General features: G+C 51.7%; 18 protein-coding genes across 18 annotated transcripts in view; 12 read left to right on the top strand and 6 right to left on the bottom strand.

The window, feature by feature from the left end:
• LOC100899676 (acyl-CoA oxidase 1) overlaps positions 1-1,720 on the top strand; it is a 4,705-nt gene extending 2,985 nt beyond the window's left edge. The window contains exons 7-10 of the mRNA XM_018641683.1: positions 53-278; positions 385-736; positions 858-1,051; positions 1,150-1,720. Coding sequence (XP_018497199.1) covers positions 53-278; positions 385-736; positions 858-1,051; positions 1,150-1,407 — 1,030 coding nt within the window. The 3' untranslated portion in view covers positions 1,408-1,720. The remainder of the gene's footprint in view (positions 1-52; positions 279-384; positions 737-857; positions 1,052-1,149) is intronic.
• A 146-nt stretch (positions 1,721-1,866) lies between these two features.
• Positions 1,867-2,615, bottom strand: mRpL27 (mitochondrial ribosomal protein L27). The gene is made up of 2 exons (XM_003738396.1): positions 2,276-2,615; positions 1,867-2,141 (listed from the first exon to the last, which is right to left on the bottom strand). The coding sequence occupies exons 1-2, from the start codon at positions 2,473-2,475 to the stop codon at positions 1,919-1,921; spliced, it is 423 nt and encodes a 140-aa protein (XP_003738444.1). The 5' UTR covers positions 2,476-2,615; the 3' UTR covers positions 1,867-1,918.
• A 235-nt stretch (positions 2,616-2,850) lies between these two features.
• Positions 2,851-4,459, top strand: LOC100899393 (enoyl-[acyl-carrier-protein] reductase, mitochondrial). The gene is made up of 4 exons (XM_003738395.2): positions 2,851-3,052; positions 3,309-3,516; positions 3,605-3,794; positions 3,895-4,459. Exons 1-4 carry the CDS (start codon positions 2,872-2,874, stop codon positions 4,387-4,389), a joined length of 1,074 nt encoding a protein of 357 aa, XP_003738443.1. The 5' UTR covers positions 2,851-2,871; the 3' UTR covers positions 4,390-4,459.
• Positions 4,460-4,551: 92 nt separating this feature from the next.
• LOC100901523 (WW domain-binding protein 11) lies at positions 4,552-6,014 on the bottom strand. Its single transcript, XM_003738409.1, has 2 exons — positions 5,724-6,014; positions 4,552-5,592 (listed from the first exon to the last, which is right to left on the bottom strand). The coding sequence occupies exons 1-2, from the start codon at positions 5,949-5,951 to the stop codon at positions 4,552-4,554; spliced, it is 1,269 nt and encodes a 422-aa protein (XP_003738457.1). The 5' UTR covers positions 5,952-6,014.
• Positions 6,015-6,521: 507 nt separating this feature from the next.
• Positions 6,522-8,111, top strand: Arp6 (Actin-related protein 6). The gene is made up of 4 exons (XM_003738408.2): positions 6,522-6,755; positions 6,936-7,127; positions 7,218-7,418; positions 7,533-8,111. Exons 1-4 carry the CDS (start codon positions 6,540-6,542, stop codon positions 8,109-8,111), a joined length of 1,188 nt encoding a protein of 395 aa, XP_003738456.2. The 5' UTR covers positions 6,522-6,539.
• A 1,515-nt stretch (positions 8,112-9,626) lies between these two features.
• On the bottom strand, positions 9,627-68,061 carry LOC100901239 (aryl hydrocarbon receptor). The gene is made up of 11 exons (XM_029113029.1): positions 68,051-68,061; positions 28,490-28,809; positions 15,970-16,058; positions 14,463-14,465; positions 13,190-13,279; positions 12,415-12,553; positions 12,200-12,273; positions 11,033-11,327; positions 10,762-10,903; positions 9,770-10,635; positions 9,627-9,682 (listed from the first exon to the last, which is right to left on the bottom strand). The coding sequence occupies exons 1-11, from the start codon at positions 68,059-68,061 to the stop codon at positions 9,666-9,668; spliced, it is 2,046 nt and encodes a 681-aa protein (XP_028968862.1). The 3' UTR covers positions 9,627-9,665.
• Positions 68,062-70,469: 2,408 nt separating this feature from the next.
• Positions 70,470-71,987, top strand: LOC100899251 (cytochrome P450 4V2). The gene has a single exon (XM_029113028.1). It carries the CDS (start codon positions 70,470-70,472, stop codon positions 71,985-71,987), a length of 1,518 nt encoding a protein of 505 aa, XP_028968861.1.
• A 739-nt stretch (positions 71,988-72,726) lies between these two features.
• LOC114828526 (cytochrome P450 4V2) lies at positions 72,727-74,785 on the top strand. Its single transcript, XM_029113024.1, has one exon. The coding sequence runs from the start codon at positions 72,760-72,762 to the stop codon at positions 74,335-74,337; it is 1,578 nt and encodes a 525-aa protein (XP_028968857.1). The 5' UTR covers positions 72,727-72,759; the 3' UTR covers positions 74,338-74,785.
• A 1,274-nt stretch (positions 74,786-76,059) lies between these two features.
• Polr3E (RNA polymerase III subunit E) lies at positions 76,060-77,596 on the bottom strand. The gene is made up of 3 exons (XM_018641680.1): positions 77,568-77,596; positions 77,264-77,469; positions 76,060-77,132 (listed from the first exon to the last, which is right to left on the bottom strand). The coding sequence occupies exons 1-3, from the start codon at positions 77,594-77,596 to the stop codon at positions 76,060-76,062; spliced, it is 1,308 nt and encodes a 435-aa protein (XP_018497196.1).
• A 520-nt stretch (positions 77,597-78,116) lies between these two features.
• On the bottom strand, positions 78,117-81,629 carry Ranbp21 (exportin-5-like protein Ranbp21). The gene has a single exon (XM_018641679.1). The coding sequence runs from the start codon at positions 81,627-81,629 to the stop codon at positions 78,330-78,332; it is 3,300 nt and encodes a 1,099-aa protein (XP_018497195.1). The 3' UTR covers positions 78,117-78,329.
• A 1,010-nt stretch (positions 81,630-82,639) lies between these two features.
• On the top strand, positions 82,640-85,759 carry IntS4 (integrator complex subunit 4). The gene is made up of 3 exons (XM_003738404.1): positions 82,640-82,765; positions 82,864-82,994; positions 83,176-85,759. The coding sequence occupies exons 1-3, from the start codon at positions 82,640-82,642 to the stop codon at positions 85,757-85,759; spliced, it is 2,841 nt and encodes a 946-aa protein (XP_003738452.1).
• Positions 85,760-86,115: 356 nt separating this feature from the next.
• cpa (F-actin-capping protein subunit alpha) lies at positions 86,116-89,345 on the bottom strand. The gene is made up of 7 exons (XM_003738392.2): positions 89,239-89,345; positions 87,667-87,730; positions 87,488-87,539; positions 87,276-87,377; positions 86,887-87,138; positions 86,448-86,777; positions 86,116-86,276 (listed from the first exon to the last, which is right to left on the bottom strand). The coding sequence occupies exons 1-7, from the start codon at positions 89,272-89,274 to the stop codon at positions 86,243-86,245; spliced, it is 870 nt and encodes a 289-aa protein (XP_003738440.1). The 5' UTR covers positions 89,275-89,345; the 3' UTR covers positions 86,116-86,242.
• A 302-nt stretch (positions 89,346-89,647) lies between these two features.
• Positions 89,648-94,035, top strand: mEFG1 (mitochondrial translation elongation factor G 1). Its single transcript, XM_003738391.1, has 12 exons — positions 89,648-89,863; positions 90,224-90,396; positions 90,551-90,896; positions 91,010-91,244; positions 91,376-91,612; positions 91,769-91,967; positions 92,065-92,199; positions 92,294-92,414; positions 92,555-92,657; positions 92,779-92,966; positions 93,068-93,234; positions 93,629-94,035. Exons 1-12 carry the CDS (start codon positions 89,696-89,698, stop codon positions 93,729-93,731), a joined length of 2,175 nt encoding a protein of 724 aa, XP_003738439.1. The 5' UTR covers positions 89,648-89,695; the 3' UTR covers positions 93,732-94,035.
• Positions 94,036-100,808: 6,773 nt separating this feature from the next.
• LOC100900522 (anion exchange transporter) lies at positions 100,809-123,551 on the top strand. Its single transcript, XM_029113027.1, has 19 exons — positions 100,809-100,958; positions 101,424-101,652; positions 102,696-102,845; positions 102,936-103,060; positions 103,199-103,346; positions 103,422-103,532; positions 103,628-103,782; positions 111,013-111,177; positions 111,346-111,498; positions 111,618-111,700; positions 111,945-112,092; positions 112,217-112,408; positions 121,809-121,904; positions 122,057-122,163; positions 122,336-122,393; positions 122,747-122,855; positions 122,935-123,029; positions 123,130-123,184; positions 123,451-123,551. Exons 1-19 carry the CDS (start codon positions 100,809-100,811, stop codon positions 123,549-123,551), a joined length of 2,430 nt encoding a protein of 809 aa, XP_028968860.1.
• A 6,044-nt stretch (positions 123,552-129,595) lies between these two features.
• LOC100900380 (diacylglycerol kinase kappa) lies at positions 129,596-130,269 on the top strand. The gene is made up of 2 exons (XM_018641676.1): positions 129,596-129,666; positions 129,779-130,269. Exons 1-2 carry the CDS (start codon positions 129,618-129,620, stop codon positions 130,267-130,269), a joined length of 540 nt encoding a protein of 179 aa, XP_018497192.1. The 5' UTR covers positions 129,596-129,617.
• Positions 130,270-131,780: 1,511 nt separating this feature from the next.
• On the top strand, positions 131,781-132,398 carry LOC100898392 (uncharacterized). The gene is made up of 3 exons (XM_003738388.2): positions 131,781-131,849; positions 131,952-132,181; positions 132,283-132,398. Exons 1-3 carry the CDS (start codon positions 131,801-131,803, stop codon positions 132,364-132,366), a joined length of 363 nt encoding a protein of 120 aa, XP_003738436.1. The 5' UTR covers positions 131,781-131,800; the 3' UTR covers positions 132,367-132,398.
• A 1,797-nt stretch (positions 132,399-134,195) lies between these two features.
• Positions 134,196-134,760, top strand: LOC100898243 (uncharacterized). The gene is made up of 3 exons (XM_003738387.1): positions 134,196-134,268; positions 134,366-134,562; positions 134,644-134,760. Exons 1-3 carry the CDS (start codon positions 134,220-134,222, stop codon positions 134,731-134,733), a joined length of 336 nt encoding a protein of 111 aa, XP_003738435.1. The 5' UTR covers positions 134,196-134,219; the 3' UTR covers positions 134,734-134,760.
• A 1,298-nt stretch (positions 134,761-136,058) lies between these two features.
• The window catches only part of LOC100898054 (uncharacterized), a 759-nt gene continuing 397 nt past the window's right edge, over positions 136,059-136,420 (top strand). The window contains exons 1-2 of the mRNA XM_003738386.2: positions 136,059-136,130; positions 136,242-136,420. The exon at positions 136,242-136,420 is cut by the window's right edge and continues 12 nt beyond it. Coding sequence (XP_003738434.1) covers positions 136,082-136,130; positions 136,242-136,420 — 228 coding nt within the window. The 5' untranslated portion in view covers positions 136,059-136,081. The remainder of the gene's footprint in view (positions 136,131-136,241) is intronic.

Raw genomic sequence — 136,420 nt, 5'->3', positions numbered from 1 at the left:
AGACCACTCGACGGTCAAAGGCGTTTCTTGATACGTGACTCCTGGTTTCCAGGGCCGGCGAAACCCAGATCCTCGACTATCAGGCACAGCGGTACAAACTCTTCCCTCTGATCGGTTTGTGTCACGTGCTCCGCGGTATGTTCACAATTCTGATGGAGATGTACAAGCAGGCTAACACGGATTTGGAGCGTGGTGTTCTCGACACCCTTCCGGAACTCCATGCGATTTCGTCCGGCCTGAAGGCGCTCTGCTCCGACCAGGCATCGAAGGGAATCGAGGTGAGAAGATGCAGGCTCACGGCTTCCAGCGGGTTGGCTTGAGGCTCATCAACAGTTTTCGCACAGGGGCTCGAAGCGTCGCTGACATTCTGGGAATTTCCCCCAGGTGTGCCGACTCGCTTGCGGAGGCCACGGATTCATGCTGATTTCCGGCCTGCCTCGCCTGTACGCCACCACTGTGGCCGCGTGCACCTATGAAGGCGAGAATACCGTGTTGTACCTGCAGACATCCCGCTTCCTGCTCAAGTGCCTCACGGGTCAGCACAAATTGGGCCAGCACTCCCAACTCAAGTTCCTGCTGAACCCAGTGGCTTCGCCCGTGCAGCCCTTCAACAAACAGCTGTACGGACTCGAAGGCGCCTCGCATCTCGTTCAGTATTACGCCGCCGCGGCTCACAGGGAGCTGTACTTTGTCGAGGCCAAACTCAAGCGTCTCCAGGCGGAAGGTCTGACCAGTGGTAAGCCATGACTGACCTTTCGATCTTCTGATTGCGTAACGAATTCGTGGCCCATTGTCGTACAGTCAGCTGAAGGGGGAACCGATACGGGCAGTCGATTTCTCATATTTTTCTTCTACAGATAACGCCTGGAATTCGAGTCAGGTCGATCTTTGCCGAGCGTCCCATGCTTGTATCCAATACTACCTCGCGAAGAACTACGTCGAGTGGGTCGCCCAGAACAAGATTTCCCCCGAGTTGCGAACAGTTCTAGCTCAGATTTGCCAGCTCTATCTCCTCCAGGGGATTTACGAGAATCTCGGACGGTTCCTCCAGGTGAGAGGATGAGTTTTTCCGGGGAATATGCATCCGATATACCTGTGGAGGAATTATTCCCGGTCACATGAGCTTCATTCCTCGCTCCCTTCTCATAGGTGGGCTTGAAAACCGAAGACATCACATCGATGTCTGACCTGATAACTCGTCTCCTCGACGATATCAGACCGAATGCTGTGCCTCTCGTGGACTCGTTCGATCTTCACGACATGGTTCTGAGCTCGGCCTTGGGAGCCTACGATGGACAAGTGTACGAACGCATGTACGAGTGCGCTCTCCAATCACCTCTCAACAAGAAGCAAGTCGTCGACGCCTACGGAAAGTATTTGGAGCCCCTCTTCAAAAGTCAGCTGTAAGGAGTCTGACACGAGGAGGGAATGGGCAATCGACGGTGCGGTCCTCCCTATTGAGAAATATCCACTGTCAGCTGCGAACCTTTATATCAGATCGAGCTGTGAACTAGAACCTCGAGGTCTGCCTGCTCGAGCAGTCGCTATCCCCTGTGTAGTATTCCCACACCCCAACCTTTGGTAGGTATGACTACGCGGACTTTTGTGACCCGCGTTACGATTATTCGGGACTCCGACGACTGAGCGGATTTTGAACGAGCACTTGCCGAACATAATGACTTAATAAAACTGTTCGAACGACCGTTTCTACGGAAAATAAATAAAAACTGGTTTTCCTTGGCTCGGTGACAAACGCCGATGGGGATTCCTGAACACTGAATCAGTCGCGAGCTTCCTACTGAGTCGATTCCGTGCCATCCGGGACCATGAAGCACCGTATCTATACGGCTACAGAAAGTCGTAGGCTCCCTTGTGAACTGAAGGCTTTTTATTTTCCTATAAATCACACAACCGGAGCTCATATGTTCGCTATTAGCTGGAATTTGTTGTACTGAGGCTCGGGAACCACATGATAGTACTTCTTGTAGACAGCATCCATATATCGATCGTCGAAATGTTTCGCAACTGCACACTCGGGATTGATGTTGACTTTCTCTCTTGTGACGAAAACCTTGCCTGGTACCATCGCGTGTAGCGAGAGCTTCTCGCCTCTCACTTCCACGTTCAAGCCGGGGAAGAACCTGCGAATGGAGAACACAGTGAAGACAACGAGGAACTCGAGCTTTCTTTTGCAGATGAGAATATTCCGATCGCGGGCGATCCGACCATCCCACCGATGTTCATACTCCTCTCCGGAACGTTGTAAAACACTCACCTGGGTAGTCGTTGTTTGACCAGCATGACTCCTTGTTTAGCAAACTGTCCCGACCTTAGTTTATAACCGTACTCTTGGCCTTTTTGAGCTCCATCCTGTCGGCACGCTCGATTCCCCTTCGACCTGGCGCTAGCGTTACGGACCTGCTCAAAAACACAGCTCCGGGCGGCACACAAGGTGTTCCTCAGGTTCGGTAACATTCTTCAGATGAGCCCAGGAGCCCCCAGATCAATGCCACTGCGCACGCTGACAGGAAAAGAGAATCAACCACTCCGTGCCTCTTCTAGATCGGAGCCTAGGAGTTGAGAACTGCGCGAACGATGTTTTCGTTCCACCGCTTCGCATAGAAGCTTCTTCTCGTTTCGATCTGCAGCACTCAGAATCCCAACTTCGGTCGATATTCCTACTCGGCGATGATCGCGAATCGCGATTGTTAATCAAAGCTAGCTGGGAGGTTGGATCCGCGACCTATTCGTGCGCTGGAATGGCGTGTAATTGCATGGAAGTCTGAAAGAAGCTTCTATGATCGGGTCGCGCACCTGCACCAGGGTTCCGGTTTGAAACTTCACTGCGCTGCCGGAAGCTCGCTAAGGAATATGTTACCCAGCGCTCGGAGAGCTCTTGGCGGGATTGGTCAAGCGCGATTCGCTCAAGTCAGACTGGCATCGAACTTCACTGTGAAGTTCGATGAGTACGGAGACCCTCTGAGTGTCCTCAAACATGAAACCTGTGAAGTTCCGAAAGTTTCCGAAGGATCGGTGCTTCTCAAAATTTTAGGTAGGTCAACCACCTGCAATCCGTCAGTCTCTCGAGGCACCCCGTCTCGAGGAAGGGGGGAGGGGGGGGGCTGAGACAATTTGGGCAAGACTGACGATTTCCCATGGAGATTCACGCGACGCTCGGCGCTGGAAGCCACGCGCTCCACTTGGAGACTTCTCATCCGAGAGATATCCCCAGACTTGCGGACCGGAGAACAGAATATCTAAGCTCATTAATCGGCCGCCTCTGATTTGAAGGTAAAACATTTTTCCAGCGTCGCCCATCAACCCGTCGGACATCAATTTGATACAGGGAACCTACGGTATCAAACCCAGTCTGCCGGCTAGAGCCGGTCTTGAAGGTGTTGGAGAAGTCATTGAAACGGGCAGCAGTGTCAAGAAACTCAAAACGGGAGACTGGGTCCTGCTTCCAGGGGAAGCGTGGGGGACCTGGAGAGAATTTGGAGTTGCCGAAGAGAAAGGGTGCGAGCTCCTTCCCCAGCGCTTAAGTTTACTTAGTTCAAGGCTCCTGGTCAGATCACACTTATTGTAATCGAAACTTTTCCGTCAGGCTGCGGAAACTCTCGAATCAGCTCGACGTTGTGATGGCGTCAACGATGTTGGTCAATCCGCCTTCGGCTTACCGAATGCTCAAAGACTTCGTGGAACTGAAGCCAGGCGACACGGTCATCCAGAACGGCGCCAATAGCGCGGTGGGTCAAGCCGTGATACAAATCGCCAAAGCGTGGGGCATCAAAACCGTAAGTTCAGCTTTGGACGAAAACAACGTCGCGTGCAGGTCGTTTCCCTACCGGGGAGATTCAGATGTCATATCGAGACTCCGAATCGAGTCACTTTCAGGTCAACATCATCCGAGATCGACCCGACGTTGCAGATCTCAAGCAGCAATTAATTGCCATGGGGGCCGACCACGTGATCACCGAGGAGGAGCTTCGACTCCCCGAAATGAAAAATCTCTTCAAGCAGATCCCCATGCCCAGCCTTGCGCTAAATTGCATCGGTGGCAGAAATTGCTCGGATATGATGAGATACGTGGCAGACGAGGGATCTGTGGTCACCTACGGGGCAATGTCGAAACAGCCCGTCGTGTCTTCCGCGACAGCTCTGATCTTCAAAGACCTCCGGGTTAGAGGCTTCTGGCGAACTAGATGGGCTAAGAAGAATTCCGGCTCACCCGAAGACGATTCCATGTACGAAGAATTGCAGAAGATGGCTCTAGACAAAAAACTATTGCCCCCCAGACACACCGTACACAAGCTTCAGAATTACCAGGAGGCCGTGCGGAAAAGCATGGAAGGATTCACATCGTCGAAACAAATTCTAGTCAATATGTAGCAGACTCTCCCGGATTGAGAGGGTTCCGATTATATTGCTCAGAGAAATTATCCTTCTGTAAAATAAAGAGAGGTTTCGTTTCTCTTGTGGGGATCCTTCTGCCGTCCGGACCGGAAAAATTAACTTTTATATACTCTATGTACAGTATTCGTAAATTAGTAACTAGATCAAGCCCTGCATCTCCTTCATGAATTGGGCGTAAGCATCGTCTTTCGTGGGCTTGTCCTGCTGTTGCTGTGGCGGTGGCTGCGGATCTCGCTTCTGAGGGGGTCTGGCGACTTCGCTGCCCTTCTTGACACGCAACTGGGTCGGAACAAACTTCACCACCTCTTGTTGAAGGCTGCGCATCTGGGGTTTTGCCTGGATCGTCGTTTTGCCCGCGGTCGATAGCTTTGCCAATTTCGGAGGAGGAGGTTGCGACATGGGCGGAAGTTTCGGCGGCGGACCCATCGACATTCTTTGCGGCGCTTGCGGAGGCATTCCTGGGGGCATCATGAATTCCGGAGGAGGTGGGCCGGCTGGGGGGTAGGCATTCCACATGGGCGGGGGAGGCATCGCCATGGGATGCGCGGGAGGAGGAGGGAGCATCGGAGGTGCTTGTTCCTTCTGATGGACCTTCTCGAGCTGCTGAAGGAACTCTAGCACTTCATCCTTTGCCGTCGTGGGCTGAGGCGCGAACCTCAATTGCTTATCGCTTTTCGATTTGACCGGGGCGCTGACGTGAGGTGCCGGATTCGCCTGGAGTTGAGTGGCATGGACCTTTTTGGGCGCGGTCAGAGTTACCGGTGGTGCTTCTTCCTCCCCATCGGAGCAGTCCGACAGATCCGGCGGGGGACCGATCGGCACGCCGGGGGCTTTGGACTTGACTTCGAACGTTGTGTTCCCCTGGACGGTCTGCATGTTCGTGAAGAACGAGCTTGGATGTTTCTTGAGTATACTCCTCGGCGGTGCTGAAGGGGGTGCGATCGGGGGCATAGGAATGTCCTGAACAAAGTCCAGAGGGGCTGGCAGAGGGATCTGGTCGGGGGTGACCATTTCCGCTTGCTTCACAGATTCAAAGTACTTGACAAGCTCGTTCCGTCTGTTCTCGTATTCTCTGTACATAGATTTCAGCTGAGTGTACTTCTCCTGATCCTCCTTCTTGTATAGTGTCTCGACTCTTTCGAATGTCTCCATCAGTTTCCGACGCTTATCGGTGAGAACCTGAAAACGAAATCCAATTGATGGGGACTCTGACAGAAGTCGTCAGACTTGTTCGCCTATCACTTTTTCACAGCGGATTCCGAATGGCATGTGTTCTCCGGTCCGACGGCTTATATGTTTCATCCACGTACCTTTTCCGAGAGCGGGGGAGGCGCTGCGATATTGTATTCCATCTCATCGATTTTGATGAGATCTTCAATTATTTGCTGGGGGTCCTTGCCTTTGAGAACCGCCTGTCGGACGGCCATACGCTGCTTCTTGTTCTTCTTCAATTCTTTTTTCCGCGCCTCCTTCCTGGCCTGGTCCGTGGGGTTCATGAACTTCCCACCTTTGGTGGATGTGAGCGATCTTCGACCCATTTTTCAGCTTGGACACTTTCTTCGAGTTAGCCACAACTTCTGCGCTCGACTGTTCAACTCTGTCTATTTTTGTTTACATTCGACGAAATCTCAAACAGGAGCCCTCTCCCAGCGCTTCGATGAGACCGCTCGACCTTCTCCGGGGGATGGGGGACGTCGGCGCGGCGGGTTGCAGGGATCGATCTCGAGATCGCTCGATGTCTTTGGGACCGCATGCCACACCACCGTACGCTTGCGTATTTCTGATACGGAATCCTCGAGCTAACCCGTCTTCTTCGATCGTATCCCTGCAGACAGTCGCTTGCCCGTCTCCGCCCAGCAGCTGCATCGATGCCCTACTTTGAAATGAACGCGGCAGCCGGCTCGGTGAGGAGCGCTCTTATGGCGCTCAGAGTCAGAGACTTGCCGCGATTCTCTCGAAAGCCTCACATGAAGACCTTTTCTAGGGTCCGGTGACAGCTGCCAGGAGGAGGGTCGACCACGTGTTGTGCCTGGAACGATTGCGGTGTCTTGCGAGGCTAATTTCGAGCTGTGAAGTGAGACATATATACCCTGCATACCGCAGTGATGAGCTCCCAACCACAGAATATGTTCGTTCTCGATAACGGGGCGTCCACCCTGAAGGCTGGATTCGCGACGGATGCCCAGCCCAAAGTCATTCCGAACTGCATCACCAAAGCCAAGTCAGAAACTAGACGAAGGTTTATCGGTGATCAACTGGAAGACTGTAAGGACATGTCCTCCCTGTATTACATTCTGTGTCATGAGAAAGGTTACCTCGTGAATTGGGAGGTTCAAAAACAGGTGATTACAATGCGAAAAATTTATTGCGAGCAAAGAATCAGAACCCCCCGAATGCGAGAAGTCCTCGCGCAACCCATACGTCATACAGAGAAACCCTCGGAGGCAGCTACTGCAGGACGTTCCGAGGAGCGTCTCGCTTCGGGAGAGACCGAATTCTCAAATCTTTGTCCTCCACTCCAGGTTTGGGACTACGTGTTCAGCAAAGATTGCTTCAACGTAGACTTCGACTCCACCGGAATCATCATGACAGAACCCTATTTCAACTTTTGCTCAATCCAAGAGAATATCACGGAGATCTTCTTCGAAGACTACGGCGCACAATCGCTGAGCATCATGAACCCGAGTTCGCTCGTGGCCTACAAATACCTAATCGTGAGGATTTCGTCCTTTCTGACGGGTTGAATTGGAGTTAGGATGTTCCCCACTCCTGTGTACGCTCACGACTTATGTTCGGCGTTTCAGGATAATCCGAAAAAGCTTTGCTGTGCGGTCCTCGACTCGGGCTACTCGTTCAGTCACGTGGTACCTTACGTGAAGAAGAAACGTGTCAAAGACAACATCCGGAGAATAAATATCGGAGGCAAGGCTCTGACCAACTATCTCAAGGACGCTCTCTCCTACAGGCAGCTGAACGTGATGGACGAGACCTATGTTGTCAATCAGGTGAATGAGCTCTCTGTTTCTTCGCACAATTGTTTTGGTTCCCCTTCTGCGGGATGCTCAACATCAACTCGACTCCCACCCGGGCTCTAAGCATTCCTCTCCGTCGGTCGACAGGTCAAAGAAGATGTTTGCTACGTATCGCTCGATTTTCATCGAGAGATGGAAATGGCAGCTCTGGGGAATTCCAGGGAGAACACAATTTGGAGGGATTACGTTCTTCCGGATTACACATCGATCAAGAGGGGTTACGTTCGACCTCCGGAACAAACGACGGGGAAGGCCACGAGTGCCGAGCAAATCATTAGAATGAACGCAGAACGTTTCCAGACGCCAGAGCTGCTTTTCAACCCGTCAGACATAGGCATCGAGCAGATGGGCATCTCCGAGGCTATGATGCACTCAGTGAACGCCCTCCCGAAAGAAGTTCAATCTCATATGTACTCGAATATCGTTCTATTGGGCGGCAACGCGATGTTCCCCAACTTCAAGGAGCGACTCGTCCAAGATCTGCGAATGCTCATCCCTGAATTTTATGATATCAATGTAACATGCGAGAACCCTATCAATGCGGCTTGGGAGGGCGGCAAGGCCCTCGCGCGTTGCAAAGAAGATCTTGACGATAAAGCGATCACAAAACAACTCTATGAGGAACAAGGGATCGCCTATTGCGTGGATTTCTATAATCTGCTCTGAAGAGATTTTGGAGAACCGACTATGAAAAACTTTCCGAAGCTCTCGCCCCTCGTGGGAGAATCGAAGTATTCTTCTGTAAAGCAGTGTCTGCCGCGTAATGTGATTCCTCTCTGTACATAATATAAGATCGCGGGCTCGCTCCCCTTGGAGCTCGCTTGGATTCCGAATAAATGTGCGCATTCTCGTTGGTACCCTGCGAGATCGCAGTTTCATCCCAGCTCTCATCATTTATTTCCTTGAATTGCGTCGATACCGATGCCCAGGACTGGTGAGAATGGGAAGCCAGCGGGGAAAATTTTCAGAAGACAGCTCTGGTCTCGTGGCTTTCGAAATGGGTCTGGCGAACGCGCAGATAGTGGGACGCGGTGATCGACCTGTTTCAGAGGAAGTCTCATTCCATCAAATCCAACTGATTTTCGTGCATTTTAATGCATACCGAGTGTTTTACGGGATGATGTCCGTAGTCTTAGCGATGAAAGAGGAAGATCGTGACGGAATAGTCGAGGGGAAACAGTGAAGAGGTTCGAGGAATGAAGGAGCTCGAGCATCTCTACGCTGAGCGGCTCCCATTTTACTGCCCCTCACATCTTCTAGGACTATCTCATGAATATCCACGTACCTTCTCATGAATGCCTAGAATCTTGCGGTTCTCGACGTTGATTTGAGAAGTCGTAGCGCTCTACGTTCAAGAACCAGATCATCCAGAGGCATAAGGGAAAACACAATCGAATGCGCTCGTGCGATAGATTATTGTCTCATCTTTCCTTTATTATTTATTACCTTCATCATTTTCCTCTTCATAGACGTAATTAATTAGATATTCAAACTTTACAAGCCTTAGTTGGGACAGATCAACATTGTATTCCATCAAATGCCTTTGTCGCCGGTATCCGAGAGCGGTCTGAGAACTGGTTGACTCATTGTTCTTGCGGTTGCGATGCAGTTTTTCCACCTTCGTCCTCTTCCCACCCCAAGAACCGCAGAAGACCCGCGGTCCCTGAATGGAGTTGAAGTCTTACAGGAACGTGGCAGGTGAATCTTACGATTTTGCTGTTTCCGAGGGGAGCTCAGCAGAATTAAGGGGGACGCTGAATGTCACGCGCACAATCGGATGAGGGCTCGTTCACATCGTCTTCAATTGAAAGGCGGAACAATTTCTTCAAGTCCATCATTATTTAGATACTTGGGTTTTTTTCGGATCAGGTTCGACTGCTGCATAAGTGATCCGGCACTCCGTCGGAACGTTCACGCGTTTCAAGTGTGTGTACTTTCCGCCGTTCCTCGCTGTATAGGTACACGCTATGTACAGTGTCTCCTAGTAATTTAATCGGCTGCTCTTGTATGGTCCATCTTTCATTCCTTGACGTGAAGTTCACCCTTCTCGGGTCAGCTTGGTTCTTAAGATTCCGCTTTACATTATTTTCTAAAATCCTAAAGTCACGTGGGTCAGAAGTTGTTCGGCCGTCACTTCGCCGCGTACGTAATAATACATCCATGTACAGTATATGTATTCCATAATGACTAGCAATTCCACTTGGAATCCGAAAACCCATTTCAACCGAGAGCGGCCGCTGCAAAAGGAAGGAACAATCGATCAATGGGACGTCCGGGCCCGGAAGCTTTAGGATCGCGAAAATTCAAGGGAACGGGATACTCACGTAGATGAGGTCGCCAGGGCGCAGCTACTTCTTGATGGTGCCAACCGGTCGTGGCCTCAGAAGAAACCATGTCGGCGGTGTACGCCGGCGGTGGGAGCTCGACGGAGTTGTCCATCACGCCGTAGACTCCTACGGGCTGAGGTCCCCCATTGAGTTGGTGAGCTCCCATCCCCGCACCTCTGCCCCACATGAGGACGCTCTGCCGACTGTCTAGCAGCGGAGATGCCGGACTCTTGACTCTGATCGGCTCGGCGGCCGCGGGCAGGAGCGGGAGGTGCGGATGCGCGCCGGTCTGCACGAGCAGACTCGAATTATAGGGCACGGTCGTCGTTCCTGTCGTTGATTCGTATTTTTGTTCCAAAGTGTCTTTTGCGTGCTCGTACGTGCCCGTGAAAGGCGAATACTGCGAGTACTCCGACGGATAATATCCTCCTAGATGGTGTCGATAGTGGAGAAACTCGGGGGCCGCCAGATGGAAAGGACGCGAGTTGTCGAAAAGAAAATTCTGAGGGTAACTGGACAGCTCCGGGTGAGTGTAGGTGGGGTAAACGGAGTTGTAGGCAGGCTCCGAAGGGTCGACAGTAGGCAAGTGGTAAGCAGGTGCCGGTGGCAGTTGCATTCCTGTGCACACGTCGGGCGAAATGGCCGTTTTGATTCGTTTCTTGGCCACCTGCATCGACTGCGATTCCTTCTTGTACTTCCTCCTGGGCTTCTCGGATTCAAGTCTCGTCGTGTTGTCCTGCGACAGGGGTGGAGTGTCTGGCGAGGATATCGAGCCGGACAACAGCTGATTTAGTCCGGTGTCGAGATAGGTCACTTTGAAGTCCATCGTCCGTTTGCCCAGTAGGTCGCGGCCTTCCTCCTCCCTGGAAACGATTCCCTCATCAGTTTGAAAGCTCCAAAATTTTCATATGGGACTCATTGTGCAAAAAATGAAAAGCCTGTATATGAAACGGATAGCCATTTCCCCGGATCTCTCGTTCGGCACTCACATTAACGGTCTGTGTGTGCAAAGAATGAAGTCCGGTTTGCTGTTTTTGTAGACGAGACGAGTGCTTGTCTGGAGCCATTGCCAACTCCCGTCTTTGGCACTGAGACGGTACGCGATCAAACCTGACGCGCCTGTCTTCAGAACTGTGGGAAAAGTCTCGCGTGAGTTCGGGCAGAGAATCCAGGACGCTCCGGGGCATAATTTCATCGTGTTATGAGCACGATGTATTCGGGATGAACGGAAGAGAGCTGGCCTGCTACGAAAGCCCTTACGTTCTTGGTGCGCAGAGGCGACGTATTCGAGATCGTCGTGATGAACGAGGTCGTAACCTCCAAAGTTGGCGATGTCTTGATCTGTGTAGTTCAGCAGCTGTTTACCCCGCGCGTCCATCGACACGAGGGACAGGTCCAGTTTGTGTTTCGACTTGAACATGCTTTCCTTCTGAGGCATCTCGAGTAATGACGGTGGTCCGAACGGTGTGCAGACCGCGAACAGAGCCAGTGGAGGATCTTCCGTCTTGTGGTTCTGGCCGAGAAGAACCTTGATGCGACCCTGAATGTCCAAACGCTGAAAGGAAGGCAACGAATCTCTTATCGAGAGTAGCTCGATCGAGCTAAATGCGAAGAGGACCGTGGAGCGGAAACATTATCGATACCCGAGGGATCAATTGCAAGCCCCGAGTTTCCGTGCCAGCTTGCTTGCTTGCTTGCTCGTCCGGTCGTTCGAGCGAGTATTGTGGAGGGTTCGATCAACAGAAGTTTTGCAATTATCTTAAAACGTATAGATTTTTCATCAGAGACCAGTTCTAAGGAGCAGAGACAATCAGCGGATGTGGGCTCTGGCTCGCTAAGGTCGGTTGGCACCAATTTCATCCATTCATCCGTTTGCTCGGTCGGAGTCCTCCACTATACACAAAGATTAGGGCCCCAGTCACGCCATTTCTGCGGCCGTTGACAGCGTTCTAACGAGAACCCCCCAAACGAGCGAGCGGCCTAGCTTTAGGTATCCGAGTGGGAACTGCATCGAGACTCGACTGCACTCGACGGACGAACGGCCGGACGGACCGAGCGACCGCGTGACCGACGGATTGACGGGGGCGGGTACCCCCTCCCCAACTTCCCCTACAGCCAACAGCGAAACAGGCCGGCGAGGCACAAAATCGATAATTCTCTCTCGGTGAAGACCTTGTCTGGATTCGAGATGGCGACGAAGCTTGACCAACACCCGTATCAACTCAAGCGGTTCTAAATGGCCGCGCTCGCCAACGCACACACAGCGATTTCAGGCGATAAGATCTCTGTTCGCGACTGATATGATCGAATTTTGAATAATGTTTACGTGCTTGATGTCAGCAGTGGAATATCCGCATATTGTAGAACTCCGACTATGATTTCGCGGGGTTTTGACGAAGCTCAACAATGAACAGTTGATAAACTCACCAGAAAGCCTGACGTGTTATCGAGCAAGCATCGGAATCGGACAGTGAAGTTTCTCTCGAGGTGTCGGTGGAGCTCTGTAAGAGGAATTTTATTTTCAGTGCAGGACGAGAAAAAAATATAAGAAGATTTCGTATTGGTCAAGGAAAAGACCCGAGAAGGGGCATAGCACAACAGAGACGCTCCAGCAGGCGTGCTCGAGGGAGGACGTGGCTCACCTGGAGACTGCAGCATGTGCTGCACGGATATATTCGCACGATCGGCAGGTAACTGTGAGTTCCACATTAAATAGCGCAGGAGATCATCCCGATCTTCAGAATGCACCAACTCAAAAACACTTTGGTGGCAGATGTCGCTCTGAAAGAATAAATATTAAGCGTCAGAATGGGAAACGAGGTTATTTCGCTCCTCGCCCGAAATACGGGGTCTGATTCCCGTTGGTCAGATCGAAGCTTGGATCCGAGAGAAATCTCGACGCCAGTCTCGAGGAAACTTCCTGGATTCAGCACCATGGTCGCACGAGAAAGCGAACACCTAAGGCCAAACGGCCGAGCCAGCTAGCTAGCTAGCTAGCAAGCAAGACAGGCCAACCAGGGCGGATGGCCTGAAGGGAGGAGGCGAATCACAAGGCGCCACCCAGGTGATGCTTTATTATTTATAATTATCCGTTACTCTATTCTGCCTCCATTGCTACAACTCCACCACGCCCCTAGGTGGGTACTTCGCACTGAACACCTTGTGGTCAACGATGGTGAAGACGACGCCGACGTCAACATCAACGACTCCAACGATATATCGGTGGCATATTCAGGCGCTCAAGGAGAGGGGGTTTGCCTGCAGATTCGCTCATCGATTTCTCCACATAATTTTTCCGTCACAAAGCGGGGTGCGAATCGCTCCCTGCTCTCGACGCTAAATTGTGAACTTCCGATCCGACGCTTCCTGGACATTTCCATTCCAAACGAATCGTGTAAAGCAGAGTTATGTTCTTACCTGATGAAAACCTAGGTATGTTTCAACTGTATGCGAGGCGAAAAACACTTCTCCATCGCACGTGAGAATTAGAAGAAATCCGTTGAGGGCCTGAAAATTATGAAATTCATGAATGATTCCGCTATTCCTATGGAGTCCGTCCCGTCGACAGTTGCTGACCTCGAGGAGACAGAATATTTCTCCCATCCATGATCTATGTCAAGACATCCCGTCAACAGTCTCGAGGAATGACGGATTCGCGTCGAAGTCCCGCGAGAGACCCGATTATTAATTCATTCCACAACTTGATTGCAATCATTCAAAGCTCCAGGGGCTCTGGCATCCCATTCCCCATGCGTGAAATTCGTATTCCGTGAGGAAAAAATTTCCCGATCCCCTTCCCAGCGTTGGTTGTGGGAAATCCGCATCGGTCCATTGACTGACAGTGAGAGTTCACCACGGAGAATGAGAAACGTACGCGAAAGTGAGATGGCGACGAATGGAATAATCACATCAGACGACGCGACGGAGACTGCGAACGTCTGCGCTCAGTCTGGAGCCTCTCACCCCTCCTGTCGTCACGAACGGCTGCTTGTCTCTCCAACTCCCTGACATCCCCCCGCTCACAGGTTCCTACGCGGCGCTTTGCGGCGCGAATTTGCATAAAGGGCCCATTAGGCAACGCGGGCAGGCATGCAGCCAGACAGCCGCTCCAGTCATGGAACAAGGCCACAGGTGAGACGCACGTGGTCAGCGCGGGACAAGTGCGCAGGTCCATTGAAATTATTTTACAGCGCTCCGTAACCTGAAGCGATCCGCGGGCCTTATTGTGCGACCCGAAAAAATGCTCTGCGCTGATCCGGAAGAGCTCATCCAGAGAGGAATTTGGGAGAAATGTTCTTTCTCCCGAACGATTCGCGTTTCTACTTGTTCATTCACCATGGAATACCCATACAGCACTGGGGTATCAGTCTTCACAGACGGTGCATTACCTACTCGTAGAAAACGAACGGGTCTCTCAGTATATCACCACCACCAACAGCAGCAGCAGCTGCCGCGACGGCGGCGGCGTTCGGGCTCGCTCGGCTGTGGGCCAGATCAAGGCTGGGTCGATGTTGTTTCCGAAGCTCACGCCATGCGCTCATTCTTCGTATTTGATCACTCGTCCCCCGTCGGTTGCCGCTTGCTATGTGTCCTCCGAGTTGGACCCAAAACGCTTGATGCCTTTCGGAGGACCGTAGAGACTCGCCGGCCGTAATAGTTTCGTTATTTGTTTGCTCGCTCCCTTGCCTACCTGCTCGTCAATTGCTGCAGTGAGCGTACATCGGAGTCGATTGATGTGCCAAGCCGGTTGTTCCTCTCGGTTTTTTTGTTTCGGAGCGCAAAACTCCAAAACGCGATGGATGATCGATCGAAACGGCGCGGCGGTCGTATGCCGGCCCCAGCGAGAAGGACCCGAAATATTCCCCACAAACGCAAAGTCTCGAATTGGAACATCTCCGATCAGGAATCGAATCCTCATGCTCCCAACTCGGTTTTGGTACCGTGGCGCACCGGCACGGAAGGGGGATTATTCTACGCCGCGCCGGAATGACGTTCGACTCGAGGAGAGTCTAAACCAGGGTTTACGTGTCTACGTATCGGGAGATATGTACATCGCTCCGGAATCCGACATCCCTTATTTTAGAGTTTTCGGGAACGCGGACCCTGGCAAGGACAGGGGTTCCCATCTCTCAGACGCATATCTTTCCTCCCGAGGGATTCTCTGGGAATTCGAAACCTCAAGGAGCCCGAGTTGGAAATACGTGGTCGTTATGGTGGTTTTAGGGGAATCGGTTCCCGGTTGTGGAACTCGCTCGCTCAGTCTCTTTGAGCCGCGGCGGAACAACAACAAAGATGTCTGTTCTTTTGAGAACCCGCGCGGGGGTGAAAACAAACCGACAGAGGAGAACGTACGAGGAAGAGGCAGTTTGGTGTAATAGGCGAACGAGCGGACGAGCAAGCGAGCGAGCGAACGAACGGAGAAGAACCGGCGCCGTTCTGATGATTGTGGTCTTTTACTCCCACCCACAGCCAGCAATTTGTTTCCGGTCTCGAATATCTCTCGCGGGCCTTCCTTCGCGCAGTTTTGGAACGTAGGTAGGTTTGAATTTGCATTCGAGGCCGCCACGCCGTAAGCTGTCCCCAAGCGGTTACTCTGTATGCACATCTCGGCCAGTCAAAGCGTTCTTGATGTTTTAACTCATGTTTCGACAATTCGCCCGCAAGCCCCGGCGACTGAGATATCGAAGTTCGGATTTTCTGTCCGACAGACGGTCGGACATTCACGTCATCCTCAGATCGAGTCGATGGATCCTTCTGCTTTACGCCCGATGGCCGAAACAGAAAAAACACGGTCGGCCCTCCAAGAGTTCATCCAGGCTCCTTACGGAGTGGACCGGGTGACTTCGCCGCTGACTTGTCATAATGAGAGTTGTTCCCATGGCGGCCGCCTCTCGCCCCCTCGCGATCCTCTCCACCAGTCACAAGCGCTGGCTTGCACTATCCGAACCCTTAGTACGGAGCAAGAGGGTTTCAGGGACTTTTGGGGGAATGCTCAACCGACCAAGCGACCAACCCAGCGACCGAGCGGCCGAGAAGGCTAGGAACAGCTTTTTGCAACAAAGCCGTTTCTATGGCGACTCCTCGCAAAGGACGGAGGGATGCTTTGCAGATTATGCCTCCGAATCATTCCCGAATCCGGTGTCCCGCCTGATTGGGAAGACTTTCGACTAAAACAGCAGGGCGTTGAAAAGGCTCACCTGAAGGATGAGATCTCCCTCTACTAATGACTCGATGTACATCATGTCCCGGGTTTTTGACTGATGTAGTCCACTCAGCGACTGAGATGCTGCAACGAAAAGAGAAGGTTCGATTAAGTTCCCTCGTCAATCACTCTCGATCTATCCAGGGGAGGGAATCGTTCTTCCAGTGATGGAAAAAACGAGCGGATTGCTATATCATCAACCTCTGATCTGAAGGCGGTAAGGAACGTATCCGAGCGTCGAAAGGACTGTTGCATGAATATGCATCGCAGTTATTGAAAAATAGCTTGATCAACGTCTCTCGTGCTTCCGCGATAAAGAGATCCGGTCGCTTCCTCAGATTTTCTCGGAAGCTCAGTAGTTGAACGCCAGGCTCGTTCCGTTTATGATGGAGCGTTTGCACCAGGGCTCGGCGTTGCGACGAACTCCGCAGCGGAAACAACGGTTTCTTTCATTCGCTTCGTGGAGCTAATGATGCGTTCTGATTCCATGGACGTAATGAGGATAACGACAATTCGTTCAACGGAAAGCGCGCCCTTTTAGACTTCGTTGGCAGACCGCTTGGCAACGCGAAAATCCTCCATTTGGAAACCCGGGCTTCCATTAGCTTGAATTATTCATTCTTGGTGGCGGGAGCCGCTGTCTCCCTATAGGAAAGGAGTTTCCCCCATGCTTTGCACGGGAGTTCTGAACCGGGCTGCGGCCTGGACTGAGACTCGACGGCATATTCCTTCTTCACAGGTTTCGCTCGAACTGCACGCAGACACCATAGTCTCGCGGTGCTTCTTATTCCGATGTAGTGGCCGTTGACATTCCGCACAGACACAAATCAATTCATTTCCATGCCGATTTTCATTAGAGCGAGTTTTTTTTGTCACTCCGTCATATAATGGTCCTGACACACATCGCTGCCGTAGTCGTCATCAGCCCCAGGTTATTCCTTTCGAGCGACGCCATCTCGACACATTCAATAACGCATCCGCGGACGAACTTCAATTTGACAACGAGTGAGTGTGACAACACCTTCTTCTCACGGAACCTCTTCCACTCGTAGCGTGCGTACGAATTTCCAAGGTAGATTTGAGCGACAGCATAAAAAATTCGTTCCAATCGACGCGCGGAACCGATACCACGCGAGCCGCCGATATCGATTTCCTCTATTGCGATAAAGTTGTCATTCGCTGAGAATTGACGGCTCGCCGACTAGATTTTGTGAACCTAATGGACTACCCCGTCCGAGTCCGCAACGCTGTGGACCTCGGCTAAATTCCATAATGAATACTCGTGGATCTGATTCGACCCTGTGCCGAAACTTCTTGAGTTTCCTTGCGGCGAGATGGTATGATGAATGGATTCTCGAGGATTCAGGATCGCAGCTTCTGCGAGCAGGAACCATCCAGAGACTACACTTCGTCTGGATCTGACGAAAAGAGGAGAAATCTAATAAGTTCTTAGATTTCAGTGTGTTGAGCAATCGCTTCGAAATGACATTCTCCCAAATTCAACCTCTGCTCGGAGAATACACCGGTCCCAACTCAGACTGAATCAGGCCGAGCACGACGAGCTCCAGAGCGGCCCTGGGCAACGTCCTCAATTTCCCCGATCCTTTGTTGGTCGTCGCTGTCGTCGAGAAATGGAAGGGAGGAAGTCTGCGGCAGCAGCACAGAGGGCTCATAGCCGAATCGCGTGCCCGCCAAAATTCGAAATTCGACTTTGGTTTCCCTGGGGTTCCCGTGGATTCCCCATCGGCTCGTCTTTCTTCCCTCGTCGCTCAGGGCGGCTGGAATGCTGGGCGGTCGCTCCCACCGGTGCGCTATCCGACATTTGTTCATCCTGTCTTCATCTCGAATCGCAACAGGAAAGGCGTCGTCTTCCAAAGATAGTCCGGAGGACCGGATTGAGAGACAGCGCCGAGAGTTCCGTGCGAATAGGAACGACCTAGCCCTCAGCCCATTAGACGGAGATCGGTCTGGTTTCCCTGTTCGATACTCTTCGGATTCCATGAGGATTCCGTTCCATTAGCCGCACCAAAGGAGTCGAAGTGCTGAAAGGTTCCCATGGATTGGAGGAATGGGATGAAGATAACTTCACGCCGTTGTTCCGACGCGGTAGATATAAATGACCTTTCGCTGTGAGTTCCTCCTTTTCATCTCGACCGCTGTGGCATCGTGAGCGGAGAAAGCTGACGATGCCAAGGAATCGGTGAAATATTTCTGCTCTCAATGAGTCTTCGCCGATTTGAAGCGAGGGCTGTTCGTGGCCGCGTCAAACTTGTCGTTTCTTCGATAGTGGAGTTGATCGGCCTTGTCGCCATCTCAGTCATCTCCGCTCACATGAAACCCCGGCCCAAATCGGCTGAGAAAGTGCTGACCAGGCAGCACAAGAGATGAGCATCGCTCCTAACTGAGTTCCCATACGGAGGGTGTGGTTTACTTCGACACAAAAAAAAAACACAAAGAAGGAACACATGGGGATCAGTTTCTAAAGTCAGTTAATCAGTCAGTTAGCGATCGAGCGAGCTAGTCAACCAGCCGGCAAGCGACCAAAAGGATGATAACGCCAACAACGATACAAAACACCGACGATAAGATAAGCACGCTCGTAGATAACACACTAGCGTCGAATTGATAGAAATTAATGCGCTCGTCTGCGAGGCGGACGAAGAAGAGCGCGGAAAGGTTCGGGAACCTCTCAATGCTCCTTAAAACACACACTGGGTGCTTGAAAACGATTGTCAGCGAGGTAGTCAATTAATTTCATTCATGATAAGAATCGCCAACGAATGCGAGTCAGCCGCAGCTCGAACGCCATGAGCGGGACATGGGAGGCATGCATGCAGAGTGCCGTATCAAATTACTATTATCATTTAATTATTGTGTTGCTTCCACATTGTTTGTATTTCCAATATTTTCTACAGTATTCGTACTTCCATTCGTATTACGGCGCCGGCTGATTCGCATCGGTCTCCATCGATGCGGCATCGGTACGGATGTGAGTGAGTTACCCAGTATTAAACGACCACGGATGATGCCTGGCTTGCTGTGGCGAATCTAGCCACAATCTAGCCAAGCAGTCAGTCAGGCGGTCAAAATGGCTCAATTTCCTCTCCGACAAGCCCTCGCACTCCCTCGTTGTTCCCCCTCCGTCGCAGTCCCCGGAAACGGATAATATTCGGACGGAGCCGCTGACTCTCTGATGGAAAGTCGGCCTTTTTGGCAACATTACCTCCGCCCCCTACCCTTACCTCGTACCCAGCACAAGCCTCGTTGTTTGGTGGGTTGCTGCCGAATGCATTAATGGCAGAGGCGACCTGGCAACTACTGACCGGTAACTGCTGTTTTGATGCTTGCCCTCTTACTCTGACCGTCAGTCAGGGGACGAAGGGGTGGTCGGTGGTCTCCGACTAGAACTCGGGCCTGATGATGGAGTTAAACGTCGGCAGTGCCCGCTGACTAAGTAGTGTCCCGCGCGGGTCAGCCACACCATATTTCGCCATCGCGGCTTCCTCTGTACCGGCGACAGGCACGGAGAGAAAAAGGGAGGGAGAGAGAGAGCGAGAAAAACCCACTGAGCTGCCGCCGCCGCCGTCGGATGGATCTGACTGCTGTGCCATTGGGAGCTATTATTCCGCTGCCGCCTCACTCAGCTAGAAAGCCATCTCTCACTCACATAATGCGCCCCTGCAACCAATGGGCTGGCAGCTTTGCGTTTCGCTCTTTTCTCGCTCCGAGTGATCCCTTCGAATTCGTTTTTTTTCTGAGCTTTGCGAAACTCGTACCGAACCATGAGCATCTGAGTGCGAATATGGCGAGCTCGGAAGGAGTTCGTATCCGAACGAGCTCCGGGGCATCTCTCGTGAGGACCGAGGCTGATTCGATGGAATTCCTTCCCCATTCGACGCCGAGGGGACTCGATTTCCGATATTTTTCTGAAATTTTGGCCTCACAGATCTCCGTCCCGGTAAACTGCGGAACGAAGCACAAGGCTGACTCCACGAGGAAGGCCGCTCATCGTGCCTCGTTGTCGTGCTTCATTCTTAGTTAGTCTTTGGAGACGAGCGAAAAAATCCTGAGGAGATTATCAAGGTTCGTGACCCTCGTGAGTCACCGACCGAGTCTTACCCTCCCATCGCACTCCTCGTTGCTGTCGGTTTCCTCCACCTTCACAGACCGCCAGCTCCGCTGCTTACCTGCCGGCTGGGTAAGAGATGCTGGCTGCGGCACAGAGGGCGAACGAGCGGACGCCAAGCCTCAGTGAGCTCGATTCCCGCTTTCCTGCTCCGAGCGAGTAAGACCAGCAGAGAAGAGGAAGAAAACGACGACGACGACGAAAACGACGAGAAAGTCTTGCCGGCCGACAGGAGAAGCTAGGGGTTTGTGCTCCACCTCGCCTTCGGGCTCGCCAATCGATGCAGCTCGCTCTTGCTCCCTATCTATCACAGACACTTTCTGAATATGGTGGCATGCCCCTTATAACCTAGACCAAAAAACTCGGCTCGAAACCAACTTCTCACAGGTCGAACCGCTTCGGGGTCTGGGCCGGAACCCAGAGCGGACCAAATCATCCAACCCCAGATGAGGTGACTGACTAATTTCTGGAGTTTAAGTCTCCCGACCGCCTTCTCTGGAGCGGAGAGTCGGATCGCTAGGGGCTGGAATTTTTTCGTTCTCCGAAAGCGGGACAGACCCAATGAGCTCGGAAACCGGAGCAGGTTCACTTATTCAACTCAGAGAAGGTCGAAGCTTTCTCAAAAGTGTTGTCTATCTCCCTGTTTAGTTCTACAAGGCCAGATATGAGAGCGGGCTCGTTACTGGTCGTCGAACTGCGCGATCGGTTAGCGCCGTGAGTCGCACGAAGCCAGCTGAGGGAAATCGATTGGAGAATCGAGCCACGGCTGAGTTCACCCGTCTAGGCAGGCGGGCAGCAAGCAATTGCCGCCGACCGACCGACCCACCGACCGACTCGATGCGAGGGCCTCCCATCTTTAGCAAACTGGGAACTAACTCCACAGAGCCCGTACACAGAGCATGCGATTCCGGCGCCGCGCTGCAATCATACTAGAGGATGAGTCGGGATGCATTCGGACCAATGGACGAACCCACGGTTCAGAAATATACCCATCACCTCTAACTGAGCAGGACTCCCACGCCCCCTCGACCTCAGTGAACTGTGAAAAACAAGAAGCCCATTACGCAACTCGTCGTCGATCGACGTCAGGCCTTAGCGTCAGACGAGCTGCTTGTCACCCTCGACGAAAAATCTGTCATCTCCTGAATATCTTGTTAGAATCTGAATGATTCCAGATTCCATTGTTGATACCTCCGGGGGAATCCTTTCACGTGCCACAGCTCAGCGGAAAACTATTTCTCGACGTGAAAGCGGGTCGAGCAGCGTGATCCTCAGACGACAGGGCGCAGCCGTCCAACTCGCTTGGGTAGTCCAGTGACAGATAGAAGGAGGCGCAGAGCCGTACGCTCATTGTATCGAGATTTCCATCGACCGCATCGACGCCTTTTCGTTCGGGAGCTCGCTGGTTCGAATGCGGAAGCTGGCAACTTCGGAGATGATCTTGGCTTCCGTTGGATAGACGCCGAAGTGTGCTCTGGGACCATGGCCGGCCGATTCCGGTCTCGTTCAAATGAATCGATTGAGCCGGAATTCGCGCTAGTCAAGGAGAAGAAATCGGCCACGGCTTCGGCCGACTCTGTGGGTTCACTTTTGACGCTCCGCTGGGCCGACAAGGAGCGGGAATTTCTGATTCCCAGAACTGCATCCTCCGGTGACTATAAGGAAGCGGAGCACCCGACATCGTCTCTCCTCGGGATCCGAAGGGCTCCGCAATGAGATATTGTGGAATATTAGGTGCACAATACGTACAAAGCGCTCACTCCATCTTGAAACGTTTGTCTTCAAAAGGAGAATCCGACGATGAGCCAAAACGCTTCAAACCTCCCTATGATCTCCAGGGACTGTTCAGTAATTCGAATGATTCGAAGACAATCACTAATACCAGATGCGGAAAGCTTCACCGAACGCTGTCTGAGGCTGCGAGGGAAGCCATTAACGCATTCCTGTGACTCTAGTGCAGTCGTCGTCGTCCTCGGTCGACGTGGCTGCGGCCGTCGTCCCTCGAAGGAGCGGCATTGCGTGCGTCCAGGGGGGCGTACCATAACATCTATTACGTTGTCCGCCGGCCGGATCGGATGAGAGCAGAAGCATCCGATCAGCAAGTGACTCCCGACCGGATTGAAGCAGATCAACATCATTTAGAATTGAAGCAGATCGTCATCCCTCAAACGCCGAAGGATGCTCATCCGCGGATGGCGTGGCTAGTTTCCCATGAATGATGATTTGAATATCCCTCGGGGCGAGAGTCCGAGCGCGAGTTATATCGGACTCGATTCGTGTGGATCGAATGGCCGGGAGGGGGCAGAAGTCTCCCGGGAATTTCGTTCTGGACAACCATTCTGTCGCTTTCGTCGGGTCGGAGCTGGAAGCCTCATTTCCCCGCATAGAACGCCCTCGATTTTGTGCCAGCGCTATCTTCCTCTCGGGAAATTGTTCATTCCATTGAGTTGAGGAAAACTCGCTTGTGGGTGGTTTTAATCATTACGATGACGACCGCGGAGGGAACGACAGGGAAAACGACGGAGATTGGGAACATCAAGATGGAGGAAGATTCGCGAGGGTGGCACCCCGTAGGAAATTTCAAAGAGAACATTTTTCGGTCCTCGACTTGGAGAAGTTCCGCCGTTCGAAGTTAATTCCTGTACACAGGGCAAGCTCGTTTCTTCGTTTCTCCCGGGTCAGAGTCGACGGTGGTGAACTAATCTTTGTAAGTTTTCATTCCGTCAGCTGCTCTTCCCGAGGGTTGCCCAATGTCGATGCCGTAGTGCTACGAAACCAGATTGTGGGAAATCAGCAGTCGCAAGTGATTTCCCCAACGAGGGCACTTCGGATTTCCCTTGATGAGCGTTGTCTCCATGAAATCAAGGGTCGGGCGATCGCGAGTAACCTCAAACGAGCACAGGAGAAGAGTGATTCAATGAATTCAAACGACGACGACGACGTCTTTTTCCGCCAATCAATTCGTGTCAGGACCACGAACTATCGAGCGGTAGTAAACGCTGCTCCCGTTCCACACCTGGAGTCTTCCTTGCCGACGGTGCGGTGCCGACGCGGCGTAGGAGCTCACAGGTCGCTCCGGACTCCCTCTGTGCAGCCATAACGAATTATGGCGCGCGACCTTGCTTAGGAGCCCAATGGGCGTTTTGCGTAACTCGTCGGCGTTGGTTCTCATGTCGGAAAAGAAGGAATTAATACAAAAATGACCAGAAAATGCGACAAAAACTCGGTTGCTTCCTCTAGAGGTTTCCATTTCATCTGGGCGAGGCGAGGTATGTTGTGTCTGGGGCATTCTTCTCTGGACTCTTCACGTGAACAAACACTCTTAGCAACATGGTCAAGCAAGCGAAACATTTGTCGACTTGCTTTCAGTCGAAGGATACGAGTGATGGAATGAACAAAAATCGTCCACGTTTTGACGGACGCTTGGACATGCAGACGGACCCATGGTAGAGGTGTTGCTACAGCCAGTGAGCCAACGTGGCTCTGACTGAATCATGGAATTCAAGGAGAGGAAAAATAGAGAAAAAAAATGAGCCATTGTTCGAAATTTAACAATGGATCGAGTTTCCTGCGTTTGTTACCGGCTGGCCCCTAACCCGACTCCAACAACCACCGCCAGCACCAAGACCGCGACCGCCATCGCCACCCACGGCATTCTCTTGGAAACCTCATGAAGAATTTTAAAATTTTCGTCCGGTTTGCATGGCGCCGACGGACGACAGGAATATTCGGAGCGAGGGCTGGAAGTCATTCCGCGATGAGGAATAATTTTGTCGTTCGCGTAAAGCTCGATTTATCCCGGGAAAGGGTCGCAACAGAGCGCGATTTCGAAATCAAACCGTCAACCGGGAAGCGAGAGAGTCCTTTCTGCTTTCTCTGGGGTTTTTCACCCCAGTTCCGATCTATGATCGCATTCCTGATCGTTTCCTCCGATTCATTCAACGCCTAAACGTTGTGTTTTAGAATCCTTCGTTGCTCGTCTGGCTCACCCGCTGCCGAGATCATGAATCTTCTTTATAGGAGAGTGAATCTCCTCGTCGATTCGCCTTCTCCTCCGTTGTTGTAGTGCTGGTCGTCGACATCATCGAATGAGTGAGTTAACAGAGCGTCTAATCGAGCAATCTTGATCCGGCCGCGCGCTCGCTCGCTCACCAGCTGCTCTACAAAAGACTCTCGACAGATCCAATCTGGATGGCCGAGGAATCCACGAACCCGCCGAGCGAGCAAGCAACCAAGCAGCCCATCATCCACATGAGCCGCCTCCATCTTGCTCTTGTTCTCCTGGTGCTCCTCGAAATCCTCAGAGGAGCTTAACGACGTCCGGGAAACGTCTAAGGTCATCAGACTCCGTTAAACCATCAATGATCTGAGTTGGAACTTTCGTTGTTAGAGTTTTCCATCATACAGCGATCGACACACCCCTCCGGCAACTTTTGTTTACTCGAAATTATCATCTGTCTTCGTCGACCGATTCGGTGAGCAACCGCGGCGCACATGAGCCTTGATAACAGTGCTCCATATGTGTTTTCCCCTCCAGTCCGGTATTTCCCCGCGAGGGGAATCGATGCTGGACAATGTGAAATCTTGCGATCCACAAGTTCCTCAGCTACCATGTCTTGTACCGGATGCCCGGGACGGAAACTGCGGGACGCGCGGTCCATGTGATGTGTTCCATGAAGATTCCGGTAGAGGGGGGGAGGGGGAGGGGGAAGGGGTTGAAAGAGACAGCGGAATACTCTCGAAGCCTGTGGTGAGCCGCGAGTCGTAAACTCTTCCAGCAAGCTCATAGATTAGCTGGGATCTGCCCAAGGCTCAGGTCCTGATGGACGAAAAGGTTGAAAGACGAAAACGTGCGAATGCCTCGTGTATGATTCTTTCGGTTCGATTCGCGAAAACTCAATGGCTGATCGGCTTTTGCTCATGATCGAAGCCGCCCTGGAGGAATCGCCGAGTCGAATGAGTCCGAAACATAGAGGTAACATGATCTCACGACGATTGACTGGAGCCGCTGGCTCAAATGTGAAAACTCATTTGTGAAGCCTCAACCATCATGGTATATCTATCTGTTGGGTCGGTCGGTATGTCCATTCCTCCGACTGCCCACAGGTGATTGAGCCCACATTGAGTATTTGCCTCTGAACGGACAAGGTCGTGATGTCAAAGATCACCGCATCCGCCAGCATCGGTGTCTCGACGCATCGATGATGATGAGCACCTGGGAATCGGTCGTATTGCTCTCGCGTCTCGGATTAAACTTCGATTCATCATGGACAAGGGCCGCAGAACGAAGCGTCGTGGTCAGCCCTCGTTCGCTTCTTGATTCGGAGTTCGCTGCGATCACTTGACGTCGCTCGACGAGTTTAAGAAGCGAGTCCACTCCGCGCTACGCTTCGATACAGTCGGATTGCTTCTGTGAAGAAAATCTGAGAGAAGGACCGACCGCTCGGAAGCGCTTGGAATCAACGAATGCACGAAAGTTCACCGATCGGGTCAGCCTCCTGAATCGGGACGCTTGTTAGCAGGCCGAATGCGAAAACCCATCGATAGGAGCACGATCGAAAGAATCCTTCAGGTATCAGATGCTGAGGAATGAGGTTGCGCTGATCTAGAAACCAATCGAGTGCCCGGACCCGTCGGATACGATCGAGGATAGATGCGATTGACTGCTTCACGGCGGTGCTCTTTCACTCAGTCGGACATTCTGCGTTTCCGCGCCGCGTGCCACTACAGCTTCGCGGTCTGCAGTACACAACGTTCAGGAATGGGGATTTCCATCCTTCCCTTCGAACACGGCGATGCGACTTGAATTCGCGCTCCGTCTCCGACTGGTCTGGTCGTCCGGGCTTTTCAATCATTTTGCAACGAGTTTTCAATCAAAATTCAGAGAAAAGCCCTCGAAAAAAATGCACGCGCTTCGAATCGTTCTGCGCAGTGCTAACAGTAGCGGACGGAGGGAACGAAGGCTTGAAAAGAACCTCTTTTTTGTTCGTCGTTCCGAGACTGCGTCTATTGAGATCAGCGTCGCTGTAGATCGATTGATTGGAGGTAATTTTTCCGTAGCTTCGGCTTTGAATTCGCCGGAGAAAAAAAAATGCACCACAAGAGCCAAATCAATTTTTTTCGTAAATGCAACACAAGACAAGTGAGCGAATCGAACGATGGATAGCCGATGCGACAGTTGCTGGTCGGCCAGGCTGCCGTTCGGTCCTTCTCGATTTTTGACAGCTGCTCGAGGCACCCATCGCGCTAACCAGTGTTACGTTGGACAAGCCTGTCGGTTTTTCGGTGGGCACTGGGAATACAGGCGGAATGAATGTCTCGAACAAGGACGCGGTATGGAGCCATACTCGGTCAGGGCAGGACCATCGGTGCCCATTCGAAAGGAGAATGTTTAGCCAGCGCACCGACGAAGTCTATAATCAGGGCATCAACGATGCTCGTAGTCGTGCACATCTCAATGGAAATCGTTCGATGCAGCTCGATTCGAAGCTTCGTTTCGAGTGAAGCTATCCAGTTCGGACGGATCGAGTGAGCAGCCGATCTCTCCAGCACAGCCGCCGACTGAAGCAAAGGTGTCCAAAGCTGTAATTAGGGGTTCGAAAATCGGAGGGCCCCTTTTGAGGTTACAACTCCGAGCTCTGGCAGAACCGGTAGGATTTACTCGAGTCGACATCGCGGTATGGGACTCGTCGCGCGTTCCGGGCCTACGAGAAAAAAAACTATTCGACATCACGGGACCGGCAGAGATTTCCCTATTTTTCTCCGAGTTTTCCTGAATATTTTCCGGGGAACTACCTGAGCGGCGTCGTATTCGGGCTCGAGAGCCCTACGAGACTCTTCGCTCCAAGCACAGATAGTCTGCAAGGCAATCGCGGTACTGTACACGCGCGCTTTTGGCAGCAGCGGCTGCAGCTGCAACGAGAGCACCTTTCCTCTTGTAACAACTCTCTTCCTTCGGGAGAACCATTTGTGGGGCGGTTGTGGGAGGATCTAGGAACCTCCTTCGAGATATTTTTATCCATATCTGACGCGGCCCCGTACCACCCTCCCGCGGCTGCCATCTCTGTCGCTACCGCTGGCCATCGCCGTCCGTCGTGACGGTGGTCAGAGAGAACACGACAGCAGGCTGCCCGCGAGCGGACCATCGTCGTTTTTGTTCGTCGTGCAAAGCTCCGCATCGATATGCGGACTCTCGAGAATAAACCGGTTCGGTTTTTTCGTTCGATCCTGGTATTGCGGGGAAGGATTTCTCAATGAAGCATCTATCGATTGCAGGCTGGCATCTATATCTTCTTCGGTGCTCTTCCGTTCTCTCTCCGGTGGATGTTCCTCCATACCGATGCTCGGCTCTATTCGTTTCTTATATATTTTTATATTTGGCGTCTCGCTTTCTCTCCGCTCCGTCGGACATAATTGCTCTCGTTAACCGCGGCTTCGAGGTGGTCATAAACACATCATTTGCCGCTGGCTAAATTCAAGTTCATTAACTCCGACACAGGGTAACGAAGGGTGGCAAACGCGGCAACTCCTTCTACCTTCGTTGCGCTGGTTTTGTGCTCGCTTTCCAGCTGAACGTTTCGATTTTATGAGGAACTTTACGACGGTGAGCCTCCGCCTATGATGATGACGGAGACGGCGTCCGACGCAACGATGGCACTCCCAGATATCCACCGTAAAAACTCGTTGTTTTCACATCGCAACGCTATCTCCATGGGCAAGGAAAGATATCATGGCGCCGATACCGCCGCATGGGGACGGAAAAAAGAGTCCGCGCACCCATTCCCGCTCCGTTCTCGATTACGTAATGAACCATCCAGGTTCCTTTCGGGTTTTCCATTCCACCGAGAAGATCAAACGAGCAAAATGACTAATCAACGATCGACACGGATTCGCGGCACGGTTTTCGACTCCAACGGGACGCCAGATGCCAGGGGGTTATACCTCTCGGAGGAATCGTTGCTCCGGCTGATAAAACGAAAACGGATGAACCCAACAAAGTCGATTCGGATTCGGGGATTTGAAATTGAGCTCAATTTATGGAAGAACAAACGATGGCCATAAGAAACGGATTTACGTCAGGAGAGAACACAAGCTGAAGAGACTGGAAGGAATCTTCTGCAAACACAATAAATTTGTGGCCATAAACACATTCTCTGCCAAGCGACCTTGGGCGGAAGGTTGACTTCGAGTCGCAGAGTGGAAATAATACTAATATCATTATTTCGTTTTATTATGATAGCCGTATAGGCCCGCTCCCTCCACGGTTACGGCCGAGCCGGGGACGGCTAAGGCTCATGCTCGTAGTTCGCGTGGGTGTACTGCTCTCACTCTAGAACAATGGTCTTCGGCACAGATTGGAAAAATATCTCGGCGATGACTACGGACTCACCTTGAAAGTAGCTTTTGGTTCGGAGATAGGATACGGACAACCGAAGAATAGACAATTTGTCGAGCTTGGACAACACACTTTGATCGAAAGGTAGAAGCGAGGCGAGCGTGTCCAATTCGGCGTTCAGTCTTTCCCGATGTCGTTTCGATGGATTCGACTTCGTCTGCTGTGGTGGAGCTTGGTTCGAACTCAGTGAGTTCAATGTTGTGCCTAGAGATCCGCCGACGTTTCCGAGACCACCTTGCGCTATCGATACGCCGTTGAGACCGAGATGGAGATCCTTCACGGAACTTGCCCCCGCGTTCGGAGTCACTCGGGCACTGCAAAGAGGAGAGAATAATTCTTTAATTCACTTGTTGCTCTGCCGCGAAAACGACGATCCTCTTCTTCCCCCGACATTCCGGAATTCTGGAGGTATGGTTGGGTCCGAAAAAATCTCAGCCGGCTCGAGAGGAAATTCGAATCGTTGATCAGTGCTGAGCTCGATAAAGATTGTGCTTCTTTTTATTTATTTTCAGGAATGTGATTTCGCTCTGGATTCCCGCTGAAAAATAGCCAGACTGAATAAGGAGCGGAGCGTGTTTCCAAGAATATCTTGTCTTCGAAGTCGGAGGACATGCGCTCCCGAGACCACGGTGCGGACTTTCAGGTGAGCAGGCAGCGGGCGGGCATTGTGCTGACTGCGAGATGGGATCTCTTTACAAAAGGTATTACAACAATACTGCCCCCGCTCTGCCATTGTCTCCCCTTCTACTTTAGGTCCCCTTTGGTTCCTTCACATGGCGGCAGCAGCAGCGACGGCGGCAGCGGATAGGGGACTTTGGCTGAAAGATGCCGCTAGCTCACGCAATACCCTCCACCTCAAGCCACAACCCCCGTCCCTCCTCAGGGCTCTCCTTATTCCTCTCGGAGTCCACCTCGAGTAGAGACACTGCTAGACGACGGTCTTGTTCATCTGACTTCTTCTCCAAGTCTATTTCGACTCAGCACTTTAGTCCCCGAACGATGACGCTATCGGGTTCACTTTCCCTCTTTCGACTGGCCCATACGTCTCCTCGGCAACGAGCCCAATCTCCTCTCGCGAGGAAGGAATGAACGTGGTCATATGGGCAGACTTCTCCGTTCAAATATCTTGGTCGTGGAACGTTATACCCAATGCGAGGGATGATCTCTCTCCTGTAATTCCAAAGATGATGAGAGCGAGAACCGGTGGCACGAGGTCCCAGCGCACAGATCCTCGCAGGGGACAGAAAAACGGGCTCAGATTCCTCTCATTTGGGAATGAGGAGGGAACTCATCGTCTGGATCGGAGGGTGTTTTCAAGAGTCGAGTTGGAGCTCCGCAGAACCGCTCGTTCCGTGAAAGCCGCGTACGGACTTCCCAAGTGATGGCTCGACCGACTGAGTCAACGTGTGGAACGGGGGGGATGCTTCGTGAGAGATCGATTTGTAACAGTCTTGGGAATTTTTAATAAATCGTGCTTGTCAACGAACTTCTGAGGAGTCGGGTGATGTTCGCGTCGCTCCGAGCTGTTATGGCGGCCCTCAAGCCTGTGCTAGCTGTGGACGGGCAGGCAGGCAGGCGGGCGGTCGGTCGGTCGGCAGGCCGCTTGAGCGCGCCTTGTTGAGTCTAATTTTATCGAAGTTCTCTCGTCGATGTGATGAAGGGGCTCACGCTATCACCGACCGACCAACCAACCATCCAACCAACCAACCAAGCAACTGACGGATGGACCAACCAGCGGACCAAGAAACCGACCATTCTACCTGACGGCCTACAGCAACTGACACAACCAAGTTCACCCCAGGGAGACTTCGAGGCCCCGAATCTAAATCTGAACTCCGGCTTCGCACTCCCCATTCGAGCCTCAAGCCCTCTCAACTTGGATTTCTCATCCATCTACACCGCCTTGGGATCGGTCTTTCCCTGATGCCAATCGAGGAATAGCGATGTAGGAGAGGAATCAGAAGAACGAAATATATTCGATCGTCGAGGAATTGCCCTCAGCATGGATCATGGAGAGATTCTGGCTCTCGACTCTCCGTTAAATGTCGATGACCCTCCTCGGCACCTGCCAAGCACCTGCAGGTCCACTTGTATCATGGTGGACACGATCTAGATGATAGCGAGGACGTTGATGATGATTATATGGGCAGTCACGGCTCAAAATATCAGAGTCCGCCGCTGCTGGTGCGACAGCCGCTGTGGGAGATGAAGGGCGTTGTGGTAATGCGTTCTGCTTGGCCACCCTCACAAAGCCCCGCCACTTCACGCTCCGACTTCACGCTTTGAACAGAAAAAAAACAGGAAAATGAACGATCAATGGTTCGACTGTAGCGGCGGCTTCGATATTCCAAACTCGATATTTGATTCCGAATATTCTGGTCGAGTTCGGCCCTGTCTGCTGGCGTCGATTCTTCGCTTCTGGGAGCTTGTCGTGTTCGCTTCCCATACGCTTCTGTTACTATCAAAAGGATTGAGGATCAAAAGGTTCTCTCCTCGGCATAGGAACGAGGTCGCCTTACATTTGCCTCGTACGATCTATCGATAGCTCGTCCTAGTGTCGGAGCATAGAACACGAGAACGGTGGGCTATCGGAAAAAAACTCATAAACAATCGGTTCTCGAATCGGAGCATTGAAATAATCGGGACAAAAACTCGGATATAATTATGCGGCTGCATTCCGTCCTGCCTACACCAATCAGGTCGGGGCGGTCTTTGAACTGTTTGTACTCGGGTCGTTACCTCGAGTCCTCTCGCGTACAATAAAAAATCGGGGTTTGCCCGACCGACGGCGGTTTTGTGCACCCCGTCCGATGCTTACTGCAATTTGTTTCTCTCGAGGAAATGCAATACGCTCCTCCGCGTTCCCCACCCCAGTCTCGAGACTCTCGGAGACTCTTCCCAAAGATTCCCACACCGTCCGAGCAGCCCCCACGCCATGTCTGCCCCCTAGGTCGGTTCGGAATGAGCGCCTGCGTAAAAAATCGGAAAGAGGCAGCTTCTATGAAACTCCGACTCGGATCAAGAAGGCATCATCGAGTAAGAAGCGTCACATGATATATATTATCGGATTTTGCGAGAGAAAAACCGAAATCAAAGCATCCAGACGCTTGCCCATCTCCCGCCATCTTTCTCTCGGCGAACCCCCCTTGACAGCCATCCGCATCGATCGAATTCACGCAATGGCTGTCCTATTTGGAAGGTTTCGTGGCTCCATGTACACTTAGTCGAGTTATCTCCACACAAGCTCAGGAGTTGCGGTGGAGGAAAAAAGGACGCAGGTGCTCAATGAGTTTTACCCTCTCAACCCTTCTCGATACCTCGATCGCTTCCTCCCACCAGCATTCATTGAGTTGTCAACCCCGCATATTTAATTGCATGTATGCTGGCATGTGGTTTCCCTGTCGGTTGGTGGACAAGCAGCTCAACAAGCGATCGACAGCCAGCACAATCTGCTCTCGACCCTTCGAGGACAAGTACCAATTTGAGAATAACTGTTGCTATCTTGATTTGGGAGGGTGTATTTACCGAGCAGCAGCAATGAGTTCGTCACGATTGACTAGAGAACATACTAACACAGGAGTCTGTCCCGGGATGCAATGAATATCCTCGAGTAGAGAATTCCTCGATTTTATGGCAAGCTCCGAACCGAAGACCTCGTCCAGGCTGGTCTGTCGGAAAGACTTGTCGTGCCGAATCGTTTCGAGGTGGATCACGTTCACCTTATTCGCTCAACCTCGGAGAGAGGGTCGTCTGCGAGACTTTGCGAGCCGCGAAATTCATGGCCCTAATCAAGGCAGTCGACTTCCTTCTGCCGGTCATTCGGATTCCAGTGTGACGAGATTCTACCACATTTTTGAACGTCCCTTCCAATAAGCGTCAGGAGGGACTGCGGAAAAGCTTTTGAGTTTCTTTTGCGTTTCCAGGACTTGCTCGCACGGATTACGCGGATGACTTCAACGTCCTGATTTTGGTCTCCGTGGTCACGAAAATAAAGCAATTCAATTTGGGGTTGAAGCAGACTTGAGACTCAGATGCCTGAGCGGTTTTATGACAGAACCTCAAACATGTGAGGCCAGAGGTCAGCGAGTAGTCATTTCTCGCATCGAGTAGTTTATGAGCGTCTCCCTCTCCGCATGCCTCCCCCTGCCTCCTCCGATATTTATGGTGTCGTCAAGCAGTTCCTTTATGATCCAGTACGGTTTTCTGACCGCTATCGCTCCGATATGAGGTCTATGAAGACTATTAGCTTCTATCTAATCGGGGCTCGATCCGTTAATGGCTGATATATCGGGTGACAAGTGCGTGTTCTAGGATTGGAGGAGCTCGATTGGGATTTCGCTGTGAGTTCCTCATGATGACTCTATAATCCAGAAGACGTCAGTTACCGGAAGAGGAACCCTGGAGAAGTCATGACATGTATCAGAGACGCTCCAGCGAATACCGTTCGCGTGCAGCTTGAATCCCATCACGTAACGACAGGTTGGAAATGGATTCAATGGATTGTGGTCTCTACTGATGTCTGTGTGGATACGCTGTCTCACTCTGTCGATCGAAATGTTTTGCATATCTCAATTCACATCGTTGCTGTGCGCCGACTGCCCTCTTCCCGTTGGTTTCCCAGATCTCCCTGTATGGGCTTCTGTCCACAAAGCACGAGAATCGCCTGCGCGGCGAAAATTGAGACAATTCTCGACCTTGACCAATTGTGAAGCCGCTTCTTTCGGAGGAGCAGGCTCGACCCGAAGCGTTCAACCTTGCGACACTCAGTGGCTCTGGTAACCCATTATAAAATGAATTTTGTTCAGCCAAACGCTACAGATGAGCAACTGATTCTACATAGTAATAAATGAAATTTCCGATCGATACTTCTTCCGATGCTCAGAAGAACTATTCACCCATTGCGTCGGCTCACATGAATAGGAACATTATTCCGAGCCGTCATATGTATATACATATGCTCTCTCGATTCCCGGATCCGCGAGGAAGTAAACGGGAGTCGTCGGCTGCTTTCTGGATAGACAGTTCACACCCTCACGTCTTGGCGTGAGTCGCTCACGTGTCTCTTGCGTGCAAAGAAGACCGGGTCGATCTGGATGCGCAGTGCACGCACCTGGGACACGACACAGGGATTCCCCACAAGGTCACTGCGTGAGCACGGATTCATCATCCGGACGAGGACGAACGATCGGCGGAAAGATCCGGTGGACGTTTCTGAAGATTTAGCGCTCGAACTCGGTCGATGGACTCGGAGGAGCAATCGTCTCTGCGCGAAAATCTCTCGCGCCCGATTTCTCTTGAGACGCTTTCTGTGCGGTCTCCGGCTTAAGTGGGGATCGAGGGCGATTCAAGATTTAGGATTTGGGTACATCATCTTTGTGATGGTCTCTCGTCCTGGATCTTCCTGAGTGTCTTCATGCGCGACATTGTTAATCAAGTCATTGTTCGATGGATTAGATGAACAATGTGTGCGACGGATGCGATCCGCACTGACTCCATGATGTTCATCTTGTACAAACATTGTTTGAGCGACGCGAAATCCAATCGTTCACGCTCACTGAGCACTTATTCGAAGTTTTACTCGACAGTCGTTCGTGTTCGCCAGCGTCGGCTTGCTTCGAATATTGCCTCGCTTTCATGAAGGCGAACATGAGCCCGACTACCTGGCCGTCGCCGTCACTGCAGGGATAGATAGATGTATGTATGCCTCACCGCTTCGCCGGTTTGTTGTCAGGCTCGAGTTTGTCAGACGGGCAGACATTGTGATAGTCGCTCGGACTTCGTGCATCACTTCGCACGGCGCAACATGACGACGAAAACCACCAGTAGAGTAACCGGTGAGAGTTTCAACCGGTGGAACTCGGATAGAGCATCGAATCGGCAGAGGAAGCGGGCTCCGGCCGATTGGAGAGCGAGGAAGGACTCGCGCATCTACCCTAGAGCTGAGTCCCTTCGCTTCGGGAACTCAGGGAGCGTCTGGAGGTTTCCTCCAAGGCGACCGAGGGCTCGCGGAATAGAGAGGAACAAGAAAAAAACGGTCGGTTTAATTATTTTTTCCGAATTCATCTCGATCACGATTCGCTCCACTGAAGTCACGAGAAAATCGTCATGTCCCTTCCCGAATGCGTCGGTACACGTCTTTTGGTCGTAGTCCTCTTCTGCTTATTTCGATTCGGCTTTTGTTTTCGGTCCTCGTTCTAATTCGTCGTCTTGTGGCTAATGATGACTTGAGTTGAGGCTTCTTCTCGGATGTATGTAGACGAGAAGATCTTCTGACTGATTGATGAGGGGAAGACGCCGTCCGAGCACCACAGCGTCCACCACCACCGCCGCCGCCGTCGGGAACGGACAAGAAGAAGACGACGACGACAGCGATCGCAGCACATGAAGAAAACTTACGTAAGACCCTCCCCGGTCGCTTCTCCGTTCGCTCCCCTGTTTCTCTGGACCGCGCTAGCTTGCACATAATAAGCCTGCGCTAATGATTGATTGATCGAAATGACAGACGCGGTCGTGCCGTACCGAGACCACCGCCGCCAGAAAACACAAATTGTTCTTCTTCGGCCTCCCGTTGTTGTTGTTGGTGTCGTCATCGTCATCGACGACGTTACAGTTGTTGTAGCTCGAGCCGTTCATAATTCTCGCGCCCTGGTCACGCCACGACTTCACCCATATCAACAATGGGGTACTGACTGACATACTTCCGACGAGCGGAACTCCGAATACTGCTCCGAAAATATCGATGGGGATCACCATTGCTCAGATGGGGAACGGGATCGTCCCGGGTGATGCCATCTTGGGACTCGGGAGAACTATCTCGCGGAGAAATCGAGATGGCGTGATTTTCCCCTTCTGGAAATTCCCAGAAGACGGTGCGAGAACCTCAATGGTCGATATTATGCGGTAGCGGTGTTCCGGTCGCAAAAATATAGCGCTGATCAGGAGAGATAAGAGCTCTTCGCCGTCCGTGTGGCGCTATTGTGCTCCGATTCACGAGCGTCGTCGGACCACGCCGATCGAAAAAGGAGTTTGTCACCGCGACCGAGCGAACAGAAGCCAAATCTCGACAGACGATTCATTAGCTCGATCCAATTCGGTCTGACGGATTGATCGTTCTTAAATTCTATGCGACAGGAGCTGACTGCTGTCGGATCGAGCCTCGCGGCGAAGATGGGAACGAGGCCGCTCGTTTCTTGACTTCGAATTGATTCGAATCCCATTCGGTTTCCAAGATGCCCGCCAGCCACTTTCTCAGATGTACCTCGGCGTACGAAACGGCTCGCTTGCGCGCCTATCATCCGAGCTGCAGCCTTTTACAACCTATCGAGAGGCAATTCAGCGGAGGAGTCTCCCCATCGCGCAATATGTTAATAATGTCGGTCATCCCGGCGAACATTACAGCGAGCCACCCTACGCCTCGTTGAAGCGATACAGGTAGGAGCTGGAGGGCCTTCATTAGCCGGGCATCACTAGATACTCCCATCATCATCCCGCGAGCGCGTGTAATCTCGCTCTGACTCTCGACTTTGGAGCTCATCCGAGACGTTTACTCCCCTCAGTAGCCCCGAACCGACATGTTACCCAAAAAAAACTTCAGACGACGGAAGTTCCATCAAATGTGAACGTCCTCTTCTCCCAACGAGGTATCCCCTGCGACGAGCGAAACTCGCTACGTCAGGAGGTCTCTCTTAATTCAAATTCGTCTCTTATCGTCGGCAGCGATCTGAAAGGCGGAGAACATCCATCTCAAGTCATTACACATGTCACCTGTCATCTGCTCGACGACTCATCGGATTGAAGCAGCATCTGTCCCCGGCGTACACAGAATTCATTTTCGTCTCTTGTTCAAGCCTCTCAGCTAGTCAGCCCGTTATCTTCTGCCCTCCTCTCCTCCGATCTCAACTATGTATGTACTAGTACGCGATACACGTCTTCGAGCCTCGGCTGCGAATTGTGGGACTCCGTCCATGGGCCAGTTTCCGCCGAGAATTTTTGTGCATAATGTTAACTGCAGAAAAAGAAAGAAACCGTCCCGGCCCTTCTGCTGGTGTCGACTTCGTCCGACCGTCGACTCGGACAGAAGAGCCAAAACGACTTCGCCAGATCAACTGTTCGAGATAAAGTTGGCAGAGCCGAATGTCGGCATAATTTAGTCTGATTTAGCCGGGCAGATAACAACAGACGAAGCACTCGAACGAAACAAGCAAGAAAGCAGCGAGATGACGGCGGTGACGACAACAAAAAAAAGGAAACAAGACACAGAATTCTCCCGTACGATGGAAGAATATCAACATTCTGTCATTATATCCGAACGCTTGTCTGGATGAAGAGGGCGACGGACTGTCAGATTCAGGCGAAATAAATATCGCCGAAGAGACTTTCCGCGCAGGTAGCATGTGCGGAGCACCGCAATAGATTTCCACTCGAGCCCGGGGCTCCTCCGAGGCCACGGCAATAGATTTCCGCTCGAGCCCAAGGCTTCTCCGAGGTTTCGAACCGAAATGACTCCTGCAGCGAAACGAACAATTTTCATCGACGGAGGATAAGTTCGCCGCTCAAATTCCCTGAAATTCCATGGACCGGAGGATACCGCGCCATTTGCCTCCCGAGCATCAATAGCAATTAAAAGACGAGTACTGCGCGGCTGAATTATCTTTCGAGATTACGAAGAGCTCGGACGCAGATCGCTCGAAGCGATGTGTACGAGATAGATTGGTAGCCCATAAAAAGGAAACATCTTACGGCAAGCCAGTGGGCTCGCTAGCGAACAATCTCGTTTCCGAGCTTGATGATGTTTGAGTTCAGGAGGATTCCTTTCGTGTACCATCTGTTTCAGAATCACGACCCACACCTCGGCCGATAATAATGCCGAGGATGATGACGACGATGCCACCGATGGGAGATCACACCCATTCGACGGGAGCGGCGGCACAATCTCCGAGTTTATCATCATTATTTTTATTATTATCGGAGTAGGAAACATCATCGCGTTGCGTACAACTGAGAACCGAGATCCATGATGGAGAGAGTTTCCATTTCCTTAACGACATCGCAGAGAATCTGCGCGAAACAACAGAGAGCTTTAGCCGAGGAGCTCAACTAGGATCCGAAGACGAATAGTCGTATTCGCGAGAGTTTTCGGAGCAGAGAGTTTACGGTCATTTGGTCCAAATCGAGGAGTCCCAGCTACCTCCCGAGAATGCGCATCGTGCAGAGAAAACTCCCCCTAAATACGAAGCGTCGGAAGTCTTGGGATGAGAGTTTTTCCAGCGGCAACGGTCCAACGGGGTCCAAAAAACGCAGTTCCGAATGCGCCGAAAACCGGAGGCAGAAATATAGGAGGAGGATAATGGAGAGGAAAGGAGGAGGCGGCGCAACAGTGCACCGCAGTGTGAATGGGAACGGCGACGTACACAGTCGGGACGTGTTAGCTACTCCACGGACAGTTTGGCGAGCCGACGCGCGCGTTCCTCTGGCACTCCCTGGCTGTAAATTCCGCTTTTTCGAACCTGACGTGGTCTGTTGTGTTCTTGCTTTTTCTCTGCTCTTCTTCCTAAGAATCCCCCTGAACTTTTCGTTCACCGTCATCGTAAAGCATGACTTTCGCTCGACAAGCCACGCATGCCTGGCGCTAGTTCGAATGCAGATATCGAGTCTCAGACTCGATCGGATGGGTATCCATTCGCAATCTTCATTTCGAAGCGACGTTTGAAAGAGGAAAGCAAGAAAAGATGGAGAAGGAAGATTTTTTGGAACGAGGCGAACGCTGACCAGCCTCGTGCGTCTATCCGACTTCTTGAAGATAAATTCTTCGTTCTCAATCGAATTCCTCTCTATCGAGAATTTTTCTCGCGTTCACGTAAGAAATCGTTCAGGGAATCTTCTCCGTTCTGTGGTTTGTGCTTTCGCTCTGTTCCCAGTTTGTGCATTCACATTGTTTTCTGCGATCGACAGAAAAAAAGAGTCATTCCTCAAACACACAGGCGTCGAAAGAAACGCAAAGCTCAGATCGGCGTTCACGACGATTAGAATCGTTGAATCGTACTCGTTCGTCGTGTCGCGAGCTTACAAACATATTCGATTCTCGATTTGATAGAAACGCGTCCTCATCGCGAGCTAAAAAGAACGTTCTGTGGGCGTTTGATGCACAACGACGACGACCAGGTGATGTGTCGCTCGATGTTGGCAGCTGTGTTTCCGTTTTAAAGCTAACGGTACAGATCACAAAACGCTCTCCGGGCTGAAATTACGTCAAAAGTCTGAAGTTCTCCCAAGCGGAAAAAGCATTCTTCATTTCGCTGTCGCAGCCTGCGTCTATCGTTCCGTAGGTCTGATCTTCACCCAGCCCGTCCGTCCGTCGGTTAGTCGCTCTTTCGCTCAGCTCGCCAGTTTGTTCGTCCCCAAAATCGACGTCCGTCGGTCCCTTGGCACAAACGTACAAAAGTCAACGATTACGTCTCGATTCGGAAACGTCGTCGGTTGTCGTTCACATTAATGGGTCTTTGCAGTTCCCTACTTCAGATTAGGAGCGCTCCCATGGTTCCTTCGCGATGAGATCGAATTCGAATAATTCTCGACGAGGAATTCTCGCTCGAATGCACATTTAGAGCTTCTCGGGCTCCTGAGCAGGGTTCGACCTTTGATTACGAGCCCCGTCCGAGGACCTTGCGCCAAGCCATAAATATCGGTGATCATGTCTCCCTCATGTCTGTCCGGCCAAGCTCGTGGGTGTCTCTGGACTCCATCCGTCAAAATCAGTCGTGGCTTCTTAGCGGACTGGCCTCTGAATTGAATCGCTACTCCGATCGCCTCGCGGTTCCCCTCCGAAACAGTGAGCTAGGTGTATAAGGACCAGAAGAGAAGCGACCGGCAGCAGGCATTGGATGGACGAAATTTTCAATTGGCTAGGATAAGCTCCATTGTCCACCTATCCATCGAGTGTATGGGGTCTGGCGCAAGCAGTACGTAATCATTCATACGCCTGTTCATGCTTGAACGCCTGCTTCACAAATAGATGGTCGGTCGGTCAGTCAGTCGGACTGACGGACGGAGCCGCTCGCTGGCGAGCCAGTCGGTCAGAGGAACTGACGGACAGACGCACGGATGGACGGACGGACGGACGGTCGATTGGACAGCCGTCGGACAACTTGTGGTGCTTCTGTTCCTGTAGAAAACCATTTCTGATGAATCAGAAAAATCAGAAGTCAGCCAGCGAGAAAAGAAAGAGAAATCAAGACGAAGACGGGAACCGACTTGGCGCCAGAGACCATCATCGACGATGACGAAGTCGACGACGATCGTAGGCAAAAGCAATCGTTCGACTCCTGCGGCTGCTAATTACCGCACCACAATCACACATGACGAAATCTATGGGGGCTCTGCGGCGGCGGCGGCAGCGGCAGCCTCGGGTTGTATGTTTCAAAAAACCACAATCAGCTCAAAGTGCAGAAGAAGAGGACGAGGGAAGACGACGACGACGAAGTAGTTCCGTAGCCGCAAAAGAAGTCGCCGCCGCAGCAAATCGACAAAACCGCAGGAAGTCGGTCACCGAACCACGTCAAAGCGCCAATTAACACAGACCGCACTCGACCGCAATCATTCATCGCTGAAATCCCACCGATTTCTCACTCGATCATTCGGCTACATCTTTCTCTTTCTGCATATTCGGAGTCTCTTTGAACCCTTGCCTGTTCCCGATATCCGCAACCCTCAATTACCAACAGGTGAATGCCACTGAGTAGATACTCACTCTTCCCTGAAAAGAGAATAGAAAATGCTTTAGACTTCATGTCACCGCTTTCCGTCGCCAAGGAACTCGCGCGAACGGGACCTCGGTCGGGTAGACTTCCGCCGTCCCTGGTTGAGAACTTCGGGAGCGAAAGGAATCAGAGGGAACAGTTCTGGTATGAGCTCCGCTTTCTGTCAAAAAATTCCTATTGCCATCGGGGGTGCTAAAGCAAGTTGCTCCCCGGGAGCTTCGCGCAAAACCTCGTCATATAAGTCCCTCCGAAGACTTCGGGAGGCGGACGGTTCCGGCCGCGAACCACCGGGCTCTGCTCGTCATGCCAGCGGAAATATCCAGAATAGATGGTATTTGAGGCGCAACTTGCCACACGTCGGCAGTGAGAGGCAGGGAAGTTCGAATCGACATCCTTCCTTCGGAAGCTGATTCGAGTCCCGGCAGTCGAGGCTTTTGCGGTCTCGCATTGCGGAAAAGCGAGGACCGCATAAGATACAGAATTGCTCCGATTTCGGTGGGGTTTTCGATACCTGCCCGGGGAGATTCGATCTTCTTCGGAGCGTCGTGGATCCAGTGCATCGGGATCTTGGAATCGCCAAACACATCGGGACAGTACACTCCGGTAGATTTTTGCCGCTGAAGATCAAGATCGCAAGTGATGCAGACGAGCCAAGCAACTCAGTCGCTTACGGACAGCCGCACTGCTCGACGATTTCTGGCTTCTCATCGTCCCGAAGAAAATCATCATTTATCACTGATGGCATGCGGGTTTCGTCGTCAGCCCACAACGGATCACGGCAACGAGCGATAGCGCAGGAATAACAGCGGGTTTACATGATCCCGCGAACTATGAACACGGACTCTTATTTACCGAGTGCTGTTCGATTTACACCTTTACAGCGTGAGTGATTTTCCGGACGCCAATCTGGACGAAGTCTCTTCAATCGCCACCCAATTCAACATTCAGGGTTGACTGAACAAGTCGCTTTCGGTCTCGGGTCTCGAGTCCCGCCAAGAGCGAATCTCTGCATCGCGTCGAAGGGCTCGAATGAAGAGCTTCAGACTAGGTAGATCTATTGATGAAAGTGACGCGCAAGTTCACCAATCGTCGCTGGATCGACAAGCGACCGCAGGTCTGTCGCGGGAATGCCTATTGGATGGAGGAAACAGAATCTCCCTCGAGGAAACTTATGCCGATCGGAATCGAGAGCCGAATGGCCGCCGATATCGATGATGCATGTTCGTCAGCGACCGCAAACTTGGGGATATGGAGCGGGTCTGGGGAACATGCTGCTTCGCTAGCCCACACAAAAACCCAGCGCAACTCCACCTTCGGTGACGAGGCTCAAATCTCAATTTCCTCACCGCATGTCCCGAGCCCCGGATACCCGGTCGAGCAGTGTCGATCCGCGGTTTCTAATATTTCTACCTCCATTCAGTCAGTCAGTCACTCATTCGTTCATTCATCCATGCACCTCACGGAGCGCCTCACAGAACCGTGTTTCATTAGCCATGGGGTTTCCTTAAAACTAAAAGATGTGATCTTCTTCAGAAGCGACAGGAAGTTGAGCGGCGAACTAAATTGTTATTGGGACAGGAAGATGGTCTGAGCGAAAAAACCGCAGCTCGAATTTCTACTCCTTTCGGCTCGACCACGAGAACTCATTTCCGAGAATCGGAGCGATCGACCGGCGACACCAAGAAGCAAGATTATATGTCGTCGAGACTTTCTTCGAGTCTCCTCAACTGGTTTGCAGAATTCTCCGGATGGCGTTGGGAAAAAGAACACCGATCGAGCGAGTCGACAGCGGGCATCGGATGAGGACGCTCATCGGGCTCGAAATCGAGAAAGAGTGAATGAGGAGCGTAATTATTCATTCCGAGACGTTTTCTCCGGACTCTGGACGCAAGAGCTTCTGACAATACGTACCGCTTTTGTGTCGAGCACGAAGGTCCCGCGACACGTCCATACAGTAGTCGGCTGCAACACACCGGACACTTGAACCGAACTGACGCCGATGGTCACGACTCAGGCCACTCCCACTCGCCAATGATGATGTCGACGACTCTTGCTGAAGAATCAGACGTCACCTGGGCGACATCTCCCAGGCTCTTTTCCCATCCCTCTTATTTTCGTCGGTGGTTCAACAAATCGGCAACAAATACAGCCTCAAACAAAAACATCAACCAACCGAATAAATCCATTAAACTCGCATTAGGACCGGCACCCTGGCCACCCTATTTCTTTCCTCTCTATCTCTCTGCTCCTGCTTGGGCGTCTTCAAAAGAGGGCTGAACTTCATTTAGAGCAAAGGAGAAGAAATATCGACTGCACTGCTCATCCACTCTATCCTGCCATCTGTCCGTCTGTCCGTTCTACAGCAATTTCAGAAAAGTTCGTGAGTCCACTCGAAGCGCTCCTCGAGGGAAGAGAGCTCTCCCTCTGGATCGATTTTCGTCGGACTAATGTATCGTCTAAAGAGAGAGATAAACACGGTTGTTGTAAGAAGGATAATGATCGGAAAAACAACATTTGACGCCGTTCTCTTCTATCCGAACGTGAAATCGTCGAGCAATCCAAAATTTCCCACACTCGAATAAGCAATGCTTCTCGAGTGAATGCGTTCTTTCGGCATCAGGGAGCCTTCCCCGATCGAGGGATACTAACGGCGACAAGGCCATATGAACAAACTTGACAAAAGCGAGAACTTCCACAATGGTATCGGGAAGTATCGGATTCGCTTCTAAAGTGCTCGAGTATCATGCTACACGTCTCCATTCCCCTTCCGATAGTCGCGGATCGCAGCATAAAGCTCATATATTTATGAAGGAAAAATAAATCGAGCGATGATCCTTATCGCGAATCTCTCGAGCCGCGCTGCTTTATCGTGCTATGATGCGCGATAGAGCGAGAAAGGCGGTTAACGCACATGGGTATCGCTCGGAGCTCGCTTCGCGCGGTCAAACCAGAGCAGTGAGGCTTCGATGATCAGATACTGTCAAATCGCGAGTTCCGAAGATAATTCCTACGCTTCACAACGCTCGAATCGGCCTCCACAGAATAGACGAGATCCCGTCATGACGGATCACTCCTCTGTGAGTTCTCGGGAAAAATCACGTCGCCCCTATCAACGATTCTGCTGACCATGTTTCCTCCATGTCATGAGTCCATGAGACGAACTCTCTTCCACGATACTCTGAGACCTCTCATTTCCTCGACCAGCAGGAGGGTAGCTCCCGTCGGTGGGACTGGCGTTTCGTCGCTCCTTTGGGGGCTAGCTCCACGATATTAGCACTCCAGCCATCGATTTATTCCTATTTTCACCGCGGAGAGAGAAAAAGATTTTCACCTTTTGGAGTTCCTTCTCCGTCTCTTCGTAGCGTACATCGCGCTCAAGTGGCTCATGATCAGCTGATCGGATGAGCTGTATGGGAACGACAGCAACGGCTACGTCGACCACGGCGTCCTATCACACTTCTCCGCTCCACCTGCAGCACGGTCTTGTAGCCGCTGCAGCAGCTGTAGCCGTCGTCCGTTTCGTCAGCTGTTCGATTCTTCGGCTGGCACCACGTCACTCTTCACTCGCGGATTCAGTAGTGCGCGTGGATCTGGTGCGGATCTGACCACCAGTTCGTCAAGCACTTGATTGATGAGTTTATTCGACGGAGCTATTCGCAGGTACTCGTTTTCCACAGATCCGCGCGGCACAACACTCACTCTACGAGTATCCTCTAACTATCGAGAGCGATTGCACTCATTTGCACATCAACGGTGGCGACATTTTCGGGGTTCGTCGACCGGAGACTTTTATCTGAGAGTCTTCCGACGTTGCGAGTTGCAACTCGCGCGCATTCACGAGACTGCTGCTTCGCAGATGCAGCTGCACTGATGCTCATGAGACTACGCGCTACGTTCTCCAGGTCCGGATGATAACCTCATCGGTTGTTGGTAGCCTCCCGCGAGAACACCGAAATCGACGGCAAACTGAACCGTGTTCCACGAGCGAGCCCCAGCGAAGCCTTTTCCAGGCCCTCGTCCTGTTAGGCCCGCGAACGGAGGACCATGGTTGGTCTCGACGGGGTGGATTATGGGCTGATATGGGCGAACAGCCTCGCACCGTCTGTCCGTGGCCGCTTGTGGACAGCTACACACCACCGTCGTTCGTTCGCTTGTTCACCACTCACGCACAGACTGAGCTAACTGAAGGAACATTTCGCGGACGAACCAAAAGCAGCCGGACCTGGCGCGGACACACCGACAGAGCAGCAAAGAGAGCCAACCAACCCGGCCGCTAGCAGCCAGCCAGCAGGCAGCTCAGATGCCAGCGGAACCCGCCCATGTTTTGATCAGAGGAGGCGCCTCCGCATAGGCGGGCTCTTCTCCTGCCTCGGCTTCAAAGCCCAGTGGCGCCAGCGCCGGCCGAACTTCGAACTAGGCTGAAGTGGTCAAGTTCGAAAGTACCTGATGAACGAAGGTTTTGTGGACTTCTGTCGGGTGCACTTCGCTATTGTCGCCAGCGCTGCGTCTGAGAAAGTCGATGGGCTTGGAATTTCATCCCATATTGTATATTCTCCGTCTGCTCAGAAATTTCGCCGAACATCGTCATCGGCTCCGTTTTCGCTCTCTGGTTCCAGCTTTTCTGCGGAAAAATAAGGAAAATACTGAAATAATATGCTCATGATGGAGAAATTTAACGTCAACATCCCCGGATGAACTCAGCAACAGTGAGTCTGGTACTGCACCAGAATATTAACTTCCTTCCGAGTTGAGAAGCTCAATTCGCGAAGACGCTCCACAAATGAGAGAGGCGTGTGCTTGGATTCAAATCCGAGCGCCAGCGCTCGAGGCTTACCGAGAGAAATGGGAACGGGGGATCTCGTGAAGATTTTGAAAAACATGGGGATGGCGCCGGCGGCAAGAACGCGACGGACACTGCGGGGATTCCTGCTTTCGACCGGAAACTCGGAGGTTCTCTGAGCACTCTTCGAAGCAGTACGCCGACGATGGGTTGAGGCTGGGTATGAGCTAATTCGGTCCAACCCGGAGATGCTCGTTCCTGGACAGAGGGGAGAACCAGATGACGATCAAAAAGTCTTTATCAGCAAATCAGCGTAGCCTCCCTTCAGCTCCTTTGACGACTTGCTTTAGATTGTGTGATCTGTGAGTGCCGCTCGCCGAGCATTTGGATGGCTTAACCTAGGAAGGCCAAAGGAAAACGCGGATAATCGTACTCGGTAGTTCAATAGAGAATAGGAAGTGAGACCCGAGAAAGCGAACTCCTACCCGAACTCCTGGCCAGTGTAGCTTGGATACTCCAACCTTCACAATCCTATCCCTCTCGTGGTCCCGGGAAGCGGAACCCTAGAGTTCTCCCATCGGTGTCGGCAGAGCACAGAAATGCGGAATCTCGGTTCTGAGGCCGCAAGAATTTGCGGCAATGTATCAGATCGCTTCGACGTTTCGTGCTCCGAGCTCAAAATGGGCTCACGCCATGACCCAGCTGAGAGAATCAAAATATTACATTCCGCTATCGATCAATTGCTTCATTCCCAGGCTTATCTTCGAATTAAGACTGTTGTGCTATCTCTTTATATCATCGGCGCAGAGCGATAGCGTTTATACAACGACGACATGACGATCTCAGAATGCCCGACCAGTGAAAGAGATTCCGCGCATAGCCCACCTTGCGAGCCGGATCCGGCTGCATTCTTTCGAGATAAGAGACGAACTCACACACATTGAGGTCGACGATGGTGTTGAGACGGATTTGAGTGGAGGAAAAATTGAGTCTGCACCTGAATAACCTACGAGGATCGTTCCGCTTGAATCCCGCGGCTGTCGGGATCGAGTGCACCACGCTTCGTTCGGTTTTTCCATTCTATTCGCAGAAAATGTACATATAGCCGGATAATTTCTTATCTGGGATTCCTCCTCCCGTTATTCACGAGTACGATGGGGTTTTCACGACATTCTATCAGACAATCCCGGGAGATATATGTTTCTCACGCGTGGCGGATTCTCTCAATGGCGATTCGTGAGTCGCAGTTAGAATCATCACGCATAGTTCCGTGCAAGGATTTGCATCTCGCGTATGAGCTCAGAGCATCGTACCTCGGACCGTTATCCTCAAGAGGGAACTAATCAAGAAGGGAGAGCTGTTCCCGAAAACGTACATATTCCTTCGATGAAGCTTTCCCTATCCTGCACGTGTTAATACCATTCGTTTATCGCTGGATTGGTTTTTCACGCAGGATTTCTGACCGTCCTGCCAGAACACCTTCTGACCTTGGTGCTCTGTGGAGCCGCGTGGGAGAAATGTGAAGGCTACCGGATCGGATCTGAGAATTGCTGGAAACACGAACAGGGTCAAGTCCGAAAGCGCTCCGAAGTTAGCAGAATTTCTTAAACAGCTCCTCCCAATCTCAAGGGGACTGAAACGCTCGTTTACCGCCATGGGGAAGATTGAATTTTCCTCCGGGGCTGCCTTCCACATCCCGCTTCCGTCCGATACCTCGTAGATCTAGTGGGGAATGGGAGAATTCCCCGAGGGGTTTGCTTCGCGTCACTTTCTCATCCGAGTACCCGAAGATCGGTAGCGGTCGGAGAGGAGCTCCCGTCAGAAATCCCGGGGCGGGTTATTCGCCAGAAGTCTTCGATGAAACCCTTCCTCCATATGCAACCGAGTGTGAAGCGTCATTCGGCTCAGTGGCTGCTGTTGATCCCGCCGCTCGCTGGCACTCACTTAGACCGATCGACGGCGTGGATAGCTGAGAGTATTACTTCATCATATGAAACTCGATTCAGAATTCCAAGGGTGAATTTAATGGGAATGATTCCAACAACGGCGAGTTCAGTGAGCTGGAAAACCTTGTCTGTTGCGTCTGAGCTCGTCAATCGGACTAGCGTCTCCTGACGAACGTCTACCGTGAATCCCAATACGTTCGAACTAGTGGGACCATCAGAGAAGACAATAGTTGATCGAGGCAGTCGTCTCTGAGAAAAATCTTCTTTTTCGGAGACTCGATCGAGATTCTTGAACCGATGGTGGTCGGAAACATTCTGGAGCCGAAAATCGTGGCAATCATCTCCTTCATTTTGTAATGCTTTTTTTCCGGTAGATTATGTGCATTGGATAAGAGTCGCTGGCGGCCATAAATATGGGGCTTACGAATCGGGGAACAAGAAGAGCGACAACAACGACTGACGCCTGTCTCGTCGGGAAACAAATGGCGGAGGGATCAGCCAGGATAATTATGAAAAGTTTCAATTTATTACCCCCTTGATCAGACCCAGGTAACGTGGATCATTTCCATCGACACCCATGATGGATAGGACCGCAGCAGGGAAATACATTGATGAGCCGGCGCTTGTTGATCGTCCGTGTCATTGTCAAACATAAATCATCTCCCGATGTTTGTGCATCTAGGTATTTGACTGGGGGCCCGATGGAATTTTCCTTCCAAAGATTCAATTTCGGCTCTGAAATGAGGAGAAACGAGTCACCGTGTTCCCGCTTAGTTTTGGGGATTCCTCGAACGGTGCTCCACTGTATTGCTTTCGGAGGCCTTAGCTCCGACGGTTCTACCGATCGACCGATGTTTCAGCCTCTGGATCGGATTTTGATGAAAGCCTACATTTTTCCGCTGACGCTACAGCTGAATATACTGCGCGAGAGGCGAAAAGGCGAAACACCGGACGACCGAACATCAGGCAATGACAATCATTAAAAAACTACGACTAATCGAAGGATCCCCTCTTTTGTGTCGTTCCCCGTGTCGCAGCAATCTCGGGAGGTTGGAAGAACATTCCTATATCGAAATACATTCCGTTCCGAACGGGGAAAACTATTGTGTCAACGGCTTCGCAGAATCCTACAAAATCTCGTATGCCTAATAGAGCGATCGTTATCGTCTATGCAGTGGGAAACATTCACTTGATCGCCTATTAGTGGCTTGCAAGTGCTCCGTGTCGATTCCTCGAACGTGACCCTCGAGCACAGCGTTGTTCCGTGAGCTCGGTGAGTGAACGGAATGGTTGTGTGGCACACCACCACCTCCTGAGCTATCCTTCGCCCTTTATGCAGCGCGGAATCCTTGTCTACTGAACGAAGGAGAATTGGACTCTTGACCGGCACGAGAGTTACCAGAACAGATCGGCGGGTGCCCACGTTAATTCAGGGCCTCGTTCTCGGAAACTGCTAATGTTCATCTCCTTTTTGTCTGATTTCGCGAGCACAAGCTTCTTTTTTTGTTCTTGCTCCGGTCGCATAAGAGAACGTCGGGGGAGAAAATCTTTTTGATAAATGTCGTGGAAATGCAGAGGGAAATTCTTAGCACCATAATTATCTCTTTCACGGGCGCACAAAAATGGACGGACAGACTTATGTTAGGAAGCAGCGTTTCCATAGGCGCGAAGCGAGCGAACGGTGCGAATAGTGCCACCTTTAGCTCTATGTCGTTAATCAAAGCAGCGCCTCACGGTCTATTATTAACAATGTATATTTAAGTCTCCCCCTCCCTCTGACAACGTCCCTTTCCCCGTAGTCCCCTGCGACTCTCAGCCAGCCTGGCAGTCAGCCGGAGTTTCGAGCCCGCAAACCTCAAACCCCCGGTCTACTGAGCAAGTGCCAACTACGAGCTCGTCGCCTGTGGTAGGGGAGCCGAGCCAGTACATGGTCGCGGTTCGTTCGAGCTCCGAGAGACTGCCGCACGAACCGGGGCTGGATGACGGAGGCCTGGCTTTGGGAAGCCGGATTGCGCGGAGAGCCGAGCTCCATCGCACCCACAGATGCGAACATCGTTCTTGATCGAGAAACAACTCTATGCAGGTGGCTCGTTACAGAATTTTTCTGTAAATAGTCGATGTTTCGATCGGAGGATATCAGACGAGGAAGAGAGGGACAGATGAAAGGACGGCATCTGAAGTATTCGTGGAGTTCTTACTCGTCGTAGCCAGCCTCACGAAGTCGGTATTAAACTTTAAGGGTTTCAAGGGAGCAGAAAGGCGCTCACTCTTTCGCTCGCTCGTCCAACGAGTCGCAGTCAGAGTCCCAGAGTCGTTGACGACGCATCGTATAAAGCGCGATGCCGAAGTCGAAGACGATGACGAGCACAAAGTTTCAAAAACTGTCACGCAATGTCATTGCTGCCGGCTTTCGCGGCCTCAGCCCCCGTAAACTTTATTAGAACACAAAAAAGAACTTTGGATTAACGCTCAATGAAACAAGACTCGGCCTGACCGTCGTCAGTGTCCTGAATATCTTCGTCCGCGGATTGAGGCATTGCCGTGTTCTGATGTTGCGAATCTGGTCCCGAGACCTTCTCTCTCGGTTTTCGGGCCTGTTTGCTCTCGAATCGTACTCTGCTGGTGTCTGCTGATGTCCGCTCCGCTTCGTTTTGCTGGCCGAGCAGCCAATCAATCTCACTACAATCTTCAGCAGAGAGTAATGGCGATGTAGAAGATGCGGGCTGATTGGGCGCACCGTTGCCATGGGAGCATCGCGATCGAGATTGATTCCGATATCGGAACTCATCGTCAGTCAGTCTAATTACCTATATCAGTCTCAATATCGACCTCTCACAGTCGCGCTCTCTTTGATTGGTTATGACCGTGGAAGTGATGCGTGCGGCAAGCCTGTCTCTACGGAAGGAGTTACCCTGAGGGCGTCACTGGGGATCACCGAAGATTTTCTGCAGCTAAAAGCTACTGGAATGAGCTCGCTTGCCGTTGACCACGATGACGACAGCGCGACAGCATCACCGTGCTCAACGTTCAGAAGTTTTATTGAAATAATTCGTTGAGACACAAATTAGGCGGCACGGACACGATCTTCAAACGTCCAGCTTGTGAGTCATAAACGACGTCCTCTGAGCAAAGAACGCATCCTGGTTTGAGAAGCAGCAGCAGCAGCAGCCGCCGCTTTAAAATACAGCTGACATTCACACAGTCTTCCAGTGGTGTCCTCTCTTTCCCCGCGCATCACTCTCGCTTTCTCACGCTGACAAACACACTCACAAACGACCGCATACGTCTACATACGGTCGACGCTAATGCATACACTCATACGCAAACGAAGTCGAAGAGAACGAGCGAGCTAGCGAGAGAAGAAACTTTGACTATGCGCATGGTCGTCTTCAATGACATCCCCACCGGCCTGTCCGGAGTTCTCTGGTTTCTTCATAAACTTTTATGACTACAAGCAACAACGCGCACCACCGGCCAACCCTTTGTTCTTCAAGGTATGCTAACGTGCTCACTTCTTTGACGGTTCCTGAAACTGAAACAGATGTCTTTTGCAATGTTTGTCATCCCCGCAGAGGAGTAAACGCATTTTTTAACGGGACGTCTAAATTCTTTCCCGCTCAGAACTTCTGCAGTTCACGTTGATTTCCACATAGAGATTTTGTCGATTCCTGCCCCCGAACAAAGCGAGATAAATCTCCCTATAGAAATGTACAATCATTGCACGAGACGGAAAGGAGCGCTAATGAGTCGGGCTTTCGTCGATTCTTTCATGGATACTGAGCGTGTCTAGGGCTCGGCATCTTCAGAGAGAGCCCGATCGAGTCCGGCGCCCCGTTTTGGCACAGATTCCACACGGAGCACCTGCTAGCATCATTTTTGGAGTTGATGTCCGGCAGGCAAGCTCGCTCCCTCGATCTGCCGAGATATCTGATGAGTGAGGATAATTCTCAATGCCGTCCGTTCATTTTCTCGTTCGTTCGGCTGCCACACCCGTTTCACCCCACCCCACCTCACTTTGTGTTCATCAGAGACTATCAATCTCGGATCTTCGGTCCGTCCTAATTTCTTTCTCCTATCCAGTTTCCGATATAGCTTCGATGCTAGACCCTGTTGTTGACCCTGAGGGTCGAGTCCGTTCGAGCTTTGCGGGATGACAGGGTTCCGGAGGGCCTAGAACGACCGCCGTCATCCGGGGAGACTTATTCTGACTTCCCCCTCGCCCCGGCACTAGGTAATGTTCGGCTCCGCTCTGAAACCCGAGTGATCCGGAATATTCGCAGTATATTTCAGAAGATGCCCTGGCTGATGGAAAAATGGCGATTGCGAGATTCGATCCTCTTTTCTCCCGGAGATACCCCCGGGGTATGTCCGAAGTTTCCCCGTCAAAAGGCACACAGCTCTGCGGGTCGCATCAATTACAGTCATGATGCCCTTTAATCGAAACGATGAGTGAGATCGACAGAAAGACGGGCGAGTAAGCCTGGAGCCTTACTTACTAATATGGGGACATGCAGCAGAGCTCGTTTCACTAGTTTCCCTCCGGTCCAGCGAGGGAGCTAGGCGGGCAGGCCGGCCGGCCGGCCAAGAGCAGCAGACCACATGGATCACATCATACAAGTATGCTCACTCCACCCTGTAATAGTTTCAGCCCGATTTCCCCGACTCGACAAAACGGGAGGGGAGGAGACGAAATCTATGAGGGAACGGGGCTCTATGAGAATATCGTAGAATGGCGGGCGACGGCCGGGGGGGGGGATCGGCACCCCGAATCGCGCCCGCCGATACTCCCCGATTAGGGCCCCGACCCTCCCTTCAGGTGAAAGAGCGGAAAAGAGAAGCAGTCGGAGGGGATCGGAGTAGATATCAGCGCATGTAATCACTGGGAGGAGATCTGATCATCGTTCTAGACTTGAGATCTGAGCATATCAAGGAAAGCAAACTGTTCCATTTCTTCGAGGTCAGAATAACAGCGGCATCGGGTGTACTCTTCAGTCCGAGTCCTCGACACTTTCCGAGCTCGAGTGAGCGGTCGGCGATATTTTCCCCGGGAGATCCCCTCGCTCCCCAACCGTCTGGCTTGCACTACCGACCGAGTCAGCGAGCTCCGTCAGACGACTTAGACGCCGAAGAACGGCAAATTCAATCACCCTTGAAGGCTCGCTATTGACTCCGTGATAGCGGAGGAACGAAACAATGGCATCAGGAAACTCTGGGTGGAGACCGCTCTCCGTCAATGATACAGTTTAGTCTGCATGTTCTTCTTCCGAAGCGAAGCGTTTTCCTTACCCTTCGCTCTCGCGCTGACTTCGGGGTTCCCGATCCCCAGTCTATTGGACGGTCAGAGAGTAGGGTGGGCCACACGGAAGACGAGCAAGTCGCTCGACCTACGAGGATCAAATTTCCGGATTCGTTGGATGGAGGAGCGCGCAAGGAGCCTGAAACCCGTCCATCGAACCTGTTGAAAACCCGAGGGTCCCGATCCGAGGACCACGACGATTCGTGCAGCCCGGCTGCGGCCGTTCTCTCTCTGGCCGTTCTCGTTGGCCCATGAGGATCATTACGCGAAGACGCGAATTTCGCATGGATACCGTCAGAAGGCAGCAGACCGTTGGAGGTGAGTCGATGGAGGCAAGCAGCGGCCGAAAAGAGATTCTAAAACTGCCCAGCCCTTCGGGAACGATTCGGCGCCATTATGATAATCACATCAACACACAGTTTTGTCTTTCGTTCGAAGACGAAAATAGCGGCCGACGTAATGAGCGTATGGGGAGAGAAAGCAGCAGCGCATCGGAAAATGTCAGCTGACGGAGTGGTCGTCGTTGGCATAAGTCGTTCGAGTTCGACCTGTCCAAGCCAAGATCGTGCTGTCGACACATTATCTGGTCATTTACCAGCTCAGACGCGCTTCGACCAACGGTAGTGCTTCACGGAGTCGCGTAAATGCTCCGGTTCCTCGCTGGTGTTCCAGACGGTCTCCTCGGCAACTTCAGAAGCGCTTTCTTCCCTAGAAGGGTCGCTCTTCTCGTGAACGAACCCAATCAGCATCCCGCTCGTCGGCGCGGCGTGAAATACGCATTACCAATAATTATTGATCCGCGATTCTCTCGTCTTCATAGAGAAACGTCCGATGCCCGTTTGAATTCAGGAAGGATTCTGAGTTCTCCTCACACTTCTTCTCGTCTCCGTTTTTCCCCACTTTCTTTGCCTTCCCCCTCTTAGGTCTCACGATAATGCCTGCGGTTTTCCTGCTTGGAATTCTCATCACTGAATGAAAGAAATGGATTCATAAGTAGGGTAATAATAGTCGAAGACACAATTCTATAAGAGACGTAAGGGAAGGACAGGGAGGGGGTCGGTGATTCCATTTTTCAACTCGTGCTCGGGGCCTCTCGTCGTCTCGAGTGTATTCGGCGTAAATTGCGTTTAGCACGTGACGCTTTGCTTCTTCTAAAGTAGACTAGAGCTGAGACTGGCGTGCTTGTTCTGGAGCGAGTGTCGTCCACTGGCTCCTGGCAGCGTAGCAAACCAAGTGAAGACCATTAACACCTCCCGGTATGAACTGCTCTTTACACTTAAGCTTCTGCGAGCTACCAGATCTGTTCTCAAAACCCGAACCGACATAATTTACTGAGCCTTGTTGCCGGTTTTCATCAAGTTTCCTCATCCTATCGTTTTTATCCCGCGGGGGAAATCGCCTGCGAGGGGAATTCGGAGCTTTCGAGAATGTCGAGATCCCGGGAGACACCGAGTTCGGGATAATTTTATTAGATCCACCGACGGGGTCAGACTTCTCCGGTGAGTGATTCAAGGGTAACCCATTGACGCCGAGAGCGGATCGACGCACTAAGAGCTGAAATGGACTCAATCGAGTGAGGCATGGATTGAGCCGCTAAACGATTGCAGTGAAGTCCGTTGGGGTCAATAACGGACGTGACGTTCTAAGCGAGGCATGCCCAGCGTAGGGCAGTGTTGTTGCTAAGGTCGTTGTTTCTGTTCAGGCGCATATTATGATTCAATAATGTGTCAGCGGGACGTTTCTGAACGGAGCTATGCATGAGGAGCTCGGAGGTGTATTCTGTGGTGTGCGTTGCCGAGCGGCTTTTCGGACAGCGGTGTCTCTTCGGAGCGCGACCGCCGTCGCCTGCTCGGTGAAAAGGAGGAAGTTCTGAACGGCTTTTCGCATGTCAAATCGACACGCTCCAGGAGTCTGTTCCACGGTCTCAGTCGGCGGCTTGACTCGATGGATGGATGGACCGACCGACAGTCTCTCTTTATCCAGAAGCAGTGGGTCTCCGTAACTCCGAAGCTTTATCGCCATCGTGTTCGTCGTCGTCGTCGTCATCCTGATCGGGTTTCTGTGTCGCTCACAAACTCGTCGTCGCTTGTCAAAGTCATGTACTTCCCCTCCCGAGGCGGCATTTGCTCAGCCGCAGGGCAAATAATATGATGTGCTTTCGGCTTCGATTTGTCGCTTTCCCTGTGACATCGCTCAATATGATTCGCGTCACATCCAGAGGAAATCAATGGATCATCGGCTGACCGTTTCCCTGTCTTCGTCTCGGATGCTCGAATCCTTTGGGTGTTGACGAGCTTCTCCTTGCTCGAACTGAACGCAGTCGAAAAGCCGAATAGGAATTCGCATTCTCCACTTCACACGGATAGCAAACTTTCTCGCCTTGGCTCTGGACTCGTATGTGTATAGCGAAGTTCGAACGTTGTTTCTTGGTTCAGGTACGATCGTCGATCTCTACGTAAGTCTAGAGACCAAAGTACGAGCCATTCGACGTAACGTTCCATCCGATTCCAGCAGCGAGTGGCTGATTACGCTTTCGTCTCTCGATCAATGACACTTCCCAACAACCGTTAGTCACGGTTCGATTGAGTCTTGTGCTAAAGCTCGACGGATTCATATCTCCAGAGCCTTGGTAAATGCTGTTCCGTCGCTGCTCGTGTTGCCTTTTCCGCTACACGTGAGGACGGCTAGTTCATGCGAATGAGCATTCCATCGATCTCCACCACGGATTGATCGAGGAGCCTCGAAATTCAGAAAATGTCGCGTCATTGACGGACTCTATTCGTGGCGTCCCTGTCCGACTGAACAGTCGTCGCACCGTGGCTGCTGGGATTCGGAAGCACCGTCTGCTACTCCAGGAATTGATTGCTCGGTCTGACTTTACACGATTCATGAAAATTACCTCCCGCCTCGCTCCAGAACGATGCTTGAACAAACAGAAGAGCTGGGGCAGACGTCATCGGCTTCAAAATCACCGATCTCAAATGTTCCACTCCGAAATTAGTTTCACTTCGAAATTAGCGGATGAACGAGCGAGCGGGTGAGCATTCAAAACGCCGAAATCGGTGTCATCTGTTGTTAACAGCTCGGAGTTATAATTCGTCTCTAATTTCGTAATGACCACTTGCGGTTAGACCTCTCGCTCGGACCACCGTCGGAGACGTCCGGAACATGGGAAATCCGAAAGCAACACCTGTGCTCATCGGTGTACGCACTGAATGGATCACCGGATTTCATGACTTTCTCCTCGGTCGTGCCTTAAGGGCTCCAAAAGACAGATCTCACATCCGAAAATCCCCACCTCTTGGGTCGGGACTTTTCCCGGGTGCTCTGTGCAATCCGATGCCCTATGGAATCCCCGTCAGGGATTGACAGCAATACGAAGGACTCAGACAGAGAAATTAGCGAAAGAGCCAAAGTCTTGAACGACATTTAGTAGCGCTTTGCTGGTTCTTGAATTTTCGCGAAACTCAGTTCTTAGGTTCGGCGTTTGCAAACACAATAGAATTGGGGTCGCCGAGTGGTGGCCCGTAGGGTCTCGAAGGTTGCCGACCGCGCAACAGAAAACGCCATGAAGTTCCAAGAGACGCATGATAGCGGCCACGGCCGAAGCCGCAGTGAAGGCTTGCGCGCAGAGCATATTCGAGACTCAGCCTCCAACGCGTAGGTCTCTCCCGAAGCAGTCCTCTCGATTCCGTCGCTTATTTCGGTGTTGACATGGAATTCAGTAGCGACCGATGTGAGGTACGCCACCGTAGGCCTCTGTGTAAGGGAAGCGGCTCTGCCGCTGCTGCAGTTGCCGCATTAGACAACAAGAACGGATGTGTCTGACGTGTCACGCAAAAGTTCCATTCGCTTTCAACGTCGACTCGCCTCGGTTTGAGCTAGAAATTTTGCTGCTTGAAATTTCGACGCACAAACTGCTTTGACGTCTACGAATGAATAATCTATGAGAGCCTGAGCGTCCCTGCAGGATTCTGCTGGTCGGTGAATTTCCTCGTGAAAAACAAGAAAAAAATTATACCTAGAGTCCATGCTGGAAACCCTTTTGCCGGAAGCCTGTGCTCAGCTGCTGACTCAATGGCGGGAACCCGATTTTTCTACCTAGAAATAAGTCTCGTTTCTTGAACTTCTGCAATCGAATTGATTCAACAAGGTGCAGGACAGCGAACAAGTCGGCGATCCGTTCACAAGTCGATGATTCTCCGAGATGGATGCTCCGATACGACAGATCGGTAAGAGCATGTTGTAAGTGGCGATTATTTTCAGATCCCGGTGACCGAAATGACCTCAGCTATCAGAATCTCGTCCGTTCGGTCGTGGAGGAGAAGAACATCTCTGAAAGCGTCCCCCTTCTCGAAAGAGAAGAGTTCAAAGGCGCGGACAATCGAAGCGTTCGCTCGACATTCTCCTCTAGTAGTCCCGGTAGCCGAGGTGACGATTTTGGTCGAACTTATCGTTGTGCCGGACGGCGCGACGCCTCCGGCTCGTAGCTTCGTTCTACTACTAATGTGGACTCTCCAACCTTCTCGGAGCTTGGCGAGAGCTATCCGTCCCATGCGGCGGAAATGCTCGAGGAATTTTCGTGATTCTCGTCATTTCGTATAAGCCATGAACTGGATCAGCTTCGAGGAGGAGGATCGATGTGGAAAGCTCCTATGGGCCATTGAGAAAGCTCGATCTCGGCTCTGCGCTTACGGGCAAGAAATTCTCGAAAGCCTCGGAACATCTGAAAGGCGTGGCCGCAGGTGTCCTCAGAAAGCTGAAAATAACGCGTATGACCAGAAGGCGACTCGATACACGGCGGCTCAGGGTACGAGTAGACACCAGGAGAAAACCGTCGATCCAAAGGGTGCCGACCGACGCCACGAACAGCACCGCGTTCGACCCGGGGAGTGACCCCGGAATAGTATCGAAAGGAAACGAGAAGAAACTCCAGCTGCTCTGACGGGAAGGGAGGTCAAGGTACGGGTCCGAACACGAGTCAAACAGGTTAACATGTCAAACGTCAACAGACCGTCGAGTAATCGTCCTCAAACGCGTCTCTGTTCTCTATCGATCCTCTCGCGACACATAACGGTCCTTTGACAGGCTTCAATTTTCGAATGAATACTCATCTCCGAAGTGACCTGGGATGGTTACTCAATGGTTCAAACAGTCGGTTTTTAGGAATTGACGTCCGCTTCTTCCCGTCAACTTCGATTGCCCATTCATCGGGTGTCTCTCACCGATGGAGTCGGGTGTCTCTGGGAACCAGCCAGCACTAGGCCCCACGTCGATGAAGCCACTCGTATGGGTGCGCCTTCCCTCAGGTAGCGGCTCCACGATCATCACCACGGCCACCACGACCGGCGACCGCATCAGCGGCAGCAGTCGTACTGGTTCCTTGAAACAAACCACATGAGGGCTCATTGTGGCTAGGCCGACCATTGAAAGCGTAATGATCGGTAAATGTTTACGTAGGGAAAGACAGAATCAACAACAATCTAGGCACTAAGTACGTCGGTAGTCGTCGGTTCTCGTTTCTAATTGCGGGAAGTGCTTCCGTAAGATGAGGGCTGCTCAGAGACGAGCGAACGTACGGAGTACGGATGGACGGAGAATTGTACGCGGCAGTCGGACGAACGGCAGTTGGCAGACGCCTATCGTCGGGGGTCAAATGAGAGAGAAAAAGTGAACAAGTCACATGTGGCAGAGTAACGACAAGCACAACAAAACCTTCGAGAGGAGAAGAGGATTTCGAAGGGCACCCATCGCGCTAACGCTTTTCGGCGGTAGGTGAACTTAGTTGTAGGTCCAACTCGCCCCGAGCTTAGTGGGTGCTGGCGGTGGTGCTGCGGCTGCTGCTGCCGCCGCCACTAATGCCACTGCCGCCGCTTAAGGGTTTCACAGTGGGAAAACGAGCCGTTTAACCGCATTAAAACACGATATATTGGTGTTAGTGGTTGGTGGCTAAACGCGCTCCGCAGGGGGTAAGCGAGCGGACCGGATCGACTGCAGGCTGATAGGACTACTGAAGAAGATTCACAGAAATCCGAACTGTTCTCAGAAATTTCCGTCTTCTTCACTATACAATGTAAAGGAGAAGGCATTGCTTCGAATGTCGTCACAAATTCACGACCGTCAATTTGAAATTTGTTTTTTTCTTCCTCTCGATACCTTCGACTGTTTGGCCGTCTGTCAGTTGGTCTAGCTGCCGTCTGTGCGACAAATGCTGCAACCCGGAGAGATTTACGTTTTTTTCTCAAGAACACTTCCTTCACTCGAATTTCGAAAGAAATCGAGAGCGCGCTTCGTCACAGGACAGATCGGCGAGATTTTTTGACTCTTGGGTTCTCCAAGTCTGCGGAGGTCAGTTTCTGTCGGAAACTGGTGTTGGAGTTCGGAATCGGGAGGCGGTGACCTGAATTCCTGGAGGAGAACGACAGCATGCGTTCCCTCCCAGAATCTTCCTCGCCGTCAGATATGCCGCCGCATTCTCCCTCCCCCTGAAGCTCCTGCTTGACCCCGTACGCACACTCGAAGCCCCCTCTGCTCCATTGATTCTGCAGCCCTTGACTCTTTTCAGGTCCATAACCAAGCGTTCATGGAGAGGAGCTCCCTTGCCGTAGCCTCGCATCGCGTGATCGTCGGCTGTGTGACCTAGCGATTTCTTCTCAACAATCTCACTCGTCGATCGAAAACAATTCACAGTGCGAGAGAAGCGAAACCGTCTAAAATCTGCTCATGGTCCTAGCTCCGACTCGCTTATTTGCTCCCCGTGGGCCCTCTTTCCTCAAGCCCAATCTTCTGTTTGTGAATCTACGCGACTTGAGATGTCATCGAGTCCCCGGAGAAATTCGCTGAGAAACACCGCCCATACGGGAAGCTGTGCTCGGTCAGAAGAGGTTCCCAAGGCAACAATTGAAATAAGTTTCGAAGAGTTTTTAATGATAGACAAAGAACACACAAAACAACGAAACAGTGATGAAGCATCGTCGTCAGCAGCAGCATCAACATGCTCATCATTGGATGAGTGAGTGCGTTAGTGAATTCCTCCGCGGACGCCGGCTGCAAACTTCTTCGTCGTCGTCCCAGTCATCGTTGACCAGACGTTTCGTTGTGCTGTGCACCGTCGTCTGGGACAATGCGAACAAACTTATGCGAACGGGGTTGCGCCGAGCTGACCAACCCTAATCACCGAACGCACCTACGAAGCATTGTCTATGTTGTTCATTTTTTTCTCCCTTCGTCCCGGCAGTCCAGGAGTCGATTCCAGGCTGCTCGGATCCTCCCCCTCGTCCGGTCCACTATTGCGTTCTATCTTCCATCACCATAGTTCTAGGGAGCAATCGACAGCTCATCTCGTTTCTGGGAATCTGCGGAAGTTTTTCGTCCGGTATCGCAGAGATTGTCTCCAGCAGGCGACAGCTATGCGATGGTGCAGTCACTGAATTCCACCTGTCCCTCCCCCTCCCTCGAGAGCTATGTGCTGCTCGATAGTTCTCGGAACGACCTCGACTACAAGCACTGATTGTAGACGGAGTTTTGGCATCCTCGGTCGCGATGAATGGATGCGAAGATTTGCCACCAACAATGAAGAAGCTCACGAAGAACTTAGAAGGCTCGGCTCAGCTAGAACAAAGATGGGTCTTCGAATGCAGAAGCTGAACTACAAAATTCATCGCGTGACTCTACTCGAGTGTCTCGTACACCTGGCACCACTACGCCGGCTCGATGAACATCAACGAGCCGGTGCTGATGATGATATCAGAGATTTCAGGATGTTCCTTGACGGAATCGTTCGCTGTCGGAAGCGGGGATAGAGCAACAACACCGAAAAAAAAATATTCTCGCTGAATTAGACAATAGAAACAGTTCGAATCGATTCGCGGGAGCGCAACTTCGCCGAAAGGAACTAGCCCTAACGAGGTACATAGTACATGATACGTTAGTTGTTTCCGTCACTGATTCCCGAGGATCTCATGATTCATTCGGCTGAATATCTGCTCCTGGACCCGATTTCGGTGCCGATCAACGCTGGAGCGATCAGAGCTGAACAATGTGAAAATTTTTCGCTTCGTTTTCAAACGTTTCAGTGCCTCGGAGGCCTTTCGGAGGTGTCGCGCGAAAAGATCTATGTCTTGTCCCCAGGTGGGAAGAAGAATCTTCTTTCGACATAAATCGCTTGAAACAAAAATCTGCTACTCGAGGAATTCGCCGCAAAAGAAAGACACCGAACGAAAGTAGGGAAGAACGACACTAATCGAGGGCTATCGCTGTCTGCCTACCGGGTGGCAGCAAGATCGACGTTTTGGCCACTGAGCGACTCCGACGCCACGCGCGCATTCACTTTCGGTAAAGTATCGTCCAAGCCGACAAAGTCACGAGATTTTTTCCCAAGCTGAGAAACACGGATTTCCTTCCGGAGAAATTGTCGAATACAATGAGGAGCCGACGGGAGCCGAAACCCAGCAGAACCTCGCTCATCAGTTGATTATCCCCGCGTAACGAAATAACGGTGCTGATTTTGAAAGGCATGGCCATTCTGATGTGTTTGCATGGAAGCGTCCGGTGATTCAGCTCATCATGCGGCTAATCAGTCGGAGGCTCGACCGGCCGGGCAGGCGGGCCGTTAAACGCTCGCCCTCCAGTCGGCCAGACGGTCAAGTGACGTAGACCAATTAGATACGGGCACTTGTACCGCTAAATGAGCTTTGTTGGTGCTACTATTCACAGCCTAATATGGGAATCCCGTGGACCGGTTCACTCGTCTGTCCGTTCACGTCGTGAGAGTGCCACCGCGGTGCGAATAACCCCATAGAATCCCCGTTCGTCACCGCCGGCGACATCCAGGAGTGGGACGAAAGATTATTTCTAAACTCACTGGATTTCCGGTCGGGAACCGCGCTTCTTGTCGAGCGCAATTCTGTTGCGAGCTGTTGGTCGAGTGTTTGGCAATGATGCGAGTTGAACGAGTCGCGCCTCAGCCGTGCAATCAGAACCGCCGCAACTTACAGCTGATACAGGGAGCATGTTATTGAGTTCGGAGGCTCGATCGCTCAAAGCTGGCGTGCACGAATTTCTCTTGCTCCCGCTCAGGACTAGGCCGGTCGAGATGCACGGGTCTGTGTTTCTTAGTTTTGCTCGGATGCCGCTCCTCGCGGCCCTCTTTTCGTTCAACTTCCGAGCTCTCTGCCAGGACTCCAAACCACCTAAGTGTTGGTACGATCCACTATGTTCGTCCATCTCGCGCACCTCAGCTGAAGTCTCCATGTATATTCATATATCAAAAAGTTCCGTGGCTACTTCCAAGAGGGTGGATCATCTCAATCGATCGGATCTCGTACGGAGCGAGTTCGTTGCTGAGATGTCCGACCAAGGGCAGGGAAGCCACTCCAAGCTGCTAATGAAGCTCTCGAGTGTCGAGCGTGGGAATCCTCACTGTCCTTGGCCCAGCGTCTCATGAGAACCAAGCTCTAGAGCGCATTGATCTCCGACCGATTCGCCGCGATACGCTTTACTGTTTCGGAGGCTACAGGTAGGACTCTGCCCCAAGAGCGTAGTGCCTGCCAACCTGACGCGTCGAGGTAGGTGTCAGTGAGAAGGTTCGCTGCTGCTGCTTCGATGGTCGCCGCCGCGCCGCCGCCACCGGTAGCTGTGGTGGAACCTATTTCGAAGGACGGCGCCCTCCTCTTGGCGTGCTCGCGCAGATTGAAGTGCCCGGACCCCATTTGTTACGTTCCCGTCTGACACAAACGCTCATGCTGACTCGTCGTTCACTCGATTCGAGATGGAGTTTTTGCTGTGCACAGAAGCACCTCCGAATTATTGACCCCGGACTTTGCCATTTTCGAATTTCTTGGGCTGAATCGAATTCCGAAACCACATGCCTTCCCTCGTGGGTCATGATGAGCCATGGATGACCTCACTTCCGAATTCATTCTCCCGACGATTTTCTGGTGTATTTGATAAGGAAACGATAAGGTTTCAATGAAGACTACGAGTAGTGAGTGCTGGTGCTCTTGAAATCGCGTGATCCCTCGTGGGGAGGAAATTTAGATATGGAAGAAGCGGCAGGACTCACAAGCATCGCCTTTCGACTCCGCCGTAGTTGGTCAAGAACGGAGAAAGATTAGTGGTGCTAACAAGGCATCGCAAAGGCTACGTCCCGAGTCTCTATTGCTACTGCCTGGCTTTGTTTCGAAATGAGCTAACGCACACGCCAACGACATTCATTTTTCTTCTCCGCAAGTCATTGTTCTGCTAAAAGTTTATTCTAGTCAGCCAGTCAGTCGGTCAATCAGGATTGAGAATTGTGGAATTTGCATACAATCATTGTGAGCCAGAAGTATCTATTCAAAGTCCTTTAGGTCTTTGGTTATCTGCCCCGGCTGTTAGAATCGAATCGCCTCTGGATAATTCGGTGATAATTACTATGGATATCGACTTCGAATCGGGTCTTGTCCGCATCAGATCGATGGATTGCTCGAGAGCGACGAGAGAGTCGCGAGGTGAAGTTTCCCCCGATGGCACGTATTGGGAAAAATATCGATCAAGAGAACTCGTATGGGAATTTTCCCGATCGTGAGAGCCCAATGGAGTTGAAAATTGTAAATCCACCGTAGATCCGCTAGATCGGATCCTCCCCAGGCGTGAGAGGATGGATAGGCGTGATTATGCTCAGAACAGAAGCAACGAGGATCAGGCGACAGAAGAAAAGTACAAGTTCCGCGCGTCTGCTGAAGACCGGTAGTAAGTTCCGACGGTGAAGTAACAACTGCTCTGACGAAACTTCTATAGTTTGCAGTTGACGGAGTCGCCAACCGCTCGAGGGAGCTGCCGGTCGAGCTGGCTGCGAAACGAAAAGCAGGCTGGCGGTTGAAGTTTGTCTCATCTCGGAGGAACTCGATCCGAAGAGGCTGCGGCAGCAGAGGAAGACGTCTGTAAGAAAGTGGGAGCAGCCCCCTCCGAGCTAGTCAGCCAACAGAAAGATCGTCTTGTGTCTTTCGGCGATGTTCACTAGGCGGTCGCTCACGACAAATCATCATTAGCTGTTTCTGCTGCTGCCGCTGCCGCCACCGCCTCGTCTTCTCCAACGACGACTAGCAACAAGTAAGCGAGTGAGCAAGCGAGCTGAAGGAGCGCTCGACGAAGACGAACCAACAACAGCAGAAATACGAAGTCGTTCCGTCGGCCGCGCCACGGTATCCTCTTGTGTCGACCCATCTCCACTCATGTCGATGGACTCGTCGCGTTCTCCCTTTGACTGACTGATTGATCTGATTGCTGTGACTTTTGCTCCCCGTTAGTTTCCCCCTTCCGGACGGCGGAAACCGGCCTAATGTAAAGAATTGCGACAGGAACAAGTAATCTTCGATCCTCAGCGGCAGAGAATGCAGCATGAGAACACATACGGTACTGGAAACCGAAAACTCAAATCCGAAACCGATAAGCGGTCGCGAGCTCCGTTCTCGACGGTTTGGCTTCTCGACCGCCGCATGGCAAGGGAGGCAGATGCAGCAGCACACCGAAACCGCATCGTCCGTCTCCGCATCGAATCATCGTGCAGATGTTTGATTCATGACGGCGACCGGGTCTGCAACGAAGACGTCGACGAAGAGACGACAGCAACGACACAGACGGCAAAGCCGTCGACGGCCTCTCACACCTGCGGGACGAACGGGGTCAGGAAACCTACAACGTCGACATTTCCGTACAGATATACATACATAGAGTTTATATCGAAGGAAAAAATCGGCGTACATGAGACATTCTCTCCTGCAGATCGCTCTCGTTTCTGAAGGGAGCTTACAGGAAGCGAAGAGATCTTCCCGACTCCTCAGAGTCCGACTCGTATCCGAGCTCCCCTGGACGGTCTCCGAGCGCAGAATTTTCTCTGTCGGCAACGGAATATGCTCCGGAGCCTCAGGCGTAATCGCGCGCTTGCGCTCCGTTTGGTCTCGCTCCGGAACCTCAGGTGTTCCGGAAGGGGCGGGAAGCTCCCAAAATCTGCTCGTCACTGCGACACAGAAAAACAGCAACCTAAGACAACAGTCAATAGGCAGCGCAAAGACGCGGTGCCATGTGTTTACGCTGCAGAGTCATGTCGTGAGGGTGTCCATCGAAAATCCGATCCGAGTTCACGCGACCGCTTGAATCAATAGCGCCTGCCGGAGCAGCGTTTAGCAGAGATGCTCTCACGGAATCTTCGCCTTCGGAACGGAAACATTCCGATCCATCATCGGGCTACTCCTAAGACACATCGAGAGGTGTTTGCAGTGCTGTTTCCCCGCTGATGAAACGAAAACCCTCGCTGATGATCTACATTGTTCTCTTTCTTTTCCGAAAATTCTCGGTCGGACGCGAGGATGGTGGATATTCCTTGAAAGAGGAAGAGTATGCAGTCCGTCATGGTCCGGCCAACAGGATTCCATCGTTTTCTGAGTATTTTCAGTCTACTTCTGGCAGAGCGTGTAGGTGCCTGAAAGTTCTCATAATATATCCCGAAGGGCGATTCGTCATAATCAGAATGTTTAGCAACTGTTGCCGGCCCATTTGAGTTGCTACCGTTTCCGCAGCAAGGCTTGGGCATATGCGCGTGCGCTTTCCAGCCTTAGGACGGCCCTCAGCGCCGGCATCGCAGCATGTTGTACCGCCCACGCCCACCAGCCAGCCAGCCAGTTAGCGATAGAGTCCCGTCCACACGGAAAAGAAACTCTTCACGGCTTAGCGAATAACGTCTCAGCGAAACGAAATAATGCAAGTTCCGTCGATGATGGTCTGCCGCCAGAGAGCTCGCGGCGCGGAAAATCTCTATTTTCCTTCTGTTCTTATTACTGCCATGCCTAGCCACCATTTAATGATTTTATTGCTCAGTATGCATTTCACGGAGGCTGTTCCCGATAGTGGTCATCGTTGCGCTTATATTCGTCGACGACGATCTGGTTACCGTCATTGTCTCACAGTTGACTGAGTTTGGTCCGAATCATTGCCCACGAAGAGTGAGCTCATGTGGCTTCTGAAAAGGAACAGTCAAACCTCACTCAGCTATTAGAAGCGAACAAACAGATTCCCGACGCTCGCCAAACTCTGCAATCATTCCGGTAATGATGATGATCGCAGTGGTCGTCGGGATAGGGGGCTTTGAAGGAAGGAAACGGACGATACTGGATGATTCTCTCGCAGTCGGAGGCTTTCTCGATTCGCCGAACGGCTTACCCGATGAATGGAAAATCACGTATTCGTCGACGAATGCACGACTCCAAGCGTCCGGCATTGGAGCTCCCCCACCTGAATGACTCGTCATCAGACGTTCGGAGGAGTGGAGAACTACTCGACGGAAGAGGAAACTCAGCAAGGACACAAAGACACAATGGGAATCGTTCTTGCCAGGAACGTTGCATTCATGAATTCATTCAATCACAGAAAGCGACTATAGGGACGAATTTCTGCGGAAAAGCTCAAGGTCCTCGGTCCCAATGGAGACCGAAGAGATTCTGCCCCCGCGACTCGAAGAGAACGGAATGCATCTCAGGGCTTCCACAGATCTGAACCGATCGCCGATTTGGCTGTGTCGACACCTGGGCTTTCAATCAGATCGATTCGGCCGATCGGCGGCAACGCCGGATACCTCGCCAGAAGGATTAAAAACACGAAATTTTCAGCATGTGGACGAGCCCAACGCGAGTCAGAGCAGAGTCAGTAGTTTCGGCTTCATTGGGCCGTGGTCGAGCCGATAAGATAGGGAACGATGAGAGCGAACGAAGAAGAATCAGTAACCGCGACAGCGAAGTTCCCTTATCTGGGAGCGCTGCTGTGAGATGCGTAAGCCGACCGAGGCCTCAATGGATATACGTCTTCAAGTGACGCCGCCCGCCGTCGACAACATCGAATTACCACATTACCGAAGATAACTGCAAGAAACAGAGCCATTGACAGATAATCACAGCCAGTCATCCATGAGCGTGACAGATTCGTGAACGCTTCGCTTCCAGTAGATCCGATAAAAACCCGCCGACACATCGTCGAGATCAGACGTCCTTTGCGCAGATTCCGGAATTCGACAATTGGCTCGGTCGCTGACCGATCGAACTCGAGCTCAATGTAGGATCTCGTATCTCTGTCTCCCTACGTGATGGGGAAGAAAAAACCGAATCACAATAGAATTACCACTCGAGTTCCGCCCTATTCAGTAAGAGAAACTCAAACCGGAATGTTCGATCTCAGCTCGAAGGGTACCTTCGCGGTTCGGCGGGAAGCTCCTTCGCTGACGCAAGTAGCTCCCTCTAGAAGCAAGCGCGGCAACTAAGCCGCGGCCATGTGCTCAGATGACCCTGGAGGCCGAAAGCCTCAGAGAGCCGCTTTGTCGACACCGCCCATCTCCCCGGTCGACTTGTGTTTCAGTCCTATCTGCCGACGCAGATGTCCCTAATGCTAAATGGACTAATTGATGATAATGACAACGCCGACGATGCGATTACCTGAAAACGAAGAGCGGGGGAGGCGACTTATCTCTCCACGGAACGAAACCGTGGAAGGGGGTGCTCCAAACAGCCAATACCTAAATGAACTCCGCCGAGCGGCTCATTTTTCAGATAAGCAGTTCGGTTCGACGGCTGTCAGCAAGATGTCTATCGGAGGATACCTCCCAGTTCGATGATGGAAAAAATGACATCGCTCGCTTCTCCGCTATTATTGTGCTCCGAAAGACGCCTTCGATTGCACATGGGATGGGGTATCGGGACTCGAGTGGGAGATTTTCGATCAGATGCCATTCATGGGAAACATCTTGGAGGGTCTGCTCTCGCGGCGGGATGCACGGGCTGCTGAATCCGGTTGGAAATCTCTCAGAGCTCCAAGGAGACTCGTATGCGGTGCAGGGCCCGAATCACTTACGGCCCATCAAGCTGAGACTTCGGCCTGGGGCGGGGCGCGAAGCAGCCCACGGGGGTGAGGACATCGAAGTATATGGAGAAGTTGCTTCGGTGGGGGATCACTTAGTCGATGAATCCTCGGTCGTTCCGTCGGCAAGCGGCTCACCCGGTCAGCCTCCAGTCATTCAGACGGACAGGCGGACTCACCGACCGTTACTATACCCTCGCTGTCACGCTAGCCCGAGTACAGGGTGTATCAAACGCATTCACCAATCGCACAGCCCATGTCGACAACTAGCGAGCTTCTGATGATACTTCGGCTGAGAAGGTACGATTCCATCTCCCCCGATCAGATATCACGATCGGCTTGAAGGATATACCAGCCGGTATCGCGAAAATTCTAATTCTGTACAATGACGCGAGCCGGCTCCCCGGGAATGGAATAAGTGGTGGGAAACCTACTCCTCCCAGGCGGTATGAACGGATCCTTTGAAAAGGGCGACATTCCCTCCTACTCCGGCGGATCGTCTCCGCTCGAATTCTGCCCACCCTGTGTTCTGCGTTTCGTGTTCGGAGCTTCTTCAGATATTCATTATTGCTGTTGCCGCCGCTACTCCGGCTGCTATATAATGTTTACTCAACGAGGAGTCTCGCTGTCTTTATTTTTCCCCTTCTTGAACCCATCTCCTGAAAATCTTCCGGTCAAGCGACCCCTGACTAATTTGTTCTCCCCACCGCCCAAATGAATTGGAGCTGCTCTTCGAATATCCGTGCAGCCAATATTTGGAGAACCGGGGTCTCCGAACTTAATTCTGAATCGAAGTTTGTCCCGCCAAGCTCGGAGGCCGGATGGTAACCAGATCGAGACGGTTTACAGTCCGCGGGAGCCGTCACGTCAGCGACTCGACATCGATCCGTCACTCACCCGAGTCCCATCCTTATTGCCTTAAATCGGAACTCCATTCAAGACCGCTTCGTGGAAAAGACAGGATCAGAGGGTTGATTTCCCATATCTCTCTCCATATTTCGAACTAATATCGAATGTATCTCGAACTCTAGCCTGAGGGGTAGTCCCATTCCCAACCTTTATCCTCCAGAGGGACAGAAAGAACCTGGGAACTCAATCCCTCGCTCTCAATCAATTACCGGGACGCCAGCCCAGAGGCTGGCTCCGCCTCGAGAGCAGGGAAGCGTGTCGGTCCATTGGTCATTCATCTGGTACTTCCATGAATTTGAGCGCAGCCTAATTTTGGCGTTAATTATGAGCTTCAAGTTCTCTTCGGGAAAGCACCCTCCTATTTCGCGCCCTCCGTCGAACGGTCGTGGATTGTAATCGCGGACTCATGGAAAAAGTATCCGAGTTTCTTATCACCGCGGGCGGACTCTGAGAGACCGTCTTTTATTCGCCTGCGAGGAACGTTGGGGAAGCGCAAGCTGTTATTAAACACTTTTCCGCAAAACACAAGGGAAAAAGACTTGTTCCACTCCTTCCTCGGAGTCTTGGAGAGGAGCCAAAGCGGAGGGCTCCGTCTCCTCCTTGTAATTTCCTGAAAGGGTTCTGTGCGAAGCGGGTTCGGATAACATATTCACAGCACAGTAGAGGAGAATTCGCAATTCTTGTCATTCAACCGGTGCGGAATTCGATTTCACTTGGTCATGAAAGACCCGAAGGAGGCAGGCAGCTAGCCCGTGCACTTGGCGGAGAACCTTAGCGAGGGTCGGCTCCCCAGAACTCTTGAGGAAATGAGGTGTAAAACTCATAATTATTGCCGTCAGCTTCCTCCCTAAGGAGAAATCTGAGAAACCGCAGCGCCTTCGAAAAACTTCTCGGGAGTGGTGAGTCTGCTGAACGGATGAAAGAAGTGGTTTTCCTAATGAAACTTTCATCGGTTCCGACAGCTTCCGTCTGCGGAACGAGCTCAAGGTAGCATCTGAAGACGGAATATTCTGATGTATCAACGGCGAGACTCGACTGATATGAATATGCAGCGTCTCCGAAGAGAGCTCCGCTTCTGATAGCACTTCATATGATAATAAGTAGAGAAATGTCGCTGGTGATTCCTCCCGACGCGAAATCGCCCATCGATTCCTCATCTAGGACAGGACACCGTGATCGTGGAGCCACAGGTTGTGATTGAGAAGAACGACATGAGGCAGAGGGGGAGAGGCAGAAACGACTCCCCACGACCAACCGTCACGTAAACTGGCACCTTTGCAACAAAACTCTCGGGCCCGGAGGATCGCCGAAAGAACGGGCCATCCGCTCCATGCGACGGGAAGTTTAGTCAGGCGCTAGTTTTTCTTTTTTGGGGAATCTCCCTCAAGCATATTGAGAAATACCCAGGCAAACGAGAGCTCATCGACGCGGCCCCAGATCAGAGATTGTCGGCTGCTTCAAAGATGAATATCAGTTTGAAGACCTGAGATGATGCTGGCTCACGAATTATTATCATTACTCCGGGAAATCCATCCCACGGATTCCGAGACGGTGCGACAAGTTCTCAGCTTGAAGGATTTTTCTGCCCCCTCCCCTCGTTGTTTCTCTGGAATATCGATATAATTTTCCGAGAGAGATGTACAATCTTTCGGGAATTCCGGCTCAGCGAGTCGAGGCCCAGGGTGAGCGATCGCCGAGTCCCTCGAGACAATAATTTCCTTTTTCTAGTTTATCCAGATCTCACTGCCTCGTGGAGTACCGCCGGGAATTCCAGGCGTACAGCTGATTTTCGTGGCCGAAATGGGTACTTTCGATGCTCCTCGTATTTCGGAAACCTGATCCCTGTGGTCTCTTCCGATAGGCGAAACGGAATTCGGAGTATTACGGATATAGAGCCGCTACCTGGAAACTGACGATCGAATTACACGGTGACCGTCATGAGTCATCATGGGTTGATTGCGAAATGAGCTACGAAAACTATTCTGTCTTCTGTCCGAATGCTTCGATTGAAAGCGAGCCAGATTACGGAGCGGATGGCCGCGGTACTAGCCCATCCAGAATTTGTGATTCCGTACAGTGTTATGCTTGATCAGGGCCGAGCGCCGAGCGTAGATATCGTTCCGTTTGATGAGCTCTGTGTATGCATTTCTACACGACGTATCGGAAATTTCTGGGACGGAAAAGCTTCCTTCAGCCGCCGAGGGTGTTGTGAGAGCGGAGCTTGGGCAATGTCGTCGACTACAAAAAAACTCCGCTTTCGCATCGTCCAAGTAATTGTTCCTGAGGAGCCGGCAGAATCTCAGTCAGATTCGGAATTCCCTTTAAGGAGAATCCGATGTTGATCTTCGTCTTGAAAGCTTTCTCGACTGTGGCTCTGGCCTTGGTCGTGTTATTTGTCTTGGTGACTATGGTGGTGCTTCCCCTAATGCAGTGGCCTGTCAGAGGGAAAATTTACGCTTTCCAGCACGTGAAGGACCTTTTCCCGACCATCCGCTACCTTCTGTGGCACTTGTCGATGATCCGCAGTTATTGGAGTGGCTTGAGTTATGAAGTGGTTTTCTCAAACTTGTGTTTAGGGGAGTGCATGCGGAAAATTCGACGGGGTTTTATCGTCGAGCACATCGTCTCTCATCCGATCTTCGTGATTTTCCGCGCCGACCACGTCGAAAAAGTTCTCAGCAACAGCAAGAACATCAAGAAAGGTCCCTTGTACGATATGATCGTTCCGTGGTTGGGTCGCGGCTTGCTGACATCAGACGGCACGAAGTGGAAGTCTCGGAGGAGACTCCTAACCTCATCATTCCATTTCAAAGTTCTGCGGACGTTCTCGGTCTCGATCAATGAGCAAGCTGCGCTTTTCGTCGAGCGTATCTCCAAGAAAATGCAAAATGAAGATATCGCGCCGTACATCGAAGCTTTCACGCTGGATGTGGTATGCGAAACGATAATGGGCGTTTCCATGAACTGCCAAACATCTGACAACGGTCAACAGTATCTTGCCACTGTTAAATTCGTTGGGAAACAGTTGGTGAAGAGATTCACAGACTTCCCGTGCTGGTGTGAATTCATTTTCCGGAGAACCGAGAGCGGGAAACAATTCTTCAAAGCTGTGAAGACGCTGCACGAGTTTTCCACGGGAATAATCAAGGATCGGAAGGAAGAGCTCTTGAGGGACCCCGAAAAACTCGATGTCATCGCTGAGTGCGAGGAAAGCATGCTCAACTCTAAGAAACCGCTTCTCGATATTTTGCTCGTGGAGCATCTGAAACATGGCTCTATTAGCACCGATGACATCAGAGAAGAGGTCGACACGTTCATGTTTGAAGGTCACGACACAACATCGACAGCGATTTTGTGGGCGCTGCATTTCATCGGCTACTATCCGGAGGTGCAGGAGGAACTCAAGAAGGAGATCGATCGCTTCGGCGGTGAGGACGGTACGGAAGTCTCAGATGAACAATTGAAGAAGCTTACGTATCTGGATATGGTACTGAAGGAGAGTCAACGTCTCTGTCCATCGGTACCTCTCTTCAGTCGACGGATCACCGAAGAAATCCACATCGAGGATAAACCCGTGCCCGTAGGGTCTGAAATTATTATTTACACTTCAGTCCTTCATAGGAATCCAGATGTTTTCCCCAAACCCGAGGAGTTCGACCCAGACAGATTCTCTACCAAGAACAGCCGTGATAGAAATCCATACGCGTATCTCCCGTTCTCGGCGGGACCGCGAAACTGCATCGGACAGAAGTTTGCGTTGCTTGAGGAGAAAATCCTCCTGGTCTGGATCTTGAGAAGATATTCTCTCAAATCGCTAGATCACAGAGACGAAATCCCTGTACCCCTGGAGATGGTTCTCCGGCCAGATTCGCCGGTACGTGTGATTTTCTCGGCTAGAAAAGAGAAGTTCTCGAGCGCCGCCTAGGACCAAACTATTATCGGTACTCTGCAGCGGATAATAAAGAGGAGATTTCTCCTTCCACGATTTTCTTGCGAATTATTTATCAAAGGACTCTCTGGAAACTCTTCGCAGCAACTATCGAAGATTCAGAGCTCTCGCTGGAATGTACCCCATCGGTATATCCCCTTTCGAACGCTCGAAATAGACGCTGAAGCTGTGACTCATGGATGGGAAATATAATCGATAGCCTTTGGCAGAGCGGAGATAATCTTGCGCGATGAATGTCAAACTGAGCCGTCTCGAAAAGCGTTTCGATATTCCGAACTGACGAGATAGCTCCCGGCGGGACCCATCATTGATGCTATAGAGGCCTGAGGGTCAAGCTCAAGTGAGTCCCTCGATTCGCCAAAAAAAGACGAGATCGATTATCATCGAGTCCGTTTGCTCCAACAACCGCATTGGGTAGGACTCTCCGACATCGTCGCTTCGTATCGCCCAAGGGCATCCGCCTTTGGCAGATGACGTCTCGTCGAAGGTCTTTGTCCGAGAAAAAAACACTGTGGACTCCAATTTGCCTGGAAAATTCTCCTGGCCGCAAAAGCGTTGCCAACTATTACGAGGTCGAAAACTCGAGGGATCGAGACCTTGCCACGTGCCGTAGACTACTCTTCCTTTCAGGTGTTGTCTCTCATCTCTCTCACAAAATGATAAGCTCGGTGGAAAGTGCGACGCGGGCTCTCAATTGACGCGTTTGAATGTGTTTTTCTTCCGGGAGACTCCCGAGCAAGAGTTCACCATGATTTGGATGTGCCTACCGCTCCTGCGATTCTTGGCCTTCTCCTTGTTCGGTTTCATAGTCGCCTTCATTTTACTGCTCGTTGTAGTGTATCTGCGCCAATTGCCGTTCCGCCGAAGCGCTCTCGCTCGCAGCTGTGTCAGAGATCCGTTTCCCCTTTTACGCTACATCGGTGTGCACCTCTCTCTTCTGGAAATCTCGAAGCATTGTGGCAGCTATGATACACATCTGACGAACTTCTTGCTGTTCGAGGCGTCGAGTCGTCCCGCTGAAGGGTGGGTCATGCTCTTCATAGGAGTGGTACCAGAGCTGCTACTGTATCGTGCGGATCACGTAGAAAAAGTTTTCGGTAACAGCAAAAACATTAGAAAAGGACCCTCGTACCGGCTCCTCGATCCCTGGCTCGGCGAAGGTCTGCTCACATCTTACGGCTCGAAGTGGAAGTCTCGACGGAAGTTCTTGACACCGGCCTTCCATTTCAAGGTTCTCGACACGTTCGCGGACGCTATGAACCGCCAGGCGAAAATTTTCGCGGACCAGATTGGGAGGAAAAAACCGGATGAAGACATGCTCCCGTACGTCGAGGCGTTCACCCTCGACGTGGTGTGCGAGACGATCATGGGTATTGACATGAAGTGTCAGCTCGAAGGAAGTGGTCGAGACTATCTCAACAAAGTCAAGAGAATCAGCCACCAGCTGGTGAAACGGTTCGCCGATCCTCTCAGTTGGATTGATTTCATCTATTTCAACTTCACTGGTGATGGACGTGAGTTCAAGAAAATCGTCGAAGAAGTTCACGACTTCACCACACAGGTGATCAATGAACGGAAGAGGGAACTTTCGGCGACTCCCGAGATACTGGAGTCGATCTCCAACGCGGAAGAAGCGATGACAAAGTCCAAAAAACCTTTTCTCGATCTCATGCTCGTGGAGCATCTGAAAACTCAAAACCTGTCGATCGAAGACATCAGGGAAGAGGTCGATACTTTTATGTTCGAGGGCCACGACACGACGTCGATGGGATTGACCTGGACGCTGCACTTCATCGGACTCCATCAGGACGTTCAGGCCAAGCTCCATGAAGAGATTGATAGGGTTTTCCAGGGAAACAGCACCTGTGACGTCACAGCCGAGCACATCAAGGAGCTGAAATACCTCGAGATGGTCATCAAAGAGAGCCAGAGACTTTGTCCTTCTGTTCCGTTCGCGGCTCGGCTCGTCACGGAAGAATTTCGCATCGATGACAAACCGGTTCCGATCGGCACCGAAGTGATTGTGTTCATCAGGAAGCTCCATGAGGATCCGAAGGTTTTCCCGAAGCCTCACGAGTTCGACCCGCAACGTTTCTCCGCGGAAAACTCCAGAAACAGGAATCCGTACGCTTTCGTGCCGTTCTCCGCAGGACCGAGGAACTGCATCGGTCAAAAATTCGCGTTGCTCGAAGAGAAAATTCTGCTTGTCTGGGTTCTTAGGAAGTTCCAGATCAAGTCTTTAGACTACAGGGATCAAATTCTCGTGAAAATCGATATTGTCTTGAGACCTCAGTCTCCCATAAGAATCGCGGTAAAAAATAGATAGGTCGACTGCTATTACCTTGGACCTGTAGATGAGACTCCGAGTCCCCCGTGAAGACCGAATTCTGCTGCATTGACAACAGCTTATGATACTATTGATCATTGCCTCCCTCCCTGTCGTGGGACTTATCTCTGCTTTCTGGAGAGATTCCCGGCGTTGCCTCGCATCTTCCCACAGCAGTGTCTACGGATTCCCGTGCCCGTCCATGATCATTGGAAGGTTTCTCCATCGATGACCCGTGAGAAGGTTTGCGTCAAATACGTTTAACAATCATATTGGAATCTGGGAAGCAGCCATCCTAGGTTTTCAGCTAGGCAGATAATCTCCTGGTTATCAAGCGCAACATCCGCGAGATGTCATCAGGACGGGGATCCATCATCCCTTTCGGATTAAAGATCGGTATCCACGCGGAGCGATATAAACTTATCAATATGAAGTAGTCATTCTAAACTAATCGATTCTCTCGACAAGCCTTGTGTTTTTCAATTCTATCGGGATGCTCGCCATTGTTGAACTCCCGCACTAGATCTATGATCCTAGGTCGCACGAGGTCGTGAATGAGGATTAAATTCCGTTCACGGGTCGGAGAACTGCATCAGATCCTCTGATTATCCGGCTTCTGGTCGAGTGCTTTGGTGCGCTTCCATCCCAACAAAGTAGTCGATCCGTTGGCAAGATATCCGAGGGGTTTTCCTGGCTGAGCTCAGAATCTGACAATTAAAGGATTCCAGATGGGTGATATCGGCGGCTGAAACGGTAATAATTCATGACGCATGCCTATGTTGGAGCTCCTTTTTCCTCTCAATGACTTCTTCGAGCATTTCGGCCGCACGATTCATTTCAAATTCCCGATTCCGCACTGCCGATTCGGTCACTCAGGTGGCCGCAGAGGAACACGCGCGGAGTAGTCATTGAGAGGAAAGAGGAACTCTAAAACCTATCTACCCCTCCGACCGTGGTTCGGCCTCAAGGACCAGCAGAGGAGTATGATGAGTATGCCTGGCGGCTCCAGACTCGCCTCCCGAGTCGCCGTTACTACGGTACTTCCGGGAGATCTCCACAGCTCTGATTGAGCTACAGAAATTCTCATTACCTCCGAGAGAACATGACGCGGACGAGGCGGAAAATCATGACTCGGGTGCGTGGTAGCGCCTGACTTACGTCTCGGTGACCGGCTTGCTGTTCGAAGTGGTGCTGATCTGAATTCGGCGACAGGCAACTAGGTAGACGAGCGACTTCGAATCGGACGAATCTAGTCAGGAAACGTCACAATAGACACTTTTCGGGAGGGCTCCCCGCGTAACAGAAATTCGGCGAGGAACACTCGTGTCTCGTCTCCATCCGTCCCTATGGATAAAATCTATTCACAGCCTATCGAGGAGCGAACGATCCGATAGGCTTCTCCAGCTTGTCTGTCCGACTCGAAGCATTCGCGTTGCCACCGGAATAATTCGGACTGTCCACGGGAAAGTTTCCCGCGACGCGGCGGCGAATCCAGATGCCCTTCTGTCGAAGGATGGCTGCGATTGAATTTCCGAAAGTCATAATTTGTACCTTTTTATTCTGGTGTCAGACACGCAAGAAGCAGACCATGGCTCACGATAAACGTAATCAAGACTATTGTTCTCCAATGTCTTCCGGAGTAAGTGATTCTCGGAACCCATGTATTCTCAGTTGACCCATGAGGCAGCTTGTATATTCGACAAATGACTCGCATTTTTATTTTTACACATTCATCATAGCTTCCCAGATGAGTTTCTGTCTATTCACAACGTCGGCATGCGTACGGATGAACTCATCGTCTCGCTCGTACTTCAACCGATATGTATCAGGACCGACGTGATTCGTCAATTTCAACAACATATCCTCCAACTCCTCGTGAGGAATCCGTAACTTGTCTCTCAAGGAACTTCCGGTGACTTCTAACGAGCTGTTCAACATGATCAAGAGGCAGTTCCGAGACCGCCGCATGATCGCACCCGAAATTCCGAGAATATTGCTGAAGCTATCCTTAGGATAGAGGATCTCACTTTTCATAATCCAATTCCCCTGGACGAGGCAAGCGCATTGCTGGACCGCTCTCAGGACCTGTGCAGGCTCAACGTCTGGCTCGAGAATCTCACAGAGCTTCTTGAAGCTGATCACATGCGTATTGCACAAAATGTAGGCGACCTGGTCCGTGACAGGTTTTCGTTTGGCGTTCTGTAGGGAATCCCCTCGGAGGCCAGCAGCGTGCTGAGCGGTCAGCGCCGTGGCGTATTCATGATTCTTCACGTTGAAAATACTAGAGTTGTCATTGACGGAGTTCCCGCAGAGCATCTGCATGCGCAGCTGGTCGGCCTCGGGGCTCTCCATGTCGCGGAAACTCATATTGACCCATTGCTCCTCTTTACTATTCTTCACAATTTGAGAATAGGCTCGCTGCCTGATCGCTTTCACTCGATCGCTCTCTCTACCCGCGAAGCGGACCGTGATCGGTTTCGATTCACTGCTCTCCTCCGCCTTCTGAGTCTTCTGGGTGTCGAGGTATTCGCAGCTGACCTTCATCTCCAGCACATTCCTCACTGGGGTCAGGTGCAGGACCGACCTGATGACTTTGCCCTCATCGTCGCGTAGCCTCTCGAACCTGCCCACGGCGAGGTTGTGATCGTTCCCAACCGGCATCGGTTTGCTCGACGTGATGAGTTGTTTGTCGACGAAGCCCGACTCGAAATAAGGGACCTCGTTACCTTTATTCGCCTCCACTGCGATAGCTTCGCTCTTCCGTCGGTCGTAGTTGACCCCTCGGGTGTCGATAGCTGTAAAGGAAACGGAAATCCTAAATGTTTTCTCTGACTGCACACGATTAGGAGTTCGGTCGGAATCACCTTATCGGATTGTTTGCATCGAGAGCTACTCCGTTGCTCTTCGCTGCGAACCAGGAACGTACCCAACTGTATCTGGAGTTCTTCCCGCTCGGGCTTGAATTTGATGTGTTGGATCTCGTCGGTGCTATACGGCGGTATGTCCCGGACTTTGTATGGGTACTGGAGGACATATAGAGATTTGAGCTCATCCGAGAGTACCACATCGACTTCGGCAACCACGTCATCTGCCGACTCTTCGGATTTGTCGTTGTGCTCCGCGTCGATCGAACTGCAATAGAATGGGGGAATGGGCTCAAGGGAGGTATCAATGGCAATAAAAAACTAGGAATCAATCTCTATTGTCTCGCAAATAATCGTTTCAATCACGACGCATGTCCCCAGGCGAAGTGGCTCATTGTTTCAGCAAGCTCCAGGTGCGCCAGATCTCCTTAAGTCCTCATCGGCAGACAATGCGTAGGTACGTGACGCAGTATCGATTCCTGATCATCATCAGGCGAGGATCCGTGATATCTCGAATTTGTTCCCGAACCATTCATTACGAGGATTAAGGACGCGAAATTTTTTCGAGCTCTATCTCCGCCTGAGGCGGATGACGGGGTTACGACTCCGGAAGGCCGACTCGTTCAGAAGTGCCCAGCGGGCGTTTCGGAGGTTGCTTTCAGAAAAAGCTCGTTCATCTCTCGGTATAACCCGCGTGAAAAATCTCCTACTGGAGACTTTTCGAGTCACCCCGCTTATCGAATATGCTTGTGGCTCGTTGAATATATGGACAATACGCATGCGAACAAGGTCGGGAAAATTATCTGAGATATAAGGCGGAACATCTTGCCGACCGGGAACGGATTCCCGGTATTTTTTATTCGCAATCTAAAAGAACTCGCGGTTCAATCGAGGAGGACAATTCATCCCTCGGAATGTAACAGTACACAGCATCTGTCGAGACCATAGTAGAAAACAATCCTTGTGCAGTTCGGTTTCAGAGATCAAATGTTTCGTCCATAAGGAGTATCATTTGCCAACGTAGGAGAATATGATGATCGTTCGGAGATACCGTCCAAGTCTCTTGGGATCCTTTATCACGGTGGATTTTTTGAAAAAAAAATGTTCCCTAGGAATTTCGTCCTGTCCTCAAACGTTTGAATCAGGAAACAGACGATCGATATCCAGGGAGTCGATCGGGCCAGCTTCGGCTTTCGGCATTTTCCAGAGCGGCTCATGATCTTTTATGAGAACTTGATGTTTTCCCATTTCGCTAACGCTCGTTCCCAGCAGGTGCTCAACCATGGCTCGGAACGTATCCTTCCGTCTGCGCGCTGATATCGCAATCTCCGGAACGAATGTCGCCTCAAATTTCTCTATAAAATCGATTCGGACGCCGAGACTTAGCAATAACTCGTGTAAGTGTTGTCTTGCGCAAGGCGCGAGCCATCTGTATAGGTTGACTCCCAGCGTCAATAACAGCGGCGCTTGAGCCTCGTTATCACCGTGAACAGTGAGAGACAAGAGAAGCGATTTGTACATCAACACGCAGAGCTCTTCGATCATCGGACTGATCTCTTGTCGCACAAGATGAAATGCGAGCGTACTACATAGGGCAATACTCTTGAAACTTGTCTGCGAATCTCCCGCGTACAGAGCAGAAAACGCGATGGTCACCACACAGCGACACGCGTCTCCGTCGGCAAGGAGTTCAGCGCCGAACGATTTCATTGCAGCCACGACTTCAGCCCCCACTTCGTCGCTGGTCTTCACCGATGGTGGCTTTGAAGAGTCAATGACGAAATACGAGGTGATCTCGATCAAGTCTCTACTCATCAGATGAGTGACTTGATCATCGATCAGCTCCTCCAATGTTGCTCCCGTCTCCTCGTCCTTGCAGAAGTTCCTCTGGCTGTCCCACCTCGGTTTTAAATAACCGTATATTACGGACATCATCGGGATAAAAGTCGACGAAAGTTGACGCGAGAGGAGGTGCTCGGGACAGTTTTTGACGAATGACTTCACGATCAGGTGGATATACTGATGCATCTTGTAATTTGGGAGATTCTGGAATCCATTGATTATGATGTTGCCCATGTCTTCTCGTAACGAGTAAAATTCGGTTCGGTACGAGATCGCCACGAAAAACAAGGTGAGGTTTTCCTGGATATTCGTCATGAAAGTTCGAGCTTGTGGAACGCGGGGCTCCGGGAAGTAGCAGCACGGGAGATTCGAGCCGAAAATCATATACTTTTCGTTCTCTCCAAGACACAGGATGCTCTGAACGAGGTCGGGATGAACGATGGACTGCGCGAACAAATCTTTGAAGAGCCAGAGTATTTTCAGAAGTCGGTTCAGACACGTCCGCGCTACGAGTTCGAATACGGCATGACGCCCAGCGACGCTTTTGCATCTTTTCAGAGCTCCTGTAATGCTCATCAATTTGCCGCTCAAAACTTTCCGATTCTCGGTCCTCCTCTCGAAGTCCTCGACACTGAGCAGGCCCAGGTACGCCGCGAAATTCTGGACATCGGTGAGCGCCAGTCTGAGATCGGAATTTTCCACGAAGAACGAAATCTCCTCCGAGAGTATCTGCTCCGATATCGAGAGCTGAGCGGCCGGATCATTGAGCCCGTTCGAAATAATCAGGAGAGCTTCGATGAAATGCTGGCGCTGCAGCATGCTGGAATCCGGGGTGAGGCTCCGCGCGATTAAGGATCGGATCTTGTCGAAATGCTTCACCAGTCTCTCATAGAAATCCACAGCGAGCCGAACTAGAAGAGCGGTTCCGTGCTTCCTGAAATCCCGCACATCGTTCGAACGGGTCTGTCGATTTTGTCCCGGTATCTCGTACGTCGCCATCCAGAAGATCGCATCGAGCATGTTGCCCAAACGGATGTCCTCGGCGTCCTTGGGAAGAATAACCGTGAGCATCGAGGAACAGCACGAGATGGCATGGTGTTGGCATTTGAAATCGGCGAATCTCATCGGCAGCACTCGATCATAGGCGGCCATGAGTTGCGTAACGATATCACCGATGTCGATCTCCTCTTTGAGAACCGTGGAGCACGCGACATCAAAGTATCGACTGATCGCCGACCACTCGTATTCATTCGGAGGTTTCTGCAGGAGATCGCTCAAACGTCCAAGGCCGACTTGGCTCAGGACAATGCCGGGCCGGAGGACCGTTGCGAGTCGCAGAAGCTCGGCAAGCTCGGCTTTGAAAAGGCCGAAGGCCTTGCGCATGTCGGACTCCTCCTCGAAGTCCCAATTCGACGCTGAGATTTGCGAGTCATCGGACGACGATCGATTGACGACAGTGCAGGCGATATCGTGCCATAGTTCATCGGGATACACGAGCTTGTCGGAATCTTTCTGCTGGATTTTCATGAGCGGGATCATCGCTCCGAGAGCAACGCGTGCCACGGCGCAGCTCTGATGTTGGCACAATTTGTTGACGGCCATGACCAACTCGACGAAGGACGGTGGGCATTCGAACTTAGTGGTTTCCATGATGTACGACGAGACCTGTTTCGAAATTCCCGCGATAACCCCACAGAGCGCGAGAAGAAATGCGTGGTTCTCGCTCGTGTCGGCGCTCAGACTGCCGGCGGCACTCCTTAGGATCTCTGCCATGATGTCGGCCTGCAGGAACTTCTCGCAAAGCTGTTGCAACTCCGCGCCTTTCAGTTTGCGTTCAGGAACCTCGTATAAACACTTTGCAGCGAGAACTCGGAGCTGCGGATCGTTGAGCAGAACGCAGAGCTTCCGAATGACTTCGTCGAGAGGGAAATCCTTGAATTGAACGAACTCGATAAAACCCGTCAGCGTTATCAGCAAGCTCTCGAGGAGTTTTATCCTCGATTTCTTCAGCATCTCCGGCGCGTCTGGCGGCACCAAATAATGAGCATCTAGCACACGGAATAAGAAATACATCAAGTCCCCTAGGCCGGATATGATGCTCTGGTAAATGTCCTTGCGTCTCCGCGGCATGTCTCCGAGAGTTTTCAGCTGCATGACGTCTTCTACGATTCGTAGCAGCACCAGTAACACGATTTCGGTTTGAGCGATGCCGGTGTTGGCAAGATTCAGGAGGTTCGGCATGAATTCTGGCCATTTCTGAGGCCATTCGCGTTTGACGATCTCGACGACGACTCGACAAATGGCTTGCTTGACATGAGGGGCTTCGGACAGGATGCATTTCAAGTTGCGCATGTAAAAGAACACCTCTTCTTTCAGGTAATTGTGCTGCTCGATACTCAAGGAGGTCCAGTGGACGCGCACCCAGTACTCGAGCAGGACCAAGGCCCCATGCCGAACGTGGTCCGGGCTAGCGCTCCGGCAGAGAGTCGAAGCCATACTGATCGATGACGGGTCTTCCTTGTATCTATCGAAAGCTTCCAGGGCGAGACGTCTCTGGGCGGCGGGCACGCTCGGGTCGACAGACATGCTGATACATCCTGCCAGCTGGGCAGAATCCATCCGATCGCCGAGGTGGGAATCAAACCTATGGATGACAAGGTCACATAATTAGACTTCAATGGCCACACCATAGATCCTCACCAAGGAATCGGGCGATTCCAACGACCGTAAAGCCCGCCCGGGGAAGTGTGTCTCCCGTCGCGCTTGGGAGTGCCCCATGCCCTGCTCTGGAGCTGCCGTCTGAGTTCTCTTGCATTCACCAATTCTCTCATGAATCTCGGTCGTTTCTCTCGTCTCGCGTCCACATCGCCACCAACTAAGCGGCCTCAGAAGCTTATGAAAGTGGCTGCCACATTCAGCTCGGCGTCGGATTTCGCATGGTCTCGACTCCGACGACGCGACGTTCGAATTTTCCCTCGTGTTGTGCACCACCGGCGTAAGCGGAACTTCCTAGGGGACTCACCTCTCCATTCTCGCGGATTGGAACCCCCGTTCGAGACTTGAAACCCTCACTGAGATGTGCCCCGCTCAGCAACGCTCCAACATTTCCATCGATGAGATCTAATGAACTAGCGACTGAAACATCCGAATCGACTCGCGACGATGAAGACTCTTGCGCCGCCGAAGAACGAATTTCAAAACGCAGCGGACGAAATCCCAGACATACGCCAAACCCGAGGCGATCGGTTTGTCGTGGGAGAATTCCAAGATCACGTCTCCGGGCAGATCGAGAATCTAAGCCCGAGGATCGGTATATGTCATTTGATTTCCGGGTACTCATCACCGAGAATTCCCGGAGCCGGACGGACTATTTTACCGTGGGAGAACGACCGTGTCTGGAATCGGAGAGAGGTTCCCGGTGTGGGGGAGAGTAGACTCTATTCTAAACACATAAACACATGTTGATATTTTGTTCAACCATGGTGTTCGGTAGAATATGCCTGACAGTCATGATGTGAAGTGATTCTCGGCGACAGGCAAGCCTACCAGAACAAGCGCTCTCCTGCATACCGCAAGCCGACGGAGGATAAGTCGGTATGGCGGCCCTCCTGAAAAAGCGGGCCCTGGCCGAATATTCCCAAACTATACAAGAGGAACCGAGACACCGACCACTGAAGAAGTTGCATCTGACGAAAAAGACCCAAACAACGAAAGCACAGCATGTGAGTATAGAGTACGAAGACTTGAACGATTTTCGGCCAGAGCTTCGGTATCGCTGCTCGAGACATTCTTTGAAAATTTTCGACTATTTCCCCCCCAGGTGTGTGACACGCTCAAGAGCAAGGAGCAGAGTGAAAGGCTCTCTGTGCTGCTTCGACTCGAGCGGTCTTTGCCGCAAGAAGCTGAGCAACGAGCGCTAATGTACAAAATCCTCATCGATCACTATCAGAAGTAGGTCCACTTCTGCTTGATTTATGGAGTCGGTCCTGAAGTCTGATTTTCCTGATTCCGGGGAACCTCGGGATGAGCCCCGGCTGAGCTCACTCGTGGCTCTCTCCGACAACATCGATTAGTGGGTCGATTGATTTATTCATCAATATTCCTCATTTATTCATTCAATCATTCATTCCAGGGAGACCGAAACACCTGTGAGAGCGAAAATCGTCAGCTTGCTCCCAGCCTTGTGCCCGAACCGCCTGGACGACTTGGCGCAATTCGCATCATCGGAATCTTCTCACCTTGTGCGCGCCGCTCTCATGGATGCAATCGTAGCGGTGGGGGAAGACGCCATGTCGCAGGATGATCGGCCTCGTCAGCTCCGCTGCATGAAACTCATCGAGGAAGGTCTCAACGATACAACACATCTGGTGAAGAGCAGGGTCCTGAAATGGCTCGCTCGACTGGTGCCCTCTACGGCGGCTGATTCCGAAATCCAAAACACTGTCATGGCCACGCTGATCAAGTACACTCGACATCAAGACCCCCGGGTTCGCACCGCGGCTCTGAAAGCCATCCTACTGCTGCACAAGAGGAACATTCCTCTCGAAGCTTCTTTCTACAGAGAGGCCTGCAGAGGCCTCAACGACGACTTCGAGAACGTTCGGATGGTCTCCATGCGTCTGGTGCAGGCCATGGCGCAAGTCCACGGTCGGGAACAGGTCGAGGTCGAGGGTGGCTCTGGGGAACACATACACCTGTACGACCACGCTTTTGCGATGATCTGTCAAATGATAAACGATATCAACATGAACGTGCGAGTACTGTCCGCGAATCTGCTCGGTCAGATGCACGAGGTCTCACCGAGTTTCCTAGAACAAACCCTGGACAAGAAACTAATGTCCAACCTTCGACGAAAAGCCTCGGCGCACGAAAGGCGACGGGAAGCTTTCCAGGCCGGCGAATGGTCCTCTGGACAGAAGTGGCAGGACGACGCTCCCCGGGAATTGGTGGACGAAGAAGCGGTCAGTCTGATGAACCAAGGAGCCTGTGGGTTTTTCGTCCACTCCCTGGAGGACGAGTTCCTTGAAGTTCGGCTTGCCTCGCTCGAAGCCCTCTGCAGCCTCGCCGTGCGTTTCGCAGCATTCGCCTCGCATTCGCTCGACTTCGTGGTTGACATGTTCAACGACGAGATAGAGGACGTGAGATTGAGAGCGATCGATGTCCTGGAGAAGATGGGCCACGCCCACGTCCTACGGGACGATCAGCTGGACACCGTGCTGTCGGTTCTGAAGGACTTTTCGATGTACACTCGGGAAGCTCTGCATCGTATGCTGTGTCACTGCAGGATCAGGACAACGACCAGTCTCAACGCCTGCGTGGAGGCGTTGCTCGAGAATCTCCGGCGGTATCCGCAAGATCGTAAGAGTATTTACAAGTGCCTCATGGCACTCGGGAAGTGCAACCCGCACATCACCCTAGCGCTGGTGCCCAAGCTCCTGAACATTCATCCCTATCTGGATCTCCCGGAACCCGATGTGGAGGACAAGCGATACATCGCTATATTGATTTTGGTTTTCAACGCTGCGGCCGCTTGCCCCACCATGCTGCCCCTGCTTGAAGAGCATACCCTCAGGCACTACATTTATCTTAGGGATTCGATGCCACATCTCGTCCCGTACCTCGAGCTACCTCTCAAAAACGGTCAGATCCTCGCGGCGTCGAAGACTTCCTCAGGGTCTTCACTCCAGCAGAGCGCGACTTTCCTGCAGCAGGTCCTTCAGCGTGTCTCCAATCTACCCGGGTCGTCGAACGAATTTCGTCACCAGTGGCTGCAGGCCGCCATACAGGACCTGGAGAAACTTGCTGAAATGGAACCGGAGTTGGCCGCGGGCGCTGATTGCATGAGAATTTTTATCAGATGCCAGTCGATGATCACACAGGTCGTGACCAATCGGTCCTGGTTGGATCTCAGTCAGAGCACCCAACCCATGGGCCCTGCTCTCAAAGCAATCCTGGACGATCTTTTCCGACAGGCCTACATTCTCGAGCACCGGTTTATCGGATTGACTCCGCCCGAAATCGCAGCTGTCCGGCAACTGTGGCTTCGACTCCGAGCGCTGCATCTCGTCATCGTTATCCGAGGCTGTAATATGTCGGCCCTGGGCCTATGCGAAGCTTTCCTGCTGCAGGTCGATCGACTTCAGACGTTCCTCGAAGAGTACAAATTGGACCCCGAACCTTGGACCGTGAGCGTCTTGCGAGAGCTGGACACGCTTTCCGACACGAGACCCGGCTCCGTTTGCAGAGCTGTAGCGCCTCTTCTGAACCATCTGGCCACACCGAACACCTTGACTCTCCGTGGCCTGGACGACAACATGAAGAGGATACGTCAAGCGAACGCTACAATCAACGAGCCCACCGGTGAACAGGACATTCCCATAAAATTCCAAGCCGGTCTGGTCGTGGCCGTGACTCTCGACTGCGACTTGGAGAACGTGGCGGATACGTCACTGATTCGCGTCCGGGTCAAATATCCGGATAAGCAGGAGCAACTCGTTATTCCGAGACGCTCGGACTTCCGACAAGTCGAAAATGACCGACAACGATTATACACCAAAGTCCTCCTCTCGCATGGCGTGTGGAGCGAGGCGCTCCACGTAGAAATCAATATCGTGTTGAGTTTCGCCGGACTGAATCCTTCAGAAGACAATTTCATTGAGCTTTGCAAACCAGTGCGGGTCTACGTCTGCCCGAAGCCCGTCAAGAAGGGTATTTGAATCGGTGAATAATGTATAGACACTTCTTCCCCTCGAGAACTACTGAGTCAACATGGAATTCCTCTGAGAATAAAAAATGTATTGAGAGCTCTTGAACGGTGAGATATTCCTCGATGTAGGTCACGAACTACAAAAGGATTATTCCAGATCATCCACTGAGACACCTTATCGAAACGGGATTCGCTCCCCAGGGGAGAGAGTCGAATCTCTGACTGTCTTCTCGAAGTGAATCAGCAGCTCTGATTGCTCCGAGGCATGGAAGGCAGTATGAAATCACGCTGGCTGAGTGCATTAGACGGAGGAGCCCCTTGTCGATTGATTCTAAATAGCTAATATTTAAAACGCCTCAATCAAAGATTTTTCTTTTGCATTTTCATAGAAATGTACGTCGCGGTAGACACTGTTCTCGTTTTTTTTGTATATCATATGAAGAAATCGGCTGTGTCTTGAAATGTTTGCTCAATCAAACGTGTGAATCCCCAGTTATTGTTGCTTGTTACTGATTTCCGAAGCAACCCTGGAATTCGGAAAAAAAAATTCTCTGAGCTGAAAAATTCAGAGTCACTGACTGCGGAATTCCCGCCGGCAGATTTTTTTTTCTTCGACGAACGAGACCGACAAGCTCCAGATCCAGAGAGTTCTATCGCTCAGAGATGAATATGATTATAGGGCATCCGATGAGGCTTACCTGTAGCTGAGGATTTTTTGCCAGTCAATTTTCGATCTCGTCAAAGGTAAATTCCGTCGTAGAGCTTTGAAAGTTTTGTCGTTCATCCACTTGTAGTTTTCGTTTATCGAGTCCTGGTATTTGCCTTCAGCATCGCGAATCGCATTCACGACACACTGTGCTAACGCCACGTTGTCATTTTCGACATTGACGGTCAAGTCTTCGTTCTTGGTCGCTTGTAATTGCACGTTGCCATCTTCGTAATAGTGCACCTGAACCTTGATTGTGCCTTTGATCGCGGCTCGGCCCTCTTGAAGACTGACTGTCCAGACACCACGCCACCGACCGTTCCTGCGCGGGACGAAGAACGCCTTAAGGACCTTCATAATCGTTCCTTGCTTGCTCAAGAGCGGGTCGAGCTCCCTACTAATTCAGACCCGTTATGCACTCGCAAACCTACCAATAATTATGGCTCTGAAACTGGTGATCCTCGATGCAAAGAACGAACTCTTGCTTCTCGTTATCGCTTTGGTCAAAAACTGCCGAAACTCCGTGTTTGTAATGCGCCAGGCAGTACGTGGACCAGAATTCATCTAAGGAAGCTCTAAGAGCGGCAGTGTCGGTTTGGCTGGATTCCATGGGTTGTGGATCCATCGCTTCCCGCTTGTAGTGGTCGAATCGGAAGGACACTCTCTGACGAGGGTCGTAATATCTGGCGAAGTGAACTCGATGTCAATGAGGGAACTCTCGAGAGGAGATTGTATCATTCCAGAGGATTTCCGGGATCGATCATGCATTTCTGTTCGGCTCGAACGGACGTCCCGGAATGGTCTGCAAACGACTCCTAACCTGCTATCGGGTAACGCATTGAAGTGCGTGACGAGACTTTTATCCGGGAAGCCTCCAATGGTACACGGCGTCAGCTGATCCATATGATATTCAGCGATTGTGCTGCAAGCGTTGAGATGTTAATTTCGAGAAGTCGTCTTTGTTGCTTCAGACTTCGATTAGGGAACACCATATTTTTAGCATTGATTCCTCAATGAGAAGATTTCCCCAACCTTGAGGCAGCCTTCTTGAGGAGCTCATCATTGCCGACCAGGACCCTGCAATCTGAAACCGAAAGGATTAGGAGACGAGATCCCTGGGCCAGATGAGGGATGAGGCTTTTTAAAATTTTTCGCCTATTTCTTTCGCGGAGAGATTCAATATCAGCCTAACTCGAGTTCAGTTGACTTACCATTGAAAACCTCGTTGAACTCGCCCGGAGGGCACAGTCCCATGAAACCACTGATGATTTTGATCTGGAAACGGGCAAGAAAAAAAAACCGTAATGTTCTCCGTCTGGCGAACTGAAGTCGAGCACAAACCCTAGATGATTATACTCTTGCTTAGGCACTGGTGGTGCCTGAGAGCGTCGAATATCAACTCTGGGCAAGATTAATCACGGTCATGACGTCATGACTCAGATCCTTGGGGTGATGGATCAACACCGAGAAATTGGAAATCGTCGCAACGCTTCCACCATGCATTCAGAAAAATGACTTGACAGCCCCGCAGAGTACATGTAAAGCCGGAGATGAAATACGCCTGGCGCACAAACGACGTCCGACGTCAGTGTTCCGTAACGCTGTGTGAACGCAACACTGAGCTGAGCAGCGAGGACTTCCAACGAAGTGGCTCGCAATCCCGAATTGAGTGAATCTGACGAGAGCTTCCGAACGCCAACGACCGAGGAATGAACAACGCAGTTCAATAATAATTGTCCGAATAACCCCATCTGTCGGCCGCAGAATCAGAGAGCTGTGAATATTAGCCGACTTCTTCATGATCCCCGACCCCTCGTCAAGAACTCTCGACAGGCCCTCATCACGCAATTGGCGCGTCGTTTGCGACGGTTTCGAACTTGAGCAGATGAAACGGAATCAATCTCTGACCATGCTCGATGCGAGCTAATGGATTCAATCCTTGCGACGGCATGCGCTGGAAGACCGTCCAACGCGGTCAGTTGAACAGTTAGTCATAATCAAAAGGACCGCAATCGTTAGTAATGCAACCACATCCGAGCCTTGGATGGGCTGATACCGGATTGACTCTTCATTAGATCAGCTGTGAGATCGTTTTTCGGATCCAGACAACATCGATCGTCGCCCGCGAACACAATCGAACCAGAGCCGTGGAATGCGCCGGGCAACGTCGGCCTATCGACTTGAGGAGCATTCTGCTGGGGACTGACCAACCTGCCGAACATGAGCAATCGGTCCGGATGAGGGAGAGTTACGAGTCATTCTCGTCTTGCTCCCAAATTGATCCTCCCGGATGAACGAATATAGAGAAACCCAGAGCTATGGAATCGAGCGGGTTTCCGAATTTCGTCGGAGGCCTTCGGAGCTTTCGGAGGCACCACGGTCTGAACATTTCGTCGAGGGCCTCTCCGCAGCCTTTTTTAGAATAAGTTCTACAAGTTCCTTTCCGGGGAGCGTCTGAGAGGTGGAAGTCGATGCACAACTAAACACTTGTCATGCCGTCGGTCCAGGTTCAACCTTCGGGTCGCGATCCGACTCGAGTCGATCCTAACGAAACAGATCCGGAGCCCTTCTGTATCCAGGGCCATTATGAGATTCCCGAAAACCAAAAAGGACGCGTCGAGGAGTTTATGCAATAGGTCCATGCTTCCAGGGATTCTCGGTCCGTACAACCAGTGGAGAGAAGCCGGCGGTGCTCCGAGCGTTCCACAGTGTCACTTGAAGAAGGCATCTATTTGCAAAGGGAGGACCCCACCATAGACGATCGGTTTTCAAGGATTCCAAACCTTTTCATTGTCTGAGGCTCCGACGGTGTCATCCATGGCGATGGGCGTATTTGAAACTCAAGCCTTCCCAACAACTGTCACTCCCAATAGAGCAGCCGCGAAACTCCTAAAGTCGTCAACAAATATGGCCGACTTCGTCAGCAACCATCTTGGATGGCTTATAGCCCGCCAGATTCCAAATACCGACGGGGTTCAAAGCCCGCTTCAGTGATTCTATGACGCTCGAATGCGCCAATTTTGCAACTTAATTATCCGAGCCTCCGCGTATCCGCCAGGCGAGCAGCTACTCATGGGGTTCTTAGGCTCCGTGTCTCATTATCCTGGTCGATATACCGAGTCGCTGGGGAAATCGAGCACTAACAGCTGAGCGGTCCGTCGGCGACCCGTGTGTGTTCTAGCAGAGGGTCGACTACTGCGAGGATCGCGAGCGAGAAAAGAACACGGGGTCGTCGCAAGAATGTTGCGCGCGTGCTCACTCGGAATCCGGAGGTTTTGCTCCAGCGTGACGCTGGAGCCTGTCGAGAGAATCCGGAACATCGGAATTTCGGCTCACATCGACTCCGGAAAGACAACACTCACCGAGAGACTTCTCTTCTATACCGGCAGAATCGACGAAATGCATGAGGTATTGGACTGCGCGGAACCTTTGATGTCGGTGCAGAGGACTCGAAGAAACTATTACCCAATTGTTCTTCTACCGCGTGGGGTCTCAAATTCTGCTCTGGTGGAAAGAACCCAGAGTCCCTGCAACCGGAGAAGCCGAACATAGAACCCATGGCTGAGCCGTTCCGAAGATTAATAATTCGGTCCCAAGTCGTCGAAGGAATTCGTCCCAACTCGTCCCTCCCGCTACAAGTTCCCCTCCGAGCTTTCGAGCTCGCGCCAAGAAGAGGAGCGAGAATCTCGAGATCCATCCGTCTCGTTCGAATTATCCAAGCGAAGGTCACGTAGAAGAGAATACTGACTGAGTCCCCTCTTTTGACAGGTTCGAGGAAAGGACAAAGTGGGGGCTGTCATGGATTCTATGGAGCTCGAGCGACAACGCGGAATCACGATCCAGAGTGCGGCAACTCATTTAACGTGGAACAACCACACCGTGAACGTCATCGATACGCCGGGTCATGTCGACTTCACCGTGGAGGTAGAACGCGCGCTGAGGTCAGTTCGCCCGCCGAGACTTCCGGAGGTCCAACATATACCTGATTGAGAGCGAGAAGCGGCTGGTGGTGTAAGCCGGAAGGCGGAGAAAAGGGGAGAGGGGCATCCGAAATCTCGAGGTGAATAATCCGGCTTCACTTCATCCGGTCTTCAGGGTCCTCGATGGAGCCATCTTGGTGCTGTGCGCGGTTGGGGGAGTTCAATCCCAGACGCTAACCGTGACCCGACAAATGAAACGCTACAATGTGCCTTGTATTACCTTCATCAACAAACTGGATCGTCAGGGCTCGAACCCCAATCGGGTGTTGTCTCAAGTAAAGCAGAAACTGGGCTACAACGCAGCATTCATCCAACTCCCGATCGGTCTTGAGAGCCAACAGAAAGGAGTTGTGGATCTCATCAGGGAGAGAGCGATCTACTTCGAAGGGAGCAACGGCGACGATGTTCGATACGACGAGATTCCTGCGGACCTCCGCGCCCAGAGCAAAGACAAGCGTCAGGTGGGCTCTCATTGATCCGCGAACTCCCATCCTAGATTTTCGAGCCGATCATGGCCGGTCAAATGGAATTCGAAACACCTTCCCGGGTTCCTGAGCTTGTGTATGATCCACAGGAGATGATCGAGTGCCTCGCAAACGCCGATGAGCATTTGGGAAATCTCTTCCTCGAAGAGAAAGTCCCCACAGTGGATGAGATCGACGCAGCCTGTCGCCGGGGCACGATTTCCAGAAAGTTCTTCCCTGTGATGATGGGGACGGCTCTGAAAAACAAGGGAGTCCAGCCGCTCCTCGACGCCGTGATCGATTATCTCCCCAACCCGAGTGAAGTTGAGAATTTTGCCTTTGAAGGTGAGCTCTCAGACCTTCCACTATGCACCATGCTTTGCTCGATTCCATCTGGCGTTTATTAGCCGTGTGTGACCCATTCTCGAATAATACTCCCGGACTCGTCGTTGTTAAGATTCCTCATCCGATCCCAGGAGAAAACCGCAAGCGGATGGATCCCACGCGCGGCCCCGGAGCGGGACCATTCGTCGGTCTGGCGTTCAAGCTCGAAGCAGGAAAATTCGGTCAGCTCACATATATTCGAGTGTACCAGGGTAGCTTCAAAAAGGGGGATAGTTTGTACAATTCTAGAACGGGTAAAAGAGTTCGAATCCCAAGAATCGTCCGGATGCACTCGTCTGAGATGCAGGAAATCGAGGAAGCTCACGCAGGTATGCAATCCCCCACTCCCCCAGAAAGTATGTCATTAAGCTCTGATCTTCTTCCTGGAGGCCTTGGAGTACAATCGTGATCTATTCTTGCAGTCGCTTGTTCGATCCCGAATTCAACAATCGAGTCCAGCTGACAGAAAAAACTGATTCTTCCAGGTGACATCTGTGCGGTGTTCGGCGTGGATTGTGCTTCAGGAGACACGTTCGTTGGTGACAAAGCCGCGAACGTCTCTATGGAATCAATGTTCATACCGGAGCCAGTCATATCGATGTCCCTCAAGCCGCAAGATAAGAAAGACGCGGACAATTTCTCCAAAGCTTGCAACCGATTCGTCAGAGAGGACCCGACATTCAGGTGCGAGAACGACGTCGTCTCAATCTCGTCGTTTCAAGCGAGCTCTCGAATCGAGAACGCCACTCCTAATGAGAGGTCGATCTTTGAATTTTGTTAGGATTACTTACGACGCGGAGAGCAGGGAAACAATCGCGAGCGGTATGGGCGAACTTCATCTGGAGATCTACGCGCAGCGAATGGAGAGAGAATACAACTGTCCAGTTGCCCTCGGAAAGCCCAAAGTCGCGTTCAGGTGAGCGCAGAAATGTTTCAGCGATATTTAGAGCAATAAGATGGAAGGATCTCCGCAGAGATTCTAACTTGTAGACGACCTTTCCTCTTCGCAGGGAGTCGCTTGTGGCACCGGTTGAGTTCGACTTCTTGCACAAGAAACAGAGCGGAGGAGCCGGTCAATTCGGAAGAGTCATCGGAGTTCTGGAACCTCTCCCACCAGCTAAGAACACTCAGGTTGGAAATTTGCCAGGGGGGAAATCCCGGATATTCGGTCGCCGAGCTACGCAATGATTTGAGCACCGCGGAATCCTTTCCGCGAAACGGCCATTGTGTGGGGAGGCGTCAAGAGACGACTGACATTTTCTCTCTCACAGCTCGAGTTCATCGATGCGACCGTCGGAACGAACATTCCTAAAAACTACGTTCCGTCTATCAAGAAAGGATTTCTCTTGATGTGCGAAAAAGGGTGTCTAATAGGTGAGCTTGCGAATCGTCATTTGAACGTCACAGATTCGGATGATTGTCGAACCGATCAACGGTGAGTCTTAAGAGACTTCATGTTTGATACCCAAAGGTCATATTTCATATTCCCTCACAGGTCAGAAGATCTCTGGCGTTACTTTCCGCTTGATCGACGGTGAACATCACATCGTTGACTCGAGCGATCTAGCGTTCTCAATGGCAGCACAAGGAGCAATCAAACAGTGCTACGAGCGTGGGTCATGGCACATCCTGGAACCGATCATGTCGATAGAAGTGGCACTGCCCGAGGAATACCAGGGAGGGGTGAGTTTACAGTCAATATCTACAAATTCCACAGCGAGATTGATAGTAATCCGTATCCAGGTTGGACAAGAACCTTTAATGTAGCTGTGAGTTCCTCGCAGGTCATGGCGTCGATCTCTCGGAAGGGTGGACTCATCGTTTCTACTGATTCGCTGGAAGGGTGGAGTACGATCACCGCCGAAGTGTCTCTGAGCGAAATGTTCGGATATTCGACGGAACTCCGCACGCTGACTCAGGGCAAGGGAGAATTCACCATGGAATACTGCAGGTCAGTAGCGATTTGTCGGCTCCAATCGCCAAGTCCGATGAATATCGGATAAAGTTTCGAGTCATCAATCATTGTATGCTGCGTCGTCTATGCAAAACCATACAAGCGGACTTCTGTCTCTTGGGGGCAAACCTAGGGACCAGACAACAGCGCTGGAAAGTTGATCAATTTGCGCTCCTTGTCCAGATGACGCTCCCACATCGGTCTCCGCTCATTTCCGAATCACTACGATGTTTAATTCGTTCGATCTCGTTGCGCGATGATATAGCCTCGACCTTGATGATGCGCTCGACCCTGTCGCAAGTCCCAGGAGCGCTTGTAGCCAATTCATATGCGAACGGATGTGTTTTGAGCTCGAACTCGTGATTCTGACGGGAAACATTTCATCCTTCAGATACTCGCCGGCGCCCGCCGACGTCCAAAGTGCGCTGCTCGAGGCCTACCAACAAGAAACGAACCCCCAGGCTGCACAACAAAAACGCAAAGGGCGTTCATAGACCCCCTATCCCGGAATGAGCCCGGCAGGAGGTTTCGTGGGCAAAGCAGCGAGACGGTCACGGCTGATTTCACCAAGAGCCACATCATAGTACACGATGATGATTTCTGTACCATACCTGGCGAGAGTGATTGGCTTCGAATCGCTGTGTATGCTAGGATCACTATGAAACGTTGATGTGCAAAGCAGTAATGTAAATACTTAGACGCGACTGTGCGGAATTTTCGCACTGGTTCGTATGTGGTAGATATTTAATTTGTTATTTATTCAAATAATGAATGAATGTCGAATTCTACTCTAATCTAGGCGCCTTTTCTTCCGAACTATCTGATCGCGGCAGAATCTTGGGCTTCGAGGAAGCATCTAGAGCTAGAGAAGCCGCTTGACATGAGCGAAAACTCCCCCAGAAGAACATTTCTGTCTGTCAGTGGGCGTAGTTGATCTCGATAGCCAGTGCGCCTGGAATGAGTGGCTCTTTCGAGAGGGTCCTTTGGAACTCAACGAGCGTGAGAATGATCAGCCCGGGGATTCGGATCGAAAATGAGAGAATCGCAATTGATTTCAGCAATGCGAGACATGGTCTTCATAGTTTCCAGTTTCTCTTCCGCCGGATAACCACGGACAGTGATTCCCTAGAGGCGGTCGACCGAGCATCAGGTTCCCCCTCGATCATAGACAAGGCGCCTTCCAATGAAAATTTTGCAGCGGGAGCCCACAGCACACCGTGAGTCATTGCTCGCACCGGAGCTTCCACCATAATCTTCCTGGAAGTATCGCGTAAAGCGAGGCGACTCTCAGCGCGGACCCATCTCACCCTAAGTCAACGAAGCATGAAGATATGTACTCTTGGACCTCGACTTGCATTCGGGAGTTCAATCGGCGCGCCAACTCTCGCCTCTACCTAATATTCGGTGTGGCATGGTTCTTATCAACTGTCATGATGCGCATTCTGAGGAACCTTCCAGTGTCGGCTAATTGAGTCGTAAAGATATCTCCTTTTCGTGAAACGGCGGTGCTCTTCTCACCGGAACTTTACCGACTTGTTGTATGGTCCTCCATCTTGAACCCTTTGACAGGTGGAAAGAAGTGCAGCGTCTTTGCTTGGTGATCGGCGCGATTGTTGTAGCGTGTAGCGGAGACGTCGAGTCGTTCCTGTGACAGATCGCCTCACAGAGCTACATTACATACTGTGAGTCATTTTTCTTCACTTTCCTCCGAGAGGGTCTTTATCGGCAGTTGGATGCTCTTCTGTGTGGACCTAATCTGGACCCATCTTCCGAGGAGGGTTTCCCATCCACGGGTCATACATTGAGTACCAGAAGTAGTTCAGGAGGTCGAACTAGATTCAGCCGCGCCAGCTGTGGAAGTCCCATGACGGAGGCTGAATTGTGGCCACCCTGACGTTCTGAAGCTTCCTCATGCAGTCGATATAAGACCATTTGAGCGATATTGAGGAGACTTTTGGTGACTGCCCCCTCAGAGTAATCGCGGAACAAACAATTACGCCCACGAACATTTCACGCTAAAGCTGGGGGCTGGGGGAATGAAGAACCTCTTCGAGGGCATTCCGCCATTCTCATCTCGTGTCGTACGCGAGCCGGAATTCTGGCGGAATTCCAGCATTTGCTCGATGGGCGCGGTACATTTAAAAACGAGATACGTATGGCTCATGACTCATCAGGAATAACACTTGTGTGAGTCAGTTCTAATCATTCGTCCCGGTCCGTAGCTTCGGAACACCTCCAGATGCAACCTGACTCTCGAAAACTCTCATGTATACCCTGCTAGGAGGGAAACCCCGTGGATAGCTCAAGGAGGCCTTCCATCACAGGGGACCAACCTTCATATCCGTAGGGCTCGGCGGAAGCCCGAGGTGCGAAAAAAATCATCGGCCCCCGAAGGTTGCGTTCGCGTCGTCTGACTCTCTCGCCCTAAATCAAACTCCGTCCTTGGCACCGTTTATGATACCGGAGAGTCGAAATAGAAAAGAATCATGGCGCGTGAGCAGCATCGAGGCCTGAAACTCGCGAGATATCGAGCAGGTTCAGATTCATAGGGGCTCACGGATCATCGGAAAACTACTTCTCCGTTATTCGAGTCAACCACTTTCAAACATCGCGCTCACTCAGCGTGAGAATCCGCAGGATGTCGAAGTTCCCCATGGAGCAAGCCCGACATCCACAACGTCCACCGCGCTTTCCGCAAGAGGTTCGCGAATATATCCGGGAAGTCGGCCAGCTGTATGCTATGGTTCAGCCCTCACTTCCTAGTCATGGTCCTTAGGTCGACTCCCTGACAAAACTGCGATTTGAAAACGGCATAATCAACATCAGAATTCGGCTATTGAAACCTGATTCGATCAGGAATGTTTGAATTCGATCAGAATTGCGTCCGGTTTAACTCTTGTGAGTTCACTACCATCACGTCGACTACTGTCTCCCATGAGTATCGCACTCCTCCGGAGGATCGTTCTGAGCGTGCCGGAGTGGAGAGCAGAAGCGCTCCTCAACCAGCTGGTCATCTGACCCTCCGACTGAAAACGATGACAATTTCTACGCCCGAGGATATTTTCCAAGCACATGGACGTTGCTTACGGGAGCGCGTGGTGACGGGACGGAGTCTCGCTCAAAACAAAGATCATACGGTTCGATTCTTTGATGGATTAAGATGCTCTCCCTTCGCTCGGGCTCGAGATGCTGCCTCGGCCGCCTTCTCTTTGTGAGTGTCCTTCGCATTTATTTGTTTGTTTTCAACTTTCGCTTCTGGGCTTTGTTCGAACATCACCGGTCAGAATTGTACCTCCGAGGTATGGCAGTAGCGACCTGGAGGTCAGTCCGTTCTGGCGGCCCATTGGTAAGTCGGGGGCGGGATGAGACTGTGATGCCCTGAACCTAGCGCTCGATGTTCCTAGCGATCCCTGACCGTCGCTGCTCCCAAGCTTCTCGCAAGACCGCCTGATACGGATCGGGATTCGGATTGCTGTGATCATTGAGGAGGATGTAGAATTGCCAAACTGCAGTGGAGCTCTCGCGGCATACACGAAGGAATATCGATCGCATATCACGGATATTTTTCCCGCGGGATGATCCGAATATATCCGAATCAGTCCCGCGAATCTCGAATCGCTCCACGCGTGTTTCCAGAGTAGCGGATGGTCAAAGTCTGAGAACTGTCCGCGATTTGCGATGACGTATCGGAATGCGTGCGTTGAAAGTTTAGAACCTTTCTGTCCTGTCGAGCTGGATGCTTCGCAGAGATGATACCACTTGGAATCTGGGCGGAATACGCAACGCCAACCTGCTGCAACGAATACTTCCCACGCATTCATTGTTATTCATGTTTCCGTCGAATCTTTCCGGGCGTCGATCAGCAGCTGGAACGGCTCGCATCAGGATCCTTCGTCCCGAAACAAGAATTCCGAGCTTACGAGTCCTAGACGGAATTGGCTACGGCTTCCGTGTGTTGTAGCACAAGATATTCCCTCACTCCGATCACGCGTTCAGATGTTTTCCCTGATTGTCATCGGATACTGATATAGGGACGCTCCCTCCGAGTCCATTCCCTCAGAGAACTTTGAAAAAAAGAAGAGGTAGTGCTCAAGCACTACCGTTGGTGGGGCGTGAAAACGTCCCGGTTACGCAACAAACTCTTGGAAATCTGCGGAATAATTGTGTTGCTTATGAAGAAATAAACTCGCGGTGATCTAATGTGATTTATGCGGATTCTGTGATTTTTGAAGCCTTTCTGCTTCGGCATCGCCTGCCGCTTCACGGATGATTGTGTTTGTGGTTGTTGACAGTTGTCTTGTGCCGTTGTAATCTCGCACTTGGAGGTTCTGTAGAATGACTGCATCACCTTCTTTTCCATCTAATTTGCCGACAAACTCCGACCAGAGGCCAAGATTCACCATTTTCATACTGTCGTCGAGTACAGTAACCGTTTGTTTTTCGCGGTTGATACCATCTCGACTGTTGAAAGTTTGTGGTAGCCTCACGTCGAATACCACTACGAGGATATCGACCGTCGTGTTCACGGGCTTTGATAGCAGTTCAATAAGAACTGTGGTTTGCGCCTGAGTCTTCGGGAGATCGTTTCCCGCGATCGGAACGAGTTTACTCAGCTTGAGATAGAGATTTCGATTAAATGTGTCGGAAGTGTTGTGTCGCGCGCCCCCATACCTGCTCATACCTGGAGCATCGCACTATCTCCGGCTCCATTTCATGTGAAGCGCCGTGGCTTATGTCCTCAACAGATCCGAGACTCCCATTCTCCCCATTGCGAGCATGGTTCGTAGCTTGAGAATGTAGCAATGAAGCCTCCCGAACTCCCGATGTCGCTTCCGATACAGAGCAGATCGCTCAGCTGCGCTCTTTGACTTCTTGGCTGGCCCACAAGCCAAACTTTGGGCTTTTCGCTTGAGACGCCTCCTACTAGCATTTTTCGGCCTCATCTGGACGGTCGCTTAATCAAAGTAGATCAGTATGCGAACGCAGACACCGCGATGATCAAATCAAAAGGGATATCGCTGGATAACGAAGCCCGCATAAGATCTGATGAGTTCTGATGATCGCCTGAATTCTCCTGAAAATCTCTTCGCGACGGCTCCTCAAAATGATATAAGTAGCGTCGGTGACGGCACACATCGTCGCCTTTGCCGGGCAAGCAATTCCGATCAATCCAGCGTCTGAGCACTGAGAAAAGCGATTATTTATGCAAGAATCGAGGTATCTCAGAGGGTTGCACGAATCACGCTGAACGGGAGCTCTGAGGACTCCAATCGGCTCCAAAATCGCGTGGAAGCTCGTGCCGTAAATTTTCGATACTATGGCACACACCGCGAAGATCTAGGTGTTCGGGGAACAAAGTTATGAAGCGTCAAAAGCGGATCACTTTCGTGACGCTGAGGACGAAGTACCCTTGGTCTGTATGCGCGATGAACTTAAAGACGTTTTCACGTCAAAACTCGCAGGTTGCTCGGAACCCATTCAGGACCTTTTTATGGAATCCTTCCATTGTCCCTCTTCTCCGAGCGCTCGCCATATTTTTGCATGCTTCATATGTATGTCCTCCCTCTCGCGTTCCTCGCCCTATGATCCCCTCGTGATTCGCAATACTAGAAGCCAAAGTTGATGCCCTCGCTTCCTCGGGCCAGGATTGGACGATCATACAGGAAAGATACAGTTTTAAACTCATTTCTGACTCCCGCTTCCATCGTGAGGGTCGAACGGCTCAGCTCCTCAGGGTCGGACTCCAAAATGTTCACCGCTCGGGAGGGGAATCATTTGATTGAGAGATGATGATTCAGTTCCGTTGTTTGGAATTATCGTATGGGCGTCATTGTTCTCAATCCAGGCATAAAAGGTTCTCTCCTCACACAAATCTCTCGAGAGGGTCCGCAAAACCGCTCGCGTTGGATATGGGTGTGAAATCGTAAGAGACTTCTCTCTGTTCTTAATCGAGAGAGAAAAGACTTGGCTTAGCAAGATCTCATGGAGATGTGAGCGAGGGAAGCGGTCTGCGAAGGTGTCCATCTGGATAGTTCGTTTAGTTTCCGCAGTTTTTGATCACCCGTGGAATGCCGCATGGTATTGCAAACGATCTGTGTAGGTCTTCACAACCTCTCATGTCATTTTGTTCACGCCGACGTTCTCGAGGGGCGAACTCATAATGAATGGCTCGAGGAAACGACATGCCTGTCTCGCATTCGGGAATTTCCCCTTGCCTATGAGCCCGCGGTGAAACGTATGAATTTCCGAAGAGGAAATTCGTGATGGACTCGTCTCAAAGCAGCACGTGAACCAAGCCTCCCTTGAAAGTTCCAGGGATACTATACCTACGTCACGCCAAGTGTGAAAGGGTCCGTCCATTCAGGACATGAACTCGAGTACCGTCGTATGCGGCCGGTGCTGCGCGTTTTCGCAGAGCCACAGTGTGTACTCTTCGCTCGAGCTCTGCACTGCCGAAGCGCGCTCGGCCTGATTCCGTTTCATATACATATTCGGTCTCGCATATGCTTTCGGCCTGTTGAGCGAAAGGCCGAGAGCCGTATCTCTGCGATCGTCATCGCGCCATCCCTTTCTGACGCGTTCGAGGATGGACACCAGCATGGGATCTTTCCGAGATGCCTCCTTCACGTCCTGCGGAAGGTTGAGTACTTTGAGAGAGATCAAAAGAATTGCTACGATTCCTTGCTCACAAAGGTTGAGGTGACCGATGACCTCATCGAGGCCGGCGTCTTCTTCGTCTTTCCTGAGGTCGCGGATCAGGCGCGACAGCGCGTCGGCATGGCCAAAGTCACTCGTTCGGACTTCGGACGCATTCGATATGGAAATCATAGACCACCGAACACCAAACGGAGAGCCCAGCCTCTCAAGCGCGCTTCGGTCCGTTCGCTGAGACCTTTCATAGTGTTTACAATATGAAAATAACAACGAAGTAACAAGAGATCCTCTGGTTGATCGACCGGCATCCTGTCTTTCTCCTGCACAAAGCTCGAAGCGACTGCGCCAATATTGAGTTCTGTGCTATGTGACCGGGGAGTAACGACGTGGCTTCAACTGTGTGACTATTGAATATTGAATAACTTCTACAACGAACTTATCAGTCCTCTTTTATTGAGACCAGAAACGATAGAGGACGAGGAGGACCTAACAATCATGGCGACCCTCGTGTATTGACGCGAAATTCGCAAGAAATTTCGCAAACGTGATCGAATCACTTGCCGACTTCGGAGTGGAACGGACTTTCGATGTTGATATATGACCCTCGATTTTGAAACGTTGCAAGGGCGGTAGATCGAGATGGAGGTTTTTCAGGTGGGTTGTCAAGGCTTCCTGCAGTAATCGGGGACCCATCTCAAGGTGATCGTCCCGATGAAGTCTGAGGAGGACCCGTTCTACGAAGATATTTCCCATCATCATCGAGATACGAACACATTCGTTCTTGTAATTTGCTGGGTCTTCGACGAAGCATTCCATTTTCCAACGGTTCCGACGAATGTGTTTCTATCTCGATGACGATAGAAAATATCTTTGTAGAACGGGTCCTCCTCAGACTTCATCGGGACGATCACCTTGAGATGGGTCCCCGATTACTGCAGGAAGCCTTGACAACCCACTTGAAAAACCTCCATCTCGATCTACCGCTCTTGCAACATTCCAAAATCGAGGGTTGTCATATATCAAAATCGAAAGGACGTTTCTCTGAAGTCGGCAAGCGATTCGATCACGTTTGTGAAAATTCTTGCGAGTTTCGCGTCAATACACGAGGGTCGCCATGATTGTGAGGTCCTCCCCGCCCTCTATCGTTCCTGGTCTCAATAAAACAGGACCGATAAGTTCGTTGTAGAACTTATTCAATATTCAATAGTCACACAGTTGAAGCCACGTTGTTACTCTCCGCTCACATAGCACAGAACTCGATATAGGCGCCGTCGCTTCGAACTTTGTGCAGGAGAAAAACAGGATGCCGGTCGATCAACCAGAGGATATCTTGTTCCTTCGTTGTTATTTTCATATTGTAATAAACAATATGAAAGGTCTCAGCGAACGAACCGCAGCGCGCTTTAGAGGCTGGGCTCTCCGTTTGGCGTTTGGCCGACGCGCTCGATGAGGTCATCGGTCACCTCAACCTTTGTGAGCAGGAAATCGTAGCAATTCTTTTGATCTCTCTCAAAGTACTCAACCTTCCGCAGGATGTGAAGGAGGCATCTCGGGAAGATCCCATGCTGGTGTCCATCCTCGAACGCGTCAGAAAGGGTTGGCGCGATGACGATCGCAGAGATCCGGCCCTCGGCCTTTCGCTCAACAGGCCGAAAGCATATGCGAGACCGACGGCTGCCTTCTCTCGAATGATCGTCTACGCGTGCCGCAACCTCTCCGTAAAGCTCCACAAGCTACACGTCGCGCATCCGGGCGTTCGGCGTATGAAAACGCTCACGCGGGCTTATTTTCACTGGCCACAAATGGGCAAGGATATCGAAGGGTTGGTTAACCTGTATAGCCCATCGTTGTTGAGCAGTCTCGCTTCTGATCATGAGTCAGAAGCCAATCTACGCAGCCAAGTACGCAGCCAATGAGAGGACGATGTATCGGTTTCTCGATTGTGGTCGATGAGTCACCTCATCAGTTGGAATTGTCAAATCCTCGACATCGAATCGACGACGCTAGCAGTAGAGCGTACTGACGGACGGCGATAGCTGCTTCATTATATAGGGGGGGGGGGGGTATTCCTGGAATCTCTTCCGGGCGGAGCTCAATCTCCTCGACTCGTCGGAGCTTCCGATCCCCGGAACCTGCCTAGAGCTCCGGACTCACCGGAGCGGGAAGGAATCCCATCAGGACTACTGCCTATGATTACCTGAGTTCCAACCAAGTGTTGAGCCATCACACCCCCCGTCCGGCCGCTCCTCGCATGGATCGGAAACTAGGTCTGCTCCCTGTTGACCAAGTTGGGACTCGTTGTCCGGACAGTTCCTGCGACCGGGGTGTGGACCCTGATGACGAGGGACGATAAAGCGAATTCATCTCTTTAGCGAGCGAAGATTCTTCGAATTCTTATCTCGTCAGAAAACCATACCTGACCTCCTGGCTGACCGATTGATTGAATACGCAAATAGTTTGAAAACCGAGTCCTCACTTCGAAACGATCGTGGGATAATGGTGGTGCGCGAATGCTCTCGGAATGAGCGGGACGGCTAGTAGTTAGGTCATGGACCTTGAAAGCGCGAGGAATTTCATAGACTTGTAAGACTTGGCTTTTGCTGAATGCGCTGAATCTGATTTCTGGACGCATCACCTGTCGGGCGTATGGAGGATCGGACCTACTAATCCCGAGAGGCTATGATCGGTTTCTCCGTCAGAGGTTTCCTTTCGGCAAAAAGATCGAAAAAAAATCCTTTCGGCATCGCGAGAGGCAGACGGAATGCATTCGGATCTCATCGCTGATCTTAGTCGTTTTATTGTAGGAAGCAGCGCCAATTCCTTCTATCAATTCAGACCGAGCGACGAGCTCGACGGAAACGTGCGAAGCGCTTCAGAAACGAGAATGGACAATAAAGGTTTCATAAACAGCAGCACCACCGACATTCCGGGAAGAATCGAGGAATCCTCAAACGGTTAGTTGATGATCACAAGCGAGAACCGGACGACAGTCTTCAGAGTCGAATCTTTCTGTAATTCCTCGATTGAAGCCCCCCACCCCATAGAACACGCGATCAATGCGAACGTCCTAGCGGAAACACGCCGTCAGAGTTCGAGTTTCCGGTTCGAGATAACCCCGGACGATCTTTACGGCTCATCATCCGATCATTCTTATCGTAAGAGAACGGAGGTAAGTACCAGAACCGGCGAGTTGGGGACTCTCACAAATTTGACCGTAACACCAATCGGTCTCAAATGGCCCTCCCGAGCTGCCTGCCGGAAAATACTGTCGGTGTCAGATGAGGAGAAATATGAATTAAAGTTTCAGAACGCAAACTGTGCCCGAAAAATGGCAGCCCGGTTCCATCCCAAGAGACTGGTTCCGATTTTGGATTGGCTACCTCGGTATGAATTGGAGAATCTGAAGGACGACGTTGTTGCCGCCATCACGGTGGCGATTATGCACGTGCCCCAAGGTCGGTCTAGCTTCTAAAAGCACTTCCAACTCCTGCTCGAATGACTCAACTGTATGCTTTCCTCTAATCATCTAGGTCTCGCGTATGGGGAATTGGCCGGGGCCACGGCGATACAGGGTCTCTACGTTTCTACATTCCCTCCCTTGATCTACGCCCTGTTGGGAACCGGAAAGCACATATCGATAGGTCAGTGTTCATGTGAAGAACGGAGCTCCAGAAACTCGGCGGGGGAGTGATCAGGAGCGATGCTGGTCTCACGACAGAATCTCGATCTCGCACAGGAACCTTCGCCGTAGTCTCCCTATTGGTGAGGAGTGCTACGCCCGTTATTGCGGAACATACGGTATCTGTAAATGGCACGGATACCCAAATCGGTGAGATTTACTCCGTCGATGAAGTCATCTCCACTTTTGCCACCGTGGTCGGATTGCTACAAGTGAGTTCCATGCATTCTCATTCCGTCCTCGGCCGTAGAAACCTTGGGAGTGAGATCTGATCCCCCGGATCTGCGGTCGATCGACGATGCGAAGATCCGAATTCCAGGGGAGGCACGTATCGCTTCCGAGGATCTTCTCACGAAATTCACGTGTTTCAAGAAGTCTGGAGAAAATAGAGGCGGAATTCGTGTCACACACAGCCCTGGTTATTGAGGAGAACACTGGCCAGTTGAACTCAGAAACGACGTCAGAGGCTGACTGCAACGGATTTCCTGGGAGCGACCCAGACGCGTCCCCCAGAAGTTAGTCGATCTAGTTCATCGAGATGGCCTTTCACTGCTAATCGCTGCTCCCAATACTCTTCTCGAAGCCGATTTTCCGCCGTTTCGCAGTTTTCTGCTGTCATATTCAAGTGACGAATCTTATTGAGAGCATTTCCGTGAGAGAATTCCTCATAATCCATAACTTCTCGAGAGGGGAATCATAATTTGAATCCACGAACATTTCAAGGAGATCCGCGAGTTCTTTGTAGCTCTCAGGGTCGCCGTTGAACCTGGGTAGACGTATCGACTTCGAGAAGCTCGGATGCATTTTATTCTTGGCCTGAGATAAGGCCGAGTTCACCTGAGACGAGTTTGGGGCCGGGGTTGGATCCGCCGCAAGTGAAAGTTCGACTTTTTGCTCGATGACAGGAGCAAGATTGGGAGGGCTCGGAGCCATATTAACGGCCGTACCCGGAACTGTCTGGAGAATTCCGGGAGTTCTCCCGAAGCTGTCTCGCGATTGCTCTCCTTGCTTTTAGGTCTCACAGACTGAGCTCCGGTCGATTCCACTTGAGGCTGGGCGGACTCTCCGAGTAGCGCCGAGACACTACCCGGATTTACCACTGCCCAATCGTGTCCTACCGATGGTGTCGCCGTACGCTGGTGATCTATGCTCGTTGACTGAAGCCGATTGACGTTATCTGGCGTAGATACCGCTCGCTCGTTCTCCTCCATCGCATTCTGGTGGTTGATCCCAGGATGTGACTCTTTCGGCTCTTCCCTATGCATTTCTGCTCCTTCGGTTTGGACGAAGGAGCAATGAGCAATGAGCAATGAGCAATGAGCAATGAGCAATGATCGTGATCGGATGGACTCGACGTTGGCTCATCTGCAGGAACTGTACGCCAAATTCGTACAGCGCTCCTTCGTCCAAACCGAAGGAGCGTTAAGTTCTCCCTCTACTGAAATTGCTTCCTCCAACTTGGCTCAAACACGGCCCTGCGGCCGGAGATTTTGAACAGTCGATTCTTGATCGGTTCGAGCACCGCCATATATTGGGGAATTTCGGAGCTCAAAGTTTTCTACTCACTCGCCGCTTCATGGACCCGGTTAGTGCTGTCGTCATAAACAAGGAGCTTGAAGCTCAGGTGATGGTACTCTGAATTCAAGTCGGCGAATTTCTCTTGCGGTGATTGGGATAAATTCAACCGGAAACCCCAGTCCCTCGAGGGAGGTTTTTCTTCGCCCCTGGATCCAGCCGGTCGTCCCTCTTTGTTCAGCTGATCCGGCGATACTTTCATACTGCCCAGAGATCTCGTCATGTCGGACATTTCTTCGTCCGAAGGAGACGGGGGCTCTCGGTGAGCCATGGTTTCGTACGTTACCGACTTCGAATCAGCGTGCTCTTTGGAAACAAAAGCATGATGCTACGATGGCCCAGTCCGTCGGGCAGTGAATGAGTTCGAATTTGTCACTTCTGATACTAACAATGTTACACACATTCCTGGTTATTAGAGAGAACACTGGCCAGTTGAACTCAGAAACGACGTCAGAGGCTGACTGCGACGGATTTCCTGGGAGCGACCCCGACACGTCGGCTCACTATGGCGGCTCCGATCGAACTGTGCGGGCTGCGGCTCGCCGTTGCTAACGGCGTGCTTTTCTTCCCGAGGAGGTGAACGAAGAGGCTACTTCGTCCTCTACGCAATGCATAACGTTCCGTCCCAGTCAGCCCTCCGACGCATCTTTATTGGAGTACTCTTTTGTATGATTCTCTTATTTTTCTGATTCTTACATCAATGATTAGTCGTCCGAAAGCGGCAACGACGGCTCCGCGTGGAACCATCGCGAATGCATGCTCGATTCGCGACAGTTCGTAGCACAGAGGCACTCCGCCCCTGGCCTAGTCTGGACTCTCTTCATCAGACATCGATTTTGCAAATAAGGCTACGCTTTGAAGGTGGCGACTGTAGCTGCTTGGGGATCTCGATGGGTTCCCCAGAGCCGGGGAACAGGCGGGAGGGCCCCGGAGATCCGTGGGAGTCAATTGAGACAATATACTCACTCATTCATCATAGTAAACGACCACCATCTCCAAGACAATATACTAATTTATTCATCATACACCATAGTTAACGTTTCCGGAGAGCTTTGTACACGACGGGAGGATATACCTAGATATATGGAGGAGGAGGGGCCTAATAGAATTCGCATTCCACAACGAGAACTAATCACAACGAACTCTCATTCGCTTTCCCTCCATTCGGCTCATATAGGAGCACCTATCACAGGACTGCGGGGGCTTCCCCGAAAATAATACTGCGGCTAACAAGCGTCCTTTCATACGTTGAAGCCCCATCCGATCGAGGAGCGAGGAATAGCGTGAGGAACTCAAATCTCTTTGTGAACGTTCTCCTTCTTCGACGCGTTCGCAGGATTCATCTTGATAACCAGAGGTGCGACGAACTTCTTCACGTCAGACTTCGCCTCGGGTCCGACTTCCGCCCCTGATTTTTTGTCGTCCGCTTTCTCTAATTTCGAGCTCTTGTTCAAATCCTCGAGAATGGCGGGTCCTTCTTTCTTAGCAATTTCCGACAAGAGCTCAGGGTGTTCGGGGAGCGCGAGCTCCGCGACGGGTCCCAAGAATCCGGGCTTCGGGGACAGAATGCTCTTGTTCAGTGGTGTCTGATGATTGGCAGCATTAGCTAACGATGCTATAGGATCTGCGTTTGCGGGAACGTCTCTCGCATCCGACGGGCCCCGGCTGGTTTTCAGAGCCAGGTCCTCAGGCTCCTTGTTCAGACGTCGGTTGAGAACTTTCAGAGGTCCCCTGAACTCGACCGGCTTCGGATCGGCGCTCGGTCCCTGGAGTATTGAGCTCGTCCTGTTTGCTTGTGTGGGGAGTACCTTGATCACTTGACTGGGCCCGACTTTGGTATTCTCGTCCCCTTTGGTCCTATTGCTCTGGCTCTCGTGAGTTTCCTTATGCAACTCGATTTCCTGATTGATCTTCTTCTGTATATCCTCGATCATTTTCTTCTGCTCCTTTTGGACTTCAACGATTTTCTCGAGGAGCTCGATACCCTGCTGCTCTTTCTTCGATGAGCTCTCCGGATTGGGCTCAGGTTCTGCGGGTTTCTGTGAACTTAGGACGGACGAGCCTCGTCCCCGTTTCTCCGGCTCCCCATCCTGGGCGACGGGTTTCGCGTCGACGATATTGCCAGCGGGCTCGGGGGACGGCTCGAGTTTAATCCGCGCGATAGGCATTACCTTCCCGGGATCGGATCCTATTCTGTACCGCACGTTCGCAGTTTTGTTCCTGAGAGTTTTGATGTCAGGAATTTCTTCGTGAGGCTCCACCGGTTCAGGTCGTTTAGGCTCCGCATGTTTCGGATCCGGCTCCTTGATTTGAAGCGGGGCCTGTGGTTCTTTGGCGATGGGGATCAGAATTCCTTGTTTCTCCATATTCGTCAATTTTATCGACGGCTTGAGTGCTCCCGGTTCATCGACACGATTCATCATCGAGAAGCTGCAGAGACCCATTATGACCAAGCCGAGCAGAATCACGAGCTGCAAGAGAGTTCCGGGATATCGAGAAGACCGTGGGTATGGAATCTCCACGGATTTTTGCATTCCGCATTGACAAAAGTCTAACCTGAGCGGTGATCCTTTCGAAAGTCTGGTCCTTCTTAGTGGCCCCAAGATAGATTGCAGCTGGAGCAACGATGCACACGAGACAACCAACAGTTGCTCCGCTCATCCCCAGGAAAAGTTCGATTCTCGGTATGACGAGGGCGGCCCCGAGGGTCGAGAACAACAAAAAGCATGTCAGCAACTTGAAACGATTCTCGGGAATGAAATCGTGCAGCGAAGACGCCGAATCGTGGAGTTTGATACCCTGAAAAGCATTCCCTCATTTTACTTCATTCCAACCGGAAGTTCCACCGAATTGAGTCGCTGATCGACAGGAATCTAACGGCAAAAAAGGACAGGCTATCCTCCAGGACGTGTCTCGGAAGGGAGAGCGCGGAAAATCTCTTCGGACCAAGATCTCCGGAGATTTCTAAAAGCGAACGGCAGATCATCGCATTCGATCTCTCACCCGTCTGTATATGATCGAATGCAGCGACGTTCGGCACGGGAACAGGCACAGCGGGAACGACATGATCAGCGATGCGACGAAGCCGAACTTGAACATCAATGACATCCAGGAATCGTCCAGGAGCAGGAGCGAGTTTCCGGGCAGCGTCGTTATTTTTCGTAGGACGAGATGTAACCGCAGAAGCCAACGACACAGTACACCGTCAGACAGGTCTGCATCGCGGACGAAACTGTTCTGTCACAGAGTCTCATGTGGTGGATGTCTGTGCCTGCCAGATCGAAAACCTCGAATATTTGCGGCTGACCTTCAATTGACAAGATGAGGTTTTTAGGATCGAGCGAAACTCCTCCAGGACTTTCGGAAAATCATTCGATGTCGCATCGACCGTGATTGGGAACGCAGCAGATCGTTCAAGGACTCTCACCTGCCAGAGCCATCGCGAAAATGGGCAATACCGCCAATAAATTATCGGTGTTCCACCAGACGACCCGATGGAACCAGGTACCATCGAGCAGCGAGGGGAGTGAATCTACGAACATCTTGAGGGCGAGGAACACGTAAAACATCATTGAAACCATAGAAAACGAGGTCAGGGACTCGGCATTCCTCCTGAGAGACAGAGGCAAAGCGACGAAGAAGCCTATGAACACCATCATATAAATTCTCGATTCCGGGGAGATGGCCGAGTTCATTAGCGCCGGCAGGATGTCACCGGTCACTACGAACAAGGCCACGCATCCTCCCAACAGGAAACATATGAGACCAAGCTCGATGACCAGTTTCCCGTTGTAGCCCAAGGTGTGGTAAGCTAGATATTCGAATTTCCTCCTGCGAGTCACCATCGAGGCCTTTATGAGCATGTGACAAGCGTATTTGTTGACAAACGCCGAGGCAGCGAGTACGACGCATGACAGGACGATGCCGCATTGCTGGAAGCAATATGGCATCGTGAGCAGCGACACACCGATAATGGAGTTCGACAGGTTTATGAGACTGCTCAACGACGTCGGCATCCTCGATTCCTGCAATTGGAAGATACATGTCAGTTACGATCAGAGCATGCCGAGGTGCCCCACCTGGGAGAGCTCGTATGGGGGGCGAGGGACTCTCTCCGAGAGATATCAAGTCCAGAGAATTCCAGGGAAGCGAATGTCACGAAGTTTTGAAAACAAAACAGACAGCCTCCCGGGACGTCGGGAATCATGCGACAGGATACCTGGGTCTCTCGAGCTCAAAATAGTTTGCTTTCGACTTCTTGCGCGGACTCGCAAAACTTATGGAGTTCACGCTGACGGCATTCATGTCACCGTGACCGTCGAATCGAGTGTGTCAAAACAGCCGAGTTCGGTTTGTCCGGCCACGTCGCACTTCGGGGGAAAAATCGAAACTCACCAAGCATTTGCGTCTCGAGGTCCCAAAGAACTTCACGCGTCCGAATGAGATATTCTAAGCGTCGCAGACCACCATGAATATGCTACACCCGCTCTTCTCATGCTGTCACTAGAGACGAACAGCCGGTCTCTCCCGATAATTGAGCGCAGGATCCGTCTGTCTTTGTAACTCTCTCTCTCTGCTGTAATAACAGCTGTGGAGAGAGAGCAGCGTTTCGGAGCGGCGATCTGGGTTTCTCAGTCAAGACACACGTCACACGTCTCACGTCTCGTCGCCGTCACAGTCGCACTACAACGACGTCAACAACCGTTGGCGCGCTCCATTCTTCTTCGCCTGTTGTCTCCTCCATCATCATCGCCGTTGCCGCCGTCTCCTGAACAGTGCGCGCGCGGCGGCGTGTGTGTAAACGAGGAATTCGTCTGCTCCGTGTTTATGTTCGAACTCTCCGCTCTGTCGGTGATTGAGAACTTTGCCAGATGAGAAGATCACGCACTGCCCACTTCTTTGAAAAGTCGGCTTGAGAGCCCTCTCTAGGGAACGACGGTGAAATAATGTGGCGAACTTTGGTCGCGAGGTTCTCGAAAGAGCCTCCCAAGTTGGACCCTTGGTCGAGGAAGCAAAATCCCATCAGAGTTCCCAAGGCGAAGTTCTGGGACAAATTTCCGAGGCTTACTTACTACGGTAGTATCACGGCAGGGACTGCGATACTATTCTCAAGCTTCATCTACGATTCTTTCATCCGGAACAGAGTCTCTCCAGGTCAGAAACCAGTAGCGGAGCCGATCGACTGGTCGGGTCTCACATGGGGACGCCAGGATCCGGAAAGAGCTGAGTATCATCGGAAACGATACCTGGAGAAGACTGCTCGAGCGCGAGAATACGCGTCCAAAGGATTGTTGCTGTTCTCCAGGGATGACTAGGATTGGATATCGAGCAGTGATGTTACGCTAGGATAGACGGGGAAAATCTTGTGATCGGCTCAATGAGAAGCGAGAATAAATGTTTGTACATGTATGGAGTGACGAGACCTTAACGTAGATGGCTGCTGGCTGCGGGCTCTGAATGAGAGCTCTAGTGCGAGGTATCGGGCTCCCGACCTGTTCATGTTCCTCCGCATCGGTCCAGCGTCTAGCGTCTAGCCGAAGCTGTTTCCAGGGGCAGGAGCGTGCTCCTACGCGACCCTTATTCTTCATCATCTGCATAATGCGTAATGAGGCTCAGGGAAAGATCCTCGATCGTCGCGACCAGTCCCGAAAGACAGCGGGATCCTAGGTTTAGAGTCCCAGGGATGATGTGGGGATCATTCAGCTTTTTTGAATCAGGAGGAGGAATCGCTGCTCGATCCTCGGGGGTACTCCCCCCCTGCGACGATTTTTGGTCGTTCGGAACAGGGCGCAAGCTCGAAAGTCTCTCGAGATCGTCATCCGCCGCAGGGTCACGAGCACAAATTATTCCCCGACGCCATTCCGCAGGTGATCTTAGGCATCTGCTCCCTCGGAAGTTTATCGGTTTTACTGAGCGAACCGATGCTGTCGGGTTTTACGACCGGAGCCGCAACCCACGTGATTGCCTCACAGCTCAAAGGTCTCTTCGACATCCAGGTCCAGCGGAGGAAGGGAGTCTTCAAAGTCATTCTGGTGCGTAGACCCGCCTGAAAACGTCGCTTGGCGATCATCGACATCTCCCTCGCCTTCCCACATCCGCTTTGAGCTTGCCTGACAGGAATTTCAACCAGTCCGAGGGCGAGGCTCCGAGCTCGCCGCTCATTCCCGACTACGAATGGCTCTTTTTCCTTTCATGTACAGTCGTTTTACGACGTTGCCATACGATTTTTAGAGGTTAATGTCGCCACGACCGTGATGTCTTTGACCGCTGTGGTCGTGATTTATCAAGGACAGTTCTTGAACGAGAAGTTCAAGGCGAAGCTATTCATGCCTGTCCCCGTGGAGCTCGTCGTGGTGAGACATCATCTGATCTTCGTCGTAAAAGTTCTATTCACGAAATCCGCCGATCCGATGAGCTCCGAGGTATCGTCCCGGATCGGGGTCGATCTTCGCTCATCGAACTGTGTTCTCAGGTGATAATCGTAACGCTGATTAGCTACATCACGAGATTGAGTGATCTATACGGGTCTGCGATCATGGGGGAAGTCCCGACAGGGTGAGCCGTTACTTTAGTAATTCAGAATTTCCAAGTTCACATACGCTTCGAACGATAAGCCCCCGCTCTGACGATGAGTAGGGCTGAGAAGTTGGCGCGATCGCGCCAGAAGCCGTGACTTTTCACGGTATTTTCAGGCGATCCTCAATAGGAAGTCAATGGGGGTGAAAATTGCCGTGAATTTCCGGGTAAAATGCCGTGAATTGTTCCCAGCCTTAACGATGAGGGATCCTTCTGTTCACAGATTGCCACCGGTGACAATGCCGCGAATGATCTTGTTCCCCGCCATGCTCAAAGAAGCATTCATTGTGGCGTTCATAAGCTATGTGATATGCCTTTCGTTGGGGAAAACATTCGCTCGTCGCAACGGATACCGTATTGACGCAAATCAGGCACGTCCCGGAACGGGGAAGGATGCAAATTGATGTTCCCGGAACCCCCCCCCCCGGAGATGTGATCGCTTGTTGACGATGAAACCGCAATCGATGAGTGGTACATTGATCGATTCTCTCGCAGGAACTCATCGCCATGGGGAGCGCAAATGTGTTCGGTTCATTCTTGGACTGTTTCCCTTGCGCTGCCTCGCTTTCTCGGAGTAGTTTGCAGGAGAAAATCGGGTCCAAATCCCAGCTGAGTTCGCTCATAAGCTCTGCCCTTCTCATCGTGGTGATCTTGTTCGCCGGACCGCTCTTCTTCTACCTGCCGAAAGTAAGTTCTGAATCTTTCTGGACCAGTGCTCCCCTGATAGGAGGCGCGCTACCCCGAAAACCTGGACGTCGAGATCCGAGTAGAGCACGGAAATCGCCCACCTGCTCGAGGAAAATGATATTGCCGTCGGTTTCGTGGGAAAGGTCCCTCGGTTGCAAGTACATCTTCCATATTTATTCCATTTTCACCTTTCCCAACTAAGCACCAAGGTCTCCATGAATGTGATGGCACTCCGAAATTATATGATGCGGGATACAGTGACATCTCACGACGGCTACGTCTTCACATGCTGGACGCGTCTTTACCTGTATTCTAGATTCAAGATACAATTTCGATCAATATTGAGACTTCGCTCCCACCCCTCCCGTGGAATTCCTCCTGACGGGAGCAGATCATACCGCATCAATCAGACACGGAGAAATTCGAGATTGATAGCCTCTCTGTTAACTGGGAAGGATCCAATACAATGGGAATCATCAGGGAGTTCAGGAGGGAAGCCCGATCTTTTTCGTCTCGGAAGAAGCTTCTCACTCGTTCGACGGCGCGATTCAACGGAGGATATAAAACGAAAATACGGCAGTCGGAAAGAGATCAAGGACAATGCCAACCCAATGAAATTAAATTCTCCAGTATTCATATGCTCGGCGCACATAGGATTGGCAAAACAACCGGAGGACGGAGCGTCGTCGATGGGGAAAAAATCTCGGCTCAAGGTCATCCCCCAATGCTGGCACTGGAGGCTCAGTCATTCCAATTGCCAAGTCTCTCGCTTCTCTCGGGGCTAGATCTCTACGCGGTAGATTGTCGTCTGACATTTGGACCCCTAAACGGGGAGCAGGAGCTTGAGCTTTGAAAGTCTTTCTTCGTCTCCCCTCACGACGAACTTCCCGAGAATTAACTCTCGTTTCGAATCATGGAACGTCGGACACCTCCCAGAGTTCCGAATCGGAAAGCATCCCTCCGGCAAGTCCCACGGAAGGAGCCAGGCTCCTGGGGTTGAGCGGATCCGAGTCGGAGAATTCAACTCGCCGGCTTTCGTTCAAATGAGTTGGCCGAAATGACCTTAGTGATGATGGGCTCCACTGTCGAAACGATTGGGATCATTCCTCAGTTTGGCCCAGGGCTTTCTTCATGCACGGCCTTCTATCTTCGAGCACATTCTCCGGGAAACATTGATGGGAGACCCTCTGAGTTTCGAATTCTCCCCGAGCCTCCAATCATCCCCAAGGCCGAAGACGAGAAGATGTCGAGATTTCTTCCCCCTTCGACAGTCGTTATGATGACGAAATATGTCGTGGAATGAATGCTCGGCAAACGATAACATGAGTAGCATAAGGTAAACATGAACACCACGTGGATTACTTAGAAACGGCACCGGCGACATCGTCGGGGATTCTTGCTGATTGGGGATGATATAAATACGTAAATACCAGAGGATACTCAAAGTGGAGATCGCTCGAAAAAAGAAGTTGATGAAAAGTCCGGAAAGCTCTATCACTCCGGAACCTTTCGAAATCACAAGGCGCACCAAAGAGAGGGTGACTGAGTTGAAACCGATGATAAATCCGCTAACGCCATTCGTCTTCAGGAATTTGGTTATTCTATCGGTGGAATTGGGTTCTTAAACCTACTTTGAAGCTGCTGGTATCACAGTGCGCCACTGGCAAACTATATTGGAATAAAATTCATCCAGCGCGACATCTCACGAGTCTGATGTCCGTACAAATGGTGAACGACACCTCGAAACGGGCGAGGGATTGTGTGAGTTCGGCAGGGTCCTCGGCATGCTCGCTCGCCTCCTTCCGATGCTGGACAGCACCTCCAAGGAACCCTCGCACCGCCGCATCGTTCGACGCGGCCTCATCCGTAGAAAGCTTATAAAAGGTGGAGCATCTCAACTTTGCTTTTTCGGTCTCCCAGATCGCCCTCGTGTTCCTCGTGGCCGCGGAGCGGACAAACATTGAGCGTTTCTGGAACCGCAGAGTTTCCGGGAAACTCAAGTATATTCCGTTATTCCTCCGAATCATCCTCGCTCTCGTGTCGGTTATTGGTTTGCTCTCAATCCGTTATCCTCCTGGCCTTGACGTTGATTGCCGGAGTTCCAAACTCCAGCTCTGGTTGAGCTAGATTTTGGGTGAGCCATGGACAATCGTATTCATGAAAACTCTGGACTTGTCTTGAAAGTGTTCCGTTCCTCACTGTTGCCCCATCCCCCTCTATACATACATTCAGCTTGTGGGGTGACTAGACAAGTGGATCTGTACATATTGGCAGCTCAATTTGCATAAAGAGTCCGTGGAGCTCCCGCAAGCTCACGGCAACGTTTCTCGAGATCTCTTTGGATCCGTCGGCTGTCGTAATCGGGACATTTTAATTCCGTCCACGTCGAGTGGTCCGAAGGGTTCCTGATGGGATTATGGCAGAAATGAATGGTCTTGCAGTTGCGGTGGCGAGCGGAATATCCATTAGGAACGATTCACTGAGGACTCGTCGAGCGATCGATTTCTGCTATCGACAGACATGCTTGTGAAATTGTGATACATGAATAATCTCTCTCTCTCTCTCGACTAGGGTTCATCACTTTTGCTTTCCTGCCTCCGCCGACTAGAATTCAAGGCTCCTAAGGAACATTCAACCAAATTGATGATGTCGATGAGTCTTTGGAAATTCTCCGAAACCCCTCTGTTTTCCGACCATCGTCGATTGCGAAGATTGTCGCAGAAGGGACTTGTCCACCAGGAATTATTCTATCGGCTTTTTGGTCGTCGGTTTGTGTCTTACGGAACCTCCGCTTGCTAATCATCTGCCTCCTCGACTTTTTCGGTCCTCCGGAGTTATACCGTAGAGAAATCCGTGATTGCAAATGCGAGTGTTCTGAGGTCCCGCTCGCGCAGGAATCCTCCCATCTGGGCTGATAAAAGGTCTCTCCGCTCTAGCTATTTGTCCTTCTGATTTTCAGCGTAGCTCGTCGTAGCCTCACTAGTGGGATCCTCGTGGCTCATGCCGGTTAGTAGTCCTCCGAAAGTAATGTCGATTTGGAATTTTGGAAGATCGTAAATTATGGTCAGATGGAACAGAATATTGCTGAGTCCGAAGATGTACTCTGCGAGCGCGAACACGCTGAACGCTGGAACAGGAAGACGGTTCCATTAGACCCCGCTGTGTTTTCGGGACGCTGCCAGTCGGTAACGACGACCCTTCTCGAGAAAATTCCGTTCACTGAGATTTATTCGCTACGGCCAAACCGATCGTGGCTGTGCGAATCAAGCGTATCAGAGCAAAATCTAGCCCCGACTGTCGTCGGGCAGAGGGGAGGGGGCAAGCCATCAGGCTAAACGATTTCCTGCGTTTATCTATGCCCCAATTGATATCACCTCCGGGCAATGGCTGTCTCGGCCCCTACTGCATTCGGTCCGTGACGGGGTCTCGGTGCCCCGCCACGACCACAGCCTTCAACCGCTGGCGTCACATGAACCTACGGAGGCGGGCGTGAGGTGAGGGAAGCTGACGTGGCGGTCATGGTCGTCGTCGATTCGGACGCTGACGACAACGGCGATCACAACGGCAACGACGTTAGGCAGGAGCCGAGATAGGTACGAGCGAAACGACAGTCTGTAGGTTTCGGTACGCGGGAGTGGGGGTTGTTTCGCACAGCGTGTCTCTGAGAGTGAGGACGGCGAACGAGTCGCTCTTCACTTGGTATTCGTCCCAATGCCAGAGTGGTGGCCGTGACGAAGGAATCGACAAATACTCCCTGCGATATGTAGCGTATCGCTGCTGCTTGTTAGATCAGTCACGTATCGTCCGGGTGTTTGCCGGCGAGACAGTGATTGGTCGATTGGCGACGCCCAGAGCAGATTTCACTCGATATCCCCGACCGTTCGTTATCACGACAAGGACAGAAATGACCGTAATCATCATCACAGCTCTCGCGGTCGTTGCCGCCAGCGAAGGCGTCGCAAACCTCAACTCATAGTGCTCGACGTATCCGCGGCAGAGCTACGAGAGGGCGGGTCATCTAATTCACCTCAGCGAAAATTGGCTGTCTCCCTGATTCCCGTGGTGATACCAGCGCTCAGATCTCATTTCATCCAATATCCAGGAACATCTATACCTTATGTCTTTCCTCCCGAAGCTCCCGGTACGGTCCCAGTGAAGTTGTGAGCCTGACTTCGGATTCGCAAAACGAGCTCTGATATCTAAATCTCATTGAATGCGGGGAAACGCGGGGAGGAGGGGGGTCCACTTACCCAGTACAAGACATCGCGTTCGATGCAGGTAGAAAAAGATGGTCATTATGACGGAACACAATACACTGCTCAAGGCAAGACGAAGTTTGTACCTGTGAATCGAGAAAGCAACACGTGGACGAATATTCTCCCGGGAAGACGTGCGCGCATGATTCCGGAAACCGAACAGACTCGCTCTCCGTCAGGTTTTCCCGTCAAAATCAGTTCGCGTCAAGCCAAAGAGCCAGGGACTCCGGGCGAACAGCTGCTCCCGAGCGCGATCCGTTCCCACCAGCTACTGCACTGAGAGTGAGATCTTCATCGAAGGTGCCGGATTGTCCGTTACGCCTCGGCCTCGGGACCATCCGATCACGTCGCGGGACGTATCGGTTTTTTGAGAGTTTCGCGTGACTGCCGCGAGTGTCTCCGGACGCGATCGGTCCAATTCGGGGCACAGGAATCAAGCGAGATAAAAACTTCGAATTCAGAAAAGCGAACCCTGACAGGGCTAATCACCTTCGGGAGAGGTCCTCTTCAGCTGTTGACGGCTCGAATCTCGTTATAATCCAGCAAGTCAGAACTAGATGAGTCAGGTAGAAGGCGGCGAACGAGCAGAACAAGAAAACGTGCATTTTGAAGGATTCCTTCGACGAGATGAATGCTACCCCGATCTGGAAAGGAGTTCCTGACCGTTAGCATGAGTGAAGAAGGGCTTCAACAATGAGTCTGTCGACCTGGACCTCCGTACAGAATGCTCCGCCACTCTCGTTGTTGACAGCCCTCGCACCTCTCGGCAACCCACGCATTTTCTACAGAAGCCCCGGGAGGGGAATCGGAAGCAAGCCCGAAGGAAAGGAACAAGAGGAATAAATGCGAGCCCAGGATCGGCGACGACCATTTGCATGATCGTGCCTCACTGCTGCTACCGCTCCTACTCTGTACTCACCAACGACAGACATTCAAGGATGTGCGACACGGCACTGATGAGCACAACTTTCGGGTAGCACCAGCGTGCCACGGAGCCAACTTCTTGGAGTTGCTTCGACTTGTAGTAAGAAGGTAACATCGAGGCGAGAAAGATCTGAGGTCCGAAGTACATCGCAACAGCCATCCGCCAGACTTGACATTGTGGAAATATGCCCGTCACCGCGCTCAGAGACGGCAGGACGTTGAACACCTGAATAAACAACGTGCCGTCCCTTTATACGGCAAGCCCCGCACATGTAGACGAGGTAGTCCTCGCGACCGACGGTAGCGGGGTTCGCAGCACTCCTCTCGATTCCCGACAGGGAACTTCCACCTCAGCGAGACCGAAGACGAAGAGAGACTGAGCCGAGACATGGAACGCGAGACGTTGTGACTCCTCGTCGAAGGCACTTTTCAAGGAACTCCGAATTTTCCCCTCGCGGAATCCCCCGTCTGCCAGTCTCCCGGCGACTCACCTTACAGATTGTGGTGTTCACTGTCGAATAGCTGAAAGCTATCGAGTAGAGGAAGCAGGCGGACAGCGTACAGACCGGAAAACAGGCCGTGACGTACGCGAACCTCCGCAGACTGGAGCCGAACAGTAGAGATGTTTGTGAGCGCCGTTGCATTTCGAAGCCGTGTGCTATCTAAAGCTCACAACCATATCTGTGCCTCTGAGCATCGAGGCTCGAGTGACTTCCGACGGTGAGGCCACAGAACGGTCCGGTCGAACGCTTCTCAAGGAACGACCGAATGACGACGTCAATGTTTGTATGTCTGCCACCCTCTCTACTGGAGCCCACTGTGGCTCTCGGCGGCGACGGGAATCAACGCAGCTAGGAGAGGGTCCTCGCGAGCTTTGGCCCTCCTCCAAATCAGCAACGCGCGGGCTAGCGGCCGGCGGGCCGGCCGGCCGACCGCCCGGCAGAGCAAGTCGGGCCTTTCGCTCCTGAACACCGATGACACCAGACTCCACGAGAAGGGTGTCCACCGAGTCAACTGGAGTGGCCGAACAGCGGTCTGAACAGGCAGACAGGTGTTTAGAGCCTGGAATCGGACCACGATACCAAGCAGCGGAAGTGGCAGTATCAGGGACATCCAATCGGGAGCGGGAGGAAGCAGTTTAACCGGATTCGACAAGACTCGACCAAGATCCGATCGCATGGGCGGCTTTCGGAGCAACGCCCACAAATTACAAGAGTTCCGCAGCTTGCGGCAACAGCAGCAGGGAGGCGCGATGCCGGTGCTAAGTCGATGAAACGGTAGAGGCGGAAGCAGAACCGCCGCCGAAGGGCCGACCAGGCAGGACAACTTGGGGAAAAAAGACTCTCCATGGAGCGGCGGCTTACGAACTGTTGTTGTTCCAGGACGATTCGGTTCCTTGTTCGAAGCTGGGAGCACTTTAATGTCGAGCGCAGACAAACAAGCTCTTCCGAGCTCGACGAGGCTCGACAAACTCTTTCTGTCGGTTGGCAATTCGAAGCGATGACGCAGCAGCTCTCGAGGGTACTCGAGTCGCGCAGAAAGGACAAGCATTTTCTCTGCGAAACCTTGTGATATCTATATACATCTCTCCATCGCAAAGGAGCCATCGATTGGTCGGCTCATTCCCTCCTGTTATTCGTTGTTTGGCTGTTGGTCTTAATCGAACAGGTGTGGCTTCCTGCCTCAGGATGATCGTGAGCGATGATCGATCGGAGCGAATCCGCCTCTATTATATGGCACGAATCAATTACTGCAGAAAGCCAAGAGTGTTTGACCCATCTGAGCCAATGATCGTTGAGGGTACCAGGAGCTTACGGAGGGGAATCGGAGCGAGGTTTTGACTCTCTGCAGCGAAAAAAAGTTGAAGGTGCGCCGGAAATTCTCACTCCTGGAGACCCACTCATGGATGCTCGAGGGAGCTTGGAAGCGAGGAGAAAAATATTGTGTATCGGCAGAGTGTCTTCCAAACTGAGTTTGAGGAATGCCGCTGTTCAGGACACGACAGAGCTCGGGTGCAGGCCGACTCTGAGCTAGTCAGTTCTCGACGGTAGCCTCGTCCTCGTTTCGGCCATATGACGTCCCACCGGGCACGTGGGGGTTTCTCGCTTCCGAATAGAGAGCTTTTACTATGGGAACTTTGCCTAAGCCGTGACGGAGTCTTGAGTCCTGGATTCCCCGTTCCGAATCAGCGGATTCATCATCAGGGTCTCCGTAATGCCGCCGTTGTCGTGCGTCATAATCATCACCACCGTTACTCGGAATAGGGTCAACGTCGTCGTTGCCGGTTGCGGCTGAACTTGAGGGCTCTTCTGGTTCCCCGACCGGTTCCAAGTATTGGAAACTTCCGCTTTCAGCCGCTCTGGGACTGAGCGGAGAGAAACATCTCGACGAAGCCAAAGAGCGACTGTCGAGTCGGCGCACGGCGTCTCAAGGAACAGTTTTTCCCTGAACAGGAAGGGCTCTGATCAGCCACAACCGTTTCGAGCGGTCATGAATATCTCACTATGTTGCGTCTCGAACTTCTTCCTCCATCTAACTCATTCCTGCAGCTTGTTCTCGGCCCTCCCGCAACCTCCTGCTTCTCCGGGGGAGTGTGTTCCTCTCCTAGTGTTCCTACGCTTCGGAGGACCACTTTTTGAGCAATCCGACGGTACTAGATTACTCGTGTCGGACAGAACTCTAGGCCCGAACAATTATGGTTGCCCGATTGGCCGATCGTTCGTTCGACCGTACGTGACTCGTAACTCAATCGCGTCGTACAACACTCCACAGAATTATCGTTGCACGATCCCTTCATAGAATTGGGAGCCTTGCACTCGAATCACACGGATGGAAGGAGGCCCCAGGGATACGATGAGAACTCTCGAACGTAGATCGAATACAATTTTTCCGTGTGAGACATTGCAATTGGCTTCCACCCGAGGTCGAGCGAGAGTCAAAATTCGAGGATAGGTAATCGGGATGCTTGGAAGAGTCTGAAGAGCTCCCCGACAGCGAAAGAGAGGAGTCGTAGTTCGCCTTCAACCATCTGCCGTATCTGATCCGTATCTGCCGTACTTGTCCAATCGGCTCCGAGCGGTCGGTCGGTACGGAGAATGCCTGCTGAAGGGACTTGACAAGGGCGCATTCGATGCCTATGGGGCTTTGGTGAAACCTGATTGTTGGTTTTCAATGTGAACGAGGAAACTGCAGCTCTGTCTGGGGCCGAGTTATCACATGAAGCCGTCGAACCATTCTCTTTTGTGAGTTTTGTCCCCTTAGACTCAACTCGGGAGCCACGCCAGAGATCCCACCCTCTCCCGCAATCGACTGCCTCTTCCTTGTTGCTGGCAACTGAGGTCCCAGACTCTTCCTGATCATTGGGGACTCGAATTCCCGACTGTCGCTTCCGCCGATGTCGGTGCTGATCGGGAGTTCAGGGAAAGCTTACCTCATACATAGTTCTTGTAGGTGTCGTGCGCATCGAGGGATCGATACAAGTCTCCTGAACTCTGAAGACCGTGTTCTTTCTTGTCGGCGATAAGGGCTCCGCGGATGCGTGCGAGAGTCTCCAGAAGGCGATGACGATCGAATCCAAGCTCTCATAATCAGCACGTCGCGGTCATATCTCGAATGAGAGATCGGTGCATCTACGAGAGAGAATTCCCTCTTTAGTGCTACCAAGCTTCGCTTCCTACAGACAGGTAGTGGGAGCTCCAGACAAATGAAAACTCGAATGAGAGAAGTTTTCCTCTCCATAGATTTCTCGATAGCAGCCACGTCTACTGATCGATTCTCGATTAGGATTGAAGTAGCCGAGTAGCCACGGGAAAAATGGCCTGGAGGTGTCTGGACGACAATCGTCGGCAATCTAGCTAGACCCAACAAGGCCCGAGAATCTGAGAGATCCGTTCATTATCAACACTGGTTCCCCCACCCATGGTCAGAAGTTTCATTCCCAGCTGATCCCAGTCGATACTCAGACTCTGTTGAGAGACAGGAGGAGGTCGTGATCAGCGGTTTTTTGCTGCGTGACACGATAACGGACGGCCTATGGGTGTCAGAACTCGTCCTCTGTAACATGGGTCACGGCGCTGTTCGCCCATCCGTCGGTAGACTCGTTGTTCGGGGCTCGCAGCCGCGGGACAGCGACGTGCCGGCGGGGCGCTAAGAACAGTCAGAACGGGTGGCTCGTTTATACGCTGGTCGTGACGAATTATTTACGAGTGTTTTCATTGCAGTGTGTCCTCTCATCAATCATCATCGTCGCACTAAAAGGAATGATCCTCCAGGTCAACGACTGTTTCCGTTACGCCAGGGTTTCTCGCATGGAAGCGGTGAGTTCGATTGCAGGGGATCGAGCCCCTTTCGGTCGAGTCCTCGGATTCGGAAGAAGGAAGTTTGAGCGGCGACTCCCTCCGTCAATCAAGCAAAAATCTCAGTCGGTAATGGCCATGAGAGTCGATCTGAAAACCAGTTGCCCTCAAAGGTCGTCTGGCTGAGCACCTTCCTCGGCTGCTTCGTCCTCGATTTGGAATACGGAATCGTCGCCGGAGCTATCTGCACCGTCGGCACGTTGCTCTATCGAGACTCAAAGTTAGTACATGTGACAATCGATATTCCTCCGAACATGTCGCACTCCGCAACGACCGACATAATTTGGAGATGTCCTTGTCCGATTATCCTGTGTTTGCTCGAGATTAGAACTCGGGTTTCCATAATGCGAATCCAGAACGACCCACTATCCGTATTTCCCACCTTTCCGCAGACCCCGGATACGATTCGTGAAATCATCGAAAAAAGGGCGCCCCTTGTCGCAATCGACGGTAAGCGAACAAAGTCGAACCGTCCTGGGCACACACAGGAGTATTGCAGGATCCGAAGACCTCTTGGCGATCTAGCCGTCTCCTCTCTCCGCTTGCTCTTTTCCCCCCCTTGTGGACGTGGCCGGCGCAGCGCTGGGAACCTACCAGGAATAGCTCCGGGCACAAGTGAATTGAGAGGAAGCTTTTGCGCACATAAGGAAAGACGCTTGTCTCTATAAAAGAACTCCTCCGATACGAAGCTGGCAGCCAAATAGACTTCAGTCTGTCAAACCCCGAAAGGTCATTGGTGAACGTAAACAGAGGATGGCGTGACCGTACAGCATGAGCGTTCGTAAGTTGACCTCCTTTTGCAGAGCTGGAGCGATGATCGGCAGGTATCCGTCATTAGGGTGGAGTCAGAGATCAACTTCATCAACCGGGACGCCTTCAAAGATCAACTCCTTTCTCTGATGTACGTCGACGGTCGGATTTATCCAACATATGTATGCGTTCAATCCAGTGCCGATTCCCCAACTCAAAGAGGCTACGATTCTTCTCAGAGATGCCCCAGCTGAAGCGATGCGAAAATCCCTCTTGGTATTGGATTTGAGCCTATGTCCCTACATCGACTCTTCAGGTTGCACCACCATACGCGAGGTCTGTCCGAATCTATAGATCGAGCGTCAGACGCAGATATTCCTACTGCAGGAATGAGACCGGAAAGAGACGCTTGCTAATTCCTCATTCCATTCTACAGATTCTTACCCATTTCACAAAACTCGGATTCCGGATCTGTGTCGTGGGCGCACACGGTCAGTATCGCACGCCCTCAGGTATTCATGGCATGATGGTAGATTTATTGAAGAGATCCACAATCGCCCTCGGGCTGCTTTCGTGGTCGAGTCGAGAGGATCTCCCGGCGAAATCACGGACGTCACGAACAGAGCCCGCCGTTAGGCGGGAGCGCTCCCGGGACGATAGACAGCAAGCGAAATCGGATGTCAGACCTGCAATCCCACTGTCCTGCTGTTCACGAATCACAGATGACTGAGGAGCGTCTCATGTCTGTCCATTACAGAGGGCGTTACGGAGTCGGTGATGCTCAGCGGGGACAACGAAGTCACCTTCTCGGCGAACCTCAAGAACGTTGTCTTTGACTTGAGCTACCATCCCCTCTAGGCCACCGCCGCGCCGCAGGCCGATGGGGCGTTCAGTTCGTTTACAATCTTTCTCCAACACAATCTCTCGGTGAACATTGCATGCAGTCCCTCCCGTGTTGAAGGCAAGAGGGAAGTGCAGAGCGATAAACTTTGCACATGATGCGTTTCCCCAGCGAGGCTCTGTGGGACGCCGTGGTAGTGTTCATATAGGACAGAATTCTCGTTGGCGAGGAAACATGCATTTTTATGGATCGGCAGTGTCTGCCGATGCCTGATCCCGGATTTCCCATGGGGCGCGTCGAAGACCCTCCGGAAAAGGATCCATTAGGGCTCATGAGGTATCGCGATAGAACATCCTGATCGAGTACCAAGTGTCCCAAGAAACCTTTCATTAGCGGCAATCAACGCAAGTTGGGAAAAGCATCATGGTATTGGAAGGACCGCAAGAGTCTCATTGTATATGGATGCATAATGCTTGTTGAACGCTCAGATCGTTATCAGCACGAATTCTTGCTCGGATTTCCCCGCGAAACCGCGGCCTTCGCTCACGACTTCCTCCTCCGTCTGCGTACCCGTTCAGTACCGAGCGATGCTCTGCACTACGAGCTCGGTCCAAACCGAGGAAAACCCGACAATTGTCCAACGGAGCTGAGCTGTTCGAATAAAGGCTAAACCGAGACTACGGAAATGCTGGGTTCGAATCACTGTCATGGGCAAGCCTCGAACAATAGGCGTAATTTTGTCAAGCGATCCTGGTCGATAAATATGAATTCAGCTCCTGCCTCATTCTCGCCACTGGAGGAAGTGAGGCTCCCACGCTTGTTCCTATCAGAGGAGCTCGGCTCGCTGCACCGTGAAGTCATGGAAGTTGAAGCGTTCCTCTGCACGTTCATAAACCTGAACCAAGTGAACTTCCTCCAAACGGATTTGGATCTAAGGCCTGAGCTAGGCAACTGCACGAGCTCGATGTTCGTCAATCCGCAGGGCTGTGAAAATGGTTTCCACTTCGGAGTGCCTCCGTCAGCCCTACCCCTCATCGTCAGGCATCGTCCAGTCGTTGTGGCGGCGAAGGTACAGCTGAGATTCTTGAGGTTTCTCGAAGAAACTTGCTATCCTTCGGTGCACGTGTGGTGCAGGCCCAGAGAGTTATCGGGCTTGGCGGAAATTTTTCCCAGGGAATGTGACGGCTTCGTGCTTTCTCACAATGTTGAGCCCGGCAAAGTGATAGAAATATTTTCCACCGTCAACATCGACGCGTTCGCTTCTAGGACAAACTTTCAAATCTGCGGTGAATTCGGGATTCTCGACGATGACGGCTCGTACCACAGAAACGTCTCCGGACTGAAAGTGCGCCATGTCGTGAGCGAACACGATATTTATACCGGACAGCTGACAGCCGCCAGTAAGATATCCGACCACGCTAGCGGTATGATCCAGGGTTTCGAACTCAGTCTTCTGCAAGTGATCGAAAGACACTTAAATTTCAGCTCGGAAGACTTTCTCAAGGGCCGCAATGATCTCGTAGGACACGGTCGACAGCCGGAATTCGAGAGCGATTTTTATGAAAAGAGCGTCTGGAGCTACAAGAAAACGATGGGATACGTGATGCGGAAGGAGGCGGTCTTTCTCTACGGTGACTACAGTGTTCTCGATCCTCGGCAGCATTACGTTGAACATGTCAGCGCCCACGACATCGATTCGAACGTATTCATGTCGACCGTGGCAGCGCGGAAAATTTCCGGAATAGCGATGCTAATGGTCTGCGGACCGGCGGCGACTGGTCTTTACTTGCTGTCGGCGCTCGTCGTCAGCTCGATTATATTCTACGACAGGAGAAAACCCGCTTTTCTCCATGTCCTCGTCGTCATAGGGTGTATGATCCTGCAGCAGAGCACTCCACCCCTGAGGGCATCCCGTAAGCCCACCAGATGTGTCGAGCAAGTTTGGCGGATCGGCGTATTCAGCCTCGCTTGTATCGTGTCCGCCAGACTCGTGACCCTGCTGACCAATGGCGAAATCTATGGCAGATTCCAAAGTATCGCCGAGATTGGAGATTTTGTGAAAAACTTCGGAGACGTCTGGATTTTCCACGACTCACGGATCAATCAGTTCGCCGGCATTCAGCAAGAAAAACCGCACAACTCCGCACTGGAATTTCTGTCCGAGAGGGCAGTACCGTGCGCTGTGTATACGAACGAGTGTTTCGATCGACTCCTCGAACAGCGCACGTCCCTTGTGTTCGCAGAGAGTCTGAGTATAAAACGACAGATTTGGCAAAGGGGTCTCACGGAAAAATCGCACGTGGTGCCCGAGACCCTAAAAAACTGTTTCCAAACATTCGCCATGCAGAAACGCTGCATGTTGCAACGAATGTTCAGCACAATCGCGCGGAGATTGCTTGACGCGGGCTTGTTGGAGGCCTTCAAGAATCGGGCGGGTCTCGAATATTCAGAGGACATCCACGTGCCACTCGTCCATCAGCTGCAATTTGCGGACATACAGACGGCTTTTGTCTCGATCATCGTCATACAATTATCCTGCATCGTGGTCCTGATTTTAGAGCTGGTACACTTTCTACTCTTCGCCAAACTCGTACCTAAACCTAAACCTGGCCACCTGGAATTGCCCGAGCCGCGAAAATCAACCTCTTCGTGCATCTCCGTGTTCTCCTCGACGAGCACAGTGAGTTCTAATGAGAGCCCCCTGTTGTGATCAATGATCATCGTGTCGCTCACTACTCTGTTATGGTTCGAAAGTGAGCGGAGAAGAGAACGGATCAGCAGAAGAATGTCCAAGCGAAATAAATGATGAATGGGCTGCGTCCTCAAATGTAGCCACATGCGGCTGAATTATACGCTGCTGCTTTCTGACAAGAATGATGACGCATCTCAAAGACTCCATGAGTCTTACGCGGAACGCTGGGAGCACCCGTCGTCCGTTCCGTCAGTTTAAGGTTTAAGGGTTTAAGCCACCCACCTGAACAACGAAGTTCGCGGAATATCTATGATCAAAAGTGGGACGTCTCCAACAGCTGTGTTTCTTCTGCCTTCTAATCCAGAGCTGAAAAACGGGCCTCCTAGAGCATTACCGATCGAGGCGCTCTTATCATACTTCGTGATTTCATGGGTCAATGTACGCCTCTTCAGGACGAACGTGGAGCAGCTCGCGGTCGATCATAAAAGGTCGGATATTATTCATTCATATTTCTTACAATCGTCATCAATCAATCATCATCACAATCCTGGCTCATCATTGGGTGGACGGCCGCTAATGACGCGGAGGGAAGGCTCAGAGGAATGAGGAATGCTTGTGTCTAATAGGCTTGCCGATCTGGTCACGTGCAGCCACCACATTCGAAGGGAAAAGGATTCCATCAAAACCTAGATATGAGGATTCAACAACTCAGAGCCCACCCGACGGGAGCCAGGAGACAGGGAACTCGACAAGGCTCCATCAAGGCGGAGGAATTAAAACAATCGGAGAATATCTCTCGCAGAGTATTTTTGGACCGCCGAGGATACTCCCGTCATGTTTCACCAACAAGGAGGATACGAGAGAAGCTTGCAAAACGTGTCCGGTAGATAAGAATTCCAACGCCAAACGGGAGCGCTCAGGGATACTCTTCATTTCAAATCCGGTCAAATCCGGCCCGACTCTATAATGATCACTTAGTTCCTGGTAGAGAGAGTTCGGAGGATTTCTAGGAGAATTCCGAGGGGAGGGCGCGCTCTGCTGCGAGAACATCATGGATGTGGATGGTCGGAAATATGAGCGCCAATAGAATACGGGTCGCCTTGGGGGAAAGTTGGTGCGAGACTGGCATATCCGAGACCTGATGAACCGGACGGACAAGGAGTGAGAGAGATTCTCAGCTTCGGCACGCGGTTAGCGGCACAGTCTGTGGTCTGGGAGGTACCGGCTCGTGACGGTGGATAGTAGCAGGATTCGAGAGCTTCGCACCTACCATGCAGATTCGCATGGAAAATATTGAGCTTAATCCGTACGGGTTACCGCTGGTCCGAGGCCGACAGTCAGCGACGCCGCGCGAAAAGCATGAATATGAGTACAAACATCGAGGCACATCGGTGACCACAATTCCCTCCGGAAAAATTGCAGAGCGGCCTGGCGTGAATTTCAAAGTCTTAAGTTCCCCCCGCCATGGGATGCTCGAGTTACCCGAGGATTCCCCGCCACAAGGACCCCGTCTCGTGAGTCGAGGATTCGACTTGAAAGGAAACGAACAAGCTCGACTAATGGTCCCATCATTTTGGTCTCTCCATCCCTTAAGCTGTCAATCGAGAGAACTCATCTGAGGACCCGCCCGCTAACCCGGCGATCGCCATCATTTATTTCATTCATTTTCGGCGGAAAAAAAAACTGTTCGCTCAGAGTACCTTTCGGAGGAGCTCCCCGGAGTACGCGTCCCCGCCTGGGAAGCGCTGTGCTAAAGCGTCGAAGTGCGCTTGATTTGGCCAAGCGTTGCCAATTTAACTTGGGTACCGGGACCGGGGCTCGACCGGCTGAATGAAAGCAATACGCGATTCGGTGGTCTCGTATCGGCCGCATATGTCGAGCTGGACGTGCAGGATAAAGCCGCAGGATGATTCTCACAAGTCCCGTCCATTGTCCGTCGCTAGTGATATTATAATTCTATTGCGAACAAGTTGTTTGAGGCTTCGAATGGACTAGTCCCGATCGGCACGAGCCTGTTCAGCTGCTCTAGTCTTGGAGGGAGCTTTCCCCGGAACTGTTGACTTCTCCCCCTCGCCCTGAGTAGTTGTCGACGTCGCAGGGAAGTGAACTCGAATATTCAGCATACAGATGAAAAGTCGGGATGAGAAAACTTGGTCCGGCGTCTGAATGTCGCAGCTTCCACATGGATGCCGATCACGACGCGTCACAGGTCTGATATCAAGCTCGTTGGAATATCCGCAAATGAACATTTACCCCGATTGAATGGACAAGGATTCCAACTCCAGCGAGATGATCGATCATTGACCACATCCCCCCATATGCCAAGTGCCGTAAGTGCCTTTGGTCAATATCTCTGATTGCTCCTCCGTCGAAGCGCTCGGTGCTCCTGGATGGTCTCGAGATTCAGCAGAAGTTCGCGAAACAATTGAAGGCTCGCATGTGTCCGAGAAAAGTGAATACGGTCATTTGCTTGGATTTCTCCGCTAAGCTCGTCAGTCAGGATTCGCGACGAAGAGAGGGTGCATGATGTTGGGTGTTTGCAGATAATCAGGAACGGGGCAACCCATTTTCTTCTACGATGCGAGCCAGCCTCGAGATATTGGACGGGCTCATCAGACAGACATCAGCTACACCTTCCGTTCCAGGAACTCTCTCCTTCCTCTCGATCGTCAGCACATCTGAATAAATTATCAGAGCCGTCGCATACTAATCGGAAAGGGTCTCTCTCACGTTTCATTCCCAGGTCACAAAGCATACGCCGAGAAGCCTTGTCATGATACTAACTCGATGTTCGCCTTCGACGCCGGTGGGAGCTATCGCAGGCGAGAAATCATCGACGTCTCTCATCATCATCGCATGAATCGACTTTGTTTTGCTTAGTCGGCAACGCGTCACGCGAATCTATGACGTCTTGTGAAGAGCCTCGCATAACCAGCCGCGTCTTCAGCCTGCTACTTCAGGTGGTCGCGGAAACCTGTCAGGCATAACGCGTCAAAGTTTCGCCCGCCATCCAAATTCGATATCCACGTGAGGGGTTCCCGACGGAACGAGGCAATGGTGTCCTGTCGGCGATAAGATTTGATTGTCTTCAGACCGCTCTCAGGACTCAGGATCTTGTGGGATTATTCGAGAACGGAATTCATTGGCGTATAACGTTCCTGCTGTAATGTTCCGCCGGGTCAGATCCATCTCGGAGCCACCGTGATGTATGCACGCGCTGCAAGCGCTCCGATCTCGAGACAAGGGCAGTGCCGAGATGCGCAAGTGTCGGTGCTGTCTACGTATTCGTCGCTTTTCTCGCGGGAATAACAATGGCTCCGACGCTCGATCTGAATCTTTATAAAGTGGAATACGCTCCAAGAGCGGCAAATCGCTGGACCGGCCTGCAGTCATGAAGTTCTTCATCCTCCTCTTGAGCATCGGTCTTGTTTGGGCTCAGGGTAAGCCAGGGACGAATCTCACGACTGGATACGCGCCTGATATCATTCGGGGGGAGGGGGCGTAGCAGAAACGAGGACGCAATCATCTCACGATATCACTCGATATCTTTAGACGATTCCACTGCCGCGTCAGGGGAGATTTCGGTCTCTGAAGCCATCAGCGAAGCAGTCTCGGAGGCTGTCACTGAAGCCGTGACCGAACTCATCTCTGTGAGTGCGATCGAAGTCACCACCGAGGCGATCTCTGAAGCAGTGACCGAGACTGCGACCAGAGCCATCGATGTGACCACGAAAGGGGCCGGCGCTGAGAGCACAACTGGAGCCGTAACCGAGGCTATCACAGAGGCCATCACAGATGCCGTGACTGAAGCCGTCACCGATGCTTCCAGCGAGGCCGTTCGTGAAGTGACCACTGCGGCCGTCTCTGAAATCACCACGCAGCCCGCCGCTGAAACCACCACCGAGCGCGTACCAGAAATCACCACGCAGCCCGCCGCTGAAACCACTACCGAGCGCGTCACCGAGACCACCACCGACTCCGTGAGCGAGACCACCACCGACTCCGTGACTGAGACCACCACCGACTCCGTGACTGACAAGTAAACATTCTTTTTGAAAATGACAATCACCAGGTTCGACATGCTTTTCTGAAAGTTTCCGAGCCCCGTAGCAACCCCGAGTCGTTTTTCCCTGCTGTCCCGCATTTCATACCCCTTCCCTGCAGGCTCCGAAACCCGGAAAAAACACCATTTACATCGAAATCCGGGATATTTTGCTCGGATATCAATGGGAATGGGTCTTTCCGGGCTTCGGAACCTGGGGAAATGACATTTCCATCACAATCCGAGAAAAATATCCCGGATTTCAATGTAAATGGNGTTTTTTCCGGGTTTCGGAGCCTGCAGGAAAGGGGTATGAAGTGCAGGACAGCAGGGAAAAACGACTCGGGGTTGCTCCGGGGCTCGGAAACTTTCAGAAAAGCATGTCAAACCAGGCGATTGTCATTTTCAAAAAAGAATGTTTACTCGTGAGACCACCACCGGGTTCGTCACAGAAACCACTGAAGCTCCAACGACCACGTCCACTCCCGAGAGGGAGGTCTGTGAAGGTCGAGGAAGGCTCCTCAGTCGTAGCGGTTGTGTTGAGCGCTGCTTGGCGAAGAAGGTCAGGTTCTTCGAAAACCCCTATTTCGAAGTCGTCGCCGAAGGCGCTCCGTGCAAGGTGAGCTCATGATTGATGCTAAGTCTAGGGATTTGGCGATGCTCTGAATCACAATCTTGAACAGGTCTTGTCGTATTCTTCCAGACTTTCAGAGGATTCAGGTATGTCGACGGAATCTGCGAGATCAGATACAGATTCAGAAGAGAGATCGCCGTGTGTGTGCCCGTCGAATGAGCAGAAAATCATTCTCTGCAGTCGAATCAATAAAAAATCAACCTTCCAAAAAACGATTTCGTCTCTTTATCGAAGTCCGTTTCATAAACATTGGACTCATAAAATGCATGGGAGCCCCCGAAAACCTCCTTCTTGACCGAGCGCGAGAAACCGATGTGTAGGTTGGGAATTCGGAAGAAAGAGTCTCGATGCCCCCCAACGTTCCGAGCCCGAGCTCGGTCAGTGATCATACTCTTCCCACCCTCAAACCAGGAGATTTTATTGATTCTGACGAATCCGGAGTTCTGCCGGAAAAATCTCCAGAGATCTGTCCGTTTCCAGAACTGTTTTGTTAGAGGCGTCCAGATTCTCCAGTCGCCTCGCCTTGGGATTCAGGTGCTTTAACTGTCCCGGGCCCGTGAGGTTAATATATGAAAATTCCAACAGCGAGAGTCCATCGAAGGAGAACTCTTCCTGCATGAATCAGAGCCCTCCCGGAGCACGCCTCTCTCACAACATCAGAAGGGGACTTCCGACCGAAATGTCGCAGAATGGCCGTGGATCCAAGCGAGTCCTCTTCGCGAGAGGATTCGCCGGCGTATGTCGTCGAGAGAGTCGCCGCGATTGTTCAGGAATCTCGGCTGTCACCAAGCCAGACGCTTCTATTCTCCGGCCCACAATTGTTTGGAGCTCCAGCTGGATTCTACTTAAATCGTGATCTTTTCCCAGACTCCACAATACCTGCGGAAAAAACACGAACATGAAGTTCTTCATTCTCCTCCTAAGTGTCGGCCTTGTCGTAGCTCAGGGTAAGTATGAGTTGCTCAGACTACGGGACGAACCCGAACGAGCTTATTCTGAGGAATCAGCCATCTTCAGAACTTTGATGATTATCTTCATCCTTCCTAAAGAGACCAGCACAACCTACCCGGCCACGACCGACGCCACGACCGACGCTACGACTGACGACAGGACTGAGTCCACAGCCACCTACGTCACCACGGACTCGTCTGGCGGACAGGAATGCGACGGTCGGGGCACTCTCGTCTTCCGCATTGGCTGCACCGAGACCTGCAGGAGAGCCTTCAAATTCGGGGAACTGCCCATCTTCACCCACGTCCCCGTCGGACGTCCCTGCAAGGTCGGCTAAGTGATATAATACATTGGGTCGTCCAGTTCTTACCCATCGGCTGGTGCGGTGCGCTGAGCGTTCTGGTGGAATATGAGCCATTCCCTTTGCAGATGAGCCGTCAGTCCGAAGTGGATGATGGAACCTGCGTGGTGTCTTCTCGCTCTGACGCCTTTGGAGTTTGCGAAGCCAATTGAGATCATGAAGGGAGAATAACATCAATTCCTAATAACCGACTTTGTACGTTCCTCAATTTCCTTGGGAAGATTTAGAGAACTCCGTTGGCGCCCATGTGGAGGGGTGCAGAATTTGATCACTCCTTGGTCATAGAAGACCTCAAGCATAGTTCCGCTCCTCGCCGTGAGCTTGATGCGAAATACGAATTCGGCCTCCTCGGATCCCGCAACGAGCGTACACAATACATATGTATGTACATGTGTAAATGAATGTCTCAAGAGACAAGATGCTTTCCCTGCCTCCGATCATATAGGAGAGGTATATCTTGGGACTCGGTAGAGGTCGATGCGCTTAGCCCCTAATCGAATCAAGGAAAATGCTTATGAGCACGGACGGCGATGACTTCCGTAGGTCGGACAGGGTCGGGACAAGCTCCGCAGGATCTCGGATCAGCACCAATGTGTGAGACAATCTATCTGGGATCGGAATGTTTGCATGTGCGAGCCACGAGTAGTAAGCGAGAAAAGGTAGTTGTTCGATGATCCGCTCTGAGAGAGGAACTCGTGAGTGCCTCCTCGGCTCCTTATAGATTTGGCAGAAAATCAATTGCACCCATTAGATTCCCTGCTCGGGAGCTCCAATCAGCAAGTTCGACCGACTAGCTCCGATACCCTGAAACATCCTGATTTTTTCACTGTTCTCCCCTCGGCTGGTGGGCCAACTCCGGCACGAGCAGAGCTATTCGATGGACATGACGCATTCCAAGTCTGCGTTTCTGGTTAACGGAAGCGTCGGACCGTCATTTCCCCTCGGCTCGAGGTTTGCCGTGGCTGCACCACGCTCCGCGGAGGTGTTCTACATCCTCAATGTTGTCTTTATCCCTTGTAGCCTCGTCGGCAGACCATCATGCGTGGCCCTACAGTCACTCGAATCGCTCACGCATGCCCGCTGTCAGCGAAACTCTTAGTGGCAATCGTGAAATTCCACGGTTCTCGGGACCAGCCGGGATTCGCGAGACTCCTCCGTCGTTGCCACTTGAGTTTGTTCTGGACTTTGACGACCTCGACTGTACCCAGAGCTTTCCCCGCAATATCGTTTCTGACCTGTACTCCGTCAAGTTTCCTCCCTCGAATAGGGAAAGTCACGTAGCATCGATCACGATGATAATTGGGAAATCGGGAAGCACAATGTCCATCGTCTGCATACTCCCTCGACAATGCCTTCGATATAATTCCGGACAATCCACTGGACGTCTTCCGAAGATTCATCAAGCACAGCGGACGTAACGCTGAAGTAATTATACCCGATTATCGGGAGCTCCGATGACTGTGTCGTGGCGGTCGAGTCTAGAAACACTGACGACGCAACGTCCGGGGGCTATAAGCTTCAGTTGAGACGTCGCCACGCGACCGTTCGATTCGCTGCACTCCCCACAGATGTCGTTTCAGGTTTCAGCCTCGTGATCTGGAGATTCTTCGAGAAGGATGTTCGGACCGTGAAGTAGCATCCTGCAGACAGGATCAGTAATGATTCTCGCATTGGGGCTCGCGTTCAATTCCTCGGGGACAGAAAATCAAGCTCCTGACCGTCACACGTCGTTAGACAGGATTGCGGGAGGGGTTCTGGTTCATTCGTCACCTGCACACACCACCTCTGGGACTCAGGTTTGTAATTTGGGCTTGGCCGACGCAGGAAGTCGATTCGAGAGCATTCGATAGAAGCTACGTCCCATATTGGATCAACATGACCGTCACTGATTTCCCGTTGCTGTCATTGTTCTCTGATTGTCACACAATGGCGACACTGGTTCGACCGTTCTACTTAAGCGGCGGGGTCAAGTCAAACTCGCACAGTTCTCGAAAGTCTGCTGAACATGAAGTTCTTTATTCTGCTTCTGGGCGTCGGCCTGGTTCTGGCTCGAGGTGAGTCTCGAATGGTCGAATCCTCTGGATATTCCCGCTTGGAAGACTGAATGAGATCTATCTTCATTTTCGAGTCTGATAACATAACACCCTACAGAGAGAAGTAACGAATCCGCGGAGACTGACGCCGACAACAGAACAGAGTCCGGCGATGATGTCAACACTGAGACGCAAGTGTGCCGAGGAGAAGGCACGCTGATCGCTCGCTTGCCTTGCACCGAGGTCTGCAGGAGACCATTCGAAATCGGCCGAGCGCTCCTCTTCAACGTGATCCACGAGGGTGAGCCCTGCAAGGTATGTCAGAGCGATCTCGATGCTCATCTGATCGACAGAAATTGGACCTTGTTCCCAAACTCAACTCGCCTCCCATTTTAGACCAGCCGACGATTGGAAGAAAACGACGGAACCTGTGCTGTGATCAAGCGTTTCGGGAGAAACTTCGGAATCTGCCGAGCCGACGAGTAACAATTCTAATAAAACGGAGCTTGTTCACCCATTGGTCGGAAGTCTTCATAGATTGAAGTTCATGGGGGAAATATGAAAATTGAAGCATGAACCCGAAGAATACATCTACGTATTCAGATCCTCCGGCGAGATAGCCGAAAGATTCTTGTGTGAGGTCCTTCGTTAGGGGAACGAGCGACTTACCTCGATTCGATCTTAACATTTCAACGCTTTGAGGGGAGGGGGGAAGTGGTCCCCGAGCGGTCGTCATGATTCGGGAGAAATCTACGTCACGGAAGGATTTTGTTGCCCTTGATATCCCTGCCCCGAAGAGTCAGAATCAAGTGTAGCTACCTTCTGGGGTCGATTCGGGCCTTGTGGTATGGCGGGCGCTTCGACTGACCTACCCGGTCGGTGGGTTCATCCCATCTGCCCGGAGCTCGATCTCGACATCAGTGTCGAATTGATCGTATTGCCCCTCCTCGCCAGCCGGTAGAAATGATTTCGTAATTCGGCGAGCTACGTGACTCTCCGTCACGACGGATTCGGTGGAGCGCCATCCTCTAATGGTGCTCGGATTGCACCCGATTATGGATTGGGGAATTTTTCTGGGACCGATTTGGCTTCCGCTGCCGCTTCCCGGAGAAGAACGGCTCCGATACGGGGAGTCCCTATTCGATAAGCTAGTACGGCATTTCCTCCTCTCTCTGACGAAGGATAGAAGCCGCGTAGTGGAGGCTAAATCCGAATAATATCCCAATCAGAGCCGCGGCGGATCCCCGTGGATGGGCTGTCACGTCTTCGGTCCACGTTTTGGCATCGTTTGCGAGGGTCTCCTCAGAGGTACCCACTCGGAATCTCCGTCTTCGAAACGTCATCGGTTCGGGCGATTGGAACTGCTCGACGAGTATGCGAGCCAGGGCGCTGTGCGAGATGAAGAGGAATTATTGTGGAAGGCCTCCATCGGAGCGTCTCTGTTTGCAGCTCTTCATGCGGAGGGGCTCCGGAGGGGTCCATTTGCGGCGGATTCCAGTCGGCAGAGGCCAGAATGGAACCATATCTGCGTCAGTGTCTCGCTCGACGTCATAACACTGCCATCGGCTGTTCTTGAAACTCAGAACAGAAGCGCCATTGGAAGTTCCCCGCTTCCGTATACATATAACACAATTCGTGGCTGCGTCAGAACATAACGGTGAAAGGCACATGATTCCGAAGCAGAATTGAAAATTCTCGAGTCCAGAAGGATTGAGTTGAGACAGTACTTGTCACTCTCTTTTTCTGACACACAATGGTATTGATGCCCTCCCGAAGTCTACTTAAGCACCAGCTCCGCCCGTCTCTCGCGGAGTTCTCCGAATATACCGCAAACATGAAATTTCTCATTCTTGTGCTGAGTGTCGGCCTCGCTCTGGCTCAGGGTATGACAGACAGAGTTCGGATTATAGTGGACAACGGATAGCTGGGTAGGAATGTCCATCCTGCGTCTAGCATCCGATTCTACAAACGAGTTAAGGGAACGCTTCCTTCAGAAAGAAATGCGACAACCGAATCGGGATACGACGTCACGTCCGAGGCCACCACTGAGATTATAACGAGACAAGTTTGCGACGGTAAAGGCAAACTCGTCACTCGAGTAGGCTGCTTGGAGACTTGCTCGAGAGCGTTCAAGATCGGTCGCTTGCCGATCTTCACCACCATTCGTGAGAAC

This window comes from Galendromus occidentalis, unplaced genomic scaffold (assembly GCF_000255335.2).
Source record: "Galendromus occidentalis unplaced genomic scaffold, Mocc_1.1 scf7180000075950, whole genome shotgun sequence".
Classification (NCBI taxonomy): Eukaryota; Metazoa; Arthropoda; class Arachnida; order Mesostigmata; family Phytoseiidae; genus Galendromus; species Galendromus occidentalis.
The sequence above is the reverse complement of the archived record's forward strand: the minus strand, read 5'-3'. Positions and strand labels throughout refer to the sequence as shown.

Bases quoted from the DNA above. Each gene is read 5' to 3' on its own strand.
- mRpL27 (XM_003738396.1), bottom strand. From the start codon at position 2,475: ATGTTACCGAACCTGAGGAACACCTTGTGTGCCGCCCGGAGCTGTGTT. The intron at 2,142-2,275 runs GTGAGTGTTTTA...CTCCATTCGCAG, and splicing joins GTCAAACAACGACTACCCAG to GTTCTTCCCCGGCTTGAACG.
- LOC100899393 (XM_003738395.2), top strand. From the start codon at position 2,872: ATGTTACCCAGCGCTCGGAGAGCTCTTGGCGGGATTGGTCAAGCGCGA. The intron at 3,053-3,308 runs GTAGGTCAACCA...ACATTTTTCCAG, and splicing joins GGTGCTTCTCAAAATTTTAG to CGTCGCCCATCAACCCGTCG. The intron at 3,517-3,604 runs GTGCGAGCTCCT...CTTTTCCGTCAG, and splicing joins GGAGTTGCCGAAGAGAAAGG to GCTGCGGAAACTCTCGAATC.
- LOC100901523 (XM_003738409.1), bottom strand. From the start codon at position 5,951: ATGGGTCGAAGATCGCTCACATCCACCAAAGGTGGGAAGTTCATGAAC. The intron at 5,593-5,723 runs GTACGTGGATGA...TTTCGTTTTCAG, and splicing joins CTCCCCCGCTCTCGGAAAAG to GTTCTCACCGATAAGCGTCG.
- Arp6 (XM_003738408.2), top strand. From the start codon at position 6,540: ATGTTCGTTCTCGATAACGGGGCGTCCACCCTGAAGGCTGGATTCGCG. The intron at 6,756-6,935 runs GTGATTACAATG...CCTCCACTCCAG, and splicing joins ATTGGGAGGTTCAAAAACAG to GTTTGGGACTACGTGTTCAG. The intron at 7,419-7,532 runs GTGAATGAGCTC...GTCGGTCGACAG, and splicing joins AGACCTATGTTGTCAATCAG to GTCAAAGAAGATGTTTGCTA.
- LOC100901239 (XM_029113029.1), bottom strand. The intron at 16,059-28,489 runs GTGAGTCCGTAG...TTTTCGTTGCAG, and splicing joins AACCAAAAGCTACTTTCAAG to CATCTCAGTCGCTGAGTGGA. The intron at 12,554-13,189 runs GTAAGAACATAA...TTATTCTTTCAG, and splicing joins CATACCTAGGTTTTCATCAG to AGCGACATCTGCCACCAAAG.
- LOC100899251 (XM_029113028.1), top strand. From the start codon at position 70,470: ATGGTGGTGCTTCCCCTAATGCAGTGGCCTGTCAGAGGGAAAATTTAC.
- LOC114828526 (XM_029113024.1), top strand. From the start codon at position 72,760: ATGATTTGGATGTGCCTACCGCTCCTGCGATTCTTGGCCTTCTCCTTG.
- Polr3E (XM_018641680.1), bottom strand. From the start codon at position 77,596: ATGAGCCACTTCGCCTGGGGACATGCGTC. The intron at 77,470-77,567 runs GTGATTGAAACG...ATTCTATTGCAG, and splicing joins TTCGCCTGGGGACATGCGTC to TTCGATCGACGCGGAGCACA. The intron at 77,133-77,263 runs GTACGTTCCTGG...TTTCCTTTACAG, and splicing joins AGAACTCCAGATACAGTTGG to CTATCGACACCCGAGGGGTC.
- Ranbp21 (XM_018641679.1), bottom strand. From the start codon at position 81,629: ATGTCTGTCGACCCGAGCGTGCCCGCCGCCCAGAGACGTCTCGCCCTG.
- IntS4 (XM_003738404.1), top strand. From the start codon at position 82,640: ATGGCGGCCCTCCTGAAAAAGCGGGCCCTGGCCGAATATTCCCAAACT. The intron at 82,766-82,863 runs GTGAGTATAGAG...TTTCCCCCCCAG, and splicing joins AAACAACGAAAGCACAGCAT to GTGTGTGACACGCTCAAGAG. The intron at 82,995-83,175 runs GTAGGTCCACTT...CATTCATTCCAG, and splicing joins CTCATCGATCACTATCAGAA to GGAGACCGAAACACCTGTGA.
- cpa (XM_003738392.2), bottom strand. From the start codon at position 89,274: ATGGATGACACCGTCGGAGCCTCAGACAATGAAAAG. The intron at 87,731-89,238 runs GTTTGGAATCCT...GCCCGTTTCCAG, and splicing joins GAGCCTCAGACAATGAAAAG to ATCAAAATCATCAGTGGTTT. The intron at 86,778-86,886 runs GTAGGTTTGCGA...CGTCCCGCGCAG, and splicing joins TTTCAGAGCCATAATTATTG to GAACGGTCGGTGGCGTGGTG.
- mEFG1 (XM_003738391.1), top strand. From the start codon at position 89,696: ATGTTGCGCGCGTGCTCACTCGGAATCCGGAGGTTTTGCTCCAGCGTG. The intron at 91,613-91,768 runs GTATGCAATCCC...TGATTCTTCCAG, and splicing joins AATCGAGGAAGCTCACGCAG to GTGACATCTGTGCGGTGTTC. The intron at 93,235-93,628 runs GTCAGTAGCGAT...TTCATCCTTCAG, and splicing joins TTCACCATGGAATACTGCAG to ATACTCGCCGGCGCCCGCCG.
- LOC100900522 (XM_029113027.1), top strand. From the start codon at position 100,809: ATGGGTCCCCGATTACTGCAGGAAGCCTTGACAACCCACTTGAAAAAC. The intron at 100,959-101,423 runs GTTTGTGAAAAT...AACCTTCCGCAG, and splicing joins TCGGCAAGCGATTCGATCAC to GATGTGAAGGAGGCATCTCG. The intron at 103,061-103,198 runs GTAAGTACCAGA...TTAAAGTTTCAG, and splicing joins CTTATCGTAAGAGAACGGAG to AACGCAAACTGTGCCCGAAA.
- LOC100900380 (XM_018641676.1), top strand. From the start codon at position 129,618: ATGAAGTTCTTCATCCTCCTCTTGAGCATCGGTCTTGTTTGGGCTCAG. The intron at 129,667-129,778 runs GTAAGCCAGGGA...CGATATCTTTAG, and splicing joins CGGTCTTGTTTGGGCTCAGG to ACGATTCCACTGCCGCGTCA.
- LOC100898392 (XM_003738388.2), top strand. From the start codon at position 131,801: ATGAAGTTCTTCATTCTCCTCCTAAGTGTCGGCCTTGTCGTAGCTCAG. The intron at 131,850-131,951 runs GTAAGTATGAGT...TCCTTCCTAAAG, and splicing joins CGGCCTTGTCGTAGCTCAGG to AGACCAGCACAACCTACCCG. The intron at 132,182-132,282 runs GTCGGCTAAGTG...TTCCCTTTGCAG, and splicing joins CCGTCGGACGTCCCTGCAAG to ATGAGCCGTCAGTCCGAAGT.
- LOC100898243 (XM_003738387.1), top strand. From the start codon at position 134,220: ATGAAGTTCTTTATTCTGCTTCTGGGCGTCGGCCTGGTTCTGGCTCGA. The intron at 134,269-134,365 runs GTGAGTCTCGAA...AACACCCTACAG, and splicing joins CGGCCTGGTTCTGGCTCGAG to AGAGAAGTAACGAATCCGCG. The intron at 134,563-134,643 runs GTATGTCAGAGC...CTCCCATTTTAG, and splicing joins ACGAGGGTGAGCCCTGCAAG to ACCAGCCGACGATTGGAAGA.